The 144,179-nt window shown below is 39.8% G+C and overlaps 1 protein-coding gene and 1 pseudogene across 6 annotated transcripts; one reads left to right on the forward strand and one right to left on the reverse strand.

Moving 5' to 3' along the window:
* Positions 1-9,814: 9,814 nt before the first annotated feature.
* Positions 9,815-19,637, forward strand: LOC133752744 (SWI/SNF-related matrix-associated actin-dependent regulator of chromatin subfamily E member 1-like; annotated as a pseudogene).
* Positions 19,638-21,097: 1,460 nt separating this feature from the next.
* Positions 21,098-98,720, reverse strand: HEPH (hephaestin). Of its 6 annotated transcripts, none has more exons than XM_062183492.1 (20): positions 98,541-98,720; positions 96,422-96,666; positions 95,005-95,217; positions 93,253-93,435; positions 91,227-91,481; positions 87,914-88,082; positions 86,571-86,704; positions 84,918-85,049; positions 79,982-80,193; positions 79,002-79,152; positions 75,910-76,122; positions 69,003-69,216; positions 66,647-66,786; positions 65,892-66,023; positions 37,269-37,375; positions 36,124-36,349; positions 33,502-33,641; positions 32,166-32,328; positions 31,001-31,045; positions 21,098-21,330 (listed from the first exon to the last, which is right to left on the reverse strand). In XM_062183492.1, exons 1-20 carry the CDS (start codon positions 98,714-98,716, stop codon positions 21,098-21,100), a joined length of 3,483 nt encoding a protein of 1,160 aa, XP_062039476.1. In that variant the 5' UTR covers positions 98,717-98,720. The 6 variants fall into 6 exon arrangements, with proteins under 6 accessions (XP_062039476.1, XP_062039477.1, XP_062039478.1 ...); XM_062183493.1 differs by having other exon boundaries at positions 84,918-85,043; positions 98,541-98,707; XM_062183494.1 differs by lacking the exon at positions 75,910-76,122 and having other exon boundaries at positions 98,541-98,707.
* Positions 98,721-144,179: the final 45,459 nt, after the last annotated feature.

A 144,179-nucleotide genomic window follows, 5' to 3' on the forward strand; every position in this document is an offset into this window, starting at 1 on the left:
CAAAGAGCAGGCACCATTTTGGACATACGTCATAAGCAGGGCGACCTCAGGTCTGCACCAGCCCTGAGCCTAGCAGAAAAACCTGATTCTGGGGGGGTGAAATATCAGGAGATTAGAATCTAACTTGGCAACCCAGTTGGAGACTGCAAGAGAATTGGAGCCCACACTGAGGGCAGCAGAGATTCCCTGTGTGGTCCTTGGAAAGAGCTTCTGATCTCTGGCTCCTGTGGGTGTATCATTCGCCTGCTAACTACCTCCAATTACGTTCAGCTGTGCGTTCAGCTGTATGGAATTACTTCCCTTTTGAATCAAAAAAAAAAAAAAAGAATGAAAGAAAGAGAGATTTACCACACCTAACCTGGGAGTGTCATCTTTGACACACCCTCAACCCTGAGGAACCAAACACAGCTCTCAGGCCACACTCATCTCAAGCCTCTAAGGCTCCATCAAAAACAGACATTCCACTCAATCTAGAACCATAATTTAACAAGAAAAAACACCACAGTGAAGGAGCCAATTATCTCCAACATGCCAAACAACAAACGCAAAAACCGAGGTAACAAGAACAAGTAAGACACTATGACGCCCCCAAATGAAAAAGACACCCCAATTCAAGATTATGAAGATGATGAGATAGAAGAAATGCAAGAAGCAGATCTCTAAAAATTGCTAAGAACATTAAGAAGTTCTCAAAAACAAATTCTTGAACTACAGAAATCCTTAATGGACAAGATAGAAAATCTCTCTCGTGAAAATGAAATATTAAGGAGGAATCAAAATGAAATGAAACAACTAGTAGAACAAGAAACTGTGATAGTGACGAGAAATCATAATGAAATGAAGAATTCAATAGATCAAATGACAAACACATTAGAGAGCCTTAAAAACAGAATGGGTGAAGCAGAAGAGAGAATATCGGACTTAGAAGACAGAGAACAGGAAAGGAAACAGGCAAACCAAAGAAAAGAAGAGGAAATTAGAAATCTAAAAAATATTGTCGGGAATCTACAGGATACTATTAAAAAACCTAACATTCGGGTTCTGGGAGTTCCTGAAGGCATGGAGAGGGAGAAAGGATTAGAAGGCCTTTTCAGTGACATACTAGCAGAAAATTTCCCAGGTTTGGAGAAGGACAGAGGCATCTTAGTACAGGAAGCTTATAGAACCCCTAATAAACATGACCAAAAGAGATCCTCACCACGACACGTTGTAATCAAACTCACCACAGTGAAACATAAAGAAAAGATTCTAAAATGTGCAAGAGAGAAACATCAGATTACTCTCAGACGATCTCCAATTAGACTCACAGCAGACTTCTCATCAGAAACCCTACAAGCTAGAAGGGAATGGCGAGACATAGCCCAGGTACTAAGAGAGAAAAACTGCCAGCCCAGAATATTATATCCTGCAAAGCTCTCATTTGTGAATGAAGGTGAAATTAAGACTTTTCATAGCAAACAGAAACTGAAAGAATTTGTTGCCACTCATCCTGCCCTGCAAAAGATGCTTAAAGATGTGTTACACACAGAAACACAGAAACATGGTCATCAATATGAAAGAAGGTAAAGGAAGGAAACCTCACAGCAAAAGATCACAGGAAGCTCAATTTCTCTTTGACAAAGAATTAAAATCTGATTCTTTGTTAAAGCAATATGTTAAAGTAATCTATTATGTTCTCTGATGTCTGTTAAATTCTAATTGTTCAAAAACAGCTGAATTTTTATTAAGAGCTATGGGTTTTTTAAATATGTGCTTATTTTCAAAAATTTGAATAATCACCTTGTAACAATGATCAAATGTGGTCTATATTATGTGATGATTTTAAGGAATCTTATTTCAACCAGATATTTTGGATTTTGAGCCTTCTTGGCATTCTTGACAGGCATTCAAAAAATCAAAGTTTCAAACAATCTGGACTCTAAAATTTCCAGTAAATCTTGCACTTTGGTTTTTCCAGTTTGGGCCCAACTGAAAAAATCGAAGGACCTATGTCTCTCATCTTATAGAGACACCAACTAATCAGGCTATTTGGATTATATTAGAAGTACTGTCAAGATGTGACATGGTACCAAATTTTAAGTTTCTATAATGGAAAATGCTATTAATACAAATGTTTGAGAATTAAAAAGCCTAATGATCTTGTGCTACTAGACATGATAGTTATCTTAATGAGAAATCCCAAGAGGCCTAAAGGGTTAAATACTTGTAAGATCCTACAGGTGCTTTCAAAAATACTGTGAAGTAAGCAAGTGCCTCTTGTTGGTTGATGAGTTTATAATTTTAAACATGGCAACTTAAAGTCTTTTGTCATCCACAGTTATATATGATTTGCTGCTCATAAAACTAAAGCGTTGTTGGTTCTGTGTTTAGCTGTCCTCCTATAGGTTCCTATGGACTTTTTCCAGCCACTTCTATTGGATTCAGTACTTTGGGATGGCTCTGTAAACAGATGAAGCCAATAATGTATTAACAGTACCAACTGAGAGAAAGTATGGTTAACTGAGGTTACTAAAAACAAAAAGCAATTCAAATCAATTGGCAATCTACAAAAAGAGTTAAAGATTTTAAAAGCTATTATTAAAATTGCTATATTGGTCTACTATGCTATGTTATATGTGTGTACATATTGTATGTCCACATGGGGAAATTTTATTCAGAGTTTTATTTTCAATGGCTTATAGTTAAGATTGTCCATAAATTTAAGCTGCTAAAATCAATCAAAGATACATTTTAATTTGTGTGACCAGAATCTCTGTATCATATGTTTTATACTTGTTGGTAGAAAGAAACTAAACCATTTTATATGGTTGTGCTTAAGTTTACTGGTTAGACAACCTACACCATGTTAGATATTTAAGAGGTGTTTCCAAACACATGATTCTTAAAATTTATAGAAGGCATTGGACCTTCTGGTAAATGTTTTCTTAAGTTCCTATCTAATGGTTGAAACGGTTTGCTAAGTATTCATGTAATATTGCTATTGTCAGCAAGCGATCTGGGACTTGCTCCCTCATTTCTCTATTCTAAGAGCAACTTGTGCTTTCATTTCTCTATTCCCCTCAAGGTAGGAAACTAATTCTATTATGAAGGAATCTGTAGGACGCACAATTTAATCTTTAGACCTTATAAAAGAGATGGCTAACATTTTTCTGTAATAGCATAGCCAAAATAAGAGCTTAAATTATAATCTCATAGCTAGATTTACTTCGCCATCAGCGAAGTAAACAGTAAGTACAAAAAAACCTCCCTTTCAGACCAAAGGGAAAGAAAGTTTTAAAGTGAGAATATAATTTTCCTCATGGGCATTGTCTACCTTAGAAAAACTACTATAGAACATGAATGTGACTATAGACTTGTAGTTCAGGCCACCGAGATTAGAGATGGGACTTGGGCACTCCCTTGACTTGCATCCTCTGGTCTGCTTTGACACAAACCACGAGGAAAAGAAAGCTCGGCATCAGAAGCAATGGGTGGCAGGCCTATTAATGGCTGATCTGTACAGTGATCTGCCCTCAAGGAGACCCAACAGGCCAGTCCACTGCAGTGGCTTTCAATGTGGTAAGCCTGGGCTTCAGCAGAAGTCAGCTTGTGAAGAGCCCTGGCAGCTCTGCCAAGAGTTGGATCACTGGACATGGACCTGCCCTGGAGTCGAAGGATGCTCAGGTCAGAGCCACAGATCTTATTGGCTCTAAGCTGAAAAACCCTTCACTCAGCCCAACTTCCAAAGTGACCACTGCAGCTGAGGGGATGGTCAAGTAGGGTCAGCAACATTGCAGGCAGAACTGTAAATTTCTTGTTAGAGATGCCACCTGCCTTTACCTGGCCAGCTCTCCTCCCAGGCCAGCCAAGTAATGAAAGTCAACAGAGTGCCTTCCCCTAGGAGGTTCACACCTCCCTTAGGATATACCCCATGTGAAGAGATAGATAGGTCTGGGCCTCTGAATTTACAAGGCCTAAAGCCCAACAGATTATTATCAAGCCCGTCTGTCAGGTTCTATTTGCCTCTCAATCAGAAAACCTAATTGTAGCTTAGACAGCACCTTTCTTAGCTCCTCTAATAATGACTCTGTCCTTTGTTCTAGACCCTGTCTAGTGTACTTGGGCCTCATTCCTTCGTAATCATAATCTCTACTCTACCTCCAATGGCTCTACTCCCAACCTGTGTGTACTGATGGTCCTCTTCCCCACTTAATGCTGTATAATTGCTCAGACCTGGTTAATGCCACTCTTAGGATCATTGGTTACTATCATCACTCTGTCTTTTATGACCTTGTCTAAATATGATCAGAGTTGGCAAACTTGGAAGGCTTCCGTAGCCTTGGCAACTCATGACAACTACCTAGGGTGGTTACTGGCGCCATAAACTAGAGTGTCAATTTGTTGGGTCAACAACAGGAATCACTGTGCACTTGCCCCTGATGTGGGATCTCTGTCCTTAATGTGCTGTACATTGTGATTTAATGCTATAACTAGTACTCCAACAGTGTGTTTCACTTTGTGTTTCTATGTGGGTGCAAACTGTTGAGATCTTTACTTAATGTATACTTAATTTCTCTTCTGTATATAAAGAGAATTGAAAATAAATCTTTATGTGAATGGAAGGGAGAGGGAGCGGGAGAGGGGAGGGTTGCGGGTGGGAGGTAAGTTATGGGAGGGGGAAGCCATTGTAATCCATAAGCTGTACATTGGAAATTTTTATTCATTAAATAAAAGTTTTTAAAAAATTTTATTTGTTATATGAGTTTCATATATTTCATATACACAGATTTAGGAACATAGTGGGATCCCTACACACACCCTCCCTCCCACCCACACTCCAACACCTCTTCCCCCTCCCTCTTGGATTCCCATTCTTAACCTTTATCATTATCTCTTTTAGAAGGACTTCCTCTTCTTCCTTCCTTAACTAAATCAAACATGGCTGGATCAACATCAATCATTTTGTTTTGTGAAGAAAATGTCAAGGGTATCTCAGTTCTGAAAATCTGTCCCACTAACAATTTCTTCATATTTGTTGATGCTGATAAAAAATTTTGATTAAGCCTCTAAGTTGGGTTTCACTTACAGCAAAATGCAACTCAAACTGGAACTGTTGTTAGGGTGGGGTCAGAATTCATTACAGCTCTTCCTGAATGTGAGTGTCATGTTCTTAGTCATGTCATATACCATCCACCACACGGGGCACAATTCATAAGCAACACGCAATACTATAAACTAAGTGGTAAATGATGTGGTAAAGATTCTTTGCTGTAAAAAGGTATGGAAGTTGAGGCCGCTACTGTGGCACAGGGGAGTAAAACCCTGGCCTGTAGCGCTGGCATCCCATATGAGCTCTGGTTCAAGTTCTGGCTACTCCAGTTCTCTGCTGATGTACCTGGGAAGCAGCAGAGGATGGCCCACGTGCCTGGGCTCCTGCACCCAAGTGGGAGACCTGAAAAGAAGCTCCAGCCTCCTGACTTCAGATCAGCTCAGCTCTGGCCGTTGTGGCCATTTGCAGGAATGAACCAGCAGATGGAAGACCTCTCTCTCTGTCTCTCCTCCTCTCTATAACTCTTTCTTTCAAACAAATAAAATAAATCCTTTAAAAAAAAAGATTTATTGGCCGGCGCCGCGGCTCACTAGGCTAATCCTCTGCCTTGCGGCACTGGCACACCGGGTTCTAGTCCCGGTCGGGGCACCGGATTCTGTCCCAATTGCTCCTCTTCCAGTCCAGCTCTCTGCTGTGGCCAGGGAGTGCAGTGGAGGATGGCCCAAGTCCTTGGGCCCTGCACCCCATGGGAGACCAGGAGAAGCACCTGGCTCCTGCTATCGGATCAGCGCGGTGCGCCGGCCGCAGCACGCCAACCGCGGCGGCCATTAGAGGGTGAACCAACGGCAAAAAGGAAGACCTTTCTCTCTGTCTCTCTCTCACTGTCCACTCTGTCAAAAAAAAAAGATTTATTAATAATAGACAGATCACTGAAAGTAACCATAGTTTAAAATGTCTCTTGCAAGGATTGAGTGATGCGGAATAAACAAAAGGATGACAAGAGGTCATTCTGTGTGGAAGGAGGTGGAAAAGAAAATGGGCATTATCTGTGCCACAATGCCAGCCCCCAGAATAGTTTTCATTACTTAAAAATCTGCTATGCTCTTCATATTTCCTTTAAATAAAATTTTAAAGCTATACAATATGCAAATGCTAAAGAAAGATTATTAGCTGATGAATGAAGGGCTACCAGGACTATTGTTTCCTCAATCCCTTTATAATGGGTATGTGCTTGACATTTTACCTTAGATTCGAGTCCCCCTAAGATCCGTGTTCCTAACCTCACCATTTCTTTCCCAGTTTATTTTTATAAAACTTTTATTTATTGATTTTTATTTATGTGGAAAGTGAGAGACAGAGACACACGGGATGAGGAGAGAGAGAGAAAGATTCTCTGTCCTCTGGTTCACTCCCCCAATGCTCACAACAGCCAGTAGTGGACCAAATTAAAAAAAAAAAACAGGAGCTAAGAATCTGAGTCTCCCATGCTGGCAGCAGAGATTCGAGTACTTAAACCATCACCTATTGCCTCCCATGGTATGCACTACCAGGAAGCTGGAACCAGCAGCAGAGCCAAGACTCAAACCCATGCTGGCATTCAAAGCCATGTCTTATCTGCTGCATGAAACGCTTAAGCCTGGTGCTTGTTTGGTGCCCAGGGAAAGAGTTTGTTATGCAACATTTAGATACACTTGGGATTCATTCCATTAGCCTCCATCACCCTCCCTCAACCTTCAGCAGACAGCAAGGAGCCTCAAGACTGTTTTGAGACAGAGAGGTGGGCTCATAAAGCCCAATACTGAGCAGATACTAATGATTTCCTTCCCAAAGCACGTCCCTGTGGACAGACTCTGGACTCACTCAATATCAGGTGAAGACCTACACCCTCATGGGACAGAATCGTTTTGGTGTGTATTGCCACCAACCCCTTTTTGGCCTGATGTACATCCCCAAGATTGCATAGGATCTGATGACTTTAAGATCCAAGTGTGATCCATCTAGTGCCTTCCTGTGTAGGTGAGAGCTTGCCTCTATCACACCTCCTACAACCTGGTGCAAACAGTCAGAACTGTAGGACTGTTTTGTAACTCAGTGCAGGCTGGTAAAACCCAGCATTGAGCAGATATTTAGTCATCATCCTCAAACGAGGGCCTGCAGCCACAACTTTCGGATCTGCTTCCTGCCACACGAAGTTGCCTGGTCATGGTTGAGCAGTTTTATATACCAGACAGCAGCACCAGTGGCAAGTATATGCAGCATTGGGCAGTGAATCCACCTCAGCAGCACACATACCATAGCAGGGTGTGTTTGGGTGCTACCCTAGAATGAACTAGCCTTGGTGGGTTGTGGACTCCAGATATGATCTAGCATGGAGGCATTTGAAGACACAGGACAAGGAGTTTGAGCATATCACTGACCCAGGAAGATGTTTGTAGGGATGGACTACTCGTTTTTAGGCACTTCCTCCATTCATACTGAATAACACATCAGCTGCAGATTTGGGACAAATTTGAATCCCAGGAGTAATGTAGGACTGAATGAGTTAAAATATATCAACAGTGTACCTAGAACAAATCTCAATTTAGGGTGCTATCTAGTGCTGAAATGGCAGAAGAGTCTATAGGCTCAGAGAAAATAAACAGACTGCAATTATTTCTAGCATGATGGCCACAAATGAAGCCAGACTATTGCCTAATCCTTCAAGGTACAGATAACATCATGCACTGAGAAGCATCAAGAACTTCCAGGGAACCGCAACTTCACCTACACAGCAAAATAGGATACCAGGAATGAACATCTAGGAACTGGAATTCCAAAGGCTTAGATGAAATTCTTATTTCAGAGGCTCTTTCAAAAGAGTTGTTTTAAGGAAATTCGATGAAATTCAAAAGAACACAGCTAACAATTCAGTGTTCTAACAGAGAGATTTGATAGAAAGATGGAAGTAATTAAACAAAATCAAGCAGTAATCCTCCAACTGAGAAGTACACTAAGTGAAAATCAAAGTGTGCTAGAGGGCATCAAATAGCAGAACGGGTCACACAGAAGAAGGAATCAGTGAGCTCGAGCACAGGCCAATTGAAAACAAAATTGAATGACAAAAAAGAAAGAAGAAGAATTAAAAGGAATAAAGAAAAACTACAGAAAAATTAAAAATATAAAAAATAAAAAATAAAGAAAAACTACAGAAATGAGTGTAATAGCCAAGTTATTGGGATTCAAAGGGGACTAGAAAATGTCAAGGGGATACAAAGCAAATTCCACAACAGATGCCAGAAATCTTGCCAAACTTAGGGAGAGACACAACAATCCAGGTACAGGAAAGTCAAAAGTTACCATCAGATTAACCCAACCAAATCTATCCCAAGTCATATTGGGATCATGCTCTCTAAAATTAAAAACAAAGAGAGGATTCTCAAAGCTGCAAGAGAAAAAAAAAATTATATAATGTATAGCAGAACAGGAGAATGGGTCCAAATTCTCCTGACTGCAGAATTCTCAGAAGAATCTTTACAGCAGGAGAGAGTGGAATGGAACTTTTACAGTACTGAAAGATAAAAAAAGAAACAAAAATAAAAACATTGTAACCCAAAAATACCATACCCAGCCAAGCTATTACTCATACACGAGGAAGAGATAGACATTCCAAGACAAATAAAAGCTGAAAGAATTTATCACCACCAGACCCTTCTAATAACAAATGCTAAAGAAAGTTATTCAAAATGAATGAAAAATACGGTGTCTGAAGAAAATGTCAGATGGTAGAAAACTCACGGGTTAGGGGCCAGCATTGTGGTGTAGCGGGTAAAGTCACCACCAGCATCCTGCATAGGCGCTGGTTCATATCCCAGCTGCTCCACTTCCAATCCACCTCCTTGATGATGGCCTGGGAAAGCAGTAAAAGATGGCCCAAGAGTCTAGGCCTCTGCCACACATGTGGGAGACCCAGGTGAAGCTCCTGGCTCCTGGCTTTGGCCTGGCCCAGCACTTGTTGTTGTGGCCACCTGGGTAGTGAACCAGCAGATAGAAGACTCTCTCTCTCTCTCCTCTCTCTCTTTCTCTTCCCTCTTTTTGTCTTTCTCTTTATCTCTCTTTGTGTTTCCCTCTCTCTGTCTCTCCCTCTCACTCTGTAACTCTGACTTCCAAGTAAATAAATAAATCTTAAAAAAGAAACTCACTAGTCAAAGTATCCAAACAAATTCAGAATACTTTAAAATTGTAAACATGGTTAGTAAATCATTTATATCATTAGTGTGGAGAATAAAAACATATTAAAATGTTAAGAGATAGGCAATATAATAAGACTTAAAATTTAGCAACAAAAATTCAAAATGTGGGAAGGAATGGAGCAGAAATGCAGAGTTATTTATTAGGATTTCTTAGGTCTTTGTTTTTTGTTACTCTCTTTCCCTATTTTTACAACCAATATTAAGTTGTTACTATATCAAGATAACTTGTTATAACCAAAGGAAGATTTTTATAAGCCTCATGGTAACCATGAAGCCAAAATTGATAACAGATTTATCAACAATAATAAACAAAGAATCAGAATACACCACCAGAGAAAATCATTTAACCACAAATAGACATTGTAAGAGATGGAGAAAAAAAGGGAGTAATTACAATGAAAATACAAAACAAGCATCAATATGGCAGTAGTAAGACCTTAGGTACAAACAGGAAAACAAATCCAGAGCTGTGCATGATATTTTGGCCCATGGTGTCTCAGATTCATTCTTAGGGAACTGAGAGCTTCATCTTCCAAAATGTCAAAGAGATTATGTTATGTCCCAACTCCTGCAACATGAGTGCAGCACACCAGGGTTTGTGGGGAACAATCCATACAGTCATCTGACCTACAACAACAGGCTGGGAGGGAACCCAGGCACCAATAGCTGGGTCATAGCACTCTCTTGTATTATGATTCCAAAACCATATGAACCACCAGATAAGCCACTGATGTCCTACATGCAGTATATCAGAAAAGTCTTAGACAAAGTAAAAGCTCCTAATCATAACCAAAAATTATGGGAGATTGGAAACATTACTTAGGCATGTAGCAAGATCTCACTGATGCATTTAAATGGATATGAAACAGAAAGGTAGAGTACAATAGAAATCTATGAAGGTTGATCATAATTCCTATGCATAGCTTGGTCATACCGATGCAAAAAATCACACAGAAGGTGCTTTAGAGGAAAAGAGTCCAAAGAGACAGTCTCAAATGGAGAAAGGAGAATCAGCATACTGAGGACCCATATGATCATGATGATGGCTTTTCATTGAAGCATACAGCCACTGTCCATTTCCAAAAAAATCACCACCTCATCAGTGAAACCCATGGTAAGAACGTGGCACCAGACATTCGGTCAGTTGTCACAGTAGCTACAATACAAGTCCTTAAATGACAGGTCCAGTTTGTAATGATTGATCAGTAAAAACTAGAAGCTAAACTTCTTCAAATAGATAAATGATGCCAGGAAAAGAAAAGGAAATCCTGGAAAGCACATATTCATTTAACAATGAACTTAAAAGTTTCTGTGGTCTTAAAATAGGAGTATGTTTGAACAAATTTGCAGCTGAAATTTCATAGGCAGAAGAAAAAGTTCATAAAAGGCAGGAGGGGAAGGGCCAGCACTGTGCTGCAGTAAGTTAAAGCCCCAGCGGGCAACTCAGGCATCCCATATTGGCGCCGGTTCGAATCCAGGCAGTTCTGCATCAGATCTGGCTCCCTGCTAATGGGCCTGGGAAAGCAGCGAAGGATGATCCAAGTGATTGAGCTCCTATGCCTGTGTGGGAACCCAGAAAAAGGTCCAGGAACCTGGCTTCAGATTGGCTCAGCTCTAGGCAGCCATTGCTGCCATTTGGAAAGTGAACCAGGCCCCTCTCTGTGTGTGTGTGTGTGTGTGTGTCTCACTCTCTATCTCTGTCTCTCTCTCTCCCTTTCTCTGTAACTCTGTCTTTCAAAATAAATAAAATGAATCTTTTAAAAAAGCATCTTTAAATGGTAAAGTCACTAGTTTAGGGGGCTGACACTGTGGCGTAGTGGGCTAAGCCTCCACATTTGGGGCCAGAATACTGAATACCATATGGGCCCTGGTTCGAATCCCAGCTGCTCCTCTTCCGATCCAGCAAGCTCTCTGCTATGGCCTGGGAAAGCAGTAGAAGATGGCCCAAGTGCTTGGGCCTCTGCTCCCATGTGAGACACCTAGAAGAAGCTCCTGGCTTTGGATAAGCTCAGCTTCGGCTGTTGCGACCATCTCGGGAGTGAACCAGAGGATGGAAGATCTCTCTCTCTCTCTCTCTCTCTCTAATACATAAATAAAATATTTTTTTAAAAAATCACAAGTTTTTTTTAAAGGCAGGAGGTGAAAATGAAGTATCCAAGCAAGCTGAGAGCACTCAGAGCAGTATTATTCCTGAGAAAGAAAAAATGATGAACAAAGCCAAGGGAAAGAAAGATGATAACACACCTTGAAGAAATGACAGAGAGCCAACATAAAGGTGAAAAAGGCATATCTCCTGAGCACAAGGAAAGCAGGCAGGAAAAGGTCAACAGTATGGCTGGGGAAAGAACCAGTGGTAATAACAGTGGAGGAGTCACCAACAGATCCCATACCAGAAACGTTGTGGCACAGCAGGTTAAGCTGCCACCTGCAATATTGGCAACACTCATGGAATGCTGGTTTGAGTTCTGGTTACTCTACTTCCCATCCAGCTCCCTATTGATGCATACTGTGAAAGCAGTGGAAGATGGCCCAAATACTTGGACTCCTGCCAACCCACATGGGAGAACAGGATGGAATTCTTGAATCCTGAATTTGACCTGACTTTTTTCTGGCCATGGTAACCATTGGAAGATCTGTTTCCCCCTTTTTGTCACAGTGCCTTTCAAATAAATAAAATATTTTTTAAAAAGAAGAAAAATGCTACCTTGTTTTTTGTATACTGAATATTTTTCTTTAATAAAAATTGGTTTTGCTTTACAAAAATTACTTTATCTACCAATAGTTACCTTAAATATCATTGGATTAAATTTTCTGATTAAAAGATGTAGAGTGGCAAATACATTTAAAAGATAAAAACAAGACCCAACTAAATGCTGACTTAAAGAAGCTCATTTCACTTACAAGGACACACATAAACTGAAAGCTAAAGGAAAAACAAAATATTCCTTGTAAGTGAAACCCAAAAGACAGCAGTAGTCATACTTCCCAGATAACATGTATTTAATTAAAAGCAATAAAAAGAGACCATGACGCTCATTATATAATGATAAAGCAAGAGAAAATAACACTTGAAAAAATATTTGCATCCGTTATTGGAGTACCCAAATATATAGAGCTAATATTGATAGACATAAAGAGTGATATACTCCAAAACAATAATAGTAGGAAAGTTTCACACTTCATTTTCAGAAATAGAAAATCATCTAGACAGAAAATTAACACAGAAACAGCATAGTAAATCCCACACTAGATCAATTGGACCTAACAGACACTAACTGAATTTTCCAACTGACGATTGCAGAACATATATTCTTCTCAATAATACATAGAAAATTTTCCAGGATAGATCATATGACAGATCACAAAACAAGTATCAACAAATTTAAAAAAATAAAAATCATACCGAGTATCTTTTCTGACCACAATGCAATAAAAGTACAAATAAAAAGAACTTTGGAAACAACAGAAATACACAGAAATTAAATGATTACTTCTAAACAGCCAATGGCTCAAGGCAGAAATTAAGGGGAAAAATTTAAAAATTTATTGAAACAAATGAAAATGGAAACACATAACACCAAAACCTATGAAATATAGCAAAAACAGTACTTTGAAGGAAGTTACAGTAGTAAAAGCCCACATCCCCCCAAAAAAGTCAAATAAACTACTATCACTGCACCTCAAGGAACTAGAAGAATAATACATCCAAAGCCGGTAGAAGGAAAGAAATAAAACTCAAAGTACAAACAAATGACATATAAACAAAAATGCAAAAAAAACCAAAAGAGTTGACTCTGAAAATAAACAAAATAGATAAATATGTAGCTAGACTAGCCTAGAAAAAAGAGAGAAGATTCAAATATATAGAATCAGAGATGAAAATAGAAACATTACAACTGACACCACAGAAATAGGAAGGATTGTTAGAGATTATCACGAACAACTGTATGACAACAAATCTAACAATCCAGAAGACATGGACACATTCTTGGATGCATGCACCTCACCAAGACTGAATCATGAGGAAACAGAATATCTAAACAGGCCAGTGAAGACTAGCAAGATTGATTAAATAAAATATCTCCTATCAAAGAAAAGACCAGGACCAGATGGTTTCATTGCTGAATTCTACCAAACATTTAAATAACAATTAACATGAACCCATGTTAAATTATTTCACAATATAAAAGAAGAAAGACTTCTTTCAAATTAATTCTAGGAGACTAGCATTAGCTTGATACCAAAACTAGACAAAGACACTTAAAAAAGAAAGAGAGAGGGAGAGAGGGAGAGAAGAAAGCAAGCTATGAATGCAACCTAATGAACATATATGCAGAAATCTTCAACAAAATACTAGTAAATTGAATCCAACAACACATTAAAAAGATTATTCACAACGATCAAGTGGGATTCATCCCAAAGATGCAAGGATTGTTCCACATATGCAAATCATTAAATGTGATACTACACATAAACAGAATGAAGGACAAAAATCATATGATTATCTCAATAGGTGCAGAAAAGTCATTTGATAAAATTCAACATGATACATGATAAATTCATGATTAAAAACTCTAACCAAATTAGGTATAGAAGTATATCTCAACATAATAAAGGCCAAATATAACAAGCCATCAGCTCACATTATATTGAATGCGAGAAAATTGAAGTCTTTCTCTTTAAGATCTCAAACAAGACAAGAATGCCCACTTTTACCATTTTTATGCAGCATAGTACTGGAAATCCTAGCTAGAGTTGTTAGGCAAGAGACAGAAATATAGAGTATCAGAATGTCACTGTTTGCAGATGCCATGCTCTTATATATAAAAAACCTCAAAGAATCCATCAAAATGCGTTAGAGTTATACAAACATTCAGTAAAGTTGTAGGGAACAATGTTAATGTAAAAAAATCAGTAGCATTATTATATACCAATACTGAATCACCTGAAAAATAGAAATCAAGAAATCCATCTCATTTCGAGTAGCTACCAAAAAAGGTCTGAAAATAAATTTAATCAAAGAGGAAAAAGATCTACAAATTGAAAACTATAAATCATGGATTAAAATGGAAGAGGCTACAAAGAAATGGAAAACATCCTGTGTTCAAGGATAGGAAGAATCAATATTCTTAAAATGTGCATATGTACCCAAAGCGATTTACAGATTCAATCTAATCCTTATCAAAATTGCAATAACATCTTTCACAGAACTAGAAAAAAAAATGCTAGTAAAATTTGTATGGAACCACAAAAGACCCTGGATACAAAAAGCAATCTTGACCAAAAAGAACAAAGCAGGAGCCAACTTTAAAATACATTAGAGGGGGGTCAGGCTGTGGTGCCAGCATGCCCTATGGGCACTGATTGGAGTCTTGGCTGCTCCACTTCCAATCCAGCTCTCTGCTATGGCCTGGGAAAGCAGTAGAAGATGGCTCAAGTCCTTGGGGCCCTGCACCTACTTGGGAGACCTGGAAGAAGTTCCTGGCTCCTGGCTTTGGGTCGGCCCAGCTCTAGACATTGAGGCCAACTGGGGATTGAACCAGAGGATGGAAGACCTCTCTTTCTCTCTCTCTCTCTCTCTGCCTCTCCTCCTCTCTCTGTGTAACTCTGACTTTCAAATAAATAATAAATCTTTTTAAAAATACATTAGAGAGACTGGCATTGTGGTGTAGTGGATTAAACCGTAACCTGCAATGCCAGCATCTCCTACAGGCACTGATTTATGTCCTGACTGCTCTGCTTTTTACCCAGCTTCCTGCTAATGTGCCTGAGAAAGCAGCAGAAGATGGCCTAAGTTCTTGGACTCTTGCATCCAAGTGGGAGGCCTGGAAGAAGTTCCTGGCTACTGGCTTTAGCCTGGCCTAGTCCCAGCCACTGTGGCCATTTGCTTAAAGCAGTGGATGCAAAATCAAACTCTCTCTAATTAATCAAATCTCCCTCTGTAATTCTGCCTTTCAAATAAATAAATAATTTTTTTAAAGTTTAAAAATATATTAGAAATCTATAATAATTAAAACAGTATGATATTTAAAAAAACATATCCATAGATCAATGGAATATAATAGAGACCTTAAAAGCAAATCTAGGGGCTGGCGCTGTGGCACAGCGGTTTAAAGGCCTGGCCTGAAGCGCCAGCATCCCATATGGGCGAAAGTTCTAGTCCCAGCTGCTCCTCTTCCGATCCAGCTCTCTGCTAATGACCTGGGAAAGCAGTAGAAGATGGCCCAGGTCCTTGGGCCCCTGCACCTGCATGGGAGACCTGGAAGAAGCTCCTGGCTCCTGGCTTCGGATTGGCGTAGCTCCGGCCGTTGCGGCCATCTGGGGAGTGAGCCAGAGGATGGAAGATCTCTCTTTCTGTCTCTACCTCTCTCTGTAACTCTGTTTTACAAATAAAATAAAATAAGTATTTTTAAAGAAAGCAAATGTATAGCCAACTGATCTTATACAAGGTGCTAAGAACGAGTATTGGAAAATGATAATTTTTTTCTTTTTTTTTTAATTTTTGACAGGCAGAGTGTACAGTGAGAGAGAGAGAGACAGAGAGAAAGGTCTTCCTTTGCCGTTGGTTCACCCTCAAATGGCCGCCGCGGCCGGCGCACCACGCTGATCCGATGGCAGGAGCCAGGTGCTTCTCCTGGTCTCCCATACGGATGCAGGACCCAAGGACTTGGGCCATCCTCAACTGCACTCCTGGGCCACAGCAGAGGGCTGGCCTGGAAGAGGGGCAACTGGGACAGAATCCGACACCCTGACCGGGACTAGAACCCGGTGTGCCAGCGCCGCTAGGTGGAGGATTAGCCTATTGAGCCGTGGCGCAGGCCAATGATAATCTTTTTAAGCAACAGTGCTGAGAAAATTGGATATCCAATGTAGAATAATGAAACTAGTTCTTAATCTTTTTCCATATACAAAAATCAACTCAAAATGTGTTAAGCACCTAAATATAAGACTTGAAAGTACTAGAAGAAAATATACAGTGAAAAATTCAGGGCATTGAAATTTCTAGGATTTTCTGGATCAGACCCCAAAAGCATAGAGAATAAAAGCAAAACTGAATAAATGGGATTTTGTCAAACCAAATAACTTATGCACTTAAAAGGAAAAAAAAATCAGCAGAGTGAAATGGCAACCTGAAGAATGGAAGAAAATATTTGCAAGATACACATTTCATAAGGGGTAACATCCAGAATATTAAAGAACTAAGGTAAATAGCAAATAAATTTAAAAAATCCAATAAAAGAAACAGTAGATCTAAACAGATATTTCTCTTTTTTTAAAAAAAAAGATTTATTTATTTATTTGAAAGACAGAGTTAGAGAGGGGAGACAGAGAAAGAGATCTTCGATCTGTTGGTTCATTCCCAAAATGGCCACAACAGCTGGAGTTGGGCTGATCTGAAGCCAGGATCCAGGAGCTTCTTCCAAGTCTCCAATGTGGGTGCAGGAGCCCAAGGACTTGGGCCTCCAAATCTCCAATGTAGGTGCAGGGACCCAAAGATTTGGGCCATTTTCCACTGCCTTATCAGGCATATTAGAAGGGAGCTGGATCAGAAGTGGAGCAGCCAGGACTCGAGCCAGTGCCTATATGCAATGCTGGCATTGTAGGCCGGCCCCATAAACAGACATTTCTTTAAAGGAAGACATGCAAATGGCCAAGAGGTACCTGAAAAAAAATTCAATATCACCTATCATCAGAGAAATGAATATCAAAACCACAATGAGATACCACCTCACATCAGTCAGCTAGCTATTATCAAAAAGACAAAAGATAACAGGTGTTGGTGAGGATGTAGAGAAAAGAGAACAATAAATACGGTTGTTGAGAATGTAAATTAGTACAGCTATTGTGGGAAAGAGTGTGGAGTTTCAAAAAAAAAAAAAAAGAACTGCCATAATATCCAGGAATCCCACTACTGCCATATATCCATGGGGAATTAAATCCATGTTTATTGTAACACTAGTCACAATAGCCAAGAAATGGAAACAACCTAATTAGCCATCCATGGCTGAGTGGATAAAGAAAATGCAGTATATATACACAACAAATATTGCTCAACCATAAAAAGTGAAATCTTATTATTTGCAACAAGACGGATGGAACTGGAAGTCATGATTTTTTTAACTATAAAAAGGATTTACTTCATTATGACGTTAAGTGAAATAATCCAAGCACAGAAAGTAAAATATGACATGATCTCACTCTTTTTTTTTATTTTATTTGACAGGTAGAGTTATAGACAGTGAGAGAGAGAGAGACAGAGAGAAAGGTCTTCCTTCTGTTGGTTCACTCTTCAAATGGCCGCTATGGCCAGCGCTGCGCCGATCCGAAGCCAGAAGCAAAGGGCTTCTTCCTGGTCTCCCATGCGGGTGCAGGGACCCAAGCACTTGGGCCATCCTCCACTGCTTTCCCAGGCCACAGCTGAGAGCTGGACTGGAAGAGGAGCAACCAGGACTAGAACCCGGCGCCCATATGGGATGCCGGTGCTGCAAGGCAGAGGATTAACCAAGTGAACCACGGCGCCGTCCCCAATCTCATTCTTCTATGAAGTCTGAAAAATAGATCATCTCACAGAAGTTAAAAATACAATATGGTTACAAGAGGTTGGAGAGGAAAATGGGGATTAACAGATGGGGAAAGGTCGATTGATGAGTACTGTGTCATAACTAGATAGGAGTAGAAAATTCTGGCATACTCTCCCACAGTAGCATGACTATAAACAATGTTAATGTACTGTGTATTTTTTATTTAAAAAACTGGAAATAGCATTATGGGTGGTTTCACTATAAAGGAAAGTTTAATGCTTAAAAGGATAAATATATTTACTCCGGACATTACACAATGTATACATGTAACATCACATAGTACACTCTAAATACACAGAATTTCGTATGTCTCTTAAACTTTTAATAAAACATTTAAAAGAAAAGAAAAAGAGAAACTGCTTACATAAAAATGTTCATGGGAAATGTGTAATATGAACAAATTATGCATTTTTAAAAATATATATCAAAACAAAGTTATTTTTAAAATATTTTTCCACAAACTTTTTGAAGTTCTGTTGTATTGTTGCATCATTAATTATTCCAAAGGTTTATTAATCTTTAGAAAGAGACACATCTTTAGGGTGCCAGTGCTGTGGTATAGTAGGTTAAGCCTCTGCCTGTAGTGTGGCATCCCATATGGGCGCTGGTTCGAGTCCCGGCTGCTCCATTCTGATCCAGCTCTCTGCTAACGGCCCAGGAAAGCAATGGAAGATGCCCCAAGTCCTTGGGCCCCTGCACCCACTTGGGAGACCCAGAAGAAGCTCCTGGCTCCTGGCTTCAGATCAGCTCAGCTCTGGCAGTTGTGATCATTTGGGTAGTGATCCAGAGGATGGAAAACCTCTCTCTCTGTCTTTCCCTCTCTATCTGTAACTCTACCCTCAAATAAGTAAATAAAATCCTTTTTTTTAAAAAAAGAGGCAAGTCTATTACATCTTGTCTGAACTAGAAGTTTAATTTATATTTTGAAAGCATCACTTTGGTAGTCCCTTGCAATTGATTATATAGTATCTATTGAAGGTGAATAGGGGGATGTGAGGAAAGTAAGCAGAACACTACTACTAGAGTAAATTAGATAACAGCTGGTTGTGTTTTAAACTGGAGTGGTTGCAAAGGAGATGGCAACAAATGAATTAATTAAAGATATCTTGGAGATAAAAGAGATTCATTGACTGTTGATGCTGAGAATTTCCGGTATGAGCAATTGAATAGATGGTAGTGTCACTTAACTGTCAAAAATAATTCCTTACATTCCTACTTGGAGCAAACGCACCACAAAAATAGATCTCTTTCTGAAATACACAGGCTCTAAGCTTCCATTCCTTGACCTGGGGCAGGATTACACACTCAGAACATGCCCTATCCTACTTACCATTCCCAGTCTCCTGATGCATGCAAATTACAGCCATTAATTAACTGAAGTCTCCAGAACGTACTTGGTTTTCATTAACCTCCACATTAATACAGGCCAAAAGTGTTCTGCTGCTGCTAGGTTCATTGATTCTGCAATTGATTAAATATTCTACTGACACTTGGATAACAAGCAATCTAACCCTTTCCACTCCCTCTTACATTTCTGAGATTTCCAGTAAAGCTATCTAGAAAGCCACTGACCATTAAACTAAAATGAATTATAGGTTTTTTTGCCTGTGTTTCCCATCCATCTTTCAATTTTATATAGCCAATGAACACCAGCACTGTGGGTTTCTGCAGGTGATCTGCAAGGATTGCCAACAAGGTGAACAAGTTGCTGTGAAGACAGGGAAATTGGAAAAAATAGGTGTGAAAAAGATGGAGATCAGTGAAGGTTTCCAAGATATAGGAGGATGGAAAAGGTAACATAGATGAATACTTGAATCCCTACCTAACTTCTAGGTGAATAGGCTTAGATAAAATTACTTAATCTTCAGGAGTGTTTGTTACTCAAATGTAAAAAGAGTAGCACCCTACTAGAACTGAAAAAAGTCAAATTCAATTGAAAAGTGCAATGCTTTGTAAAGTGTAAATCATTATGCATTTAAGTTATCATCTTACTCTCCCTGATGCCTCTTAAATTCTCCACTTACCATGAGGAACAGTATTATGGATTCTGTAGTAGGGTGATCCATCTTACCTCATCCTTATTATACTTATCTGTACTCATCTGTACAAGGTTTCACAGAGGCTCAAATTCACACATGACAAAAGAAAATTGCCATAAACTACAGCAGTTATAGAGGAAATCACTTTCTCCTGTAAAGAGGCCCCCCAGACAAGTAGAGCTCTTATATTCCTACTGCCATAAAAGGGTCCACCAGATATGTACCCACCTCTCCTTGCCCATTGTATAGGTCGGAGTCTAGTCTCAGCCTTCTACTTCCCTCTGGATTTTCTCCCTGGCATTCAGAAAAATGTACCACCTATGAGATACCTCCTTTTCTAGGATAGCACCCTTTGAGACTTCTGAGACGGCATCCAAAGCACAAATCTATAGGTTCCACAAAGATAGGCAGACCCATAAGAGGACCTCTTACGCTCCAAGTGTTTTGTGGTACAGTCATTCATATCTCCCAGAAACTGTAGGGACCATCAAAATCACCAAATTCAGCCTTTTGGTTTATAATAAGTACTTTAATGGAAAGTATTTGTTGCCTAAAATGCAGACAGGCCACTTAACACTCCCTTCAGTGTTATTATGTAGGAACTTTTAGGACTGGTTTACTGAGGAGCTTCTGGCTCCAGAGTTTGTGGGTACTCATGGCAGCAACAACCCAACCACTCCCTTATCCAAAGTATTTCACTGCCAAGGAGAATCAAAATACAATTTGGAGTCCAAATTCCCACTCTACTTCTATTTCCCCTTTAGGCCTATGTGCTTGGTCCTTAGTTTATTTGTGGGTTATCTTCACATCTCACTTGACCTCAGTTCAAAGTGAATTTACCTAGGTTCTGGAGAGCAGCAGAAAGCTAATCAATGAGTTTTTCCCTTGGTACCTGCTTTTAGAAAAGGATCAGTTTCTGAGAATTTGAAGATTTTCTGAGTGTTGCGGGGGTGACATGATCTAGCTGTTGAAATTTGTGATGTAGGGTGCTAGGAAACACTCCCAGGTGCCCTAGTGGGACAAAGAAACTAAATAAAAAGTGAAAGTATATAATCTCCATGTAAATAAATAAGGGAAGACATAGCCATATGATTTTGGTTCTCTCCTCTGCTTCTTCACCACCCATATCCCTCTGATGGGGTACTAGCATCTAGTCCATGGCTTCCTTAGGAGTGCATTCCAGATGTGCATCCTGAGCATATTTCCAGGCTCCAGCTGTTACTGCTTGAGAGACAGAAGTTTGAAGCTGTCATCCAGGATAGATCGCCTGTTGCGCCGCAGCTTTCTCTGCCGATGCTGGTACCAGACCACACCACCAAGAGCCAGAGCAATAAGCAGGAGGATGAAACCCATGGCAATCAAAACAGAAGCCAGCATTTCAACATCCTTTATGGGGATCTCCATGCCCAGCATCCTCACTTTGCCTTCTCCAGTGTCTCTGAAAATCAATGCTGAAATGAAGGAAGAGGAAAATGAATACGCTGGTACAAAGAATACTCAAAAGGGTCTCTTCTTGCAATCATCTCCTGGAGAAACACGTGCATCCAAATAGAACAGCAGATCTTTACCAATCCTTCAAGAAAACAGCTGATAAACATAGTTTGATAGGTTAGAGAGAGAGAAAAAACATGTTCCAGCTGGAAGGGTTCTTGAGAATCACTGAGGCTGCAATCTGCCCATGGCAATGGCTAAGACTGAGTGTGATGATGTTTGATACATTTCCTCAAATATCTAAAAGCTTGTGATGCAGAAAAAAATGAATTAAATCTGATCTACATGGCTTCAGAGGGTAGAACTGGAAGAAATATGGGAAACACCAGAAATCAGTTTGACTCATTCATCCAGTTTATTAGTGCTCATTTTGAATATTAGACCATGACAATAGCTTGCCACTGTACTGTCCAGGCTCTCACTTCTGTGGATCATATTAACACTGATGTCACAGAGATATTTCCAACTGAAATGATAGTATTAGTTCCTAACATACAAAAATTTAATTGTCCCCAGTTTATTTGAAGAGTCAAGTTCAAATTTTTAAGCCAGACATTCCAACTCTCACAATCAAGCTCTAGCCTACCTTTGCGGCCTTACCTGCTACTCTCTTCAGTCACAGTAACTCACTTTTATTGTCCATAACAGGTGATTCTCTTTCAAGCTTCTAAGTCTTTACGTAAATGCATTTTCCTCCTACTCCTAATATGTCTAGCTTCAGCTTAAATGCTACATGTCTCTGCAAAGTTTTCTTCAATTTGGTTTGACAAGGAATGGCCCTTTCCTCTGTTTTCTCAAAGTGCCTACTCTTTGTATTCCCATAATTGCTTATTATGTGACCTTGGGCTACGTGACCTAACATCTCACTTCCTGCTTAAACTTCAGTTTCATCTTTTATAAGATAGGTATACCTAACACAGAAGCTTATTGCCAAGTTCAAGTGAGTTCACATTTACAAAACATTCAGCATAACAGCTGGAAGATAATAAGAATACAACAAATATTAACTGTTACTGTTCATCACTTTGGTAAAACACATAGCATCCAACACAGCAATTATTGTTTCTGTATCTTATCCCGTTTTTAGACACCAGAAAGTAGTAGCTATATCTTGTTTGGTATTTGGCTCCTGTTTGATGAATATATAAGTGGATGAATGAATGTTCTAACAGAGCTGAGAGAAGCTGGGACAGAAGTTCAAACAGAAGCCAGAAAACATGCTGGTTCTAAGTTTATATTCTACTACTTACTACTCTTGTGATCTTGGATCAATCTCTTCCCATCTTTCAGTTTCTCATGTAAAAAATTAATGAGTCGCCTTGTAACAATGATCAAATTTGGTCTATGTTATGACATGCTTTTAAGGAATCTTATTTCAACCAGATATTTTGGATTTTGAGCCTTCTTGGCATTCTTGACAGGCATTCAAAAAATCAAAGTTTCAAACAATCTGGTCTCTAAAATTTCCAGTAAATCCTGGACTTTGGTTTTTCCAGTTTGGGCCCAACTGAAAAAATCAAAGGACCTATGTCTCTCATCTTATAGAGACACCAACTAATCAGGCTATTTGGATTATATTAGAAGTACTGTCAAGATGTGACGTGGTACCAAATTTTAAGTTTCTATAATGGAAAATGCTATTAATACAAAGGTTTGAGAATTAAAAAGTCTAATGATTTTGTGTTACTAGACATAGTTATCTTAATGAGAAAGCCCCAGAGGCCTAAAGGGTTAAATACTTGTAAAATCCTACAGGTGCTTTCAAGAATACTGTGAAGTAAGCAAGTGCCTCTTGTTGGCTGATGAGTTTATAATTTTAAACATGGCAACTTAAAGTCTTTTGTCATCCACAGTTATATATGATTTGCTGCTCATAAAACTAAAGCGTTGTTGGTTCTGTGTTTAGCTGTCCTCCTATAGGTTCCTATGGACTTTTTCCAGCCACTTCTATTGCATTCAGTGCTTTGGGATGGCTCTGTAAACAGATGAAGCCAATAATGTATTAACAGTACCAACTGAGAGAAAGTATGGTTAACTGAGGTTACTAAAAACAAAAAGCAATTCAAATCAATTGGCAATCTACAAAAAGAGTTAAAGATTTTAAAAGCTACTGTTAAAATTGCTATATTGGTCTACTATGCTATGTTATATGTGTGTACATATTGTATGTCCACATGGGGAAATTTTATTAAGAGTTTTATTTTCAATGGCTTATAGATAAGATTGTCCATAAATTTAAGCTGCTAAAATCAATCAAAGATACATTTTAATTTGTGTGACCTGAATCTGTGTATCATATGTTTTAAACTTGTTGGTAGAAAGAAACTAAAAACATTTTATATGGTTGTGCTTAAGTTTACTGGTTAAACAAACTACACCATGTTAGATATTTAAGAGGTGTTTTCAAATACATGATTCTTAAAATTTATAGAAGGCATTGGGCCTGGTAAATGTTTTCTTAAGTTGTTATCTAATGGTTGAAACGGTTTGCTAAGTATTCATGTAATATTGCTATTGTCAGCAAGCGATCTGGGACTTGCTCCCTCATTTCTCTATTCTAAGAGCAACTTGTTCTTTCATTTCTCTATTTCCCTCAAGGTAGGAAACTAATTCTATTATGAAGGAATCTGTAGGATGCACAATTTAATCTTTAGACCTTATAAAAGAGATGGCTAACATTTTTCTGTAATAGCATAGCCAAAATAAGAGCTTAAATAATAATCTCATAGCTAGATTTACTTCGCCATCAGCGAAGTAAACAGTAAGTACAAAAAAACCTCCCTTTAAGACCAAAGGGAAAGAAAGTTTTTAAATGAGAATATAATTTTCCTCATGGGCATTGTCTACCTTAGAAAAACTACTACAGAACATGAATGTGACTATAGACTCATAGTTCAGGCCTTCTAAGATAAGAAATGGGACTTGGGCACTCCCTTGACTTGCATCCTCTGGTCTGCTTTTAACAAAAACCAGGAGGAAAAGAAAGCTAGGCATCAGAAGCAATGGGTGGCAGGCCTATTAATGACTGATCTGTACAGTGATCTGCCCTCAAGGAGACCCAACAGGCCAGTCCACTGCAGTGGCTTTCAAAATGGTAAGCCTGGGCTTCAGCAGAAGTCAGCTTGTGAAGAGCCCTGGCAGCTCTGCCAAGAGTTGGATCACTGGAAATGGACCTGCCCTGGAGTCGAAGGATGCCCAGGTCAGAGCCACAGATCTTATTGGCTCCAAGCTGAAAAGCCCTTCACTCAGCCCAACTTCCAAAGTGACCACTGCAGCTGAGGGGATGGTCAAGTAGGGTCAGCAACATTGCAGGCAGAACTGTAAATTTCTTGTTTGAGATGCCCCCTGCCTTTATCTGGCCAGCTCTCCTCCCAGCCCAGCCAAGTAATGAAAGTCAACAGAGTGCCTTTCCCTAGGAGGGTCACACCTCCCTTAGGATATACCCCATGTGAAGAGATAGATAGGTCTGGGCCTCTTAACTTACAAGGCCTAAAGCCCACCAGATTATTATCAAGCCCCTTCTGTCAGGTTCCATTTGCCTCTCAATCAGAAAACTTAATTGTAGCTTAGACAGCACCTTTCTTAGCTCCTCTAATAATGACCCTGTCTAGCGCACTTGGGCCTCATTCCTTCGTAATCATAACCTGTACTCTACCACCAATGGCTCTACTCCCAACCTGTGTGTACTGATGGTCCTCTTCCCCACTTAATGCTGTATAATTTTTCAGACCTGGTAAATGCCACTCTTAGGATCATTGGTTACTATCCTCACTCTGTCTTTTATGACCTTGTCTAAATATGATCAGAGTCGGCAAACTTGGAAGGCTTCCAGAGCCTTGGCAGCTCATTACCACAGCCTAGGGTGGTTACTGGCGCCATAAACTAGAGTGTCAATTTGTTGGGTCAACAACAGGAGCCACTGTGCACTTGCTCCTCATGTGGGATCTCTGTCCTTAATGTACTGTACATTTTGATTTAATGCTATAACTAGTACTCTAACAGTATGTTTCACTTTGTGTTTCTATGTGGGTGCAAACTGTTGAAATCTTTATACTAAATTGATCTTCTGTATATAAAGAGAATTGAAAATGAATCTTGATGCAAATGGAAGGGGAGAAGGAGCGGGAGAGGGGAGGGTTGCGGGTGGGAGGGAAGTTATGGGAGGGGGAAGCCATTGTAATCCATAAGCTGTACACTGGAAATTTATATTCATTAAATAAAAGTTAAAAAAATAAAAAAATTAAAAAAATTAATGAGTTATAGTAGGTCAGAAGTTTTGGTATACTTTTCCCCATTGTGCAAATATTTTAACAAATGAGAGCTGATGAGGAACATGTATACAAAATATGTGTTATGGGAGAGGCGGCAAGATGGCGGAATAGGCAGGAAGCACACTTAGTCCGGGGGGAAAGAAAGTTTAATATAAGTGGAGATACTGCAGGGTCAAGGAAGAGTAGGGGATGAAACAGCAGAGGAAACTCTTCTGGAACTAGTGATTCACAGTGGACCTGCGTGGAGAGCGTGGGAGCCCAAGTTCGGGACACCAGCGGCAGACTCAACGCACCAGCGCTGGAACGCAAGCTGTGCGGAATTACTTCCCTTTTAAATCAAAAAAAGAAAGAGAGATTTACCACACCTAACCTGGGAGTGTCATCCTTGACACACCCTCAACCCTGAGGAACCAAACACAGCTCTCAGTCCACAATCATCTCAAGCCTCTAAGGCTCCATTGAAAGCAGACAGTCCACTTAATATAGAGCCATAGTGTAACAAGAAAAAACACCACAGTGAAGAAACCAAATATCTCCAACATGCCAAACAACAAACGCAAAAACCAAGCTAACAAGAACAAGGAAGAAACTATGACGCCCCCAAATGAAAAAGACACCCCAATTCAAGATTATGAAGATGATGAGATCGAAGAAATGCAAGAAGCGGATCTCAAACAATTGATAAGAACATTAAGAAGTTCTCAAAAACAAATTCTTGAACTACAGAAATCCTTCATGGACAAGATAGAAAATCTCTCTCGTGAAAGTGAAATATTAAGGAGGAATCAAAATGAAATGAAACAACTAGTGGAACAAGAAACTCTGATAGTGACTAGAAATCATAATGAAATGAAGAGTTCAATAGATCAAATGACAAACACATTAGAGAGCCTTAAAAACAGAATGGGCGAAGCAGAAGAGAGAATATCAGACTTAGAAGACAGAGAACAGGAAAGGAAACAGGCAAACCAAAGAAAAGAAGAAGAAATTAGAAATCTAAAAAATATTGTCAGGAATTTACAGGATACTATTAAAAAACCCAACATTCGGGTTCTAGGAGTTCCTGAAGGCATGGAGAGGGAGAAAGGATTAGAAGGCATTTTCAGTGAGATACTAGCAGAAAATTTCCCAGGTTTGGAGAAGGACAGAGGCATCTTAGTACAGGAAGCTTATAGAACCCCTAATAAACATGACCAAAAGAGATCCTCCCCACGACATGTTGTAATCAAACTCACCACAGTGAAACATAAAGAAAAGATCCTAAAATATGCAAGAGAGAAACGTCGGATCACTCTTAGAGGATCTCCAATTAGACTCACAGCAGACTTCTCATCAGAAACCCTACAAGCTAGAAGGGAATGGCGAGACATAGCCCAGGTACTAAGAGAGAAAAACTGCCAGCCCAGAATACTATATCCTGCAAAGCTCTCATTTGTGAATGAAGGTGAAATTAAGACTTTTCACAGCAAACAGAAACTGAAAGAATTTGTTGCCACTCATCCTGCCCTGCAAAAGATGCTTAAAGATGTGTTACACACAGAAACACAGAAACATGGTCACCAATATGAAAGAAGGTAAAGGAAGGAAACCTCACAGCAAAAGATCACAGGAAGCTCAATTTCTCTTTGACATAGAATTAAACTCTGATGCTCTGTTAAAGCAATGTGTTAAAGTAATCTATTATGTTCTCTTGATGTCTGTTAAATTCTAATTGTTCAAAAACAGCTGAATTTTATTAAGAGCTATGGGTTATTTAAATATGTGCTTTTTTCAAAAATTTGAATATCTGCTGCTCATAAAACTAAAGCGTTGTTGGTTCTGTGTTTAGCTGTCCTCCTATAGGTTCCTATGGACTTTTTCCAGCCACTTTTATTGTATTCAGTACTTTGGGATGGCTCTGTAAACAGATAAAGCCAATAATGTATTAACAATACCAACTGAGAGAAAGTATGGTTAACTGAGGTTACTAAAAAGAAAAAGCAATTCAAATCAATTGGCAATCTACAAAAAGAGTTAAAGATTTTAAAAGCTATTATTAAAATTGATATATTGGTCTATTATGCTATATTATATGTGTGTACATATTGTATGTCCACATGGGGAAATTTTATTAAGAGTTTTATTTTAAATGGCTTATAGATAAGATTGTCCATAAGTTTAAGCTGCTAAAATCAATCAAAGATACATTTTAATTTGTGAGACCTGAATCTGTGTATCATATGTTTTAGACTTGTTGGTAGAAAGAAACTAAAAACATTTTAGATGGTTGTGCTTAAGTTTACTGGTTTAACAAACTACACCATCTTAGATATTTAAGAGGTGTTTTCAAATACATGATTCTTAAAACTTATAGAAAGCATTGGACCTTCTGGTAAATGTTTTCTTAAGTTGTTATCTAATGGTTGAAATGGTTTGCTAAGTATTCATGTGATATTGCTATTGTCAGCAAGCGATCTAGGACTTGCTCCCTCATTTCTCTATTCTAAGCCCAACTTGTTCTTTCATTTCTCTATTCTCTTCAAGGTAGGAAACTAATTCTATTATGAAGGAATCTGTAGGATGCACAATTTAATCTTTAGACCTTATAAAAGAGATGGCTAACATTTGTCTGCAATAGCATAGCCAAAATAAGAACTCAAATAATAATCTCATAGCTAGATTCACTTTGCCATCAGCGAAGTATACAGTAAGTAGAAAAAACCTCCCTTTCAGACCAAAGGGAAAGAAAGTTTTAAAGTGAGAATATAATTTTCCTCATGGGCATTGTCTACCTTAGAAAAACTACTACAGAACATGCCTGTGACTATAGACTTGTAGTTCAGGCCACCGAAGATTAGAGATGGGAAACGGGCACTCCCTTGACTTGCATCCTCTGGTCTGCTTTAACACAAACCAGGAGGAAAAGAAAGCTCGGCATCAGAAGCAATGGGTGGCAGGCCTATTAATGGCTGATCTGTACAGTGATCTGCCCTCAAGGAGACCCAACAGGCCAGTCCACTGCAGTGGCTTTCAATGTGGTAAGCCTGGGCTTCAGCAGAAGTCAGCTTGTGAAGAGCCCTGGCAGCTCTACCAAGAGTTGGATCACTGGAAATGGACCTGCCCTGGAGTCGAAGGATGCCCAGGTCAGAGCCACAGATCTTATTGGCTCTAAGCTGAAAAGCCCTTCACTCAGCCCAACTTCCAAAGTGACCACTGCAGCTGAGGGGATGGTCAAGTAGGGTCAGCAACATTGCAGGCAGAACTGTAAATTTCTTGTTAGAGATGCCACCTGCCTTTACCTGGCCAGCTCTCCTCCCAGGCCAGCCAAGTCATGAAAGTCAACAGAGTGCCTTCCCCTAGGAGGTTCACACCTCCCTTAGGATATACCCCATGTGAAGAGATAGATAGGTCTGGGCCTCTGAATTTACAAGGCCTAAAGCCCACCAGATTATTATCAAGCCCCTTCTATCAGGTTCTATTTGCCTCTCAATCAGAAAACTTAATTGTAGCTTAGACAGCACCTTTCTTAGCTCCTCTAATAATGACTCTGTCCTTTGTTCTAGGCCCTGTCTAGTGCACTTGGGCCTCATTCCTTTGTAATCATAACCTCTACTCTACCACCAATGGCTCTACTCCCAACATGTGTGTACTGATGGTCCTCTTCCCCACTTAATGCTGTATAATTGTTCAAACCTGGTAAATGCCACTCTTAGGATCATTGGTTACTATCCTCACTCTGTCTTTTATGACCTTGTCTAAATATGATCAGAGTCGGTGAACTTGGAAGGCTTCCATAGCCTTGGCAACTCATGACGACAGCCTAGGATGGTTACTGGCGCCATAAACTAGAGTGTCAATTTGTTGGGTCAACAACAGGAGCCACAGTGCACTTGCTCCTCATGTGGGATCTCTGTCCTTAATGTGCTGTACATTGTGATTTAATGCTATAACTAGTACTCAAACAGTATGTTTCACTTTGTGTTTCTATGTGGGTGCAAACTGTTGAAATCTTTATACTAAATTGATCTTCTGTATATAAAGAGAATTGAAAATGAATCTTGATGCAAATGGAAGGGGAGAGGGAGCGGGAGGGGGGAGGGTTGCGGGTGGGAGGGAAGTTATTGGGGGGGGGGAAGCCATTGTAATCCATAAGCTGTACACTGGAAAAAAAAAAACTGTTGTTACATCAAAAAAAAAAAAAAGATACTGAAATATTCCCAAATTGCATTGGAATAGATTATTTAGGAATATCTGTATCTCTTGGAACTCTATAATAAAAACTACTAAGCTGGCAAAAAAAAAAAAAAAAAAAACAAAATATGTGTTATGCATATACAAATATACACACAAAATATGTATGTGTACTCCAAACATATGCGTGCATGATTATATAAATACACATATAGATACATAGGTAAACATACACATATATTATATATATATATATTACATATATATGTATATATAATTGAGCTGATAAAATTGAAGGAAATGTGGTCTGAAGCCTCACTCACACAACTTCAGCTTACCTCTCTCCACCTGCTCCAGGACATGCCCTAGTTCCCTAATTCACAGTTCATCAGATATATAGGCAGATAATTAGGATTTCTCCAAACACAGATAAAATTTTCAAGAGTAAACTGTTCATCTCTAACATCCCTTTTAGCCCTTATAACATTCTGAATCTTTCCTAGTCAGAGACACACGAGGTGGAGAATAAAAGCACTATTTGAACCTAGAATCTTGAAGGTAAGAAACGACTGGTTCCAAAGGTTCAACTGCTTGGTATTCCATAGATGAAGAGAAAAATAGTCAAGAATAAAAATAGCATTTGAAGACCGTCTGGTGTTTGTTCTAATCTCAAACTATCCCTGTGGGGAATCCATGCCTGTGCTACAACTCTTTCATGCTCAACCCAGCAGGTCGTAAAATTTTCTTCCCCCTCACACATTAGGTGGGTGGCTAAGACCGCAGCTTCCAACTGGAGATGAGACTGTTTTCTCCAACTTATGAGATTAGTGATGGGAGCCAGAGAGAATAGGCCTGCTGAGGAAAGCAGAATGTTGGTACTCTAGTTTCTGAATCATATAGAAATTTTAGAATATCCATTTTTTTTATTAAACTTTTATTTAATGAGTATAAATTTCCAAAGTACAGCTTATGGGTTACAATGGCTTCCCCCCTCCCATAACTTCCCTCCCGCCCGCAACCCTCCCCTTTCCCGCTCCCTTTCCCCTTCCATTCACATAAAGATTCATTTTCAATTCTCTTTATAGAGTATCCATCTTTAAGTCATGTGTGTCCCATCTTCTGGAGGCACACACACACACACACACTTCACATATACCTACCTCTCCAGTCTGTGCATCATTTTACCTACCTTTTTCAGTCTCTTCCATGACGGTACTACCAGTGCTTAAGTGTTCTGGGGAAAGAATGCAGAGATTAGTTCTCTTATTCTTCCTACCAATCCACAGCCTCTCTGTGGGAAGTCAGCATTGGTTGGTGGGAGTTCTAAACAACAAATTTTACGGAAATTTGATTTATTTCAAAGACTGAAAATTTGCACTAGGACAAACCTTTTTAGTAAACTCATAATGTATAATCATTTATCTCTCTCCAGGGGTAAAGAGCAGGGTTTTATTCTCTACCCTGGTTTGCTAAATCTGTTTGAATAGCCAAATATATTTTCCTAAGTCTACACTCTTGTCCCTACTTTCTATCACTGCTAAAAAAAAAAATCATATTTTTTTCTCCTATGTGTTCTTCAGGGCCCAAAGCAGCAGCTCTATAGGACTTCTTGGAAGGCAATAATGCTAGGGGTTGGACTCAGGTTAAGAAGGTTAAGAAGTAAAACACTTAACCCTTTAATGATCAAAAGAAACAAAAGTCAACACAATATACCCTTCTACATTCTTAGTGAAAAACAAAGAATTACTAGTTTAAAAAACTCCCCATGATATTCGCTTCCCACATAAAAAAATTAAGAAAAAAGTTTTTCCCACCCTTGGTAGCAACACTGTATTGCATAAGCTGTAATTGAAGGTCAATATTTCTTTCTAGCCTTAGAGTTATTCCTAGAACAAAAAGAACTGCCTTTCCAAATTCTCACAAAACAAAACAATTAAGGTACAACAGCTAGAATTACTTTTCTTCTCTTTAAAAAAAAAACTCATAACACTATGCCTTGAAATAGCCTTTTCTTCTGATTACTTTTTAAATAATAAAATTTTATATAAATTTAATTTATTTTAAAGTATACAAACATATACAAGGCATTGATACATGGAGCCAAATCAGACTGGGCCAACTGATTTTACGTCTGCATGTATGCAGATAATTAGGAGAGGTGCAGGTGTCAAGGAAGCAAAGGAGGATGAGCAATATTGGTAAGGGGAGTGCCTAGAGGGGAGTCATACTAAGTCTTAAGATCTAGTTCTTCTGGTATAAAGAAGAGAGGTACAAGAGGTTTCTTTGTGTTATCTAGTTCTTATGGGCCAGATAAGGTGTCAGAAGTAGACCTATCTTGGGGAATTAGGTCTTACCTTTTTGGGACAAGACAGTGAAGAGTGTTTCCATGCCAGCATGGACATGGTCAGTCACATGGCAGTGTAGCAGCCATGTCCCAGGGTTGCTGGCTATCATCTCTACAACTTCAAATGTGCCTGGGAACAGATCCACCACATCTGCCCGGTAGCTCTTTCCATTCTACAATAAAGATTGTGGATAGGAGAAAGAAACCTCATCTTAGAACTTGTAGAAACTAAAGATCTATGATGTCTTCATTAGGAGAGTGGGACTCCAAGATCCCTAAACCAGAGAGAAGTTTTAAATTTTCACTTCATTCATCTCCCTATCAACCCAGCCACACAAACTAAGTCAACAGAAGGGACTCTCTCTTCCTACTTTTCATAAAGTGTCCCAAAGTATGGTTAATTTCCAATTCCTTTAGAGGGCTCAAAACTAGAATCTCCATTCTTTTCAACAGACTGAAGTCTGGGGAATTTGGATTGAACTTTGACCCTTAGAAAGGAGCCACATACTTTGTTTAAAAAATTATTGAACTTAATTCCTTTGCCTTTGTCAACACTTTGATCAGCAATTCTAGATCTCTGGGACTGTATCCATATCTCATAGCTTGGTACTCTTTTCCTAAGCTTAAATATCCTTCAAAATCCATACATCTTTAAAAAAAGATTTTATTTGTTTATTTGAAAGGTAGAGTTATAGACAGAGAAAAGGAAAGACAGAGAGAAAAGTCTTCCATCTGCTAGTTCACTCCCCAATTGGTCCCAATGGCTGAATGTGAGCCAATCTGAAGCCAGGAGACAGGAGTTTCTTCCAGGTCTCCCACATGGGTTCAGGGGCCCAAACACTTGGGCCATCTTTTACTGCTTTCCCAGGCCATAGCAGAGAGCTAGATTGGGAAAGCAGCAGCCAGGACACGAACCAGCACCCATATGGGATGCCAACACTGCAGGTGAAGGCTTAGCCTGATATGCCACAGTGCCAGCCCCTCCATGTAGCTCTTAAATTGAAGCTCTTCTTATATGAATTAAATAATTTCAGCAATTCTGAGACACCAGTCTGAAATTCCTTGCTCTTAAGATCACTGCTCATTGAATCTCAATTCTTTGAGTAAAACCTGATGATATTGATTCCTTTTATTTCCTTAACTCATAAGTGAGTGATTGTTTTCCATATCAGAAGTGACTGATCCAAGAATTTCCAACCAGACTAGAATTCTCAGTCCAGTGCTGCATATAATAGACCTCTTTATTTTCACTATTATCTTGTTCCTTGCTATTTCCCCTCTTCCTCAGTGGAGGTGAAGCACTCTTCCAATCTTTCCTGAGGGATACAGCCCTCTTCTGAGCTCACCTGATAAAGGAAACTCTCGGCATGGAAGTGGACAGTATGTATGTCAATATCTTGGCCCATGGCTAGCATGTACCAGGCCACTTGCTCTCCCTGGTACATGGTGAGACCTCTGAGGTTGGCATAGAGCTTCCCATTGATGGCTGTAAAACAAGAAAAAAGTCTCTTACACCTCTCCTTTTGACTCCTCATTGCATTGCCTTAATTCTAGTCCCTATTATCTTAGATGATAGCAATAGGATCCCAAATTGGTCTCATCTCTATTTCATCTGTTCTCCTTCAATCTATTTTTTCACACTGATGTTATTAGATTGATTGCTCTAAATAACTTACTTGACCATGTCACTTTGCTCCCTAAAAATATTTTAATACCTCCCTCCTGCTGCAAAGAGCAAGTCCATGACTCCTTAACTCAGTCCACAAAGTCTTTCAAAATATATCCCAAATCACTTCGCCAGACTCATCTCCTGCTACAAAACATGTTTATTCCAAAGAGAGTAATTACTTCACCATCCTCCATATGGTCTATGAATGTTCTTTAGGTCCTTCTGTTTCCAGGCTTCACTTCTAGATACACTGCTTCCTTTTGCACATCTTTCCAGATCCTAGTCAAACCTTTACCTTCCCAAATAAAACTTCTCTGATCTTCTAGCTCCTGTTCATATCTCTCAGTCCTTGAACCTCATTCCACCTCTGAATTACTCGAGTCCTGTCTTGTAATCCATTGGAACTCAGTAGAAACTCACTTCTACATTTACCTTATTTTAATATGTGAAAGCTCACATCCCCAACTGGACAATACATTGCTACCAAACAGAAAATGAATGTAGTCGCTACAGGACTATAGCATCCTTGTAATTTTTTTAGAATATCCAACCAACACCTGAGCCTATGAATAAATGTTTAGAAAAGACCTGCCATATTTGTGAAATTAGTAATGATAATAATGCATGGGCCTCATTATCTGTTCTTCCCAGGACACATATCACATATTCTCAAGACACCGAACCACTCATTGACATATAAATTCACACTAACAGGACTTTGTCCACAGCAGTTTCCCTCCACTTCTCATGTTCTCACAGAGGGAAGGTGATTTCCACTTCATTCTCCAAGAGGGTAAACACGGAAGAAAAATTTACAGTCTCTGCATCTACTTTTAGCAATTTGTGAACTCAAAAGAAAAAACTAAATATGATGAACTCAGCCCCTTCTGGATTTTCTTTCTCTCTGATCAGTCTGATCATAGAAATGGGTACAAACTGATACACTATTTCATTGTGGGAAAGATTCTGTACATGCCAACAGAGAGAGCTACTATTTTCCATCTGTATCAATGAAAAGGGAGGAAAATATATCTATTGCAAGGGGAGTATCAGCAAGCCCAATTACTTGCAGAAATAAAATTAATTTTCCAATTAGCCCTCTCAGGAATAAAGCTCATATTTGATCTTAAGTATCTCTCTTTTCCAGTTGGTTCAGGAATCTGGAAGAGAAGACAGGAATATTACCTATATGACCAATAATACCCCAACATTCTTTATCAGAATATCTCCAGAGCCAGCACTCAGAAAGTGCTCAACAAATACTTGCAAGATGGATAGGCAGATGTGCTGATAACTGAAGAGTTTCAATGAATGAACATATATACAAACAATGGAAAGTGGGCATCAGCCAAAACCCTGCATTAGCAATATCTGACTGTGCCCTCATTCTCTTTTTGTCCTGAGTCATTTATTTCTCTGATTTGACAGAAGCTAAAAAGTTCACCTTGTGAAGTTTGTGAATCATCTGTTCTAATGTGAATCACTCGTCTCTCCATCAAGGGGAAATAGCTAAAATCTATGGACAATAAGGTACTACTTTTGAGTTCCATTAGAGTTATTATCAAAGCTGTGCCTCATTCTCAGATCAAAGAAATCTTGGACTGGAAGGGATGATGAGAGATCACTTCATACATTCCACTGCACTTAAGCTCTCCCTCTTATTTGAGACATTCTCTTGTTTTTGAAAAGCTACACAGATCTCTAGAGCAAAGGAAGGCTTTGATGCACACTTTCCTTCCAAAATCCATTCAAGTACAAAAAAAGTCCTCCCCTGTATCAAACATAAACACAGTGTGCCACTCTCTGAGGCTGTATTCTCCAATTATTCCACCTATAAATTGAAACTCTGTTTTAAAAACAGACTAAATTGCAAGCTTTCCTTCATCTTACCCATTGAGAAAGCAGATCCCAAATTCATAATGTTAGAGAAATAAGATGATATATTGAGAGACTAAACTCAGAATTTTGAGAGAGTGGCCCTAAGAAGCCAGTTTATGAAATATGTTGAAGGTCATAAATGACTACCCTCTATTCTAATATGTTCAAATTTTTCTGGTGTCTCCATGGCAATTTTAGAGTGAGATTCCTGCTTTCTGTGCACCTGATCTACTCTGTAAAAACTTATCTATTTGGTATGCATTAATGTACAGTAATCTGTACATTTCTTTCAATTCATCCCCATTCCTCCTTCCCATCCTTTCTGGAATTATGCTCCCTTGTATGGTAATGGGCCTATCAGATCCCTTCATTCCACGAATGGGGAATTCCTTGGAATAAGGGTAAGTTCTTTTATGCATACCATGCATTTTATTGCTCTCCAAGAAAGTCTCATCCTGTAGGTTAATACGATCTGGCTCCTGGGGCCCATGGATTGCCACATTCTCCTCCAGATACCAAGACTGGTTCTCATCAAAGATCAAAAATAACAAGGCAAATTCCTGGTCCATGTCACTTCGTCTTCCATGGGGTTCCAGGATGCCTTTTCTGCAGATGACCAGAGGCCCCACAAGGCCACTATACATGTCCTGAAGAAGGGAGAAAAAGGAGAGAGAGAGAAGAGGTGGAGTTATTTTAGGGTAATCATGCTCTCCAAGAACCAAGGCTCATATATGAACTCACTGTGATGTCAGCACATCATGAGCATATCTTCCATTTGTAAGAACCCCACTATGTTACTTGAATTCCTTTTCACAATAATTTTGGGGCATGGGTAAGAAGAGTTATCTAAGCTATGCTGAATCTAAGCTATGGCTGAATCTCCAAACCATCAAGCACTTTCACAAACTAGTGCCTTTTTTGATGCTGTTTCCTCTGCCTGCATTGTGCCGCTCCACTCCAACATATCTTTTATCCCATGGCAGACCTTACTCAGTTTTCAAGGCACAAAGTACCTTCTATTGTGATTCCCTCTCCAACTTCCCTCTTGCTCAATTAGACCATGCTCTGTGAAGATGGGAAATGTATTTTACATTTGTATCATCCAAAGCACAAAGTAAAATGCTCCAAGTGTAGTAGGTACTCAATAAATGATTGCTGGTAGCTCGTGGCTAGACAGATAAACACTTTTTCCAGATGAGGAAACAAAAGCAGAAATACTTGCCTAAAGTTACTCTAAAGGCACACTAGAACCAGATTTGAGCCTAGAACCCTAATCTCCTGACCACTAACTCTAAGTTTTTTAAATGACAACATATCCCTTATAGGACTGAAAAAAAAGATACAAGTAAGAAAATCCTCAAGATAAATATCTGGTGCTACCCACTCCTTTCACCTCTCCCTCTATCTACTATGATAAATCCAGTATTGGAGAAAATTTTAAATCCTAATTTTAAACTCTAATATCTCAGGGATGGGCTTCTTACTACAGCCATTAATCAATTTCTTTTTGCCAAGTAGTCAGCACTCTTCTGAGAGCCATTTCCAATCAGCCAATCTTGTCTTTACCTTTATGGGATCCACTGCAGAATAATAGATCCAGGAAACACAAGCAGAGTCATTGGGACCAGGGCCAGACCTCTCAGGAATGTTCCATTGGTAAGTGAGCACTTCACCTAGAAAGGGTAACAAGGGATCTGCAGCAGGGCTGGGTAAGAAATTTCTCTCAACTCCCTGGTCCCCCCAAGAGGTTGTGGTGGGTGACTCCTAGCACCTTCAAGATCTTTCTCCATCACTCCCATACCAGTCTGCATTTTATTTTTAACTTTATTCTTCTCCTTCTTGGAACACCTTTAATCCTTCCTCTTTTTTTTTCATTTATTAAACTTTTATTTAATGAATACAAATTTCCAAAGTACAGCTTATGGGTTACAATGGCTTCCCCCCTCCCATAACTTCCCTCCCACCCGCAACCCTCCCCTTTCCCGCTCCCTCTCCCCTTCCATTCACATCAAGATTCATTTTCAATTCTCTTTATATACAGAAGATCAGTTTAGTATATATTAGGTAAAGATTTCAACAGTTTGCCCCCATATAGCAACACAAAGTGAAAAAATACTGTTGGAGTACTAGTCATAGCACTAAATAACAGTGTACAGCACATTAAAGACAGAGATCCCACTTAATATTTTTTAATTAATTAATTTTCTATGCCATTTCCAATTTAACACCAGGGTTTTTTTTTTCATTTCCAATTCTCTTTATATACAGAAGATCTATTCAGTATATAATTAGTAAAGATCTCATCAGTTTGTACCCACGCAGAAACACAAAGTGTAAAAATACTGTTTCAGTACTAGTTATAGCATCACTGCACATTAGACAACGTTAAGGACAGATCCCACATGGGATGTAAGTACACAGTGACTCCTGTTGCTGACTTAACAATTTGACACTCCTGTTCATGGCGTCAGTAATCTCCCTAGGCTCTAGTCATGAGTGGCCAGGGCTATGGAAGCCTTTAGAGTTCGCTGACTTTGATCTTATTCCGATAGGGTCATAGTCAAAGTGGAAGTTCTCTCCTCCCTTCGGAGAAAGGTACCTCCTTCTTTGATGGCCCCGTTCTTTCCACTGGGATCTCACTCACAGAGACCTTTCATTTAGGTCTTCTTTTTTTTTCTTTTCCATGGTATCTTGGCTTTCCATGCCTACAATACTCTCATAATCCTTCCTCTTATACTGTCCCTATCCTTACAGGCCCAAGTCCAGTATTCAGGTAAAGCAGCCTCCTCATTTTTCTCTATACTAGTAATAGCCTCCTTTTCGTCTCTGTTTTGGTCAACTTTTTCTGCTGCTACCTCCTAAATGACGCTGTTTCCACAAGGTTCGTATCCAGCTCTCTTCTGCTCTCTTTCCATAATCCCTAAGTGGAAGCAATTAGTCACCTTTATGATACAAACTATGAACTCCTTGTTATTAAGCTCCAACATCAAACTTTCAGTTTGATGCTAGGCATCCTTTGAAGATTGTCGCGATAGCATCTTAAATGCAAAAACCATTCTGAACACAACTTCCTCCTTTGCAAAACAAACCTACGTCCCAGTCTCAGTCTCAGTGTTTAGAAATAACATAATCATTTCCCTAGTTATACAGACTCAAAACTTTAGTCTTCTGTCTCCTCACCTTCATGCAGCCAACAGCCAATTAAAAGGCAAATCTTACTATTTTACCGCTAAAGTATATTTTAATCTCTCCTTCTTCCTATTTCAATTACTGCTCCTTTATTTTAAAGCACTGCTGTCTCAACTTGACTATTAAAAACTTCCAAACATGTTTTTCTGCATCCAGACTTGCTCTCTCCAATCCGTTTTCCAAATAATGCCATGTTAACCACCCACCCCCCCCTTTTATTTTTGACAGGCAGAGTGGACAGTGAGAGAGAGAGACAGAGAGAAAGGTCTTCCTTTGCCGTTGGTTCACCCTCCAATGGCTGCCGCGGCCAGCACACTGCGCTGATCCGAAGCCAGGAGCCAGGTGCTTATCCTGGTCTCCCATGGGGTGCAGGCCCAAGGACTTGGGCCATCCTCCACTGCACTCCCGGGCCACAGCAGAGAGCTGGCCTGGAAGAGGGACAACCGGGACTAGAACCCGGTGTGCCAGCACCGCAGGCGGAGGATTAGCCTATTGAGCCACGGTGCCGGCCAGTTAATCCCCTTTTAAACTGCTCATTTGTTTGTTTCTTTAACTCAAATGACAGAGAAAGAGAGATCATGCATCTGCTAGTTTATTCCACAAATGCTTGCAGCAGTGAACACTGAACCAGTCTAAAACCAAGAGCCTGAAATTCAAACGCAGATTCAAACACAGGCTCTCTGATATGGAATGCATGTGTCCCAAGCAATGTCTTAACCATTGCCCCAAATGATTGCCTTTACTTTTTGTTAATGACAGTTTTATTGAGATATAATCGACATATCACATAATTCATTCATCTAAAGTACACAATTCAATGGTTTTCATTATATTGACAAAATGTTGTAACCATGGTCACGATCCACTTTAAACATCTCATTTCTACCAAAACATGCACACACACACACACATACACACACTGTACTTCTGTTACCCTCTAATATACCCACCCCACACCAAGGCAATCATCAATTTACTTTCTGCTTCTATGTATTTGCCCTTTCTGAATATTTCACATAAATTTAAATACCTGGTATATTGCCTTCCTTGACTGGATTCTTTAATTAAGCATAATATTTTCATTGTCCATCCATGATTAAGCATACGTCAGCACTTAATTGCTTTTATTACCAGGCAATATTGCATTGTATGGACATACCAGATTTGATTCATCCATTCATAAGTTGATGGATATTTGGGTAATTTCCACTTTGGGGCTACTATAAATAATGCAGCTATCAGCATTTGTGTATAAGTTTTTGTAAACATATGTTTTAATTCGTCTTGGGTATATGTTTAGGAGTGAAATTACTGGATTATGTGGTAAGTTGGTGTTTAACCATTTGAAGAATTTCCAAAGTACTTTTCAAAGCAGCTGGGGCATTTTGCATTGCCATCAGCAACATAAGAGTATTTTAATTTCTCAACATACTTGTGAAAACAGATTATTGTCTGTTTTTTTTTTTTCAAACTTTAGTTTAGCTGTCCTAGTAGGTTAGATGTGTTATCTCATTGCAGTGTTGACTTAGATTTTTTATTGATTCAATACCATTTGTTGAAAGTACTATTCTTTCTCCATTAACTGGTCTTGGCAAATTTGTTGAAATTCAATTGAACATAAATGTGAAAATTTCTGAACTCCCAAATTTTATTCCCTATATGTCTATTCTCATGCCAGTACCAAAGATTATTGTGCTTTGTAATAAGTTTTGAAGTTGATAAGTGTTAAGTTCTATTTGCATTTTAAAAAACTATTTCGGTTGGGGCCAGCACCATGGCTCACTTAGTTAATCCTCCGCCTGCGGCGCCGGCATCCCATATGGTTGCCGGTTCTAGCCCCGGTTGCTCCTCTTCCACTCCAGCTCTCTGCTGTGGCCCAGGAAGGCAGTGGAGGATGGCCCAAGTGCTTGGGTCCCTGCACCCTCCGCATGGGAGACCAGGAGGAAGCACCTGGCTTCTGGCTTCGGATCGGCGCCGCACGCCAGCAGTAGTGGCCATTTGAGGGGTGAACCAATGGAAGGAAGAACTTTCTCTCTGTCTCTCTCTCTCACTGTCTAACTCTGTCAAATAAATAAAATAAAATTATTTCAGTTATGCCATATTAATCTTTCCAAAACCTCTCCTTGTTCATTTAATTTCTTTGTTCAAAAATTTTAATAGCTCGTTGATTATCAAAGAATAAACTCTAAACTCTTCACCAAAACACCTAAGCTCCTCCCTTAACAACTCAGTCCTGGCCTTTTTTTTTTTTCAGCCAGGTCTCTTACTCTTTCTGCTTCTGCAAAATACACACTACTCACACTTAATTATTTGCTCACCTCTGGGCCTACTCCATACTTTCATGGTTCTATGCTTTTGATTATGTTGTTCTCTTTATCTTTACTTCCCTCCAACTTCTCCATTGAACTCCAGACTCCTTTATGCGTCTGCCTACTTGACACCTCAACTTGTCTAAGTTTCATTCCAAATTCAACATATCCAAACAGATCTTTGATGTGTCCCCCAAACTTATTCATCCCATAGTCTTTTCAATCTCAGTAAATATTGTTCAAGCTAAAAACTCAGGAGTTATTTTTGATTCTTCTCATTCATTCATATTATACAACCATAAACAACTTCTGAGGTATCTACCTTAAAATATATCCAATATCTAACTATTTCTATCCATCTTTACTGTTACCACTCTAGTGTATGCCATTATCTTCTGTCATATGGACAACTACAATAGCCACTTATCATGTGCCTCCGATAACACCCCTCCTCATAGCAACAAATGCGATCTTTACAAACTATAAAGTAAACTATCTCATATCCCTATAACACCTTCTCAGTGCAATTAAAATTAGACAAAACTTCCTTACCATGGCTTGCAAGACTCTATATGATCTCAGTGATCCTTGTTTATCTGTCAAAGCTCATTTCCTACTATTGTCCATCTCTCTCAGTATGGTGAAGCCACATCATTTTTTTTGTTCCTCAAACACACTGGGATCATTTCTATCTCAAATTATTTGCACTTATGGTTCAAGTCATTCTATAATTCTTTTAATATGGCTGACTCCTATGCAACATTCACATATCATCCTATATAAATTCCTCAGAGGGTACTTTACTGACCATAGTCAGTCCATCACTTGTGTGCTCAGGATACTCATTATGTTCATCTTCTCAAAACTTAACAATTCAGAAACAAACATCCAAGTTAAAAATAGGCAAAAAGTTGGAACATACACTTCATTGAAGATTATATAAGAATGACAACTAAGTATATTAAAAATATTCATCAACATCAGACATTGGGAAATGCAAATCAAAATCACAATTAGATACCATAACATACTTATAAGAATTGCTAAAATAGGGACTGACACTATGGGATAGTGGGTTAAGCCACCACCTACAGTGCTGGCATCCCATACAGGTGCTGGTTCAAGTCCCAGGTGCTCCACTTCTGATCCAACTCCCTGCTAATGTGCTTAGGAAAGCACAAAAGATGGCCCAAGTACTTGGACCTGTGCGCCCATGTGAGAGACATGGAAAAAGCTCCTGGTCCTGGCTTTGGCCTGGCCCAGCTCCAGCCATTAAGGTATTTTTGGAGTGAACCAATAGACAGCAGATCTCTCTCTGACTCTCTTTCTCTCTCTCTCTAACTGTGCCTTTCAGATAGATAAACAAATATTTTAAAAATGACTAAAATAAAAAAAAATTGATAACAACAAATACTGGTGATAATACATAGCCAGATCACTCAAACATTTCTAGAGGGAATGTAAAATGGTATAGATATTATATAAAACAGTTTGACAGTTTCTCATAAGAGTCAAACATATCCTTACTGTATGATCCAGAAATCCTACTTCTAGATATCTACAACAGAGATATGAGAACTAATAGTATTTTTATTTGTAAGTGTGAATATGTGGGCACAACATAAATTTCTTTCAACAGTGAAGCATTAAACAAAATGTGCCTTATTCATACCATGACATAGTACTCAGCAATAAAGATATGACAATCATTGATATGAACAATAATCCAGGTGAATCTCCAGAGAATTATGCTTAGTAAAAACAGCAATCTAAAAGATTATATATTATATTTTTCATTTATGGTTGTACTTAAAAGAGTTCATGGAAAATGAAATTAAAGGAAAGTTTTATTATGGTATAAAAATTTTAAAATCCATGCATATAAGGAATCTTCAAAAATTTCATGGAAATGAATACTATAAAAACTGTATATGGGGTCAGCACTATGGCATAGCAGGTAAAGCCGCCACCTGCAGTGGCGGCACCCCATATGGGCACCGGTTCAAGTCCCGGCTGCTACACTTCAGATCAAGCTCTCTGCTATGGCCTAGGAAAGCAGTAGAAGGTGGCCCAAGTCCTTGGGCCCGTGCACCCATGTGGGAGACCCGAAAGAAGCTCCTGGCTCCTGGCTTTGGATCAGCACAGCTCCAGCCATTGCGGCCTTTTGGGAAGTGAACCAGCAGATGGAAGACCTCTCTCTGCCTCTGCCTCTCTGAAACTCTGCCTTTCAAAAAAAATAAAATAAATCTTTAAAATAAACTATATGTGGACTTCAAATTTTTGCACTGAAATAGTTATATTTTTATTTTATTTTTCCATGAACATTTTGAAGTAATCTTGTATATACACCAGGTAGATATAACAGGAAAAGACAAAACTACAAAAATTGAGAACAGATACTCCACAATATGGTTTCTATTTTCTTTTTTTAAATTTTATTTAGTGTACACAAACTTCATACATTTCATATATGCAGATTTAGGAACATACTGATACTTCCCACCCTTCTCTCCCTCCCACCCATGCTTCCACCCTTCTTCCTTCTTCCACTCCTATTCTCACTCTTAATTTTTCCAAAGATCTATTTTCAGTTTATTTTATACTCATAAAATTAACCCTACACTAAGTGAAGAGTTCAACAAATAGCATAAAAAAACCACTGTTCCTCAACAGTAGAGACAAGAGCTGTAAACAATCATCAAATCTCAAAATGCCAATTTCACTCCTATACATTACATTTTATGTACTCTATTAGCTACTATTTTCATCAATCCAACAGAATTGTTTTTGTCATAATCTCTGCTGTGAGCTGAATCGTGTCTCCTTCAAAAAATGTAGATATTGAAGTCTTAATCTGTATCTCATAATTGACCTCATTTGAATATTCAATCTTTACAGGGATAATCCAGTTTAAATGAGATCATTAAGGGGGCTCTAATCCAACATAACTGGTGTCCCTTATGAAAATGGAAAATTTTGGGCAGAGACATATATAGAAAAATGTAATGCAAAGAGACGCAGTGAGGAGCAATTCATTTACAAGCAAAAGAGAGAGACCTGAAATAGCAGCTTCCCTCACAGCCCACAAAAGGAAGAAGCAATACTAGCACCTTGATTTTGAACTTCCATCCTCCAGAATAATGGGACAATAATATCTATTGTTTAACTCATCCAATTTGTATTGCTTCGTTGTGGCAGCTCTAGAAAACTAACAATCTTCAACAATTTCCATACTATCAAACTTGACAGGTAATTTACTGTCTTATGTGTCTATCCTAACATTGTGCCTCAAAAATTTGAGCCAAATCAATAGGTTAACACAACCACTCAAAAATATGCAAATATTTTCTACCCTTGTGATGTTCCTAGCAATTACTCTTATTGTCATATAGGCCTATTTATCTGCCTCACTTCTTCCATTAGATCAAGTTGATTCATGCACTTTTAAAACCAGGTTTGTCTGCTGAATGAATGTAACTGGCAATATCTGACCTCTCTTAAATTCACTGAAGACCTCAAATTTAATCTCATTTCTTCTTTTGCTCTGAGACGCTCTTTAATTGTGCCTCAAGCTAAGAAGTTAACCATACAAAGTTTATGAGTCATCTGCTGTAATCTCAAGAATTCATCTCCTCATCAAGGAAAAGTATCTGAAACCTGTGAGCAAAGGAGGCACTATGGGTCAGGCTTCATTAGAGTAACTGCTACAGCTATGCTTTGCTTGAACATCAAAGAACTTTTGTTAGTTCTTTGAAGTGTGAGAGGTTAATTAAAGCACTTAGTTTTAACACATATTCCCTCTGGCACCTCCAACACAGGACTGCCTTCCAATCTACAATAACATATCTTTAACATTTCAGAACAATTCCCAAAGCCAACCTGGCCAACTGACCACCTAGATTCAGACTTCTTGAATTCTCAAAAGTAGGAGGTGGGGATCAGGATGGGATTCAGACCTTATTCTTGTCTTCTGTGGTGACTGAAAGCTTAGAATACTCTTTCTCTCTTTTTTTTTTTAAAAGGTTGATTTATTTAGCGTTGAAAGAGTTACAGAGAGAGAGGAGAGATAGGGATGGAATCTTCCATCCACTGGTTCACTCACAAGATGGCCACAACACCCAAGACTGGGCCAAGCCAAAGCCAGAAGCCAGAAGCTGCTTCCAGGTCTCTCTCACGGGTGGCAGAGGTTTAGACACTTGGATCATCTCTCGTTAGTTTTCCCAGGTGCATTAGCAAGGAACTGGATTGGAAGTGGAGCAGCCAGTACACGAACCAGTGCCCATATGGGATGCCAGCATCGCAGGTGGCGGCTTTATGTGCTACGCCACAACTCCAACCCATGAATACTTTTTTATTAAAACTCAATTTGACATCTACCATTCCCTCCTGACTCATTCGCCAATTTTTTTAAAGATGTATTTGTTTATTTTTAAAGTTAGAGCAATATGGAGACAGAGGAGGAGGAAGGAAGGGAGAGAGAGAGAGACAGAGACAGAGACAGAGACAAAGACAGAAATCCCATGCACTGGTTCATTCCTCAGATGGCTGCAAAGGCCATGGCTGGACAAGACCAAAGCCAGGAGACTGGAACTCCATCCAGGTCTCCCATGTGAGTGCAGGGGTCCAAGTACTTGGGCTATCTTCCTCTGCTTTCCCAGGCATATTAGCAGAGAGTTGGATAGGAAATGGAGCATGCAGGAAAAGAGCTGGCACTCTGATTTAGGATGCCAGTATCATATGTGTTGGCTTAAGGCACTGCACCACAATGCCAGCCCCACACTCGCCAGTCTTGAATTCCCCTTTGGTTCCTTTTATTAGTTTATTTCTCTCTACCCATCTTTTTCCTTTTATTATTAAATAGAAGTAACCAATAACCCTTGTTTCTGATTACTAACATGTCCATAAAACTGAGTAAATGCAGAGAAAAGGTCTAGAAAGAAACATGCCAAACTAATAAAATAGGTTACCTCTGGAAGGAGAGCTGGGGTGAAAGTAGGATCAAGGGGACTTCTGCTCATCTGTATCACTTGAATATTTTATTGATGAGAATGCATTCATGCATTACTACTTTGATTAAAAATAATTTTTGAAAATATATACAAATAAATCATGTCCAGTGCTGAATGTTTCAGAAACTATGAAAACTACAAACACATTTTAAAAGTTGCTGTTTAGTGGCCAGCGCTGTGGACAGTAGGTTAATCTTCCGTCTGCAGTGCCGGCATCCCATATGGGCTCCAGTTCTAGTCCCGGCTGCTCCTCTTCTGATCCAGTTCTCTGCTATGATCTGGGAAAGCAGTGGAAGATGGCCCAAGTACTTGGGCCCCTGCATCCCAGAGGAAGCTCCTGGCTCCTGGCTCCTGGCTTCAGATAGGCCCAGCTCCAGCTGGTGCCATCATCTGGGGAGTGAACCAGCGGATGGAAGACCTTTCTCTCTATCTCTCCCTCTCACTGTATGTAACTCTACCTCTCAAATAAATAAATAAAATCTTTAAAAAAAAAGTTGCTGTTAAGTCATCATGTAAAAATCAGTACTCTCATAGACTTAAGTACATCTTCCATCACTGAATCATTTCTCAAATGGCTGAAACAGCCAGATCCAGGCCAGGCTGAAACCAGGAGACAGGAATTCCATCTGGATCGCCTGTGTGAGTGGCAGGGGCCCAAGTACAGGTGCATTAGCGGGAAGCTGAATCAGAAGTGGAGCAGCTAGGATTCGAACGGGCATTCTGATATGGGATGCTGGTATAGCAAGTGGCAGCTTAACCCACTACCCCACAATGCTGGCCCTTGTATCCACCCTTTTATTCTTTTTAAAAATTTAAATTTTGGGGGCCAGCACCATAGCACAGTAGGTTAATCCTCCACCTGTGGCACTGGCAACTCATAGGGTGCCAGTTCTAGTCCCAGCTGCTCCTCTTCCCATCCAGCTCTCTGCTGTGGCTTGGGAAAATAATAGAATATGGCCCAAGTCCTTGGGCCCCTATACCCACATGGGAGACCAGGAAGAAGCACCTGGCTCCTGGCTTCAGATCAGCATAGCTCCAGCCATTGCTGCCATTTAAGGAATGAACCAATGGAAGGAAGACCTTTCTCTCTGTCTCTCCCTCTCATTGTCTGTAACTCTACCTCTCAAATAAATAATAATAATAAATTAAAATTTCATTTGAAACACAGAGAAAGAAGAAAAGCCAAATAGACAGAGCTTCCATTTAGTGGTTGGCTTCCCAAATGCCCGCAATGGCCAGAGCTGAGCCAAGATGAAGCTGGGATCTGGGAATTCAATCCAGGTTTCCTACATGGGTAGAAGTAACCCAACTAGCTGAACCATCACCTGCTGCCTCCCAAGGTTGGTATTATCAGGAAGCTGGAATCAGGAACAGAACTGGAACCCAGGCACTCTAATATGGAATGCAGGAATGCCAAACTGGCGACTTAAATTCTAAGCCAAAAACTCATGCCCCTCTTTGCTTCTATTATGGATAATGATATACTACATAGCTTTGTACACAAGTCTTTGAATATATCTATGATCATTTTCTCAGGATAAATTTGTAGGTATAATTAATGAAGCAAAGGGGATAAAAATTTTTTTAGTAGTCTTGATACAGTTTTCCAAATTTCCTTTCTGAAAGAGTATACCAATATAAATCCCAAATAGTAGTGCCAATTACACTGTATCCCTAGTAACACTGAGTAATATAATTTTTAAAAATCTTTCCTAATTTGAAAATCAAGAAATAAAAAACCAAGATACAAAAAACCAAGAAGATTGGTTGTACTTGGAATTCATTATCTGAAACCTCAAATGGCTCCTTTACACTGTTCAGCAGTCTTATTCTGTTTCCTCAAAATGCTTGCTTTTCTCCCTCTGAATCAACAATTTCATATAATTTTCTTTTGCTTCAAACCTCCTAACCTAGCACACCCACTTCCACAGCACTGATGACCTTAACCTGGATATGAATCAGAAAACTGAAATTATCAGAAGAGAACTTTCGTATTCTACAATAAAATCTGCAACCCTCTGTCACTATGCTAGATCTAGATTGTGTTTATATGCTAATGACAATGATCCAGCAGTGAAGGAGAGATTGATGACAAAGAGGGACAATAACAAAAGGATTAAGATAATTTAAAAATGGAGAGGGGATAGGATCAACAGCATGATTAGATACTTAATCAAAGGAGAGACACCTTATGGTTTGTAACTAGAGAAAGAAATGAGATGATTGGTACAGATCAGAGAGCTTTGAAATGTTAGCCAATATGGAAGCCTCAACATGATGAGCATTTGGCACATTTGTTAAGGCAATGCTTGGGAGCACCTCGGAGTACTTGGGTTTGTGTCCTGGCTCTGCTCCTCATTCCAGCTTCCTGCTAATGTGCACCCTGGGAAGCAGTAGATGATGACTCAAGTACTTGGGTCCCTGCCACCTACCTAGGAGTCCTGTTGCACTATCAGCTCGGGGTTTCTGCTTGATCCAGGCCCAGCTGTTACAGGCATTTGGGAAATATTCCGATGAATGCAAGATCTTTCTTTTGCTCTCACTCTCACTCTCATGCACTCTCTGTCTTTCAAATAATAAATAAATAAATAACTTTAGAAAAGAATCCCCGTGTGGCTAATAAAACCGAGGAAATTGATTTTTCATTTAGCTTAATTTTAATTTAAACAGCTGCATGTAACTAGTGGCTATGGCATTGGAAATGTCAACCCTAGAATATCTAGTCTAAAACCCTCTCTGGATGCCTCATTCCTTTTCAGAAAAAAAAATCCCATCTTTCACTACCCTTCATAGACAATCCTTCAAAAAAGTTGTGATACTCCCTATTTTTACTTTCACACCTCCTTTTCACTCCTTGGCCAATATCTAACCTTTTTTTCCATTCGCACAATACCACTGAGGTATATATTTGTAAGAGCTGTTTAAATATGCTAATCAGCTGAAGGAAAACATGGTAGTTGATAATTATCCTAGTGGGTGTTTGAAACTCTTGGAACTCTGACTTGGTGTTCATCAATCATTTTTAAAAATTTTCAGTCATTAATTTTTCAAATCTTTCTTCTATTACATCTCCCTTCTTCTGCAATTGCAATTTCCTGTATGTCAAAGATTTTTTATTATCCCACAGATCTTAGATGCTTTGTTCCATTTTTCCCTCTTTTTTTTCTTATTGCTTCGGTTTAGATAATTTTTGCTGGCCTATCTTCAGATTTACTAATAACTTCCTCAGCTGTGTCAAGTTTACTGATGAGACAATTAGAAACCATATCTATTACCATGTTTTTAATTTCTAGTATTTCAATTTGGTTCTTTGTTATAGTTTTCATCTCTCTACTGAAACTACCCATCCCATTTTGCATGTTGTTCATCTTTTCTTAGAGCTTTCAACATATTAATCATAGTTATTTTGAATTCCAGTGAGTTAAAGCAAGATTGTATCTGAATAAGAGGCATGGTGATCATCACTCAAGAGACACAGATTTATGAAGTTATTCTTGCACCAAGTCACCTTCACAATAGCTACTGAAGCCAGGTTAGAGACAACAGTGTCTAGTTTTCATATAAAAATAAGATGCACTGAAGAAACAAAGAAGAAAAGAGCTGCCCATGTCACCCCTTCCCCAGCTCCAAATAGCACAGCATGGAGAAAGACACCTCACCTTCCACTTAGGAGTGAGAGAGGGAATTAATTCCAGATCTTACATTTGAAATCAAATACCAATGTTGCCATGATAAAAATGCATGCCTAACAGGCCCCCACAGTCCCTACCCTCAAGCTTGTACTTGAAGATTGAGCCTTTTCACCCTCCTTAGCCAGCAAGCTAAGAGACAGCCTCTACCACCCTTCCTCCAACCTTTATCAGACAGTGGAGCAAGATTCCAGCCACTTCTCTTGGTAACTCTGACCTTCAAATAAGTAAATAAAATCTTCTTTAAAAAAAACTAGAAATAGACTTGCGGTATATTGCACCAATCCCACTACTTGGTACATACCAAAAAGACATGAATGCATTATGTCAGAAAGGTATCTGCACCACCATGTTTATAGCAGCACTATTTACAATGGCCAAAATACAGAATCAACCAATATGTTCATAATCAGATGAACAGATAAAGAAAATGTGATATTTATACAGAATGGAATACTATTCAGCTATAAAAAACAATGAAATTCTACCATCTCCATCAAAATAGATAAAAGTAGAAGACATCATATTGATTGAAATAAGCCTGACACATAAAGACAAATACCACATGTTCTCTCTTACATATGGGAGCTAAAGTTAAAAAAATTTTTAAAAAAGCAGGAAATACCTGTTTGTACCAGCATCACTGCAAATATAGCTTTATCAAACTTTGTTTTATAACTTTGTCAAACCAATAATTAAAAAGTTATGGTATTATACTTTTATTTTTATTTTAATTTTTTATGGTAAACAAATTGCATGTAATTCATATATACAGATTTAGGAACAGAGATATTTCCTATCCTACCCTTCCTCCAGCCCACACGCCAGCACTTACTCCTCCTTCCTCTCTTATTCCCTCTCTTAATTATTATAGTGATCTACTTCCAGTTTAGTTTATATTCATAAGATTGACCTTACTCTAAGTAAGGAGTTCAACAAATAGTAAGCAGAAAAAAAAAAAACACTATTCCTCCACAGTAGAGACAAGGGCTGTAAACAATTATCAAATCTCAAAGTGTGATTTTTACTCATTTACATTACATTTTTGGTACTCTATTAGTTAATATGTATGGGAAAATATATGATATCTGTCTTTTTAGGATGGGCTTATTTCACTAAGCATAATGGTTTCCAGTGGCATTCATTCTGTTGCAAACAACAACATTTCACCTTTTTTACCACTCAATAGTATACCATACTCTCTCTATATATATATATACATATATATATACACATATAATATATATATACCCACATACTATATATATAGTATATACATAGTGTATATATGTATATATGTATGTATACATATATATACACATATATACATACTATATATATAGTATGTGTATATATATACATACTATATATATAGTATGTGTGTATATATATACTACATATGTGTATATATAGAGAGAGTATGGTATACTATTGTATATAGTATATATACTATATATAGTACATATATTGTATATATACCATATATAGTACATATATACTATATATATACTATGTATATACTATATATACTATGTATATACTATATGTATAGTATGTATGTGCATGTGTGTCTGTGTGTGTTTACATGTGTATATGTATATATCATGATTTCTTTATCAAATATATATACACTATATATACTACATATATACTATATATATAGTGTATATATACTACATATATAGTATGTGTGTGTATGTGCATGTGTGTCTGTGTGTGTATATATGTGTATATGTATATATCACAATTTCTTTATCAAATCATCACTAGATGGACATTTTGGTTGATTCTATATCTTAGCTATTGTGAATTGAGCTACAATGAACATGGGGGTACAGATCACCCTTTCATATGCCGATTTCATTTCCTTTGAGCAAATTCCCAGGAGTGGGATGGGTGGGTCATATCTCTCTATATACATTTTTTTCATCTTTCTGAGGTATCTCCATATTGTCTTCCACAATGGCTATACTAGTTTACTGTCACAACAACAGTGGATTGTAGTACTTATTCCCCCACATCCTCACCAGCATTTATTATTTGTTCACATCTGCATGAAATCCATTCTAACAGGGGTGAGGTGAAACCTCATTGTGTTTTTGATTTACATTTCCCTGATAGCTAGTGATCCTGAACATGTTTTCATGTGTCTGTTGGCCATTTGGATTTCCTCTTTGTAAAAATCTCTGTTTAAGTCCTTAGCCCATCTCTTAAGTGGGTTGTTTGTTTTCTTGTTGTGGAGTTTCATGAGCTCTTTAGAGATTCTGGATATTAATCCTCTATCAGTTGCATAGTTTGAAAATATTTTCTCCCATTCTCTCGGTTGCCTCTTCACTTTGCTGAGTGTTTCCTTTGCAGCACAGGAACTTCTTAGCTTGATATAATTTCATTTGTCTATTTTGGCTTTGATTGCCTGTGCTTCTGGGATCTTTGCCAAACTCCCTGTTCTAAAGCACTGGCATCCCATATAGGTGCCGGTTCAAACCCAGCTGCTCCACTTCCAATCCAGCTCTCTGCTGTGGCCTGAGAAAGCAGTACAAGATGGCCCAAGTCCTTGGGCCCCTGCATCCATGTGGGAGACCTGGAAGAAGATCCTGGCTCCTAGCTTTGAGTCGGCACAGCTCCAGCCATTGCGGCCAACTGGGGAGTGAACCATCGGATGGGAGACCTACCTCTCTCTCTCTCTCTCTCTCTCTCTCTGCCACTCCTTCTCTCTCTGTGTAACTCTAACTTTCAAATAAATAAATAAATCTTTTAAAAAAGAAGTCTTTGCCTATGCCAATGTCTTGCACAGTTTCACCAATGTTCTCCTCTAGCAATTTGATAGTATCAGGTTGTGGATTTAGATCTTTGTTCTATTTTGAGTGGATTTTTGTAAAAAGTATAAGGTAGGGGTCTTGCTCTTTTGCATGCAAAGATCCAGTTTTCCCAGCACCATTTGTTGAAGAGACTGTCATTTTCCCAGGGATTGATTTTAGCTCTTTTGTCAAAGATTAGTTTGTTGTCAATGTCTATTTTTAAGCCAGTACCAGGCTGTTTTCATAGCAAGTGTCCTATAGTGTATTTTGAAATCTGGTATTTTTTGGTTTTTTTTTTTTTTTAAAGATTTACTTATTTATTTGAAAGTCAGAGTTACAGAGAGAGAGAGAGAGAGGTCTTCCATCTGCTGGTTCACTACCCAATTGGCCGTAATGGCCGGAGCTTCACAAATCCAAAGCCAGGAGCCAGGAGCTTCTTCTGGGTGTTCCACACGGGTGCAGGGGCCCAAGGACTTGGGCCATCTTGTATTGCTTTCCCAGCCATAGCAGAGATCTGGACAGGAAGTGGAGCAGCAAGATCTCGAACTGATGTCCATATGGGATGCCGGCACTTCAGGCCAGGGCATTAACCCATTGCACCACAGTGCCAACCCCGAAATCTGATATTGTGATGTCTCTGGGAGTGAACTGTGAGCTTGGAGTGAACCAGCTGATGGAAGACATCTCTCTCTCTCTCTCTCTCTCTCGCTCTCGCTCTCGCTCTCTCTCTGCCTTCTGCCTCAACCTCTCTGTAACTCTGACATTCAAGCAAAATAAATCTCAAGAAAAAGTGTATCTATGAACTACACGGAACCTTTTTTCTTTGTATTAATGTCATATTAACATATGAATTGATGAGAATTGTGCTGTAGTGATTATCATGCATTTGCTGTGACCCTGAGAATCTAATATATTAATAAAATTCCTTTAAAAAGAGTTCCAGAGCAACTCAAGAAACAAGAATAAGGAAGACAACATGATACCTCCAAAGGAACACAACAACACATCAATACTAGAACGTGAAAATGAAGAGATTAAAGAAATGCTGGAAGTAGAATTCAAAAATTGGTAAGATTACTTTGAAGTAGTCAGAAGCAAATCCACGAATTAAAGAAATCTATACATAACCTGAATGAACATTTTTCCCATGAAATTGAAATTTTAAAAGAGAAATCAAAATGAAATATTGGAAATAAAGAATTTAATAGAACAAATAAAAACATAAAGGAAGACCTTAAGAACAGACTTGGTGAGGCAGAAGAAAGAATACCTGAGTGAGAAGACATATAAATGGAAATTTTACAGTTAAACCAAAAAAAAAGAAGAAATTAGGAAACTAAAAAAATAGTGTTGGAGATTTATGAGATACTATCAAATGACCCAACATGCAGGTCTTAAGCATTCCTGAAGGCATGGAAAGACAGAATGGATTAGAAAACCTTTTTAGTGAAATAATTACTGAAAACCTCCCTAATTTGGAGAAAGAGAGGGGCATCCAAGTACAGGAAGCACACAGAACTCTTAACAGACATGATCATAAAAGATCCTCACCATGACACATTGTAGTCAAACTTTTCACAGTAAAACATAAAGGAAAGATTCAAAAATGTACAGGAGAGAAATGCCAGATTACTTTCAGAGGATCTCCAATTAGACTCACAGCGGACTTCTCATCAGAAACCCTACAGGCTAAGAGAGAATGGCAAGAGATATTCCAAGCCTTAAGAGAAAAAAAAATCTGTCTTTCCAGAATACTGTACCCTGAATAGCTTTCACTTGTGAATGAGAGTGAAATAAAGATCTTCCATAACAAACATAAATTTAAAGAATTTGTCTCCACTCGTCCATCCTTACAAAAGATGCTTAAGGATGTGCTACACACAGAAACATGGCCATCACTATGAAAGAAGGTGGAGGCAGAAAATCTCCCAGTAAAACTACAAAGGAAATCCAAAGTAAATGATAGGAATACTTATGGATAAATGGCAAGGAACTTGAATTTAATCTGACTTTCTTCTGTAGTTCCTTATATATCAGAATATCCTGTCACTGGGAATATAGCCACATATTAAGACCTTTTTTAAAAGAAGAGCTTGATTATACTGGACCATCTTTTTTTTTCTTCTCTTATTACGTATCATTTATGTGATTATAGTGTTAAGTCTTAGCTCTTATGTCTTTGGGTAGAAGAGTGTATCAGTTACTTTAAATGAATTTTCCCTGTCTTTGAAGCTCAGTCTCTAAGTGTGTTGTTGTGAAAAAAAGAAAATAATTGGGTTTGCATTAATTGAATACCTGAAAACTGAAATTGATAAGATAGATTATATAATGAATAATGTTTTTATTTCTGGATACAATTATAAACAAATAAATGTTTACACTACTTTATGGATGAAAATAATGATAGATCTTATAATCACTGTGAAAACTTTTGTGCTTGAAGCATCCAAAATCCAAGTGTTTACTCTATCTTTCTCCAGAAATCCTGCTGTTCTTTTCTGTGCTTCATGGATGTTGTGGAACAGCAGGGTTAAAGTGTCATCATATCTCTGTTCATTACGAATCCCATAGCTTTTCTAGTTAGGAAACAAATAGTCTCAAAAATACTCTTAGTGTTATTTTTTGGTTAATATTTTACACACTAATGGTATTTTAGATACCTTTAATCATTTTAATAAGGTGTCTATAAATTTACATTACAAACTGCATTTAAACTAATCAGTGAAGAATAAGGAAAAAATCTAGCTTATTGAGATTGTACATGTTCCATTAGTAAAATTTCAAAATTAGTAATAAAGGAACTTTCAGAGATAGGATGAGACCCAATGGTATCTATTAAACCAGCTCCTGTGACGTGGAAAGGAACCCCGGAAGCAGTGGAGGACATGTGAGGGTATTTGCTTGCCATGGTTGCAGTTGTGTTATGCTCGTAATTAAAACACAGGTAATGACAATTTTGTTGCCCAATAATCTGGAGTAGTATCCTGCATTTATCTTTACTAAAATAGCTATAAATTAATGGAATCTACAAAGAAGAAACTTTATGACTAAACTGTATTTCGGAGTCTTTACACAGCTAAGTAAAGTTTCCATGATACAAAGTATTTGGATTTTAAAATTTACCATTATAAGGAAGAAGACATGGCATTATTCCATGTGTTTGAATGATAACATGCTTATTGAGTTTCAGAAGAAAAAAGAAAAATATGAAATGAGTAATTGTTACTGAGTCAGCTGTAATGTTAATTTGGCAAGTTGTAGCATAAAGCTTAAATCTGTTTCTCAAATGTGAACCGTAGTAATCTATTGCTGCTTTGTATATACTGTAAGTGCTACAAATAGTCTCAGCCAGAATGTGTATTGATACCTCCCAAATGAATGCAACCTTTTAAGCAGGTGCTTTGATATGCCTCAGAAAGTATCTGAGTATCTGCAAATTTGTTAATCTGTTTGGAATTGAAGATACTTCCTGTTCTTTTGTTGTTATTGTTCCATATTTTTATGTTTAAATTTGAATTTTTACATTTTACTGCTGTTAACTTAAGTACAATTTGTTCAATGGTTAAAATGGGGTTGTCAGTGAAGAAACTTTAAAACAGCCTCATTTATTTAACTGCTTAAGTAAAAACTACATTTTGTGTTCTTTTTTCATATACTTTTAATGGTTTGTATTTCTGTTTACATATAAGTGATGACGTTTTGCCTTTGTTTCTGTTTAATAAGGCTCAATGGTAACATTGATTAAATGAAGGGATGTAAAACAAAGTAGCATATATATATATATATATATATCATATACTGTAGAGTTGATTAAATGAGATAGTATGTATAAAAATAAAATAAAATAATTCTAAATGTTAAACTTCAAAGTCACAATAACAATAATAGTAAATATTGTTATAAGAACAGAATAATAGAAAAATTCAACAAGGTAAGTAGCTTGGAGTCTGACCTATAGATTTATAGAAACTGAATATACAATAAAGATGGCAAATAATTCAATAGGAGAACAACTGAATTGTTTAGGAGATGGTATTGAGAAAATTTTCACTCTATATAGAGGAAATGTATATATTCATATACATGAATCCCTAGCTAATATCAAATAGAAAGAAAAACTCTGGCCTGATTAAAGGCCTGAATGTGAAAAGCAGAAAATTATAAAGTTAATAAAAGATAATGCAGCACAATATCTTTATGAACAGAGCTGGGAAAGGACTTCATACACAAATACTTTAAAAGCAATAACCACAAGGTCAAAAGCGACAGATTTCATCATATCAATCAAGGATTTATATCATGAAAAAAATTAACACATGCCTGACAAATTGAAAAAGATATCTTTAATGCATAAAATATACAAGAGTTTAATAACTAAAATATAGGAAATAAATTTTTTTTAAAAAATCTGTTTAGAAATGCCAATTCACCAGCCAATTGCTACTACCTTTAAAATACACCCTGAATCAGAGCACTTTTCACTCCTTCCACTTTATCAAGCTGGTCTGAACTGCCATCATCACTTACCTGGATTCATCCAATCATGGTGGTCACTCCTGACTGGCTAACTCACTTCCTTACTAATCTCATGACTTTAAATATTGTCTACAAGACTATGACTCTCACATCTCTTGCTCTAGTCTACACCTCTGCTCCAATGTACCAACTTAATATACCCAATTACCTACTTGATATTATTACTTGGACATCTAATTGAGAACAAATTGCCCCCTAAAAAGCCTGCAAAGCATTCAAGAGACACACCTACTGAGACGTGTCTGAGGAGTGGATGGACAGAGCTATTAATCTCATCCACCAGGTCAATTTGACTTTGGGTGATGTGCACATCAGGTCTGTTTCATCTTAGCCATCTGAAGCAAAATTGCACAATCCTTTGTTCTTTATCTGTATACTCCGTGTCTATTTGCAGAAATGTCCTTCTTAAAATCATTCAGTAGCCTTCTTTTCAGTAGCCTGTTTCCAGAGATAGTACACTATCTCTTAAGATATTTGTAGCCCATAATGTTCTTTTTTTTTTTTTTTTGACAGGCAGAGTGGACAGTGAGAGAGAGAGAGACAGAGAGAAAGGTCTTCCTTTTTGCCGTTGGTTCACCCACCAATGGCCGCCGCGGCCAGCGCGCTGCGGCCGGCGCACCACGCTGTTACAATGGCAAGAGCCAGGTGCTTCTCCTGGTCTCCCATGGAGTGCAGGGCCCAAGCACTTGGGCCATTCTCCACTGCACTCCCTGGCCACAGCAGAGAGCTGGCCTGGAAGAGGGGCAACCAGGATAGGATCGGTGCCCCGACCGGGACTAGAACCCGGTGTGCCGGCGCCGCAAGGCGGAGGATTAGCCTAGTGAGCCGCGGCGCCGGCCCATAATGTTCTTAAAAAAATGTTATATCCGACCTATGAGAAATTTGCCCGTTTGCCTAAAGCTTGTCTTTTCAGGCCAAGTCAATATATGTTCACTGTTAAGTCAACAACAGGAGTCACTGTGTACTTACATCTCATGTGGGATCTATCCTTAATGTGTTATCTAATGTGAAGTGATGCTATAACTAGTACTAAAACAGTATTTTTACACTTTGTGTTTCTGTGTGGGTGTAAACTGATGAAATCTTTACTTAGTATATACAGAATTGATCTTCTGTATATAAAGATAATTGAAAATGAAAAAAAAAAACCTGGTGTTAAATTGGAAATTGCATAGAAAATTAATTTTTTAAAAATATCATGTAGGATCTCTGTCTTTAATGTGCTGTTCACTGTTATTTAATGCTATAACTAGTACTCCAACAGTATTTTTTCACTTTGTGTTGCTATGTGGGTGCAAACTGTTGAAATCTTTACTTAATATATACCAAACTGATCTTCTGTATATAAAGAGAATTGAAAATGAATCTTGATGTGAATGGAAGGGGAGAGGGAGCGGGAAAGGGGAGGGTTGCGGGTGGGAGGGAAGTTATGGGGGGGGGAGCCATTGTAATCCATAAGCTGTACTTTGGAAATTTATATTCATTAAATAAAAGTTTTTAAAAAATTAAAAAATAAATAAATAAATAAAAATTAAAAAATAAATAAAAAGATAAACAATGATAACTAGAAAAAAGTATATGTTCACTGAATAATGATAAATGCAAGTTTATTTTCACAAAATATGGAAAATCTGACTAGAAGTTCAGCACTTTGGAACACTTCCCAAGACTCCTTAAAAGTTTTTGGACTTGTGTCCCTTGGGCCTAGATCACTCATATTCTTCTGTGAATAATCTTATATTAACCTTTTTTACAGAGCCTGTTTATTTCCATCAACACAACAGACATCTGAAGTTGAATGTATCCCAAACTGAAGCCCCATCTTCCCCCCCCCAAGACTTGCTCTGAAACTTCCCCATTTCTTTAAATGCTAGCTCTAACTATTTATTGTGTTAGACCCAAATCTTGCAATCATTTATTACTGCTCTTTTTTTTTCAACCACCAACACTTAGGCTATTGGCAAGTCCCATTGCATCTACTTTAAAAAAAATGTCTAGAATCTGCTACTCACTGCTTTCACAGGTACCACCCTGGTCCAAGCTACGACCATCTGACCATTTCTCACCAGGGTTATTGCACAGCTTCCTAGATCATCTCTTGGCTTCCTTCCTTACCACCCTATGGTCTTTTCAACACAACAACCAAACTGATTGTGTTAAAATCAGATCCTATCACTGAATCTCACAATGGCTTCTCAACTCATTCAAACTCCTTACAAAGGCCAACATATTCTGCTCCCCATATGTCCCCCAATTTTGACTTTCTAACTATTTTTTGCTACCCTTCTCCCTGTGCCCCATACTGTAGCACACTAACTGCCTGGGTGTTGTTTATCATGCTAAATATATACTTATTGCAGGACCTTTACCTTTGTTGTTCCCTTTTTTGGAATTTTCTTCACTTTTTTATTTATAAGAAGGGAACAAATTTCATGTATTTCATATATACAGTGTTTTTAAAGATTTATTTTATTTATTTCAAAGACAGAGTTACAAAGAAAGTAGAGACAGAGAGAGAGGTCTTCCATCTACTGGTTCACTCCCCAAATGGCTACAATAGCTGGAGCTGAGTCAATCCAAATCCAGGAGTCAGGAGCTTCTTCCTGGTCTCCCACATGGGTGCAGGGACCCAAGGACTTGGGCCATTTTCCGTTGCTTTCCCAAGCACATTAGCAGGGAGTAGGATCAGAAGTGGAGCATCTGGGACTCAAACCAGCACCCCTATGGGATGCCAGCATTGCAGGCTGGGGCTTTAACCTGCTGCACCACAGTTACAGCCCTTCAAATATAGTTTTAAGAGCATAATACTTCCCACCATACCCATCTTCCCTCCTTCACTCTCACCCTCCCTCCTCTTTCTTTTCTTATTACTTTTTAATTTTTACAATGATATACTTTCAATTTTTGTTATAACAAGCTTAACCCTCCACTAGATACAAAATTCAACAAATAGTAAGTAGAGGGGTCGGTGCTGTGGCATAGTGGGTAAAACTGCTGCCTGTAGTTCCGGCATCCCATATGGGTGCCAGTTCAAGACCCGTCTGTTCCACTTCCAATCCAGCTCTCTGCTATGGCCTGGGAAAGCAGTAGAAGATGGCCCAAGTCCTTGGGCCCCTACATCCACGTGGGAGACCTGGAAGAAGCTCCTGGCTCCTGGCTTTGGCCTGGCCCAGCTCCAGCCATTGTGGCCATCTGGGGAGTGAACCATCAGATGGAAGACCTCTCTCTCTCTCTCTGTCTCTTTCTCTGTCTCTGTCTCTGCCTTTGCCTCTCTGTAACTCTACATTTCAAATAAATAAGCTAATCTTTAAAAAAAAAACAAGTAGTAAGTAGAAAACCACTGTTCCTCAAAAGGTCAATTTCACTCATATACATTACTTTTTTAGTTATCACAGAGCAGAGAAAACATATATTTGTCTTTTGGGGACTGACTGATTTCACTAAGCATAATGGTCTCCAGATGCATCTATTTTATTGTGAAAGACTGGATTTAATTCTTTTTTTTTTTTTGCTGAGTAGTATTCCATCATGTATATACCACAATTTATTTATCCACTTATCAGTTGATGGGCATCTGGGTTGATTATGTATCTTAGCTACTCCTTCCTCTAATATTGTTGTTATAGTCTCCACCCTAGTTCCTTCTCATCCCTCAGGTCACAAATTAAATGTCCCTGCCTCAAGAAATTGCCTCCATCCTGTCCCATTATTCTCTTTGTATACTTTATAGTACCTATTCTATAAATATAAATACATGTAGTTGCTTTCTTGTTCATAATCTGCCTTCTCCTCCAGACTATAAAATTTGTGAATGTGGAGACCACAATGGTTTTATTCACTTATTTTCACTGTTATTTATTAGTGACCCCAAATGTGTTTCCATGTTTTGTTATATATCCATGCTTCCTCTTTCAGAAATTTCCTACTTAGATACTTCACTCATTTTTTTTCCATTGACAATGATCATAACTCTTACTTTTTGTAAGAATCTTTCACACACTGAAACTTCCAAAAGTTTATGGGAAGTGGAATTAAAATACTAGTTTAGGGGCCGGCACTGTGGCTCACTTGGCTAATCCTCTACCTGAGGCACCGGCATCCCATATGGGCACCGGGTTCTAGTCCCGACTGCTCCTCTTCCAGTCCAGCTCTCTGCTTTGGCCCGGGAAGGCAGTGGAGGATGGCCCAAGTGCTTGGGCCCTGCACCCGCATGGGAGACCAGGTGGAAGTTCCTGGCTTCAGATCGGTGTAGTTCCAGCCGTAGTGGCCATCTGGGGATTGAGCCAACGGAAGGAAGACCTTTCCCTCTGTCTCTCTCTCACTGTCTAACTCTACCTCTCAAATAAATAAATAAAATATTAAAAAAAAATACTAGTTTGGTGTAAAAATTTTGAAATCCATGTATACAAAGGTTTTTCAAAAAGTTCATGGAAGATGGCTATTATGAAATTTTAATTCCATTTTCCCAAACGTATTAAAGTATTCTTGTATGATAACAATATTTTTAAAATTTTGATTAAGTTATACAAGTTTCATGTATTTCATATATACAGATTTAGGAACATAGTGATACTTTCCACTCTGCCCTCGCTCCCTTTCATGCTCCAACACTTCTTCCTCCTCCTTCTCACATTCGCACTCTTAATTTTTATAAAGATCTACTTTCAGTTTACTTAGTGATGGTAAGGTTAACTCTATACTAAGTAAAAGAGTTCAACAAATAGTATACTATGCATTATGTGTTCTCCTAGGTTTTCATCTTCTGTTTTTAAACCTAGCAAAACCTATTGTCACACTGAGTCCAGATGAACATTTATTTGCATTTTCTTTTAGTTCTATTATTTTAAGATATTCTATCTTTAATCAATGTATAATTATTTTGGTATGTGGTAGCATAGATCTAATTTTAATTTCTTTCCAAAAGACAATGCCTTGTCCTAAAACCATGCCTGATCAACTTTTCCTTTCTTCCACTGAAATGCTAGCTTTTTCTAATATCAAAATTTCATATGTACTCAGTGTTAGAGGAAAGAGTCAAGAACTCAATGCTGAGGACAGTTTGCAGCACAGAAAGCTAAACTGCTATTTTTGAGGTCGGCATTCCATAGCGGAGTGCAGATTCTAGTCCCAGCTTCTCTGCTTCCATAAAGCTTCTTGCTAATGTGCCTGAGAAGGCAGCAGATGATGGCCCAAGTACCTGAGCACCTGCCACCCATGTGGGAGACTCAGATGGAGTTCCTAGTTCCTGGCTTAAGCCTGGCCCACACCTGACTGTTGTGGCCATTTGGAGAGTGAACCAATCAGAGGATGGGAAATGGGAAAGTCTCTCTCTCGCTCTCTCTCTCTCTCTCTCTCTCCACTCTGCTTTTCAATTAAACTAATTAATCTTTTAAGACAGTTTCAATGTTATTATTATAGCGTAAATCCTGGAGCATAGGAAAGCCTGGCTCCCATTATTCATTCCTCCCCCTGGCATTCCTGATTAAGAAAACTAAAAAGAAGGGTAACCAAATGAGAATCAAAATGTCACTTCATTAATAGCTGAGTCAGTGTGTCCACCAACTCCTATTGCAGAACATTGATAACAGAAGAGGTGAAGAACAAAGCTTTGACTTAAGGGACTAATCAAGGCTTCCTCTTTCCAGCTTCATTAAGGTAAGATGGCTACATCTGCAGTGCAGGCTTTGTCCTATGTCACATATCCAGCTCACCTAATGGCAAGAATGGAAGTAGGTAGTGCTGAGATAAAAGAAACAGTAACCCTCCCAACTAGTAACATATAGTGCAGCAAAAATACCCCCAGGATCTGAGCAATCATATTAATAAAATCTCCCTGGTAAGGAATTGGTAAGGAGAAAGGTAAAAGGTAGAAGTGTGGGACTAATGATGTAATAGTATTTCCACTATTATAACAAAGGCAGAAGATTAAGTCTGTTTCAGGGATTTTAAAATTTTCCTTCATACTGATTTTTTTTCACAGTATCATGCTACTTAAACTATTGTACCTCTATAACATGCTATGCTATCAAGTTGTGCTACTCTTTTCTCACTCATCTTTTTCAAAATTTCTTGGATGTTTTCTGGGTAGTCTTTATTTCTCTGAATGAACTTTATATTCAGTCATTCTGTTTCAGTATCCAATTGCAATTTGATTAGAAATGCTTTAAATTTACAAATTAGGGTAGATTATCACGTCTTAATAATGATGTTATTCAGTTTTTTTCTCAGCTCAATGTTGTTGTCACTCTATTATCTCCCTGGGTGATGACATACATAATCATGATTTCAGCCATTATTTCTCATAGTTACTGATGACTGCTAAATCTTTATAACTACCCCAGTGCTCTTCCAAGCTACAGCCTATATGTTGAACTAAGTATAACTGCCTATCCTTGTGACTTTCTCATTTCCACCCAGATGTCTTATAGGTACCTCACACTCATGACATTAAAAAATAAGCTTAGTATCCCCCACATACATTCACATTAAATAATGAAATCAAATCCATTTCCAACTTCCTGAATTTCTTCTTTTTCATCCAGGTTGATTGATTCAAAAGAATTCTAATACCCTTGACTCTATCATCACTGTTGTCCCCAAAACATTTGCTCAGGATTAATATCCTATTGATTCTGCCTTAATTTCTTTCAAATCCATCTAATTCTTTCTATCTTCATTTACCATCCATTTTGTTAAACATTCTTCTGAGTAATTTCAAGGTCCATGTAGATGACTCATCCAACACTCTGGCCTGTTATCTCCTCAACTCCAATGTCCTTCACCTCTACTTTACATCAGCACTTAGCCATAGCCTTCATCTCATCATCTGATTTTTTTCTGACCCTGTGTTAAAATTAAACCACACTCACCATTTCAACTCCCACTTACCCCAATTTCTCGTTAGCCCACGTCAGTATAGCTTCTTTCCCTACCAGTTTATCAAAATCACAACTGATTCCCCCATAGCTTTATCCAATGGAAAATTTTTCATTTTAGTTCTCTGAAGTAGAATTCCTGGTTTTGATCCTATCAGCTTACACACTTTTTCCTCACACTCACTTTCCAGTCAGTACCTTCATTAAAAACTGGTTCTCTTCTGGGACTCATCATTATTGTTAGAAATTTGTTTGCCCAATGAGAGAGAGAGAGAGAGAGAGAGAGAGAGAGAGAGAGAGCTCCCATCCACTGCTTCACTCCTCAAATACCCACAATGACCCCTGGCTGGGGCTGAAGCCAGGAGCCAGGTAGTCAATAATCCAGGTTTCCCAAATAAGTGGCAGGAAGCCACTTACCTGAGCCATGACCACTGCCTCCCAGCCTCCACTTCACCAGGAAGCTGGAATCAGGAGCCACAGCCAGGAATTTAACTCTGGTACTCAGATATGGGACTTAGCCAGTTAACCAGCATCTTAACCACTAAGCACAGTGCTCACACTCAATCTTAAGGTTTTTACTATTTCATTTAATACACTCTTTTGACTGACTTTTTTCATTCCTAAGCCTTAAATTTCTACATAAATGTTGATGCGCCACACACATAGTTCTTCAGAGCATACCTTTCTCCTGAGCTCCAGATCTTTATTTCTCCCACATGAGTGGCAAAGATCCAAGTACTTGAGCTGTCACCTGCAGACTCCCAGGGTGCACATTAGCAAGAAACTGGATCAGAAGAAACGTCAGGACTCAAACCCAGGCACTCCAATATGGAATGCAGGTGTCCTAAGTGGCATCTTAACTGCTACACTAAATAACTTCCTCTACCTGCTTATCTTCTACACTCCCTTTTAGCTAGCTATATACCTCTTTCCCATCCTGCAGGTCAATGGTTTTTTCCAAGTGTAGCTTCTGAACAAGCAGCAAAAGCATTACCTAGAAACATGATTGAACTAGCAAATTTTTTAGCCTCACAGCATACCTACTGAATCAGATTTTGGAAGTTGATCCCAATAATCTGTGTTATCACAAGACTTCTAGGTGATTCTTATTCATGTAAAGTTTGAAAGCAGCTTATTTAAACCTCAGTTGAAATGTCATCTACTCTGGGATGACACTTAATCTAATGTTTATTCAAGCACATTAGATTAAGTACCTCCCTCTACACCTCCATACTGCACTGTAAAAACTCATATTTAACCCTTATCACAGTACATTATATTTGCCTGTTTACTTGTCTCTATCACAACAGTACAAATTCTTTAAGTGATTGCATCCATGATGTTTAAAGTTTTTCCTATCATCTGTATGTCTCCAGTATTTATGCAATGAATTAATGGAAGAGAATGTGGCTACAAAGATGGTCACTCTACATTTAATATTAGGGACTTAGTATGTTTTTGGGATTAGAGCTTAGTTTGTACTAAGGTGACAAAAACTATAGTATATGTGATTGAGGTTAAGGACCAGTCTGTGGTCTGCGACAGGTTTGGAGCTCAGACTATAGCCAAGAGTATGTTATTAGAGACCTGAATCAGAATACTAGCCAAAACAAAACAACAGCCTATTGTAGGATTGAGAGAATGAGTATTTCATAAAGACAAACTCAGGTTGTGACTTGTATTGATTATTATTCCTATTTTCAATCTTTAAGAGCAAAATGTATTTAAGGAGCAAGAAGAGGTGCTTCTTACCTTTGGTCCCTTCAATAAATGTTCCTACTTACCAGGCTCAGCAGCTTGTGGCCAGCCACTACTAGATTCTAGCACTCCATTGGCGTGTACAGAATAGGGGCGGCTAGCATTATTCTTGAACACTACAGTCAGGATATCACCAACCTCTCCTCTGATAAGTGGACCTAATATTTAAAAAGAAGAAAAAAATCTCATTAGTGGAATAGTGGAAAAGAACTAAAGAAAGTGACATGCACAATAGCTCTGTAGAATTAGGTGTTTGCCCTGAGAAAGAATCTTTCTGAGACTGGAAATCATGGCTTACTCCACATTGAGATTCAGGAACGTTTAAACTGACATTGCTACCTAGCAGATAAGGATGCTTCATGTTAGGATTACACCTCCAATTACTCTCGCATTTCCACCCCAATCCTCTATCATAGCCAAAGGCTATAGAGAATCTGGTCTCCATGGAATTACTGATGGTAAGCAGCAGGAGTTTGGAAAATAATGCAAAATATCTGAACCAACGGAAGGAAGACCTTTCTCTCTCTCTCTCTCTCTCTCTCTCTCTCTCTGTCTAACTCTGCCTGTCAAAAAAAAAAAAACCTAAAAAAACTTGAATCACATGAGAATTCATGATACCCCCTTAAGTGCTGATTTTTATCATTACTTTATATAATATGACCATATTCATAGTTATAACATAAGGAAATATTGAGAAAGAGGAGGACTTCCTAATGTGGCCTAGCTGCCCCAAGAGCAGCACAAGCTTTCAAAAATTAATAAGGAAGTAGAATTCCCTTACCTAAGATTCCCAGGTGCTCTTCTGTTCCAGTCCTTGGCCGAGGGACCCTGAATGTTCCATCAGTGTATTCTCTGAATACAGCTTTCTTGTATCTGGAACCCAGGAGTCCATCCTTGTTGCTTAGGAAAACGTGCCCATAACTACAGAAATCCAAAGACAGATATGAGCGCCTGGCCCTCAACTCCTCATTTTCAGATTTGGGGAAGCTATGTGAGAGCCATCTTCATTTCACAGATAGAAGAAAGGTTCCTATTCCTTATAGTGTCAGATTCTCCAGCATACTGACTACACAACCATCATTAAATAAGGTAGATTTCAGTATCTATGCATGTTCCTTTTTTGCCATAATGTGAATAGGAATTTGTAATTCAATTAATATGACAGGAGCACTGGGCTAAGAACCTCTGGGACATATCTTTAACCTTAATGATGTCTTAGATGGAATTAGTTTAACAAAAGGATAGGATTCAACGTGACAGAAGAGTATTAATTGCTACTGTTGAAAATAAAGGGTGGGAAAAGAGAGAGAGAAAAAATGGAATATTATAGATTTTACCTTGTTGAGATGCTTTCCAGCTTACAAAGGGCCTCAGTATTCATTTCATCACTTGACATTCCCAACAGTTCTATGAAGTAGCTAGGTCCCAGAGGTTCCATTAGTGAACCAAAGATGACAGAAATGATCTACAGTGACATTGTCAGCCAGAAAGGGAGCCAGAACTTAGATTCAAGCCTGCTGCTCATTTCCTCCCTCTTTCTCTAGTTGTGTTTTTCACCTATACCACATCACTTTAAAGATGAGTAAACCAAGGCTCAGAGAAGAGAAGCCACATTTCCTAGTTCGCAGAGCAAGTGAGAAAGATTTCAACAACCAACATAAAACGTAGAATTCACAAAGGGCAGTGAGCAACAAAACAAAACAAACGAACAAAAAAACCTTAGTGGAGAGGCCAGCGCTGTGGCAGAGTAGGCTAAGCCTTGGTCTGCAGTGCTGGCATCCCATGTGAGCACTGGTTCATGTCCTGGCTGCTTCTCTTCCAATCTAGGTCTCTGTTATGGCCTGGGAAGGCAATGGAAGATGGCCCAAGTTCTTGGGCTCCTGCACCCACGTGGGAGACCTGGAAGAGGCTCCTGGCACCTGGCTTTGGATCAGCACAGCTCCAGCCATTACAGCCATTTCTGTCTCTCTGTCTCTCCCTCTCTCTGTCAGTAAATCTACCTCTCAAATAAATAAATAAATCTTAAAAAAAAAACCTTAGTTGAAGCTGCTAATCTATACTTCAGTTTCCATTCTCTTCTTCCTTTTTAACAATAAAATTACCTGAGCTGAGAATATGGTTGACTAATAAGACTGTATTTCTAAGATGCTCTTTCAGCTGTATACAGCCATATGAATAAAGTCAGGACAATGAGGTATGAGAAAAAGTGATGCAAACAACTTCCACGTCATCTCCTTACAGACATTGCTGCTTACACTGGGCTTCTTCTTCCCTTTTTGATATCTGAAAATGGCTACAACTAGAATAGATAACGTGCTCCCAGAGATGAAAGCAAGAGTATTGTGAGTAACATAGTTCACCTACCAGCCCTGGTTTATTCATACCTCTACTATCAAGTGAGCAATCAATAGAGTTTTATCTTATTTAAACCACTGTGGATTGGACATTTTCTGTTTAGTCTGTCCTTTATGACTACAATGTCATTTTTTCAATGGATAGATGGGCTTAAAGCATTTAGTCCCTTGAGTAAATTCTATTGAAATTTAAGTTCCAGGACAAGTACTTCTAAGTAGAAGGAAGGCAAACATTATAAGGATATGAGAAGGTCTTTAATTTTAGCCTCACCTTATATCAATGAAGAAGTAGTTGGTTTAAATTCAGAAGATCTTCAGTCTAGTCTCTGCACTCAAATCTGTTATCAGAGGCCAGAGCTGTAGCACAGTAGGTTAGGCATCTGCCTGCAGTGCCTGCATCCCATATGGGTGCCGGTTCAAGACCTGGCTGCTCCTCTTTTGATCCAGCTCTCTGCTATGGCCTGAGAAAGCAGTGAAAGATGGCCCAAGGCCTTGGGCCCCTACACCCACTTGGGAGACCCGGAAGAAGCTCCTGGCTCCTGGCTTCGGATCTGCCAATTCCAGCCATTGTGGCCATTTGGGGAGTGAACCAGAAGATGGAAGACCTCTCACTGCCTCTCTGTAACTCTGCCTTTCATAAATAAATAAATAAAATCTTACTTTAAAAAATCTGTTATCCTATTACATGACTTTGAACACATACTTCCTTATATCGGAGTTTCAGCATCTTCATCTGTAAAATCATTCTTTGAAAGTGTGATACACTCTTTTATAAACACTTACCTCTCGTTTTCAGACTGGTTGTGCCATTCCAGTTCCCAGCTCCTGTCAGGGCAATAATCCCACTCCACCTCCTCTGCCATAATGTAGTAGATTCTTGCAGCTTGGTAGCGTTGGCGAGGCTTAGATTGGTGGCCAGGACACTGGGAGACATTATAGATTGCCATCATCCCTGCTTCTCGATGGTTGGCTGCCTGGCAGTAAATCTCAAACGTTCCTAAAGGAAGAACAGAAAGTAAAATCTGACTCACAATACCTCTAGGCAGTGCCTGGAAATTCCTATATCTTCCCAGTATACTGTTTACAGCGAGTAGTCACAGATAAAGTTCTTTTACACTTTAAATAAGAGAACATTAAATATTCATCGAGAATAATGAGCACAGGGGTTAAGAGTTATACTGTCAGGGCTGGCACTGTGGCGTAGAAGGTAAAAGCTGCCACCTGCAGTGTCGGTATCCCATTTGGGCACCGATTCTAGTCCCAGCTGCAACTCTTGCAATCCAGCTTTCTGCTGTGGCCTGGGAAAGGAGTAGAAGATGGCCCAGGTCCTTGGGTCCCTGCACCTGTGTGGGAGACCTGCAAGAGGCTCCTGGCTCCTGGCTCCTGGTTTCGGATTGGCGCAGCTCCGGCTGCTGCCGCCAGTTAGGGAGTGAACCAGTGGATTGAAGATCTCTCTCTCTCTCTCTCCTCCCTCTCCTCTTTCTGTGTAACTCTGGCTTTCAAATAAACAAATAAATCTCAAAATTAAAATTAAATCATTTAAAATTATCTTTGCTACTCAGATAACCAATTCTTCCCTGTTTGGCCAGGATTTTCCTAGTTTTCCACTGAAAATTCCATATTCCTGGAAAATATTCAGTTCTTAGAAAACTGGGATAATTAGTTACACTATAACTTATTACCTCTGCACCCTTTTGACAATCTCTAAATCTCTGGGTGTTTCTGTTCTGTCATCAGTAGAATGAAGACCGTTTCACTTACCTAGTTTGGTTGCTTTTTTTTTTTCTTTTTTATTATTATTATTTTTTTTTTTGACAGGCAGAGTGGACAGTGAGAGAGAGACAGAGAGAAAGGTCTTCCTTTTTGCCGTTGGTTCACCCTCCATTGGCCGCCGCGGTAGGAGTGCTGCGGCCGGCGCACCGCGCTGATCCGAAGCCAGGAGCCAGGTGCTTCTCCTGGTCTCCCATGGGGTGCAGGGCCCAAGCATTTGGGCCATCCTCCACTGCACTCCCTGGCCACAGCAGAGAGCTGGCCTGGAAGAGGGGCAACCGGGACAGGATCGGTGCCCCGACCGGGACTAGAACCCAGTGTGCCGGCGCCGCAAGGCGGAGGATTAGCCTAGTGAGCTGCAGCGCCGGCCTAGTTTGGTTGTTTTAGAATGAAACATAATAATGTGTGTAAAGCTTGTAGCACAGTATATAGTAAATGTTCAGTAAATGAAGATATTAAGTAAGTAAACGAAGCTGTAAAAGACACTAATCCAAGGAAGGAATTGACTAATTGTGCCTCTTTGTGTGTTAAAGTAGATTAACAAGAAAGAACTTCCTGATCAGGGGCATGTTTATACCAAGGTCTTCCTTCCCTGTTTTTTTTTTTTTAAATGAATGTTCAGATATCATTCTTGAATCTCTGTGTTGTGGGGCAGCTTGGATCTAATCTTAAGTTTGGGTTTCTATGCCAAGGAAATTCATACACAGAGAATACTGATCAAAAGGAGCTAATTTTCATACAACTTACGCTCATTGTTCCCTTATATTGGTATCTACTGCCTGTTCCATTATTACAAACTTCATCCTAATTTTCAGTCTTCTATGAGAAAGCCCCAAACCCAGTTCCACACCACAGACATTGTTCCAAATTCAAGTAGCACTCCAATTAAATCTACAATGAGGAGGACTTCAAAAAGTTAAAGGAAAATGGATTTTAGGAAAAAACTATGAATGGATCTATTTTTTGTACCAAAATAAATTTCTTTTAATGTCATTTTCCATGAACTTTTTGAAGTTCCCTCATATCTCATTGTTATCCTCTTTCTGGAATGTATCTGCCTACCCTACTCCCAAGTATTTGTGAAAGCTCACTCATTTCCCAACTTCAGTTCATATTTTATTTCTCCCAAAAAGCCCTCTCTAACTTCTCTGGCCCAAGTTGACACAATATTCTTGGCCTCTCTATTCTAATGCATTTTACACCTAAACCAGTTAGTTAAGGACTAGTGCTCTGCTTTTTAAAAATAATCCCTTAGGGGCTGGCACTGTGGCGTAGTGGATAAAACTGCTGTCTGCAGTGTTGGCATCCCATGTGGGTGCTGGTTTAATTCCCTGCTGCTCCACTTCCAATCCAGCTCTCTGCTAATGCACCTGAGAAAGCAGTAGAAGATGGCCCAAGTCCATGGTCCAAATCCTTGGACACTCACATGGGAGATCTGGAAGAAGATCCTGGATCTTGGCTTCAGATCTGCCCAGCTCCAACTATTGGGGCCATTGGGGGAGTGAACCAGCAGATGGAAGATCTCTCTCTCTCTCTCTCTCTTTCTCTGTAACTCTGCCTTTCAAATAAATAAATAAATAAATCTTGTTTATAGACATCTTGAAATAAGGAATCCATTCTTTTCTCTCCATATCTTATTTCCCAATTCTTTTCTCTTACCCTCTCATTTATTCCATTAGTAAATTACATTATAGCTATCCTTTCATTTCTACCACCACTTGGCTAGTTCAAGCTACTATCCCCTCTTACCTGGAAAACTGTAATGGACTACATTATCTGCATATAATCCATGGATCTCTTTAACAAATATAATCCAAAGCATATTGCTCATTTGCTTTATTTTTTTAAATATTTATTTTTTTATTTGAAAAGCAGAGTGGTGAGAAAGGGAGGGAGAGAGAGAGAGAGAGAGAGAGAGAGAGAGATTGTCCATCCACTGTCTTACTCCCCAAATGGCCACAATGGCTGGAGTTGTTCTAGGCCAAAGCCAGGAGCCCAGAGCTTCTTCTGCATCTGCCATGTGGGTGCAAAGTCTCAAGCACTTGGGTCATCTTTTGCTGTCTTCTGAGGCACATTAGCAAGAAGATAGATCAGAAGTGGAGAGAGGGAGAGGCAGGTGGGATGGGGGTGGGGTGGGGTGCGGTGGGGTGGGTAGGGGAAAGAACCACTATATTCCTAAAGTTGTATCTATGAAAAAATGTATTCATTAAATAAAAACTAAAAAAAAGAAGTGAACCAGCCAGGACTCAAACCAGCACCTATGTGGGATTCCAGTGTCATAGGTGGTAGCTTAACATGCTATGCCACAACACCAGCCCCACTACTTTGCTTTAAATATTCCACTCATACTTAGAATAAATCTGAAGTCCTAACTATGGTCCATAAGTCTCTACATAATATGACCCTTCTCAAGCTTTATCACCTTATATCATGTCAGTCCTCTTCTAGATCCCTATACTCCAAACATATTCACTTTCTTTCCGAGCCTTGAACAAGCCACACTTGATTCACCTTAGAGAATTGACATTTGATGATCCCACACCCTCTAATGTTTGGTTCAGCAACTCAAATCCCTCCATTTTCCTCATTATTTAGGAATTAAATAACATATTTTCAAAGAGGTCTTCCTTGAACATACTCTCTAAAGTAACATCTCCACCATTTTTTTTTTCAAGTCACTATATTTTATTTCCTTCATGAGATGTATCATTGTCTGAAATTATTCTACTTAACTCTTTATTGAGGCTATCCCCTGAGAGCAAAGACCATTTCTGTCTTGTGTATCTCTCCACCCTATTGTTAGGACACTCAGATATGCAATAAATATGAGAGTACTTCAAAAAAATTGGATAAATGTAGTATTAAAGGATAAGTTTATTTTTGTATAAAAATTTTGAAATTCATACATAAATTTTTCATAATATAAATTTCCATGAGGTTTTTTGAGAATATGCACAGATTTCAAAACTTTCTGCACCAAAATAAACTTATCTTATGATTCCACTTTCCCAGAAACTTTTAGAAGAACTCTTACATGTATTGAGTGAATTGTGTGTACGAAACAGTTATTGTATATACCATCCAAAAGTCTGAGTTAGGATCTGGAGTGAAAAAAAAGTATGATGATCACTTGAGGAGACAGAACAGGTGGAAGACACTCTGAGAGAGATACATGTGACCTTAAGATAGCCATATCACCTGAATTTTCTCATATGGACATTGTTGTCCAAGCTACCTCTTTGTTTAAACTCTTTTGACCTTGGCTTCTGAATCTCCTCCTATCTTTTTGAGCAATTCTTTACTTTTTCTTTACTCCTTCCTACCTCTTAAACACTAATTTTGGCCCCACATTTTCTTTCCTATCATTCTACATGCTACTGGGCTTGCATTATGAGAATACCCAAAACTCCCTCTCTGGCCCCGGATTCTCCTCCAGGCTTGAGATTTCTACCCACAAATTCCTTCTGTGAAAGCGCCATCACTAGATATCACCAAACATGTTTAGCTTAACATGTTCCCCAATTAATACATTTTATCCAAACCTTATTTCCTTGCCTTTGTTTCTTATTTGCTAATTTGTATAATGATACTGCCATCCATCTAATGCACAAGCTAGAAACTTAAGACATCCTTTCTTCCTCATCAGCTCCTCAAAATGCCCTGCCATTTCTCTCGAAATATCTCTAAATTCTGATCTTCTCTCCATCTCCATTGTCCCCACACGTTGGCAAGCTTCCATCATTTATTTCAAGAGCCTTCTTCTGTACCTCTGGTTTTGTTTCCTTCTGAATCAGAACCATTATCCAAAATATCCCCAGTAAATTTACAAAACTGAAAATCACATCCTTTTACTCATTCTTTTAATAAAAGAAAATCTTTCATAGCTTCCCATAACCTAGGAAACAAATCATAACTCTTTAACAAGTCCCTTCCTCTCTTTCTAACTGGATCCTTAGCCATCTTCTATCTCCTTTAAATCTTACATTTTGATATTCCTCAACAGGGGTGCTATTAATAATTTGAATGGGATTATTTTTAATTACATAGGACTGTCCTACATATTGCAGAAAGTTTTAGCCTGCTTGACTCTTACCCTCTAATGCCAGTATCATCCCCTTCACACCTTCTGCCAGTGTAACAACTAAATGTAGCTCCACATTTCTAAGTATATGTTAGAGGACTATCTCCAATCAAGAACCACTGAATCAAATTAGTCTGTTCAAACTTCTCTTAAAAAGAGGAGAGGTTTCTTCAAAATGATTACTTAGCTACTTATTTATTTGAGAGGCAGGCAGAGATAGATAGCGTGATAGAGACAAAAAGACAGATAGAATGCTCCCATCCACTAGTTCACTCCACAAATGCCTGCAATGGCAAACTGGGATGAGCCAAAACTGAGAACCAGAAGCTCAATCCGGGTCTCCCGTATGGGCAGTAGGAACCCATTTACTTGAACCCTCACTGCTACCTCCTATGGTCTGTGTCGATAGGAAGCTAGAATCAGGCAACAGGGTTGAGAATAAAATCCAGACACTCTAATGTGGGATATGGGTGTATTAACAGGCATCTTAACCACCAAGATAAATAACCAATCTGACAAAGAATTTTAAAGATCTAGAAATGAAAACATAAAAAAGACCAAGAGTAACCTTTCAAACTTATTCTTATAAATCCATTCTCCCTCTCTTCTTCCAGCCTACCCATAAGAATGTTTTTAAATCATCTACAGCCACCCTCATTGGGCCTCAGTATGGTACAAAAAATTTATCTAGAGTGAGCTTTAAGAAGACATATAGATCTGTCTAGGAAAACTGGACAGTTTTTTAGGAAGGAGATTAAATCTAAGATTTGGCTTTGGAGCTAACTAAAGTGTAGGTTTTTGTTTTTGTTTTTGTTTTTTCAAAATAAGAACTTTCAAACCTCCACCTCACTGCAAGCAATTGATTCTCTCACTAAATTTTACTCCATTAACTGATGATTCTAATTGGATTACAATAAATCTCCTTAATCAAGAAAATATGCCAGGTAAATGGACAGAAACAGGGATCCGAGAAATCTGGGGACACCAGTTTTGTATCATGTGCTTGTTAAATTCAGGACCAGGCAGAGGTTATTAAATAAACAAGAGACTTGCTTAGTTTAAGAATTGGTTCTCTAAATATTAATGGAATTTATACAACTAATATTAAGTTTCATAAGAACTAGGTGGAACTGACAGATTTTTCTTACAAACATTATTGCCACCTACTGGCTGGAAAAAGAAGACACCCTAGGGACTAAATAAAAATACTGCTGCATTATGAAATATCAAAAAAATATGAAATATAAAGAAATGCTGTTGTCAAATTTCTGCATGAAATAAAAATAATGAGTGTGAGAATAATCTAGCCATGAAGAATGGTAGTGAATAAGATAGAGTTACACAGAAAATTAATGAAAAGACCTGCACTGGACCTCCTGTGTTCTGATTTCTAGGCTGATACTGTTAGAGTATTTCTCTCTCACACAATATAAGTGAGAGAGTTTGCAGAAATTCTCACAGAATATAAGAGGTGAAGTGTTATTATAGGTACATCTCTTCCACTTGCCTCCCAGTGTGATGATTGTATCTATAAAATACCTATGTGGTCAACAGGCTATGTGATCAAGTCCATCCTCTGCCATATAAGACCTTCATCCCAATGTTCTCTTGTAGTGCTAGAATATATCTTCTTCAGCTTTCTAATTCTGCTCTTTTCAAACAACCAGAACATGGAGAATATATTGAAGAGGGAAAAGACAAAAGTATCTTTGGAAATTTCCTAGCCCTCTTTACATGCCTCTTCTTTTTACTTCACCAGTCCTCCCTCCTCCTATCTCTACCCTCAACCCCACATGCATCAAAGCCTCTGAGCCCAAGGCCAGCTGCTAATGCACTTACCAGTGTTGTCGGGCTGCATGATGGCCATAACAAAGGTGTGAGGAAAGAGCATGGCTGCACCCTTTCTCATTCCCTGAAGCTGCACAGTGTTGCCCTGGAACACGACCCCATGCACGTCAGTCTCTGTGCCCAGGCCGAGCAGGTGCCAGGCCACAGTGTCACCCTTGCACATGTCCAGCCTGGGCAGGTTAGAGAACAGAAACCCATTAATAGCTGGAAAACAAAAACACAAAACAAAATGGTGAGATGAGACCAGACTATTTCAGCACCTTCCAGCAGTATGGCATCAGCTCTATACTGGGATTGCCCACAACTTGAAAGTCAGGAGTCATTCTGAACTCTGCCTTTTTCTCTAAGCCAGTTCAGTTCCACCCATGGAGATCTGGCTTTAGAATGAGAATCTAGTTAGCCTTTTTGGCCTCATCTATTGACCTTCCTCCACCATCTTCCATATTCTTGCAATATTGAACTACTCTCCACTATCACAATTCCTACACACCTACACACACACACACACACACACAATACCAATCTCTCCCATTCCCACTATCTTGGAACTCTCCTCCCTTTATTTCTGAGGCACTGAATTTACCAATTCTCTTACAACATCTCTGATTGTTCCTTCTCTATCTTGTTCTCATTCTCTACCTCTCTATAAAGTGTTAGGTTTCCCCAAAGTTCCATGCTCACTTCTCAGAATGTCTCCTCCTGTTCCTCTTTACTGTTACTGATTCTGGACCTTAACCTCTCTTGCCTTAATTACTACAATAGCCTCTTCCCTGGTACACCTACATGTAGTCTGCCCTCCTATACCCTCCAACCCCCACCCACACACATGCTATCACCCTGTGATCTCTAATTTTCTCTGCATTCCCAAGGCTTTAAACATCTTAGATGCTTAGAAAACATCAGTTGAATTTTTGTATGCCATTCCCTCTACCTGAAATAATCTTTCCTTCAAATCTCTCTCTATGGAAACCTACTACTCATCTCCCATGTCCCAGCTTTAGTATCACCTCCTGAGTGAAACAGAGTCATCACTATCTCTGATTTCCGTGGAACTTGCCCTGCAAAACTTTGCAATATCGCCTATCTATAGAGTCCAATAAATTTCCTACAAATATGTCTCCCTCACTAGATTGACCTACCAGGAAGATTTATCTATCTATCTATGTGACTGTTTAGGCACTCACCATGTTGCCTGATACCAATTAGGTACTCAGTTAACCGAAAGTGGAATGAACTTAAGAGATTGCATTACTTTTTTCCAGTTGATGGAACTAACTGGTGATAACAACTAAAAGATGGAGTCAAAAGAAAGCATACTTATTTGTATCCTCCCTCCTCCCTCACCTTCCACACTTCCCCAATACAATTGTACTTCAAAAAATTGTGTTAGATGGAATTAAAATATGAGTATATTTTGATGGAAAATTGTTCATAAAACATGAAAAATTTATGTTATTAAAAATTTACATGGATTTTAAACAAAATTTACACTAAAATTAACTCAAATTTTGGGGCTTGTGTTGTGGCACAGCAAGTTAAGTCACCATCCTGCCCCACTGGCATCCCTATAAGTATGAATGCCGGTTGTTGTCCAGGCAGTCCATTTCTGGTCCAGCTCCCGACTAATGCACCTGGGAAGGCAGCAGAAGATGGTCTTAGTGCTTGGGCCCCTGCAACCCATGTAGGAGACCCAAATGGAGTTCCAGGCTCCTGGCTTTTGTCTGGCCCAGCCTGGGCCATTGCAGTCATTTGCTGACTGAACCAGCCAAGGAAAGATTCTCTCTCTCTCTCTCTCTCTCTCTCTCTCTCTCTCTCTCCCTCCCTTCCTCCCTTCCCCTTCCTCCTTTCCTCTCTCTCTCTCTCTCCTTTTCTCTCTGTAACTCTGCCTTTCAAATAAATAAATAAATCTATATAAAAAATAAACTCATACTTTTAGTTTCATTTTTCCACAAAGTTTTGAAGTCTTCTCATGCAAGAAAACCTGCTTGAAGCTGACCAGGCCTAATGCTTTCGCATCCACTGAAATCAATTTAATGAGTCACCCTATTTGATAATCCTCTTGGATGCAGATGAGAGCATTGCTAACCCTCTGATTCTACTTCCCCTGCCTGTAATGTCTTGATTGCAAACCTATTTAGTCTTCAGGCTCTAACTCAAGAACTCCCTTTTCCAAGAATCCTTTATTTTGATTGTCCTCCATTAATGTTCTCCTCATCTGAATTTAAAAGCTGTTCCACATAATTTGACACTTAATTATAGTCTGTCTTGGATTGTTCTGTAATTGTTTCATGGGTATTATTATTCTCATCTCATCAAAAATTGCTAGGAGCTCTTTGCAAACTGGGACCAAGTCTTCCCATTCATTCACTTGCCGCCCACAGACCCACCTACCCATTCATTTGGTAGCTCACTAATCCAATTAACATTTACTATGTGTTGCACAGGGTAGAGGATACAGAGATAAGAAACATACAAAACTCACCTTTAGGGAAACTACACTCTAACAAAAGAGTATATGGAACATGCTATTAAAATGGTCTGACTGAAATGCGATGGTAGTTAATAAGAGGGCGTCATCACCCTGGCTTGGGTGATAAGAAATGGTTATTTGGAGGAGGTAGCATTTCAGCAGAGACATAGAGAATGGGCAGACTTCCCACAGGCTCAGTGCAAAGACATTAGGAGGGCATTTCAAGTGTAGGACACTGAAGTGGAAAAAAAATCAGCAAAGTAAAAGGTATGCTCATAGAAAAATAAGCGCACTTAGCTGGAATATGGGGTGCAGGAGCACAAGTAGTGGAAGATTAGACTGGAAAGGGTATCAGCTTAGAGTTCATACTCTGTGGTAGAATTGTGCACAATCCACATCTCACAGTACTTCCTCCCAGTGTCCCCCATACAGTGTAACACATGACAGCACAATGAAGGTGCTAAGACAGATCTGTCATTTTTGCTTGAATCCCTCAATATAACTTGTCTCTTGGACAAAGCTGTGGTTTCATAGATTGGTCATGATCATAGTTAGGTTTAGGTTTTACTTGAGATATCTCAGTTGTAGCCCAGGGTAAAAGTACTCTCCATACCATGCATCTGATTGGAGTCTTCAAAGCCCTTGACATCTTCGGAGACCAGTCGGGAATCCAACATAGCAGCTGCTTGATTGGTGTTGCTGTACCAGCTCTTGTTCTCATCAAACACAGTAAAGAGGAGAAATAATTCTTTATCTATCCCTTTCTTCATATCCAGTAGAAGAAAGAACAGGGATAAAGAACAAATGTGTCAGGAGTTGTGTAGTTGCAAATGGAAGGATCTCTGATGCTCCTCACCTCCTTTTGTAGACTCAGAGCCATGCCCATACTTCCTGCTCAGAGCTGCAGTTGTTGCTAAGCAATTTTCCCCCAGGTAACCTCAAGTTGTAGGAGAAGGCGGTTACACTCAAAGGAGAGGACTGGAAGGGAGGAATATATGGAATGGGGCAGGGGAAAAGCACAGGATGAGAAAAGAACAGAATTGCTCTTGTTGCTGCTGCTGTTGCTGTTGTTACTGCTAGTATTTACTGAATGCTTACTATTTGCCAGACAATATGCTAAGCACTTTATATTTATTGACTAGTTCCACTGATCCTCACAGAAACCCAAGTTACTTCCTTCCATGTGAACCCTCTTTACAGATGAAGAAACTGAGGCAAAGATAAATCAAGTAACTTGCCCAATGCTACACCAGTAGAAACAGTGGGAGATAAGCAAATACTAAAGGGGACTTAGAGATTAGGAGCAAGCATTAGTGGCTATGGGGGTGGGGAAGGAAGAGAGGCACTGAGGGAGAGATGGTGATGGGAGGCTTTGAACTAAAATGGAACAGAGCCTAAGGAAAATGTGTATTAGTAAGTAAAAAATGAAACGCAAGAGAGCATGAAGTCACCACCTATTAATTTATAATGCAGTAATTTGGCTATTTTTTCCTATTTCTTCACCTCTAGAACACAGTCTTACACTTAATCCTGTTTAGGAATGCAGTTTCCTCATCCTCTCAGCAGCTTTCCTAGCCAGGCACCCAACAATACCTGCTTGCCATCTGTACCCAAGGCACCAGCCTTGCACACCAGCAGGGGGCCCACCAGGCCAGAATTTGTATCTCTAATGGGATTCGCTGCGGAGAAGTACATCCAGGTAAGACAGGCAGGATCCTGAGCCGTGGGACCAGCATGAGGGGGAACTGCCCAGCGATATGTTACTTTCTCAAAGGGTTTGGCCACCAAACCAGGGTGGGATGAGCCTGCAGCGAAAACACAGCCATCATTACTCACATTGGCTAGAGTTAATATAGTCAGCACCAAACAGTGGGATAGAGATGGTAAACTTCAGAGGCAGTTTGTAGCATCATTGGCAACAGCAATGTGGAGTACTGAATATTGGTCTAAGACTCAGGATGCTAGAGTTTGCCACCTATTTTGGCCACTACTTTATGAACTGAGGCACTTTATACTTCCCTAGATTTCAAAGATGTGTCTATAGCCTTTTAAAATTTCACTAGTAAGGAAGACACGTAATAAACACTGAAAAGCATTTTCAATCTAGAGTAAAAAAATAACGAGGTTGGTTGAGGGTGTTTGCCTACAAAATTGTCATTTCGAAAAAAATTTAAAATATTGCCCTGGTGCCAGTTAGGTTGTGAAAAAAGAGGCCCTCTCTAGTAATGTTGGCAGAACTTGAAATTGATGAGACTGCAAATTTCTCCAAAGAACAATTTGCATGTAGGTACCAAAACTGTCAATGTGTATACCCTCTGAAACAGAAACTTCATATATTAACAATATATTCTGATGAAAGAATCATAAAAGTGTGCAAACAACCATATACAAGGAAATTTGTAATATAGCTTACAACAGGGGAAAATCATTGTGGATGGGTTTAACTTATCATTCCTTATTCACTATTTCTTCCTAACTTTTCAGGTTTTCAAACATACTGAAAACTTTGAAGAGTGCAATGATCGTCGCCCTACCACTTAGGGTCAAATGTTAACATTTTTCCATCTTTAGCTACAACTATTTTTATGTACATCTACACATACATGCATGCACACAAAGTTATTCATTGCTTGCTTTTGATGATCATTTTGCAAGTAAAACTCAGGCATCATGACATTTTACACCTGAATAGATCAGCAAGCATCTCCTATCTTGCTACCATACCATTAGCACACCTCAGAAAATTTCCTAATATCATCTGATATCTAGTCTATATGACAAATTTCCCAATTATCTCCAAAATGTTTCATGAAGTATGTTATAACCAGATGAATCAAGATTTCTCAGCTTGCACTTAGTTGTCATGTCTCTAATATTACCCAATGGCATTGACTTCTTGAAGAAGTTGCCTTCTAGATTTGTCTGCAACTTTGCCTTTACACTCAGAATTTATTTAATAATTCGGCTTAATATATGTTAACAGTCTTAGAGAAAACAAGAACTCAATTACTCAATAATATCACTTCTAGAATGCTCTCATAAGATACAAATTTAAAGTGCAGGCTAGAATGCATGCTTTCATTCACTGCAACCTGATTTGTAGTATTCAAAAAATGCTTTAGCAACCAACATGCTTCTGGCATTGTGGTCTATAAGCCACAACCTGCAATGCTGGCATCCCATATCAGAGCAACAATTCGAGTCCCAGCAGCTCTATTTCCAATGCAGCTCCCTGCTAATGTGCCTGGGAAAGCAGCAGAAGTAATGAGCCACTGTCATCCATGTGGAAGACCCACATGGAGTTCCACACTCCTGGCTTTGGCCTTGTCCAGTCCAAGCTACTGCAGGCATTTGGGGAGTGAACCAGCAGATGGAATCAATCTCTCTCTCTCTCTCTCTCTCTCTCTCTCTCTCTCTTTCTCTCTCTCTCTCTCTCTGTAACTCTGCTTTTCAAACAAATGAATCTTCTTTAAAAAAAAAAAGAAAAAACAACATGTCTAAACAACAGAGGATAAGATGAATAAATTATGTCAACTACATGTGATAAAAATGTTTATAACAATGCAAAAGAAAACAGACAAGGGGCCGGCGCCATGGCTCACTTGGTTAATCCTCTGCCTGCAGTGCCAGCATCCCATATGGGCACTGGGTTCTAGTCCCGGTTGCTCCTCTTCCAGTCCAGCTCTCTGCTGTGGCCCGGGAGGGCAGTGGAGGATGGCCCAAGTGCTTGGGCCCCTGCACCCGCATGGGAGACCAGGAAGAAGTACCTGGCTCCTGGCTTCGGATCGGCGCAGCGCCAGCTGTGGCAGCCATTTGGGAAATGAACCAATGGAAGGAAGACCTTTCTCTCTGTCTCTCTCTCACTGTCTATAACTCTGTCAAATAAATGAAATTAAAAATAAATTTTAAAAAAAGAAAACAGACAAAATATAATGGTAGGATGCAAAACTGTATAAACAAGTTCATATCTACAAATTCATACATCTTATAAGCATAAAAATGTTAAAAGGTGGGGCTGGCACTGTGGCATAGCAGGTAAAAACACCGCCTACAGTGCCAGCATCCCATATGAGTGCAGGTTCAAGTCCCGGCTGCTCCACTTCCAATCCAGATCTCTGCTATGGCCTGGGAAAGCAGTAGAAGATGGCCCAAGTCCTTGGGCCCCTGCACCCTTGTGGGAGACCCGGAAGAAGCTCCTGGCTCCTGGCTTCAGATTGGCACAGCTCCAGCCCTTGTGGCCAATTGGAGAGTGAACCAGCAGATGGAAGACTTCTCTCTCTGTCACTCCTTCTCTCTCTAACTCTAAATATCAAATAAATAAATAAAGCTTAAAAAATAATTTAAAATGTTAAAACATAATCAAAATGTATATGATAATTTATCTATAAATTGTGTTTTTTATAATTTCCATTTTTTTATAATCAGAATACACTTAAATATATCCTAATTCTTTTAAATATTTATTTAGGGGCCTGCTCTGTGACACAGGGGGTTAATGCCCTGGCCTGAAGTGCTGGCATCCCATATGGATGCCAGTCCAAGACCTGGCTGCTCCACTTCTTTTTTTTTTTAACTTTTATTTAATGAATATAAATTTCCAGTGTACAGCTTATGGATTACAATGGCTTCCCCCTCCCATAACTTCCCTCCCACCCGCAACCCTCCCCTCTCCCGCTCCTTCTCCCCTTCCATTCACATCAAGATTCATTTTCAATTCTCTTTATATACAGAAGATCAATTTAGTATAAAGATTTCAACAGTTTGCACCCACATAGAAACACAAAGTGAAACATACTGTTGGAGTACTAGTTATAGCATTAAATCAAAATGTACAGTACATTAAGGACAGAGATCCCACATGAGGAGCAAGTGCACAGTGGCTCCTGTTGTTGACCCAACAAATTGACACTCTAGTTTATGGCGCCAGTAACCACCCTAGGCTGTGGTAATGAGCTGCCAAGGCTCTGGAAGCCTTCCAAGTTTGCCGACTCTGATCATATTTAGACAAGGTCATAAAAGACAGAGTGAGGATAGTAACCAATGATCCTAAGAGTGGCATTTACCAGGTCTGAAAAATTATACAGCATTAAGTGGGGAAGAGGACCATCAGTACACACAGGTTGGGAGTAGAGCCATTGGTGGTAGAATACAGGTTATGATTACGAAGGAATGAGGCCCAAGTGCGCTAGACAGGGTCATTATTAGAGGAGCTAAGAAAGGTGCTGTCTAAGCTACAAGTAAGTTTTCTGATTGAGAGGCAAATAGAACCTGACAGAAGGGGCTTGATAATAATCTGGTGGGCTTTAGGCCTTGTAAATTCAGAGGCCCAGACCTATCTATCTCTTCACATGGGGTATATCCTAAGGGAGGTGTGAACCTCCTAGGGGAAGGCACTCTGTTGACTTTCATTACTTGGCTGGCCTGGGAAGGAGAGCTGGCCAGGTAAAGGCAGGGGGCATCTCTAACAAGAAATTTACAGTTCTGCCTGCAATGTTGCTGACCCTACTTGACCATACCCTCAGCTGCAGTGGTCACTTTGGAAGTTGGGCTGAGTGAAGGGCCTTTCAGCTTAGAGCCAATAAGATCTGTGGCTCTGACCTGGGCATCCTTCGACTCCAGGGCAGGTCCATGTCCAGTGATCCAACTTTTGGCAGAGCTGCCAGGGCTCTTCACAAGCTGACTTCTGCTGAAGCCCAGGCTTACCACATTGAAAGCCACTGCAGTGGACTGGCCTGTTGGGTCTCCTTGAGGGCAGATCACTGTACAGATCAGCCATTAATAGGCCTGCCACCCATTGGCTGCTCCACTTCTGATCCAGCTCTCTGCTATGGCCTGGGAAAGCAGTAGAAGATGGCCCAAGCCCTTGGGACCCTGCACTCACATGAGACACCCGGAGGAAGCTCCTGGCTCCTGGCTTCGGATCAACGCAGCTCCAGCCATTGCAGCCAATTAGGGAGTGAACCATTGGATGGAAGACTTCTCTCTCTTTCTCTCTGCCTCTCCTCTCTCTATGTAACTCTGACTTTCCAATAAATAAATAAATCTTTAAAGAAATATTTATTTATTGGAAAGGCTGAGTTACAGAAAGGCAGAAGCAGAGAGAGAGAAGTCTTCCATCCACTGGTTCACTCCCCAAAGGTCCATGTGGCCAGAGCTGAGCTGACCCAAAGCCAGGAGCCAGGAGCTTCTTCCAGTCTCCCCCATGGGTGCAGGGGCTTAAGGACTTGGGCCACATTCTACTGCTTTCCCAGGCCAAAGCAGAGAGCTGGATTGGAAGCGGAGCAGCTGAGACTTGAATCAGTACCCATATGGGATGCTGGCACTGCAAGGTGGTGGCTTTGCCCGCTACACCACAGCGTCCTCCCCTAAAGTTTTCTCTAATTATTTCACCATCACATCGTTCATTCATTTTACAACATCCTCACCTGGTAATGAATTCTTCCTTCTTCCCTTTCCCCATCCCCTCATTTATCTCTCCTCTAGAGCTGCCACTTGCAGCCCACATTTGTTAGAAACCCTGCTGGCTCACCATCATTGTAAACAGTGCCCTCGTAGTCTTTCTCATAAAAGACCCCATGGGGCTGTATGCTGAATGGCTGGGAGGCACGGTTGTAGAAGACCACCTGGATAGTGTCACCCACTTCAGCCCGGATCACTGGCCCTGGAAAATGAGAAGGAGAGAAAAGGAGAATGAATATAGGGATGGTTAGGGAAAAAGCAAGCAGAAGGAGAGGGAGCAAAAGAAAGGGGAAGTAGAAGTTTAAAAGAGACCTCTTCTCTTTGCAATTGATAATAATAACCCCTTCTGAGTATATTGTAATATACAGTTGTAATAAAGTGCTTATCTCATTTTGATTTTCAAACATCATTCTAAAACACACAGGGCCTGGGTTATTATCTCCATTTTATAAATGAGGAAACTTCAGCTCAGGGAAGTGGAATTGACCTACCCAAATTCAAATAACTCATTAGTTGCAGAGCCATGGTCTAAAGCCAAGACCTTTTCTCACTTACTGTCAGGTCCAAGCCCATTTCCTCTAACTTTATTGTCCCAGCTCCTATATTTGTATATCTTGGTAGGATATCAACATGCCTCAATCATAAATTCTGAATAGCAAAAAGAATTATTATATCCTTTATCCAGGCACTGGGATAGACAGACTAACCACTACCCCTGGACTTTACTGTGCATTATTACCCACTACTTCTAATCTAGCTTGGTCCACCTTTAAGGGCAACCAAGATACCAAGACAACACCTTAGCCACCTATGCTGGCTCTAGGCTTAAAGCAGTTTCTAACTTAGTTTCTTACTCAATTTCCACACCTAAAACTACAGCTCTGCTCAATGACTGGGGACCTATGCTGAATCATAACCAATGATAACTCCTCCATATTCACCACATTTGCTCTTTCCTAATATGGATTTCTCCTCCTTGTGTCTACCTAACCAGATGATGTAGATCCTATTGTCTATTTTCAGATCTAGAACCAGCTGGCATACACTCATTCCCAGAATACGGGCCATTGTGTTACTTTCATTTTCAAAGTTTTATCTCCCCTGTTCTATTTTATTATCTAATTCTAGCAAGTGAGTAAACCACATATATTTCTGCTGTTATACTCTTTTAACACTGTGTTTTGTACCTTCAACAGACATTCTCCCATATCCAATTCTATCCTGGTTCTGCATTCCTCACTATAGCAAACATGTCTGTATGTCATAGCTATCTGCTCCTGGCTCCAGAATCTCAAAAATCTAGATAGTCTGACCACTTTATATAGCCTTTTGGAAATATCCCTAGAGAAGTAATTCTAAAAATGTGATCCTTCCAATAGTGGTACTGAAAGATGTTATATTCACTGCCCCCCCTCCAAAAAAAAGAGGTATGAGAAATGCTACATGGTCTACCCTCATCTTGGAGAATTATGATGACCAAAAGTGTGCTCAAGGCTTTTAAAAGTCCTGCAGCACAGAATACTATTTGACTATGCTTTATAGTCTTTTTAAAATGCACTCAGATGTATAACCTTTTTTCCATAAAAAGACTCATTGCTTGGAACTCACTTTGGGAAATGTTGGTCTACCATGTGCCCCTCAGCCATCCTCAGTCTCCAGTTTCTAAGTCCTCCTCACTTATATGGCTCTTATTAATGAATGTCATAAGTTAAAGATTTCTTACCCAGGATTCCAAGGTACTCATCTTCCAGCTGCACCTTCTCCTGGAATGTCTCATCTTGGAAGGCTTCATACCGAACTTTCCAGTAAGTTCCTCCAATTCGGCTGGAGCTTTTCTGAAAGAACTTATCTGAACCACTGGCACATAAGGATGGAAATGTCATGTAATATCATTCAGCAATAAATAGACTCACATCCCAAATCTCATCACGTTATGGATCTTTATAATTAGGAAGGACCTCAGAGATCATCCAAGCTAACTCCCACCAGTTGACAACATAAGTAGTTGATATACAACTTCTGCTCGAGCCTTTCCAAAGACAGGGTACTCATTTTCAGAGGACTCAATCCCTCTTACCATTAGAAAGCTTTAATTACTGGAGTTATTCTTTGTAGTAAGCTAAAATATTCTTGCTTTAAAGTTCCAGACACTGGGACTACTTCTCTACAGAGTTACATAATCTACATCTGTCCTTAATCATTCTCAGGTATTCAGAATCCGTTTTCTCTCCTTCATCAAGAATAGCCTTTCATACCATAGTGAAAGCCCACTACATTGTCCAGCCTGGTTGGAGATCATAGAAGCCATGCTGAGACTCATGCACTGACTTGCCGGAGTTCTCTGCAGATTGTCTCTTTTGTTTCTCACTGGAAGAATAAACATAATGGATGCCACAGAATCTTTCCCAATGCCTCTCCAAGCCAACTACCAAGATCCTCTTCTGTGAAAAACCTGGCACCATTGATTGCCTGAACAGTTACTATTAACCTAAGACCTAGCAACCAAGTAGGACATTGAACTCCTGCTCTACTTTGCTTACATCTTGGTCATGGATGAGAGAGGACAATTTTGAGAAATTCTTACTAAAGAATGGGCATAGAATGGCTACAAGGCCACTTGCTTCTCTTTGTCCTACATTTCTCAGAGTTCCTATTATACCTCTGCTCAAATGCCTCCTTCAGACTGGAAAAGAAAGGAAGGATCAAAGAACTAAATAATGAGCAAAATAGAGAAAAATCATTTTAAACTATGCAGGAACTAAAACCACCTAGGTTTTTCTTTCTGAACATGTCCACGAATTTTAGAAAAGCCAACCTCACACTCTGGACACTTTGCTGTGAAAATGACCTAACCCTACCCAAAGTTTCCTCTACCTGTAGCTTCCCCCAAAGCAAGCTCGCCAGGAGACAACAAGAGCTCAGCTAATAGTTACGTAATGTAAACCCAGCCAGACAATGATTGTAGCCCCAAAGTGAAAGGAAAGATTTCTGTAAAGGAGATAATAACTGTTTGGAGCTAGGCCGAGGAGTAGGGAGAAGGAGCCCTCTTAACTGCTTGCCTCTTACCTGCCTGGCTCTCTCAAACTCTTCCCAGTACTCCCATCATGCCCCATGGGTCCATAGTTCCATCGAATCTCATGGGCTTCGATGAAGTACTGACGAACTTTGCCTGTGAGCAGATCCACGGGAGGGGTCGTAGAGCAAGACTTGATCTTGTAGAGTGCCTGCATGCCATCTGCAGGAAGAATATCATGGCTACCCAATAGGATTTCTACTCAGATTAATTACCTTCTTCCTTCTCCTAGTGTTTCCCTTCCCACCCTTCACTAGTCTCTTTATCCCTGCCCCAAAGTGGGCCACTTTCTTTAACTTCTTAGCCTACTGGGAGAGCCAAGCCCGGGTGGAAATTTATGTATCTCCACCTGCTCAAGGAACCACTGGTTAATTTACCAGATCCTCATTCCTGCCTCTGCAAAAGACTGATATTATAGCAACATCACAGAGACTAAACTTGGGAATCCTGAGTTCAAACCTAGGCTTTATCTGCTATTCTCTAGGTCTTTAGGCAAATCACTTCTTCAAGCTGAGCTTCCTTCTTTTGTAAATAGGGAAGATATGAAATTCTACCTCAGGGTCAGCGCTGTGGCGTAGCGGGTAAAGCCATCAGTCTGCAGTGCCAGCATCCCATATGGGTGCTGGTTTGAGTCATGGTTGCTCCACTTCTGATCCAACACCCTGCTAATGTGCCTGGGAAAGCAGTAGAGGATGGCCAAAGTGCTTGGGCCCCTGCACCCATGTGGGAGGCTTGGAAGAAGCTCCTTGCCCCCAGCTTTTGTTTGGCCCAGCTGTGGTCATTGTGGCCATTTGGGGAGTGAACCAACAGATGGAAGACCTCTCTCTCTCTCTCTCTCTCTCTCTCTCTCTCTTTCTCTTTCTAACTCTACCTCTCAAATAAATAAGTAAATTTTTTAAAGAAAAGAAAAAAGAAAAATCTACCTCACAAAATTGGTGAAAGCATCAAATATAAAAGAGGGTTTAGGAGGGCTTAGTTATTTATAAACTAGTAAGCTCCCCCCCAAATGCAACACCTTTTAAACATGGAAATGAAGATTCAGACTTGAGACTTTCAGGGAAATGTATATTCTAAGTAACATTTTCAAATGTGGAAGATATTACATTGAGGCATAATAGTAATGGATGGCTCTGTCTTATATGCTCAGCAACTTATAGTAGAGGTCATTTGGCTACATTATCCCATTTAAGCCTCACAGCATCTCAAGGAGACTCAAAATGTATAAATTAGAAATATGAGGTATGAAGAATGAAGAGAAACAGATGTTTGTTTTTGTACAATATGTGTTATTTCCTATACTCTTTACTTATATTATCTCCACCAGTATTCACAGCAGATGGAGAAATCAAAGGGTCAGAAAGGCTAAGTAACATGCCCAAGACTGTAAATATAGTACGTGGTAGCATTAAGACAAACTCCAGCACTGACATTGTGGCATAGCGTGTAAAGCTGCCACCTGCGATACCAGCATACCAGTTCATGTCCCGGCTGCGTCACTTCCTGTCCAGCTCCCTGCTAATAGCTCGGGGAAAGCAGTAGAAAATGGCCCAAGTGCTTGGGTTCCTAAAACCACGTAGGAGACCTGGATGAAGCCCCTGTCTCTTGGCTTCAGCTTGACCCAGTGTTGGTCATTTCAGTCATTTGGGGAGTGAAGCAGTGGGTAGAAGAAAAACTCTCCCCTCCCCTGTCTCTCTGTGTGTGCATCTCCCTCTCTCTTTTTCTCTGTAACTCTGACTCTCAAAACAAATAAATAATTCTTTAATTAAAAAAGGCTTAAATTCCCATGTTCATTTTTTCCTTATTTCCACTATCTTGGTCACATCATCCCCTTACTTTTTAAGATTCAAAATCATAATATCTTTCAGAAACTTCATTACATCTTTATGAGTTAGGTATCATTATTTCCATCCTCAGATGAGGAAACTTAAATTCAGGTAGTTGACATGACTCACCAAAAGTAGCTAAGCACGTGGTGAAAACAGAATTTGAATCCAGGTTTATGAGACTCTAAGGTATGTGCTTGTTTTACTACAAACTACATACCTAACCCCAATGCGTATGCATACTCTATTACCATAGGCACCTTTAGGGTTGAGGACAGATGCTAGGTGGGAGAGAACATGTCACTGTCTCTTACTGGATCAGAACCACCATGCAAGACCCATTATCATGCTCATCAATATCTCAGCACATATTCAAATCCACTTTCACATTCTCACCTAATACTTCCCTGATAAGCTTCTAATTTATAATATTTCCAATCATTCTAGAAAGTTAGAACTGAAGGGAATTTGTGATACTATTTAGATCGACTCTTTCATTTTACATGCCAAGCAAATGAGGCCTGGAAATGGGAAAGGACTTGCCCATACTCATGTGGTAAGCTTTTCACAGAGCAGAAGCTATAAACACAATCCTCTGAATTACTTATCTAATGCTCTCTACTGCCTCACATGTTCTTCCTCCCTTGTGATGTTCCTCGATGCACTGGGCCATGACTTTAAACCATTCTCCCTCTAAGGAAAAAAAAAAAACTTTCCTTCCCTACTCCTGTCAGCTCACAATTAGAGTGTCACTACTTACCCACAATACTCCATGATTCTCTGCAGATACTGTATTCTCCTTTAACTCATATCCCCTTCACTCTGTTTTCAATAAACTTAAAATAACTCTATAACTTAATTCCTTAGAAGTTTGAGCAACATATGGCTGGCTTTGTGATATAGTGTGTTATGTCACCGATTGTGATGCCAGCAACCCATATTAGAATGCTGGTTTGAGTTGCACCTGCTCTGCTTCTGATCTGACTTCCTGCTAATGTGCCTGGGACAGCAGTAGAAGATGGCCCAAGTACTTGGGCCCCTAACACCAATATGGGAGAACCAGAAGCTGTTAGCCTCTATCTGAACCAGCCCCAGCTGTTGCAGACATTTGGAGAGTGAACCAGCAGATGGAAGACCTCTTTCTCTAATACGTGTGTTCCCCTATCTCTGTCACTCTGCCTTTCAAATAAATGAAAGAAACCTTTAAAAATATGGCAGCTTAAAAGACAGCTATCTTTTCCTAGGCTACCTCATGTTCAAAACGGGGAAGATTAAACCCAGAGAGAAGTGCCTAAGGATACCCAGAACGTTAATGGCAGAGACAGGAAAGAATCAGGGTCTTTTGACTTCCAGTCTAGTGTTTCATCCTTTATACCAAATGCCTCACCTAAAAGATCTATCATATGACAGAAGACCAGCTTCCTATTGATCATTAGTGACATCTGCCTCCTACACCCCAAAAATCAGAAATGTTGAATCTTACCTTGTAAATGACTGTTCACTTGACAGCTAACTAACCATGTGCCAGGTACCTGGGGCACCATCTCAGCAGTCACAAAGGTGGCTGGAAAGATGTGAGCCACATCAGTACGGTGTCCACGGGTGGTCAGCATCTGTCCATGGAAGAAAACTGTGTGGACATCTACTTCATTGCCCATGCCAAACAAGTGCCAGGCCACACGCTTCTGAGCACACATACTCAGATCTGGTAAGTTCCCAAAGACAAAGCCATTGATTGCTGCAAAAGGAAATAATCAAAGTTAGGAAATGACAGCCCAGTGAGAAAAGGCTTACCATCTGACACTAAGGGTAGGTAGCATTTATATGAGGTTTTAAAGAGCACACTGTCCTGACTCTGTGCATTTCTGTGCATTATCTCATTTAAATCTTACAAACATCTCTGTGAAATAGGCAGATGTTATTTGTCTCACTCGAAAGAGAACCAAAGCACAGAGAGGTGAAGCTATTTCTCTTTGAAGACCACCAAGCTATTGATAGCACAAATATTCCAAATCAGCAATCTGTGGAAGTTGTCAAGGGAACAGAGTTATGTTGCAAGCTATTTATTCCTTTCCAGCTAGTTTCCTTCTGAAATTTGCACTGGACAAGTGTCAAATCAACTGACAGCTAACATGACCGCTATAATCAATTGGCATAAAACTCAAGAGGAATTTGAACAGCCCAATCCATCACTTACAACTTTCTTCTGAGTTTTTACCTACTCTTGGGAATGTCTGACTTTCAGCCCACCCCTGTTGCCAAAAGTAAGCAAAGCATTTCCTTCATTAAACAAAAACAAAATAAGCTGGGCTGTGGCACAGCAGGTTAAACAGTCACATGAGATACTGGTATACCATATCTGAGTACCTGGTTCAAGTTCCAGCTACTCTGCTTACAATCCAGTTACTTGATAAGGCACCTAGGAAGCAGTGAACAATGACCCAAGAACTTGGGCCCCTACCACCTACATGGGAGACTTGGATGGAATTCCTGAATCTGGCTTTGGCCTGGCCTAGCCCTCACTGTTGTAGGTATTTGGGGAGTGAACCAACAGATGGAATATTCTCTCATTCTCTCTCTCTCTCTCAGTCTCTCTCTTTCTTCCTCCCTCCATTCCTTCCCTCCCTCCCTCCCTCTGAAATAATTGAATATGTAAATAAAATTTTTAAATAAACTTCTTTCTATTCCTAAAATGAATTCTCCATTCATACTTCAGGGATTTGGGGCCTTTAGTTTGTGTTCTGTTTTGTTTTTTTGCTTACTTTTATTCACTTACCTGAGAGGGAGAAAGAACACTCCTACCCACTGGTTCACTGCCCAAATGCCCACAACTGCTAGGGCTGGGCTGGTCTGAAGTTGGTAACCAGGAATTCACGTGTCAGGAACCCAGCTGCTTGAGCCAGCAGCATTAGGACCTGGAATCAGGAGCTGGATTTGGGAATTGAATCCCAATACTCAGACGCTGGACAGGGTATCTTAACCAATACCTTAACTGCTATGTAAAATACTCACTTCTAGCTTGTTTTAATTTAATTAATAAGTAAATGTCCTTATAGATATCAGGCTACAGTAGAATGAGAGATACACATGAAGCAGCTTGAAAGCTACCATGTTTCTCCATAAAATGGATAATTTGTCCAGCTTCAATCCTTTTCAAGCAAAGTAATGTTAACTCATTATACAACCTGCACCAAAGGGACTAAACATGTAGAACATGATTTTGGAGTCAACAACCCGAGCTATTTATTCCCCGTTATGAAGCATGATAACTTACAGCAAGAGCAAAGCCTACACAGTCAAAGATATCACAGCTAGAATTTCAGCTGTGCCATTTCTGCTGCGCATTTTAGGAGCATCAGTTCCTCACAGGCAAAATAGGGAAAAGCCACCTATTACTCCTAGTCCTTGTGAGGATTAAAAGGGACCAAGTGTATGAAAACACCCACCAAATACGAAGCCCAGCGGAGACCCTGGACCTGTTGAAACGTGACCCCCTCCTCCCAGCTCACCGTGCATCCTGTTGCTCTCCTGAAAGCCTTCATCTTCTTTATCCACTGAGGCAGGGCTTGAGCAGTAAGTGGCAATGTTCTCATCAAGATGCCAGCTAAGGTTCTCATCCACCACACTGAAGAGCAGAAAGAAATTTTGGTCCACATCCTGCCGCTGTGGAGGGGAGTTTCCATCCAGGGTTCCTAGGAAAAGGAAGAAAGACGCACATGAGAATCTCCTTTCCTTGGCGACAGCAAACTGCAAGGGGAATTCACAAGAAAAGAATAGGAATAGAGAGGGCCTAAAGAATAGGAGAGCATCAGAAAAGCAAATATAGCTTTGTGGTGCTAATTTCCATTTGCAAAGTCCCCAGGTAAAACCACTAATTCAGTTGAACCCAGGACATGAGGGTGGGATACATAAGATCTGGACCTAGGACTTGAAGGTGGGATTCATAAGATCTAGAGTAATTCTATCCCACTATCCTTGCCTATGTCTTTGATCAGGGCCCGAACCTGACTATATTCCTTAACACCCTGATTGTCAGACCTAACTATTCCTTAAGCACATTCTATTCCCAAGCAAGTCCTTAAACCTCCACAAATCTTGAACTCACACTTTCAATCTTACTCATACCTGAACTCTGAACTTTTGCCATATACCTTACTGCAGTGTGATATGACTCCCATCATGACTATTTGGGGTTTTAAAAGTAAAAAAAGAGGGGCCGGCACCGTGGCACAGTGGGTTAATCCCCTGCCTGCAGTGCCAGCATCCCATTTGGGCACCGGTTCAAGACCTGGCTGCTCCACTTCCAATCCAGCTCTCTGCAATGGCCTGGGAAAGCAATGGAAGATGGTCCAGGTCCTTGGGCCCCTGCACCCTCATGGGAGACCAGGAGGAATCACCTGGCTCCTTGCTTCAGATCAGCACAGCTCCAGCCATTGCAGCCATTTGGGGAGTGAACCAGCGGAGAAAGGACCTTTCTCTCTGTCTCTCCCTCTCTCTGTCCATAGCTCTACCTCTCAAATAAATAAATAAAATCTTTTTAAAAAGTTAAAAAAGAAAAAAAAATTGGGAAGATAGAAAAGTGGGTTTGGTTCTGTTTTCTTATTTTGTTTTGTTTTTTAGAAAAAGAAGTAATCATGGGACAAGCATTGTGGCGTTGCAAGTTAAGCCACCGCCTGTGATGCCAGCATCCCATATGGGTGACAGCTGAGTCCTTGCTGCTGTACTTCTGGTCCGGCTCCCTGCTGGTGTGCCCAGGAAAGCAGTGGAGGATGGCCCATGTCCTTGGAACCCTGCACCCATGTGGGAAACCAAAGTATCTACATTGAGCTTCATATTTGATGAGTGTTTTCATATACTTGGTCCTTTTTAATCCTCACAAGGATCAAGAGTAATAGGTGGCACCCCAGATGAAGCTCCTGGCTCCTGGCTCCTGGCTTCTGCCTGGCTCAGCCCCAGCTATTGCAGACATTTGGGGAGTGAACCAGTGTATGGAAGATCTCTCTGTCTCTCCCCCCACCTCTCTCTCTGTGTAACTCTGCCTTTTCAAATAAATAAAATAAGTCTTTAAAGAAGATAAAAAGGTAACAAAATTGAAAAAAATCATGGAAAAGAAGTTTGTCGGGGTTTATTCTTGCTAATAAACAAGGGTGCTGAATTGACACTCCTCAAGCTGCTGCCCAATATCTAAGTGGTTCAACTGTATCACTACTTCCTCCAGATGTTCCAAACTGTATCTCATAATTCCTCCTCAGGCCTTGTACCTCTTTTACAGGTTATGAGGGGTCCAACGAGACCAGTGGCAATATCTCGTGGAGCGTCTACATGAGAATGGTAAATCCAAGTGAGGCATGCTGGGTCAGCATCAGTGGGTGCATGGCCTTCTGGAATAGTCCAATTGTACACATGGCTGCCTCCCGGAGGCACAGAGTCATCAGCTTTCAGCTGCCCAGAGGAGCCATCTGGGTATAGGGAGCCTGGAAAATGAAATGGCACATTACCAGTAGCAGGGTAAGTGACACTATGGAAGATATAGAAGCGGAGATAGAACCTAATTTGGGATTACCTATGTCCAATCTTGTGGAATGTGGAGTTCTGAGATCTAGCAGAGTGTTCCTTACAACCTAAAGAAGGCACAGATTCAGGTAACACTTAATCAAAGAACCCCAGACCTCATGGGAATAGTTGATGAAGGGAAAAAGCTGTGACAAAGGAAAATAATTCTTAGTCTGGTCTAGTGGATCCCTATTGCAAAGCTGGTACCTTGGAAGCCCAGGAGAAAACAAAAATTTCTCCTTTCTAGGACTCACTTCTGGGGAAAAAAAAGGCAATTACAGAACTTTAACCTAATGGCAGCCTAGTGGTTATTTGGTCCATCCCTCCCCCCACCCATTGTATAGAATAGAAACTTGAGGAATAGTGACTTGCCAAGGTCATATGAGGAGTTAGTGGCCAAACCAGTATCTTCTGACTTTCCTCTCTAATATCCTCACTCACTGTTATCACTATTATAGGTCATCAGCACTGAGGTAGTGTGAGATACAAATGAAGAAACTGAACTCATGCTTAAAAAAAGAAAGTGGAATTTTCAGAAGACTGTGGCACTAGAACAATACCCACTGACATTCAAAGCATCCTTGTCTCTTTTCAGAGCATGTTCAACTATTCTATGGAAGTGTCATTCAAGAACCTCCTTGTAACAAAATTTAAGGATGTATCTTTACATTCCTGATAGGGAATCTGAGGCCCAAAGAGGGACAGTGACTTGCCCAAGAATAGCAGCCATTTTTTACCCTCAGGAGAGTAGGTGTTACCTTAGATCATGATGGAAAAAGGGAGCAGGCATTGTGACTCAGCAGGTTAAGCTGCCTCTTGGGACACCTGCATCCCATATCAGAGTGTCAATTTGAGTTCCAGCTCCCCTGTTTCAGATTGAGCTTCCTGCTGCTGCACCTAGGAAGCAGCAGATGATGGTCCAAGTACTTGGGCCCCTGCCACCCACATAGGAGACACAGATGGAATTTCTGGCTTCTGCATTCTGCCTGACTCTGCCCTGGATGTTTCAGTCATTTAGGGAGTGAACCAGCAAATGCGAGATATTTCTCTCTCTAAATAAATGAATAAATAAATAAATCTCTTAGAAAATGATGTTTGTTGGGAATGGGAGAAAGATCGATTTACCTTCTGAGTCCTTCTCATAGAAAACACCATGGGGATGGATGGTATAGGGACGTGTGGCAAAATTCTTCAGATGGATCAGAATGACATCCCCCACCTCAGCCTGCAACACTGGCCCCAGGAAACCCAACCAGGCAGGCTGAGCCACTTCATCCATGTATGAATCATCCTTGTATTCCTTATAGACAGTCTTTTTGTAGCTTCTCCCTATCCGATTCTTGTCAGATTTGAGGAAGCTGGAAGCTACCCTGGGAAAGAAGAAAAGAGACAGTCACACCCTTGCTACCATCTTCAGCCTCCAGAAGTATCTTTTCCAGAGGTAGGTGACAAAACGTTGTCCATTTTTGTTTAGAACCAAACAAAAGGAAATTGGATTGTACTGATCAGAACATGGAGGTTTAGGCAATCTGGCAGATAATAACAAGTAGTAAGTTGAAGCGCATGGAATTGCTTATTTTTAACCATTTCTAACCGACAAAAAAGGTAAATTCACATTATTCAAACTAATATACAATAATAGAAAACTAACTGTAGACTGATTTAGCATCATTCTGTTATATATCGCAGGCATTATAGTATTTATGACCACAGCTCTGGAGACAGGCCAAGTAGATGAGGCGCCATCTCTGCCACTTCCAAATTTGTGGGACGTTAAGCAAGTTACTTAATTTATCTGTGCATAATTTCACTATTTCTAAAATGGAGTTAATCACAGTCTCTAAGTCAAAAGTTTGTGTTGCTAACTAAAGATTTTAGGACAGTGCCTGACAAATTGTAAAAGCTCAATAAATGATGGCTATTACTTCAAAGTGTTAAGGATGAGGGATAATGAATTTATTCCCTCAAGGGCAGTTTTAACACAAGGACTTTAAGACTCCAAAATTCAATGGATAGTTTGTGTCAAAAAATATAGAATTGGTGGGTATCATGGCACAGTGCCCCTATTCCATATAAGAGTACTTAGGTTCAAGTCCCATCTCTGCTTCTGATCCAGCTTTCTGCTGATGCACAGATTGGGAGGCAGCAGCTCAAGTACCTGGGTCCCTGCCCCCCACATGGGAGACCTGGACTGAGTCCTTGGCTCCTTCTTTCAAACTGGCCTAGCTTGGAAGCTATAAGCGTTTGGGGAGTGAATCCACAGATGAAAAATCTCTCTTTCTCTCCCTCCCTCCCTCTGTGTGTGTGTGTGTCACCCTGCCTTTCAAATGAATAAAAGTTAATAAGCAGAACTTTAAAAAAGACATCTGTTTTTCATATTATAATTCTTCCTAGAGAATTCAAAAATGTTACAGTCAATTTTGGAAAATGCTGAGGGTTTTGGAGACATAAAGTGAATCACAGTTGCAAGAGATTCCTTAACACATTTATTTTTTTCAACAGATATCTGTGGAGCAATTGTCTATTTAGAGGATCGAAAAAGATTAATTCTATGGGATCGATGGGAGGCAAAACAGTGATAAGCATATTAGCTTTGCCCACATATTTGCAGCCACAAATCCTATTTCTTTCATTTATAGCTGCTGGACTTCAGCAAGTCAGTAGACCTCCCTGATCCTGTTTTCTCATCTATAAAACGAGGATACTCATACTCTCCTCCCAGCATTTTTGTGAAAATTAAGAAAAAGTTTATAAATTTATAGTATGGTGCCTGCCACAAAATGTTACATAATTTTGATAGCTATTATGGTTAGTTCCTGGATTCTAAAGCTTACATTATTTTTTTGTATTTCAAATAGCTGAAATCAGTACAGTTCCTCTGACCTGTAGGAACATAGTTCTACTGCACACATTTTAAAAAACCTGTATATATTTAATCTTTTATTTTTAAAGCCAAAAAACCATTACTAATTCAGTATTGTGGATATTATCTTAGAATCAAGGAAATATGAATTGTCTTTAGCACTCTAAACATGCTGAGGCACCTCAGGTGGAAAAGCAGATTCCAGATGGGCTGCTGGCTTCTGGGTCATCTTGCTCTCTTCCCAGGAAACCTGGCCCCTGGGTGGCTCAGAGAGGTCACGAGCTAGCTGCCACCATTTCCAGGGAAAGAAGAGACTTCTTGACCTTAAGGTTGCCCCCCACTCCCAACTCCAGCTGTAATATCACAGCAGATGAAACATACGTGTCACTCTCCAGAGACTCATTTGTGATGACGTTCCTTCCTTCAGGGGCATAGTTCCACTGTACGTCCTGGATGCCCAAGTAGTAGACTCGAGTGGCCCCATCAGTCTGTTGGGGCCATAAGGATTGCATGAACAGCAGAGCCCAGAGGAGCTGGCCTGGCTCCATGGCCCACATCACTCTGGGATACGGGCAAATGAAAACTGCTGGTGTGGAAGGAAGAGAACAAAGAGGCTTTGCGTGTATCTAGAAAGCTGAAGAGAAAAGAGCCAGATTCAGTAACTAAGAAGTCAAAACCAGGTTAGCTCAGTTTTTCTGCCTTACCTGATTCCTTTTAGTTCAACAGATGTCCAATGATCTCTACACATCAGGCTTTGGAAAGTTATCTATAACATTGATCTCTGAATGCAGTTGGTTCAATGGTATAGATGGAAAAAGTATTATGGTATTATGTCCTTCAAATCAGGAAAAAGGCATCTGAAACCTGATTGAGCCACTGATTCACTCATTGCTAAATAAAGTCACTATTTCGCCCTCTGCCTTGGTTTTCCCATAGACAAAAGGGAAAAACATATTGTTATCACTTCCCATCATCTATAAATTGTGTTTAAAAATAAAAAAAGAATACATCAAAAGATGTTTAATAGAATATTTGTAGACCCAAATGGAAATAGCCAAAACATTCATGAACAATAGAATGAATGAGTAAATTGCATTTTATTCATACAATAGAATTCTATATGGCAATAATAATGAACAACTCAAAACTGCACATAACAATATGGGTGACCTTCACAGGTATAATGTTGCAGAAAGAAAATGGACACAAAATCACTGTGTGGTTTCGTTTATGTAAAATATAATATCAGTCAAAAGTAATCTATGCTGTTAGGAGTGAGGATAGCATTTGCTCTTGAAGTAGGGATCAGCAACTGGGAAATGAAGAGGAGAAAAGTTTCTAGGTAACATTCTGTCTCTTGACTTACATACTAGGTACCTAGATGTGTTCAATTTGTGCAAATACATTGACATATAAATAGGATTTGTACATTTTTGCACGTGTACTATATTTCAAAGGAATGTTTAAAATAATGCAAAAAAATAAGAATATATAAAAGAAACATTTTGGACTCAAACAAAGTTCTGCACATGTTCTCAAGGCTATGCACAATCTCATTCCATGGGTCTAATCATGAGTCAGAATCATACCCAAGCCTCTAGCCTCTCATTTAAGTGCATGAGCCAATAGGTCAAACGTCTTGGTACTGATATGAGGTGTTCAGTCATTCCATACACAGCTGCGGTCAAATCCAGGAACACAGACACCATCACATAAGCACAATCTACATGCATTTGTATACTAAGCACACACAATCTTATTTAAAAACAGAGATGCACACATTTGTCTCCACATATAGAAGCACAAAGTCACACGGAGCCTTAGTCACCTTCAGAAGAAGAAGAAGAAGAAGAAGAAGAAGAAGAAGAAGAAGAAGAAGAAGAAGAAGAAGAAGAAGAAGAAGAAGAAGAAGAAAATGAGGAAGAAGAAGAAGAAGAAGAAGAAGAAGAAGAAGAAGAAGAAGAAGAAGAAGAAGAAGAAATCAATATTTATTGTGTTTATGGTGCCCATGTTCTAAGTGTTTTTGCACAGATTAAATCATTTAATCCTCACAAGCACCCTATAAAGTAGATGTCACGTAATCCCCATATTACAGTATAGAAACTACAAAATAGAGGTATAAAAGAATTTACCCAAAGACAACTAGTTAATTATCAGTTGGGATTTGAGCCCATGAAATATGACTTTGACATCAATAATCTAAATCACCATTGCCATTTTACCTCTCACAAAAACATGCTACACACCTACATGTGTATGCGCAAAGAGCATGTATGCACTCATACCTATAGCCACATCTAGGACAAAGGATATACACTCTGAAACATACAAATACATGTGATTATGATCACTTCAGAAGCAGACATGCAGGCTCACATAGGCAGAGATAAACCCAATCGACTGCATTCACAATAATGGTAATAATGATGATGATGATGATGATGATGATGATGATGATGGTTATCATTCATAGTTAGATTACTGCATGCTAAATATCATGTTTGATGTTTTTTATAAGTCATTCACTAAATCTTCAACCTACATACATAAAATAGGGACTATTAGTCAAAAACAGAAACTCAAAGATACACACAAACTCACATGAGGATTAAGAAATCCCCCAGATAATTACCCTGATTAAGAAATGGACTTTTGAACTTTGTACAAACTCTAGTCCACTACATACACAAAAATTACCCAAGTATTAATCTTTAGTCTCCATATCACATTTTGCAGAGGCCTTTGATGTAAGGAAAGTCCTTTTAGGATTTTCTTTTCTTTCTTTCTTTTTTTTTTTTTTTTTTTTTTTTTGACAGGCAGAGTTAGAAGTGAGAGACAGAGAGGAGAAAGGTCTTCCTTCCATTGGTTCACCCCCCAAATGGCCACTACGGCCAGTGCACTGCGCTGATCCGAAGCCAGGAGCCAGGAGCCAGGGCTTCCTCTTGGTCTCCCATGAGGGTGCAGGGGCCCAAGCACCTGCGCCATCCTCCATTGCCTTCCCGGGCCACAGCAGAGAGCTGGACTGGAAGAGGAGCAACCGGGACAGAACCAGAGCCTCAGCTGGTACTAGAACCCAGAGTGCCGGTGCCACAGGCGAAGGATTAGCCTAGTGAGCCATGGCGCCATCCAGGATTTTTTTTCTAAAACCTGGTCTTCCCACTGACCAGTTGTGTAGTTTTAAATACTAGTTAATGAAACTGAATCTATTTCCTCATATGTAAATTAGGTATAATAATATCAGCCTTGGAGAAACAAATCAGAAAACTTACATGAAAGGACCCCTGTGCTTGGAAAAATGGAAGATCATAATTGCTGGTGTTCTTCTTTTTCTTTCACCTTCCTGGCTACAGTTTGGTAATTTATCCTTACTCTCTCCAATACACCATACTTTCTATATTTCTACTGTACTAGCTAATTTAAGTCCCAATTACTCCAGAAGTCAGCTATACCCTCTTCCATATAACTTTCCTCTGAAGAACTACACACTCTCTATAACACTCAATTGGATCGAGTCAATTTTTGTATCATTGTTATCTTTCTGTTTCATGAGTTGCTTCCTGAACTTTCTTTATTTTGCAGATTGGACTATAAATTCAATGGATGCCGGTAGTTGGGCCATAACAACTGTTGCTAGAGTGACATAAAGTGGCACAAACCTTCATTTTCCCATCAGTTGGCCCCAGTTCAACTTCTGCCACTGGCTCAAAGATTGACTCTGGGAAAGTTTCTTTGCCTTAGTGACCCTCCGTTTCCCCATCTATAAGATAAGGGACTACACAGAGCTGAACTATATAATTCTAACCATTGGAGAGTCATGAAAATTTGATAATGAAATGAACAAAAACAAAATAAAAAAACATTATAAACAGAATTCAAAAAGTCCTTCCAGCTTTCACATGCTGCGAATACTCACATCCAATGGTGAAACACAGGTAAATTCACATGATCTACATAAAATATAATATATATAGTCACACAAATAGCCATGACTCAGAACCCTCAACAGAGAGGGTGGGTCCTTGCTTCATTGCAAATGTGAATGTAACCTGGACCTCCTGCAAGCTCCCTCCACAGAGAGGTGTCAGCAAGGCAGTTGTGACTTGAACTCACTTATCTGAAGAGAAACCTGGCCCAGATAAGAGCTCTACAATTGGAGAAGCACATGGTAAACTTGGAAATGTTCCCAGCAGAAACTAATATAGACCTTCAGCATACAATGAACAAGCACTAAACCATGGTGACTAATAGTTCAAAGGCCTTAGACAATAGAACATGAGAAAAAATTCACCTAACATTTGCTTAGAAGTTTCCACTATACAATGTGTTTTTCATATCTACCATCTTATTTACTTCTCAAAAAATAACTCTTGTGAAACAGGGATCACTTTCCAAATGTTGCATCCGAAGTACAGGCTTTGGAATCAGACTACCTAAATGAATCCTAGTTGTACTTTTCCTAGCTGTGTGGCTTAGAAAAGTGCTTCATTTCTCTATTCAGTGTATTCATCTTGAGAATGGAATTAGGACTGATAACTACCTCTTAGAGTTGTGGTGAGAATTAAATGAATTAAGATCTGTAAGTGTGTAAAACACAAATAAGAGCTTAAGTGCACAAGTGATCAAAACGTATGGGTGGCTATTATCACTATGGATGAGTTAACAGCTTTAGAAATGAAACTTTACAGGTTCACAAAGACTTGCCATTTTCTGGCTAACCACAAACATGAACACACTCATCAGTTCCCGCATACAGTGATGCATATGATGCATACAGGCACATGTGCATGGGTATGGGGATGCACACAGCCCAGGCTGAGATTCTCTCCTTGGAAGCAGTAGAATGTAACATAAAGAACCAGAGCTTTTGAGTAAGACAAATTTAGGTTTGAGTAATGTTCTAAGTTGTATTTAATTGAGTTAATAGTATATACCATCTGGGACTTGATAGGCATCTGATAAATATTAGTTTCCCTTCTTTCCCACTACTGATTAACTTTCTTTCCTCCCAAAAGCTGAATTTGAAGCAATGATCATGTTTAATTTGGTTTTATCATATACTATAAAAACAGAAGCAGTGAAGAATCCATAAAATTCCATTAGAATCATTTGGATATTTCATGGTAAAATGGAAATAGTTAAGGCACCAGAAAAAAATAGATTCTGGGTGTGGAGTCCTCATTACTTGATCCTATGACCTTAACATCCTGAGCATCAGTTTCCTTATCTCCTAAATGTGGATAGTCTGCCTTGGGCTCCTCACTTGTTTGTTATGAAGTTCAAATGAGATGAAAGATGTGAAAGCCCTGTGTAAACTTTTCACTTCAACAAGAATACTTTTCCCTTTGCACAGTCCACTTAAAAAAGCTAGTCTGATGACTATGCAAAAGAAAAGCATAAGAGAAAGAAATGAAAAGTAAAGTGGGCAAGAGTCCTGGGTTAAAGTTAAAAAGAAATCTTTTAAAAGCAAATAGGAAGGAAGAAGGACGAGCATTGAAAGGAGGAAAAAGATACTCAAACACCATTTCCTTAACATATGCTGATACCTTGCCCCAACCTGGGAAGAAAGCAAGCAAGTATCAAATCGTTCCTCCCACCTTTACCTTACCTGCCTATCACTACAGTGTTACCTAGACCTGGTCCACATGATCCATGACAATTTGCATTGTTGTTTTCCCTGGAATCTGCAAGTTATTCTTTTAATGTTACAATGCTCTTTTGTCTCTCACCACCACCTCCACCATCTCCCTTTCTGAGTTAGACTAGACTGGGCTGAACAGGCTCATCCTAGACAAAGAATCACTCAACTAAATAAGGAAATGCTGAGCTATCCTTGGAGTCCTGTCTCCCATCTCTTAGCAGCCTTCCTACAGAACCCTCAAACAGGTTTCATCTCTTGGTCCTCTGCTCTCTTAACTCTGTGTGGCTTTTTCTTCACCCTATGATAAGAAAGTATACTAATTTCAGGTTAAAGACTTCGATCTAAAACCCATGTCTTTGTAGTCATAGACATGTGACTTTAAATAAATCATTTTCACCTATTTGAGTCTAAGTTTTCTTATTCCAAAAAAAATAAGAATGAAGTTGATTTCACATGATTGCTTTGAGGTTCAAACAAAAGGTAATGGATATTTAAACCCTAGCAAAGGGCATGCTTGCCATGTAATAGATACTCATTATTGAAAAAATTGAATGCATTTTAGATTCAAAAATACAGAAAACTTCTAGAAACCATCTTTCCCACCTACCCCTACCCTGTTGTGAAATCTGGCAAATTGAGACCAGAGAGGTGAAGGGGTTTGTTCAGAGTCATGCAGCCAGTTACTGGCAAAACCTGAATTTGAATCCACATTTTCTAAAAGATTCCTCTTATTTAGACACCAAGAACAAAAATACAATTCCAATGCTTAGCTTAGTTTAGTTATCATTAATTGAACTGCTCAGTGCCAATCTGGTTTCGAAATATGAAACCAAGCATGGTTGTTTTAAAGTGTTTTACCTTTCCATTTATGTAGTCCTCAGATCTATCACCTCAGTAACCACCCCCACCTGTGCAACAGAAAATAAGCAGGCGGTTTTGACAGGAAAATGAACTAACCATTCTCTATGAGTCCAGGATTGTCACTGAAAAACAGTCAACCCAGTGTGGCCCTGGCCATTTTGGTGAGAGAAACAAAAGGAGTCTATTGTCTGCTTTAACTTTCACACCCAGCCAAACTTCCTCCAACTTTTAGGCCACTGACTTTCTCTCCCAGTAGCTGATGATTTCCCTACATCCAGCTGAATGAAAGTATTTGCAAAAGAAGGCATGTGAGGTAAAGTTTGGAAAGAGAGAAAAGAAATCTTACCTTTGCTAGAGAAAACCCTTCCATATTCATGTCAGCGACCCATTGATGCTGAACTGCAGACCCCAGTCTGAGCCTGCCAGCCCTGCTCAGTCAGTATCCTGGGTTACAGGGCCTTTCTCGTAAATTAAGTCCAGGCCTCTAATTTGGCGGGGTTACTGGGGTGGAAGGGTGGGGGAGGGGCAGTGTTAGGTGCCCTTTTTTGCAGGAGCTAAACTACTGGAATGTCCTGTTCCAGCCGGTTTGGTACAAAACCCGGGATGGTTCTTTGACTATATCCCGGTGTTTTCCAAATCCTGGTTAGGATCTCAGGAGGGATTACAAGAGGGTGGGCTGCACTTCTATTATTGCAGCGCTGCTAGTTGGCTTTTGCTGAAACAGCGAAGAAAATGCATTGTCTGTGTAGCCAGTCAAAACTCACAGGCGTATTCCAATAGCCCCATTTAAGAAACGGGGCCCTTTGCGAGGGTTACTAGATGTGGAAAAAGCCTCGATCAATCCCCACTCTTTCCCTTATTGCTCTGAAGCACAATGATCCGCCCTGCCTGTTGTTCTGAGGTCATGGCTTTTTGGTAACAGATAAAAACAAATCTGGCAAGAAGACAAAAAGCTTTTTGCTCTACATGCCAGGCCCTGTTTAACCACTTTACATGCATGCTTTCATTTAAGTCTCACGGTTGTCCTGTGACTTGGGTAGTCTAATTCTCTACAGAGCTGAGAAAACCCAGGCTCTGGGGGTAGAGATAATTTGTTTAAGGTCACACACTTAGGAAGTAAGAGAAGGGGATTGTGTTAGGTCTGTAGACAGCCAGGACACTGCCACACTGTGCTGCTGCAGGGAGAAACAGGGAGCCCTTTTGAGGTGAAGGGAGAGACTTAGCATTTATCGAGTGCCCACTATCCACCAGTCACTGAGAGATATTTAAATATACACTAACTCTGCTGCTGTCATGTCTTACACATCCTAAAGTGAAATCCCAGGACTATATTCACAACATTTCCCTTCTGAGAAAACAAATGCGGCTAGAAGACAGCCTGCATGAACTGAAGTCAATAGCTTAAAGAGGAAGAAAACAGAAAAAAGTGCATTTTTCTGGGGGAAAAAAAGCAAAATGGGTCCCCAAAAATTAAGGGTAAAACTGGAGTCTGAATTTGTTTAAAGCCAAAGGCCATCCCCAGTCATGCTAAAATGAGAGGGTGATGAAAAAAATCACTGGCCTGAGTCAAGCGACCTAAGTGCCAACCCCACTTGCTCTGGGGATGATCAGCTATGTAGCTTTGGTACAGCCCCTTCTCTCTTCTGAGGCTCATTCCACTTGTACAATGAGGGTCTCGAACATTCTTAGCTCTGTAAATGTACATACCTGAGAGTCTATGTAGAAGGCACATTCCAGATATTAACAATGGAAGAGAAACAGGTTTCAAAGATGCAAAGTATAAGGGGGGAGATGTAATACATGAAGATACTGTACAGAACCCCCTGCCTCTTTGCAAAGGACTGCATCTGCCCACCAGACCCTGATATAGGAAGGAGACAGGTATAAGAGCACTTCCACCACCTGGTATTCTTACTTCGTGATGAGGAGATCTTGGCTAGCAGCAGATGCTGTTCTCCAGGCAGGCTTGAGACATTTTCCTCTCCTCAGTTTCAAGTGTCTGGCACAGAATCCTAGGAAGAGGGTTTTCAAAAGACTGAGCTGGTAGGGCAAAGTCTAGGTCATAAACTACTAGAGGTACTCAGACACTTAGGAGCTGCCCCACGAACTGCAGCCCAGGACGAGCCAAGTGGAAGCTCCAGCAGGGAAAAGGGAGGAGCCACCAAGCTCAGCTTCCTCAGAAACGCTCAGTGGTCAAGGGAATTTAGATCAGGCCACGGCAGCACATAGGGTTATCTGCCTGGCACAGACATGGACCTTGAAGCTACATGGAGGAGGTGTGGTCCAAACCAATTAAGTTGGGATCCAAGTCCATACTCTAAGGCATTTATGACAGGGAGGGGAAGGGATAAGGTCTCTTTTCTGACTCACAAAAGACAACAAGAAACAGGTCATTATAGACACACTTGAGTCAACACACAAATGAGTACAGGAGGCAAGGTAGGCCAGTTTCCGGACTGGTATTAACTCATGCACCAAATTCACTGAGAGGATACAGAGTGCCCAACTCTCCTGAAAATCCTGGATACATTTCTGATGCCTTGTCCAGAGGGTCACTTAAAGCACATCTCTAAGCTATCCCTGAACTGGTCTATAGACCAGATTGGCAAACATGTTCAGTAAAGATCCAGTTAGTAGACATTTTATTTGCAGATGATACAGTTTCTGCTGTCATAACTACTCAGACCTGTGATTGTGGATCACAAAGTCTATCTATGTCCCAATAAAATATATTTACAAAAATAAGTAGCAGGCAAGGTTTGACCTATGAACTGCAGCTTAACAATGTGTCCTATAGACTCTACTTGTAATATAGACATTTGGAATGTGGAATCATTATTAACAGCATGGAAACTGAAATCAAACACCTTGGACTGAAATCTGAGCTCTGATATTTCCTGATTTTGTATTTTGGCAAAGTGTCTTGATTTTTCTAAACCTCAGTTTTTCATGTCTGTTAAATGGGAACAGCCTACCTAGTTCACAGGAAAGTTATAGGAACTTTAAAACTCAAAAACTCTCATCTCTGGAGACCTCCAATAAATGTTCATTTCCTTCCCATCTTCCCACACTGACATTTTGTGACAGTATCAGTCTCCTAATGAAGAAAAGACTCTAGGTGATACCTTGACATAGCAGGACTAACATCTTTAACTAGGACCCTCTGAAAGCTTTCCCTTAGCAGTCCTTAAAAGCAAGACCTCTGAGAAAAGGTGAATGTGTGAAAGGTCCAGGGGTTATCCCTTGAGACCACACCTCTGAAGCCACAATCTTCTCTTTTCACTCCCCAGTGCCACTCCTGACCAGCAGACTCCATCATGCTTTGAAATGCTTGTTGTGTGCTGCTGTGATGTGTAACTCTCCTGGGCTTGCTCTGGAGCACCGGACCCTGTACTCTGGTTCTTGAAATCCAAGTGCTGCTTTTCTCCAGTTTCTCCAAGGCTGTGGGTCTCAAACTTAAGCGTGCACCAGAATCCCTTGGAGGGTTCGTTAAGACACAGAGTTTCTACTGCAGTGAACCATGGGCAAGGTTCAAGCATTTGAGTTTCTAACAAAATTTCAGGTGATGTGGATGCTGCTGGTGTGAGGACCACTCCTCAAAAGGACTCTTGCTCTGAGGCTCGCCATTGCCAGCTCCCTGGCATCTTCAGACTGATCCTTGAGCTCCTAACTCCTCTGGTCTTCAGGGGTCGCTTCTGGCACTAGGTCAATATGTATTTCTTTCTGCTTCCTGGTACCTCATTCATATGGATTATCCCCATGAGTCCTCCCAGAACCTATCTGCCCACTCCCTTTGTGCCAGATCCTTCTTGCCTGCCTTCTTGAATCTACCTTTTACTTCCTATTTCAGTTAACTTGCATTCCTTTCCAGTTGCCTGCCTCGAGCTGCTCTATAGACGGTGTCAGCTCCTCCTTCCAAGTCTCTTCTACTTTCTCATTTGGCTTCCTAATGGTGAGCTCTGGGCACAGACAAGCCTGGCTAGAATCTTGTCTCTGACTCTCCCTAAGACTTGTGATCCTTGGGAATTCACTGAGTTCTTGGAATCCCAGTTTTGTCATCTTTAAAATCAGTCTGTGAAAACAAAATGGAAGAATGTCTGCAAAGGGGCCTAGCACAGCACTTGTCACATAGTAAACAATCAGTAAATGTTAGTCCTTTCTTCCTCTTTATATAAGTATTTCCTCTGTTTGTACTCTGGATTCCTAGTTCCCAAGGACAACAGGAAGGTCATTAAGTAAGTTGCATGTTTTTAGTCCCCATTTTTTCTGTTGAAGAATTACCATTGTTATGGCCCAATTTACAACTCCCTTATTTCTTCCAATAAAAGTACTTTCTGGCTACACGTATAATGTGGAATTAAGAAAAAAAATGTTGCTAGAACGCCTATCTGTTTTTAAGGCAATTAAATGGTGAAAAAAGTGTTCTTGACATTTAATGAATGCTTTTATACAGATGAGAAGTTAGAAGACTGGGATGTTATGTGGACAATTTGCTTGGGTAACATTTACTACAGTAAAAGGGAAAATATAGAATGGTGTAGGGAACCAGACCGGAGGAACCGTGCCCCTAAGATGGCGCCGACTCCCTGCTTCCGGGTTCTTCCTCATCTCAGGGAGTTCCCGCTCTTGCTCGCTCCTTCCCGCCTTAGATTTCCCGCTCTAGCTCGCTCCTTCCCGCCTTGCCACGAGATTGTCCTATCCCCGCGCTTCTAGCCTATCACCTGATTTGTGACGTGTATTGTGCATATAAACCCTTGCTACGCGGGTGTAAGGGAAGTTCCTGCCCAGAAGAGATCGAAGCTGGATCTCCTGCTTGCCGAGCAATAAAGGAACCCCGTGCAAAGTGTTCGGTCTCTGTCTCTTGCTGGATGAGGACGGCGCCGAGCAGCTGGTGGCCCGTACGGGGAGCTTCCTCTACGTTGCCCGGTAAGTAGAAGGTAAGCGAGGTCAGTCTTACCGTCTGGGCCCCGCGAGTGAGGTATATCTCGTGGTTGGAGGGTGGACGCACCCTAAGATAGCGGACGTGTTTCCCCGCTTTAAACTGAAAGAATAGCAGACTTGTTTCCCCGCTTTAAACTGAAAGAATAGCAGACTTGTTTCCCCGCTTTAAACTGAAAGAATAGCAGACTTGTTCCCCCGCTTTAAACTGAAAATAAGATAGCGGACGTGTCTTCCCGCTTTAAACTGAAAATGGGAAATTCATCTAGCCATTCAATGTTGCTTAATCCGTTAAAAGCATTATTGCGTAGCAAAGGGATTAAGGTTTCTAAGACCACACTTGTCAGGTTCCTTGGAAGTGTTGATTTCTTTGCGCCGTGGCTCACCCACGAGGGCCAAATAACTCTTGAGTCTTGGGAGAAATTAGGAAAGGATCTCCGGCGCACAGTTAACGATCCCCAGGAACCCGATATCGACCCCGTTGTTCTCCCCTTATGGGAACTACTGCGGGCGTGCCTCCAAGAGGAGAGGTCGGTGGGAGCGGACCGCCCGACTCTTACGGCGGTTCGCGAGGCTCTCGAGGAAGTTCGTTCTCAGAGCTCGGACGGCGCCCGGGACCTCATACAATTTAAGGACACGGGATGCCAGACTTCCTCACTGGCCTCAGGCTCCGAATGTGGCTCCGCCTCCTCTGAGTCTGAGGGGGAAGGGGACGGCGATCCTAAATCCCCGCCTCCTACGTATGCGCAGCTGCGGCAAAAGTTAAAAGATGCCTGTTTACGCCCTCTAGTGCCTACGGCTCCTCCTATCGATGTCGTGCCCGCCCATCAGATTAAAGACGCAGCGCCTCCTACTGGCGGTCATGTAGGCGTGCCTCAGCCCCATCTAACACCCGTGCCGCCATGGCCATTAAACGTCCCAAATGTGCCACCTTTTTCAGGCAGACAGTTTCATCAACAAGCCTGGAAACAGTTGCGAACTGGCGCTCCCGCTGCCCCCGCTCAGGCTTACCCTGTTTTGGCTTTGGGCACGCGAGAGGCCCGGCACGAACCATTGGACATGACAGTATTAAAACAACTTAAGGCTGCGGTCCATGACTATGGACCCACAGCCCCATTCACATTGTCACTCCTTGAATCAGTCGGCCAGTCCATTTTAACACCTAGCGACTGGACCCAATTGGCTCGGGCCTGTTTAAGTCCAGGCGGCTTTCTTTTGTGGCAATCTATGAATACAGAGTGCTGTCATGACCAGGCAGATGAAAATGCTGAGGACGGCCACCCTACGTGGAATGCTGATATGCTTTTAGGGCGTGGACCTTATCAGGCTGACCAGACCCAATTCCCTAGACAAGTATACAGGCAAATTTCCAACTGTGCCCAACGTGCGTGGAGGCAGGCGTCCAATCCAAGTGACTCAGCTAGCCACCTCACCAAGATCGTTCAGGGCACGGCCGAACCCTTCGCTGATTTTGTCGCTCGCATACTTGAGGCTGCGTCGCGTATTTTCCCTTCCGAGGTTGACGTTCAGCCACTGGTCAAACAAATTATTTTTGAGCAGGCTAATAAAGAGTGCAAAAACATTCTTCGACAATATAGACATAAATCTCTGGACTCCTGGTTAAAATACTGCAGAGATACCGGTGGGCCACTTACTAATGCGGGCCTAGCTGCGATGCTGGCAAAAGTCAAAGAAAACAGTCCAAAATCTAAATCGACCCGACCCCCCATATCTTCAGGACTTTGCTTCCAATGTCATCAACCGGGTCACAGAAAACGCGATTGCCCCAATCTCAGCCATGGGTATTCCACGGCACAGCCTTCAGGCATAGAGCCTTGTCGCCGTTGCCGCAAGGGCCCTCATAGGGCAGAGGTATGCCGTTCTGCTTTCGATATCGATGGCAACCCACTTACAGGTAGCGCCCAGGGGCCAAAAAACGGCCAGAGGGGGCTCCCCAACCCAGCGAGGAGCCCCCAAAATCAAATCTACTCTCAGGTTCCACCTCCCGTGTCTGCGCTACACCCAGTGCACCCTCAGCCCGTGCCACTCACGGGTCCGCAGGCCTGGACCTCCGCGCCACCTCCCCTCTCCTCTTAACTCCGGAGATGGGGGTACAATTAGTGGAGAGCGACTGCTCCGGTCCTCTGCCCCCGGATTCGGTTGGATTAGTGTTGGGTCGGTCCTCCGCCGCCCTCCGAGGGCTAGCTGTGATCCCCGGGGTAGTTGACTCTGATTTCACTGGTAAAGTAAAGATCATGGTTCAGGCCCCTCAGGGACCTTTAGTAATCAATCCTGGAGACCGTATCGCACAAATGTTATTACTGCCCAGTCTTCACTCTTTAATCCCAGCTAAAAACCACGTTCGCGGCGCTGGTAACTTTGGGTCCTCTGGCATTAATTTTACCGGCTTACATATGCTTTTAAATGAACGTCCCACTTTAGTGTTGCAGATTAATGGCAAGGACATTAAGGGACTTTTAGACACAGGAGCCGACAAATCCATTATAGCAACAAAGGACTGGCCTAGTACATGGCCTACAAATGTGGCGGAACAAACCTTGCAAGGACTTGGTTTTGCTCATTTCCCAAAAATCAGTGCAGCCTTGTTGTCATGGCAGGATAGCGAGGGTCATAGAGGACAGTTTTCTCCATTCATTTTACCTCTACCCATTTCCCTTTGGGGGAGAGACGTCCTGGCAGAAATGGATGTTGCTTTGGTCACCACTTCCCCTGCAGTACGATCTATGCTACAAAATATGGGTTACGTCCCAGGCAAGGGACTCGGTGTCCAGCTCCAGGGCCACCCTTCCCCCATTGAACCAAAACAAAGACCAAGTAAAGTTGGCCTGGGTTTTTCCTAGGGGTCACTGTTTCGCCTCCTAAACCAGTGGAGCCTTTACCCATCTCGTGGCTAACGGACGTACCCGTCTGGGTTCCACAGTGGCCCCTATCTCAGGAGAAACTGGAGGCAGTCAACACTCTGGTCTTGGAGCAGGTCAACGCTGGTCATTTGATCCCATCCACCTCTCCATGGAATACGCCTATTTTTGCCATCCGCAAAAAATTAGGTCAATGGAGACTCTTACATGATCTTAGGGCAGTCAACGCACAGATGCAGCCTATGGGCCCTGTGCAACGTGGTCTTCCTCTGCTTTCGGCACTTCCCAACCAATGGCCTGTTATTGTAATAGATCTTAAGGATTGTTTCTTTTCCATTCCATTGGACAAAAAGGATACCCCACGTTTTGCTTTTACTGTCCCCACCCAGAACCAGGAACAACCGGACAAGCGTTGGGAGTGGACAGTCTTGCCTCAGGGTATGACTAATAGCCCCACCATGTGTCAAGTCTATGTAGCCCAAGTACTAAAACCTCTTAGAGACCGATATTCCGACTGCAGGTGCCTACATTATATGGACGACCTACTGTGTGCAGCCCCCACAGCAGAGAGGCTCCTGGCCTTATACAGTACACTCCAACAAGTGCTGGAAGGGGCAGGGCTGCATATTGCACCTAATAAGGTGCAATTGTCGTCTGTAGTTTCTTATCTTGGGGCTATAGTCGCCCCTACTCAAATTAGACCTCAAAAAATTCAAATAAAAATCAATGCTATCTCCACTCTAAATGACTTACAAAAACTTTTAGGGGATATCAATTGGATTAGGCACTACCTTAACATTCCTAATGCTGCATTGCAGCCCCTCTTTAATATACTTAAAGGAGACCCGGATCTTGCTTCCCCCCGAACCTTCACCTCTGAGGCCAAACAAGCACTGTCAATTGTCAACGATGCCCTTAGTAAAGCTGCCCTAAAACGTTGGGACCCTGCGGGAGACCTTACTCTTTGGGTCCTCGACACCCTTAAACAGCCCACCGCGGTCCTATGGCAGGATGGGCCTCTCCTCTGGATCCATCCCTCAATGTCATCTACTAGATCTATTAGTTACTATCCCGTGGCAGTGGCGGAGATAACTCTCCTAGCCATTCAGAGGGCTATCCAACATTTTGGACGCGAACCATCCACCATTGTTGTCCCCTATTCCATGGAACAGGTACGTGTGCTAATCGCTTGTACTGATGCTTGGGCGGTTTTAGTCTGCTCCACTTCCGCAACTATTACAAACAGAACACCCTCTGATCCTTTGCTAACCTTTGTTCAGTCTCACCCAGTTATTTTTCCAAAGTCCACATCCCAAAAGCCCTTACAGGGAGCCCCAGTAGTGTATACCGACGGTTCTAAAACAGGAGTCGGTGCATATGTTGTTTCAGGATCTGTGCCAAAAACATTCCAATTCGCTACTAACTCCCCCCAGGTAACTGAACTTCTTATAGTTAACCAAGTCTTCTCTGATTTCCCCGGACCTGTCAATATTGTGTCTGATTCACGCTATGTGGTTAATTCTGTGTCTATCCTTGAGGCCGCAGGACTAGTCAATTCTTCATCCTCCGTAGCGACAGTTTTCCTCACCCTGCAAAAATCTATTTGGAATCGGTCTGCTCCTTTCTTTATTACTCATATTAGAGCTCATTCTTCCTTACCTGGACCCATGACCACAGGCAATGCTATAGCTGATCAAGCCACACGCCCCATTTGGATACTCCAATTTTCTTCCCCAGAAGAGCAGGCTATCCAGTTTCATTCAGAGTTCCATGTAAACGCAAAAACCCTTGCCGCCAAATTCGGTCTTTCTCGTGCTGCCGCTCGCGATATTGTTCGCCATTGTGCCGCATGCCCTACTTTAACCCCTGTGCCTTCGGTGGGGGTTAATCCCCGAGGATTACTACCAGGACATATCTGGCAGATGGATGTCACCCACATATCCGAGTTTGGGACCTTAAAGTATGTTCATGTGTCAGTTGACACCTGTTCCCAAGTAATTTTTGCTTCTCTGGAGACGGGTGAGCGTACCACCCATGTCATTAATCACTGCCTTGCTGCATGGGCAGCCTGGGGCAAACCAAAAACTTTAAAAACAAATAATGGTCCTGCATACACAAGTAAATCATTCCAAAATTTCTACACCCGTATGCAGGTACAACATAAAACTGGAATCCCTTATAACCCTCAGGGACAGGCCATAATTAAAAGGGCTCATCAAACCCTCAAGGCTTTTCTCTTAAAACAAAAGGAGGGAATTGCCACGGGCAAAACCCCTCGAATGCGCCTCTCCCTTGCACTGTTTACTATAAACTTTTTGAATTTGACAGATCATTCTATGTCCCCCGCTGAGAGACACATGTTAAAGGAGCCATCTTCACGAGGCTATGTCCGTTGGAAAGATGTCCTCACGGGAAAGTGGTACGGCCCGGATCCGGTATTATGCTGGAACCGAGGCGCGGTCTGTGTCTTCCCACAGGAATCTGGAAGAGAACCTCTCTGGATACCGGAAAGATTGGTCAGAAAAACAGCCCCGCCGCCGCAAGATACACCTCTATCACCTACGGACGACATCTCCCCCGAGATAACCGAGATTACCACGCTCTCACAGGACGACAAATTGCAACAAAACAACGAGACGTGAGATGCACCCCTTCCGCTTCTTCATACTGGCAGCGGCTTTGCTCCCTGGCTCTTATGCGGGCTTTAACTCCAACCCCACTGCTTTACTGCAGAACGTAGGCAACCCTTGCGACTGCAAGGGGGGGACCAGCAACACCGTACTGCAGCGTACTCACATCGCCACAGCTGATTGTGGGGACAAAACTGCATATCTGCCCCTCCAGGGGATCCCCGGCCTACCACGCGGCTACATATGTGTGCCCAAACCCCGCGTTTCTGATCCCCATAGCAAAAACCACTCCTGTCCTTGCTTGACCTTTCAAGAATCCATGCACAGCTCTTGCGATTCCTCATACTTCCAATGCACTTCTGGCGGTCAGTCGTACTATGCCACCCAGTTACAAAGTACTCGCAGGTCCTCTAGTCCTGACCATTTGCCACAGGTAGTCCATTCATCCCCCTACCTCTCAGCCCCCTGTGTTGGTACGCCTGGACAGTGGGCGTGCTGGCGCACTACGGCACCCGTGCATATCTCTGATGGCGGAGGCCCACAGGACCAGCTCCGCCACCAACAGCTAACAAAGCGATTAAAACCCTCGTCCCCCCATCCCTACTCACGCCTCACATATGGACAATGCCTCCATCAGGCACACACCTTCCTCGAGTTGTCTTGTTCCCCCTCTCATTCATTGGGCTGTATCACCCATCCCTGACGGGGAGCGAAAACTGGGTATGCGAGACCAAAGGTACTGCAGCAGGAGTCCACCCGGGGGTTCCGGGGGTCCTGGGAGAGCATATGCATATGCATGCAGGTTCAATTCCCAGCCTGCCCCAGCAAAAGGGAATAAAAACTGATCCCTAACGGAGACATCAGGGGTTGTGGCCAGGCCCTTGAAGTTCCGTAACTAACGGATCACAAGCACGCTGGGTATGCACCTCTACTCTCTGCCTAGTAAATATTCTCCCGGCCCTCATGAGCCAGGGCCGTCGGGGATGTGATTTGTGCAAAAACAAAAGGAGGGAGATGTAGGGAACCAGACCGGAGGAACCGTGCCCCTAAGATGGCGCCGACTCCCTGCTTCCGGGTTCTTCCTCATCTCAGGGAGTTCCCGCTCTTGCTCGCTCCTTCCCGCCTTAGATTTCCCGCTCTAGCTCGCTCCTTCCCGCCTTGCCACGAGATTGTCCTATCCCCGCGCTTCTAGCCTATCACCTGATTTGTGACGTGTATTGTGCATATAAACCCTTGCTACGCGGGTGTAAGGGAAGTTCCTGCCCAGAAGAGATCGAAGCTGGATCTCCTGCTTGCCGAGCAATAAAGGAACCCCGTGCAAAGTGTTCGGTCTCTGTCTCTTGCTGGATGAGGACGGCGCCGAGCAGAATGGGATAAAAAGCATGGTTTCTCCTCACCCTATAGCAAGTCTTTTCCCTTTCTGGTGGCTCAGTTTCCTTCCAGCCACAAATGGTTCATGTCATTAAGTAATTTTTAATTTTTATTTTTTATTTGAAAGTCAGAGTTACAGAGAGAGAAGGAGAGGGAGAGGGAGAAGGAGAGAGAGAGAGAGAGAGAGAGAGAGAGAGAGAGAGAGAGAGAGAATATCTTCCATCCACTGGTTCACTTCCCAAATCGCTGCAATGGCCAGGGCTGGGCAAGATCAAAGCCAGGAGCCATGAGCTTCTTCCAGGTCTCCCACGTGGGTGGCAGGGCCACTTGGGCCATCTTCTGCTGCTTTCCCAGGCATATTAGAGGGGAGCTGGATTGGAAGTGGAGTAGCTGGAACTTGAACCGGCACTTATATGAGATGCCAGGATCACAGGCAGTGGCTTAATCCACTGGACTACAACACCAGCACCATGTTAGCTAATCTAGAGATGGCTTCTATATTAAGGTGGCCCCTCCCTCTATGCTTTTGTTAGCTTTAATTCTTTTGAACTATGTTATTCTCATCTCTTCATAAAAGTCTTTGATGAGCTTTTTTCATTCAATCTCATCACAGTGACCAGTACATAATTGGGGCTCAATAAATATTTATCTTTTTTGTTGTTTTGGCAGTATGTAGCTATCTTTTGAGATCCTTTAGATGTCTAAATAAACAACTTGCTTTCTTTGTGGAGGCATTACCCTATTCTATTCATATTCAATCAATGCCACATCCTTTAGCTTTACATTACAGGTAGTTTTCCACTCTGTTTTCATCATCTAATGATTTCCTGCTTGTAATATTCTCCAATTGTATTTGTTTAGGATAGGCAATGTTAATAACCATATCCTAATTGACTTGGTCACCACTGAGTTCCTTTGTTGAGGGTTACTTATATCAGGTGATCTACTATAGAGCTGCTGTGGGTCACTGCAGGTCCATTCCTTCATCTCTCAGTTGAGTTATAACAGGACATGCAAGTGGAGAAGTAGGAACAATATGATCTAATAGCTAACTTCCATTCAGGTTGAGCTGGAAAATTCCCAGAATTCATATATAATACTCATCTTTCCCTAATTTTTATTTGCAAAAGCAACCAATACCCAAGCAATAAAAGTTCTTGCCATAAATACTTGTAGAACCTTTTGTATGGTTGACTATTTCTAATGACTAAGAATCACTTTTAGAATAGTTTAATTTTTTTCAAAGACTTGATAATCATGCCTTTGAAAATGTTTCTCCATATCAATGATTGAGGGGACAGTCCCTCACACTTCATCACACACACTTACTTTCCAGGGCAAGAAGTTGAATTCTCAAGTCTGAAATCAAAGTGTTAGCAAAGCACATTGTGAAGGATCCAGAGAAACATCCTTCTTCACATCCTCTGGTTTCTAGTGGTTTTTTGGTAACCTTTGATATCCCTTAGTCTGTAGATGCATCATTATTCCATTTCTGTGTGTCTTCACATTGCTTCCTTCCCTGTGTGTTACTTCTGTGTCCAAATTTTCCTTTCCAAATAAGGATATCAGTCATTGGGATAGGATCTACTACAATTCAGGATGAACTCAATTTAATTGCATCTGTGAGTGTTCTATTCTCAAGTAAAGTTACATTTACAGGTCCTGGAAGATATGAATTTATGAGGAGCACTACTCAATCCAATATAAAAAGCCTAGAGAACTGTAAATCAAATGAAGTCTGATGCAAATCTCTTGATACTAGGAAATCTGGCTGAGTGACTTCATTGAGTCACTTAGTCCGACTTAAGGAATGGTACTGGTTGTTAAAATCCCAGAGTGATCTGTTGCCTTAAAAATATTTGGAGAAGATTTATAGACTTTTCCCAAGTTTTGCATATGGTAATGTATATCCTTTTAACCTATTTTTATATGCTAGCATCACAAAGGGATGCACCCTTCTGTACTGAGTTGATAACAGGGCCAAACCCTCATATTCCCACCATCACATTCATATTAATGCATCAAATGTCTTTACCAAGAGATGTAAATGTTTGTCTCAGAATAAGAGATTGTTGCTAGAAATCAAATATTCCCATGAGAGGAAACATCTATACAGTATTCTAAATGAATGAGAACAGAGCCTGTGTAGTAAGAAAATAATTTATATAAAGTAGAAATTGGGGTGAGAGTTTAAAAATTCTTAAGGAAAACAAGGGTGAAAGGAAAAGATATAGAAGAGAAGAACTGGTAGTGCTGGCAGAGATGGAGGTGGTGACGTACACGTGTTGTAGCTTGAATACGGGTTTCTTTCCACTAAAACACTCCCAGGGGACTTTAAGGCTCTTTTAAGGCCTCTTGGGCATTTCAGATCATGAGTGCTCTGCCCTCATGAAGGGGTTAATGTTTTTCTTGGGGAAATGAATTAACTATCACAGGAGTTCAGCCCCCTTCTCTCTCTTCTGCAAGAGACCTACTTGTCTTAGTTTCTTCCATGAGTTGAAGCTCTACAAAGCCCTCATAAGAAGCCAAGCAAATGTTGATACCTCCTCATCCTCCAGAACCATGAGCCAACAGAAGCCTCTTTCTTTTATACGTTTCCTAGTTTCAGGTATTCTTTTATAGCAACAGAATACAAGCTAAGAATACAGTAACAACATTGACTATTACCATCAGCACGTGCCAGGCAATTCTCTAAATGCTATGCACATATAACTCATTTAATCCTTGCAAAACTCCTATGGGGTAAGTGTTACTATCATTATTTTACTCTTCTTCTCTGTGTGTGTGAGTGTGTGTGTAGGGGGTGTTGTGTTTAACATATTCATATTATGGTTAACAGATATGAGAAGCAATTTTTAATTACACTTGTCAATTTTTAAGTGGCCTAAAGAAAGCTGTACTCAAGAAAAATAAACTTTCGCAATTTGATTATTGTTTATAGCCTTGTCTATGCGCCTGAGGAACAGTGGAGTTTTTTGCTTACTACTTGTTGAATTCTTTATTTAGTGGAGGATTAAGCTTGTGATTATAAAGTAAATTGAAAGTATGTCATTGCAAACAGTAAAGGAAAAATAAGAAAGGAAGAAATAGGGAGGATGAGAGTGAGGGAATGAGGGAAATATTATGTTCTTAAAACTATATATATGAAATACATGAAATTTGTTTCCTTTATATAAATTTTTAAAATAAAAAAATGAAATAAAATAACCCCTTAGGATTTTTCCACATCAAAGAGACTCTCAGCATATTTCAACATATTTTTGTATCTCAACAGTAAGCTTTCTATTTGGTGCAATTTCATTTGTCTATATTTGCTTTCACTGCCTGTGCTTTTGAGCTCATATACAAAAAAAATTGACTGGAACAATGGCAAGAATTTTTTTTTCCATTTCCTTCTAGTAGTATTGCAGTTCCTGCTCTTATGCTTAAATTTTATTATGTTTTTAGTTGATTTTTCCAAATGGTATAAAATAGGGATCCAAATTGTCCAGATTAAATCTTTTGCATGTGGATATTCAGTTTTCTCTACACCAGTCACTGAATAAATTATCCTTTCCCCATTAATCTTTGTCAAAGATGAACTGACCATAAACATGTGGATTAATTCTAGGCTGCTTTACCTTCCATTGATCTATATATAAGTTTTTATGCCAATAACACACTTGTATCACTAAGGCTTTGTATTACATTTTTTAAAATTCCAATCAGGTGATTTTTCCAGCTTTATTCTTCTTACTCAAGGTTGCTTTGGTGATGCTAGATCTTTTGTGGTTCCATACGAATTTCAGTATTTTTTCTGTTTCTTGGAAAAATGTCATTATAACTTTGGTAGAAATTAAATGAACTCTGTAGACCACTTTGGATACTATGGACATATTGCCAAAGGTAACTCTTACAATCAATGAACACAGAGATACTTTTCTATTTATTATGCTTTTTGACATTTTCACCAATTTTTAAAGTTTTCAGTGTACAGATCTTTCACCTCCTTGGTTATTTATTTCTAAATATATTAGTGATTGTGATGCTCTTGTAAATGGAACTCTTTTCTTTTAGAAAAATATTTATTTATTTGAAAGTCAGAGTTGCAGAGAGGAGAGAGAGAAAGAGAGAGAGAGAATCTTCCATCTGCTAGTTCACTCCACCAAATGGCCACAACAGCCACAGCTGGGCCAAGCTGAAGCCAGGAACCTGGCTTCATCCAGGTCTCCCACCTGGGTGGCAACAGGTCAAGCACTTGGGCCACCTGTGGTGCCTTCCCAGGTGCCTCAGTGGGAAGCTGGATTGGAAGTAGAGCAGCTGGGATTCAAATCCACACTCATACAAAATGCTGGCTTCACAGGCAGCAGTTTAAACCCTTGTGCCACAATGCCAGCCCATGGCATGGTTTTCTTACTTTTTCTTGGATAGCTTACTTTTAGTGTATAGAAATGCAATTGATTTTTTTTTTTATTTCCAAGAGCTTAAATTTTTATTTGCTAATAAAACAAGTAATACATTTTTATTTTTAAAAACTCCAATGACACATAAATAAGAAGTTAGCTGTCTCAACAAATCCACAGTCTCTAACTCAGACTGCCTTCCCTTATTCCTAGTTTAATGTTTCATTCAAGAGCTTTTCTTAATATGCTTATGTAATACATAATTGGTTCTTTTGTTTTTTGCTTTTTTTCCAAAAAGATACATTCCTTCCTTTAATCAATGGCAAAGAGCCTTATTAAACAGAAACAAAGCCTAAACATCATCACTTATATTTAAACAGAAATATAGATCATTAAAAGTGTATGAACATAGAACACAAAATGTAGCTTTTACTTAAGCAGTTACATGAATGAGGCTATTTCTAAGTTTCTTCACTGACAACCACATTTTAACTATTGAGCAATTTGAAATTAAATTAACAATAGTAAAAATGTAAAAAATTCAAATTAAGCATGAGCATATGGAACAACAACAAAAAAAGAATAGGAAGTATCTTCATTACCAAACAGATTAACAAATTTGCAGATACTCAGATACTTTCTGAGGCATATCAAAGCACCTACTTAAAAGGTTGCATTCATTTGGGAGGTATCAATACATATTCAGTGCTGAGACCACTTTTAGCACTTACAGTATATACAAAGCAGCAGTAGACTACTATGGTTCACATTTGAGAAACAGATTAAAGCTTTATGCTACAACTTGCCAAATTAACATTATAGCTGACTCAGTGACAATTACTAATTTCATATTTTTTTCGTTTTTCTTCTGAAAATCAATAAGCAAGTTATCATTTAAGCACATAGAATACTGCCATGTCTTCTTCCTTATAATGGTAAGTTTTAAAATCCAAATACTTTGTATAATGGAAACATACAAATGGAAACTTTACCTAGCTGTGTAAAGGCTCCCAAATACAGTATAGTCATAAAGTTTCTTCTTTGTAGATTCCATTAATTTATAGCTATTTTAGTAAAGATAAATGCAGGAAACTACTCCAGATTATTGGGCAACAAAAATGTCACTACCAGTATTTTAAGTACAAGCATACCACAACCACAACCATGGCAAGCAAATACCCTCACATGTCCTCCACTGCTTCCGGAGTATCTTTCCACATCACAGGAGCTGGTTTAATGGATACCATTGGGTCTCATCTTATCTCTGAAAATTCCTTTATTACTAATTTTGAAATTTTACTAATGGAACATCTACTATTCACTAACTAGTTCAAATACAGTGTGTAATGTTGTAAATTTTATAGACGCCTTATTAAAATGATTAAAGGTATCTAAAATACCATTATTGGGTAAAATATTAAACAAAAAATGACACTAAGAGTATTTTTGAGACTATTTGTTTCCTATCTAGAAAAGCTATGGGATTCGTAATGAACAGAGATATGATGACACTTTAACCCTGCTGTTCCACAACATCAATAATAAGAGTAAATGCATGAAACACAGAAAAGAAGAGCAGGATTTCTGGAGAAAGATCTAGGAACCACTTAAATTTTGGATGCTTCAAGCACAAAAGTTTTCACACTGATTATAAGCGCTATCATTGATTTCATTCTTTTAGCACAAATCTTTATTTCATTTCTGATTTTATCCAAAATAAAAATTAATTCCTTACATAATATATCTTATCAGTTTCAGTTTTCAAGTATTCAAGTATTGAGAACCCAAGTATTTTCTGTTGTGGCAACAACGCACTTATGGACTGAGCTTCAAACACAGGGAAATTTTCATTTAAAATAACTCATACACTCTTCTGCCCAAAGACGTAAGAACTAAAACTAACAACATAATCACACCAATGGTATGTAATAATAGAAAGAGAAAACAAAAAGATGATTCAATATAATCAATGTCCTCTTTTTAAAAAGATTCAAAAACAGATCGCTTTAATGTGTGACTAGATTCTCAGTAACAGGATATTCTGATATATAAGGAACTATAGAAGAAAAACCAGAGTACGTTCAGTTGCCCTTCCATTTTTCCACAAATATCCTTATTATTTACCTTGGATTTCCTTTGTACTTTTGCTGGGAGTTTTTCTGCTTTCACCTTCTTTCGTAGTGGTGACCATGTTTCTGTGTTTCTGTGTGTAGTGCATCCTTAAGCACCTTTTGTAAGGCTGGCCAAGCCGCAACAATTTTTTTTTTCATTTTCTGTTTGTTATGGAAGGTCTTTATTTCACCTTCATTCATAAATGAGATCTTTGCAGGGCACAGTATTCTGGGTTGAAAGTTTTTTTCTCTGATAAGACATGGAATATATCTCATTATTCTCTCCTAGCCTGTAAGGTTTCTGATAAGTCAGCTGTGAAGCTAATTGGAGATACTCTGAGAGTAATGTGGCATTTCTCTCCTGCACATTTTCGAATCTTTTCTTCATGTTTTACTGTGCAGAGTTTTACTACCATGTTTTGTGGTGAGGATCTTTTCTGGTAATGTCTATTAGGAGTTCTATGTGCTTCCTGTACTTGGAAGCCCTTTTCTCTAAATTAGAGAAGTTTTCTGTAATTATTTTACTAAAAAAATGCCTTCTAAACCATTTTCTCTTTCAATGCCTTCAGGAACTCCTAAGACCCGTATTTTGAGTCATCTGATAGGATCCCATAAATCCCCAACACTGTTTTATAGTTTTCTAATTTCTTCTTCCTCCCGGTCTCCCATGCGGGGGTAAGGGCCCAAGGACCTGGGCCATCTTCTATTGCTTTCCCAGGCCGTAGCAGAGAGCTCGATCTGAAGTGGAGCAGCCGGGACTCGAACCGGCGTCCATATGGGATGTCAGCACTGCAGACTGGGCTTTAACCCACTACGCCACAGCACCGGCCATTCTAACAGGTTTTTAGTGAAGTATTTGGGTTTTCTATATATAAAATCATGTCCTCTGTAAACAGAGGCAATTTCCTTTCTTCATTTCTGATTTGGATTTTCTTATTTATTTCTTTTCCCTAGTTGCTTTGTACTAGGGCTTCCAATACTACGTTGATTAGAAGTAGTGATAGTGAGCAGCCTAATGTTGGAGGAAAGCTAGTTTTTCACCATTGACTAGGATGTTAATTGTGCTCCTCTCAAACATGGCTCTACTTATGTTGAGGTGCTTTGTTTTTATACCAAATTTTTGAAAGTTTTTATCTTTAAGGGATGTTGAATTTTGTCAACTGCTTTTTATGCATCTTTTTAAAAAATATTTATTTATTTGAAAAGCAGAGTTACAGGCAGAGGCATAGAAAGAGAGGTCTTCCACACACTGGTTCACTCCCCAAATGGGATGCCAGCACTGTAGGTGGTAGCATCACGTCCTACGCCACAGCACCAGCCCCTGATGATAGGTTTTTGATTAGAGATTCCATGTCTTCATTCATTACTTGTTTCTTTATATTTTCTATTTCCTTAGGATTTAGTGTTGGTAGGTTGCATTTTCTAAGAATTTATCCATTTTCCCTAAGGTATACATTGTTCCTAGGCTATACAATCATTCATTGTACTCTTTCATGATTCCTTGTGCTTCCATTATATCAATCATAATGTTTCTTCTTATATTTAAAATTTTATTTACATATTCACATTTTTCTTAGTCTAGTTAAAAACTTCAATTTCACTTATCTATTCAAGAAGCTACTCAGTCTAATTAATCTTTTCTATTGCTTTTGTAATCTCTATTTCATTTGTTTATACTCGGATCTTCATTATTTCCTTCCTTTTAATGTGGGATTAACTTCTTTTGTGCTCCCTGAATTATAAAGTTAAATTGTTTATTTGAGATATTTCTTTTTTCCTAATGTAATTGTTTATTGCTGTAAAGTCCATTCTCAGAACTGTTTTAGCTGTATTCCACACATTTAAGTATTTTGTCTTTCAATTTTTGTTTGTCACAAGATTATTTTGATTTCCCTTTTTATATCTTCATTTACCTATTGGTCATTTAGGAATGTTTTTGTTTAATTTCCATATGATTAAGAATTTACAGTTTTCTTCCTTTTATTGATTTCTAGCTATGTTCATATTTTTGTGACCAGAGAAGACACTTGTTTTGTTGTATTTAATATGATCTATCTGGGACAATGTTATGTGTGCACCTGAAAGAATATGCAGTCAACTGCTGTTGGATGTAATATTCTGCATAGATCTGTCGAATTCTTTTGGCCCATAGTACTTCTCATGTTTACAGCTTCTTTATTAATTTTCTGTCTGGATAGTCTATCCATTGTTGAAAATGGAATATTAAAGTCTCCTTATTTCTGTGCTACACACTGGTGCTTATAATCTCTCATTTGGATCCCTTAGCTTTTGTGAAAGTATTTTTGTGCATGGATAGTTGTATGGATTGATATTCTTTTGAAGAGATGAGCGTTGATATCTTGTTGACTTCCCTCTCCTTTTTTCACTTTCTACTTATGTACCTGAAATGGAGAGAGAGAGAGAGAAAGAGAGAGAGAGAGAGAGAGAGAGAGAGAGAGAGCACACTCCTATTAGCTGGTTCATGGTACACTCCTCAAATGCCTGCAAGAGCTGGGGCTAGGTGAAGTCAAAGCCAGGACACAGGAATACCACCCAGATGTCTCACATGGGTGACATGGACCCAAGTCCTTCCTGCATATTAGTCTGTGCCTGGATTAGGGGCTGGTGCTGTGGCTTAGAGGGTTAAAGCCTTGGCCTGCAGTGCCAGCATCCCATATGGGCAATGGTTCAAGTCCAAATGCTCCACTTCCAATCCAGCTCTCTGTTATGCTCCTGAGAAAGCAGCAGAGGATGATCCAAGTGCTTGGATCTCTGCACCTACATGGAAAACCCAGAAGAAGTTCCTGGCTCCTGGCTTCAAATCCACAGAACTCCAGCCAATGAGGCCATTTGGGGAACGAATGGAAGACCTCTTTCTCTCTCTGTCTCTACCTTCCTCTGTAACTCTGTCTTTCAAATAAGTAAAATAAACTTCTAAAAAAAGAAGAAGAAGCAGAACAGGAACTTGAACCCAGACACTCCAATATGGGACGTGGGTATCCCAAGAGGCATCTTAACTGCTATGCCAAATGCCCACCCCTCTAGATCCTTCTAACTTCAGAGCCTGACCTCTTAATCCAAAAAACAAACTTCTCTCTTGTTTAAATTTTTTTAAAAATTTTGGATTAACATGAAATATCTACAAATTTTATGAAGCATAGTGCAAATATTTCAGCAGATAATAAACACAGTATAAACTGATCATACCAGGCAGTTAGTCCTTCCATTTCCTTTATGTTAGACTATAGTTACTTTCTGTTCTGTGGAACACTCAAACCCATTGTCTTCAAATCACTGCATTTTGGTACTCATTATCAGATCTCTTCCTATCTCCCCATACTTCCCAGATGCTAGTAATCACTATTCTAGATTTATATTGATTGTATGTATAAGGTTCTCTTTACCATGAACTAGAACTCTAGGGATGGTCCAAGATAAAACTGGAGTTCCCCAGGAAGAAAGACAATTTCCATCTTCACATTTTCCCCTAATCCAACCTCATTAATTATTATCAAGTCAGGAAAGCATGAGTTGATTTGAAAAAATTGCACGAAATTCTCAGGAGATTTCTGTCCAGAGGACAAAATTCATTGTGACTAGAAAAAAAAAAACAATAACCAATTAACCAATTATATATTTTATGAAGAACTAGATGAAGCCACCAAATATAAAGGAAAGATAAGAAGATAGAAATGCTAAGTAGTCTTATTTGATTACCACATGCTTTATACATGTGTTGAAATAGCACACCATACCCAATAAATAGGTATAATTATTACATACTAAAAAATGTAAATAGAAGATAATAGGATTTGCTCTAAATCACACAGAAAATCAAAAATGGTACCAGGACAAGAAACTAAACATATGAACTCTTAGGCTTTTTGGCTAAAGCCATTCTCCCTCCCTCCCTTTCTCTCTCTCTCTCTGTCTCTGTCTCTCTCTCTCTCTCTCTCTCTCTGTCTCTCTCTCTCCCCCCCCACTCCTTCTCCCTCTCTCATCTACATTCCTTATAATGTTCAAATGCAAACATATTACTTTTCAAAATCTCACTTGTGTTGTTTGTCTTTGTAAGTGATCAGAGGGCACTAATATTTGTACCAGGCTTGACAGAGAGCCAGGAAGAACATTGTGCACATTTGTTGCTTTTTAATGATGATGACTGTGACACACATTCAGGGAAAAGGCTTACTTCATTTGCAATATTGCTTCCAAGGAGCCAGTTGATAACCATCAGCCAATTCATCAAAGTCAAAGTCATCAAAAAGAATTTTAGCATTCCACACTTGGGTGTGAATTCAGGCTTGAAAATGTCCTGCTGTGACATTGTGACACTAACAACACTCAGTGTCACAAAGTTTGGAAAAGTATAAAGTTAATTTTTGAAAGAAATAATTTTCAAATCAGCATAAACAAGAGCATGTAACTCTATGAGGAGTGGAGATTGCCACAGAATACTACCATCTGGTGAAAAGTTGCAATTACAAAATTTTGAGAGATTATACTTCATAGTAAAGGAATCTAATATTGTAACATTTGAGCTCAGCTGGGTTGTGTTAAAGAGAAAACTCAGTGGCAGATAAGGAGAGTAAAAGGCAGACAGGTCAACAGAGACATAGACTAACAGAAACAAAGAAACATGATAGAGGCTACTGATTGAAAAGGAGAGAGCTATGAAATGACAGGGAAGGGGGCAAGTGACATGACAAATAAATTTGAAGAAAATAGAGAAATAGGAAAAACAGGCAAGGGAGAAGAAGGAAAAGGTGTAAAGAAAATTAAGAAGTAGATTGATAGTGATACAAGAAAATGGAATTAGTGGGAGAGAAAAGTGAGAAAAGGGAGAGAAGACAGATGGAGAAGGAGAAAAATAACTTGTTAAAGTAAGATAGCTATGAGACATTCAAAAAGAGGTCATCTCAGTGCTTTTAATTTTTATTTTTTATTACATTTTGAACTTAGTGCAGTGTAACCAGGCACTAAATTGTGGTCATAAATTTACAAAGCCTCTCAAGCCCATTACCTCATAGAAATAACTTACTTAGAGAGTCTTAGAAAGTCCAGAGTTTATAACCTTTTTCCTTTATTCTTTCCTAGCTCGGAGCCCTGAAAGAAAAAGTAAATTTACTGGGGCTTGTCAGAAAACTAATATAAAAGCACAAGTCATAGTTATATATACTTAAACATTACATCACTGTTTTTCTCCCTAGTCTCTTAGTGGAATGAAGTGTTTTGTTTAATTCTAACTCATTTCTGAGCACAATGGGAACTCAGAATCTGTGTCGTACACTTTGTACAGTTTCCTCTGTTGGTCAAAACTATCACACAACAAAGATTCTGGCTTACTTCCAGAAATGTTATTCTAATGACCAAAAATTTTTCTCTCTTGGCCAAAATTTATCTAGTAAAAAGTTTCAAAAACCTGAAACAAAGCCTCTGCTTTCTCTGAAACCATGTATTTTGCCAAGAAACCATTTTAAACTAATTAGACTATTAGATATTAGTGTAGCCACTCTATACTTTCTGTACTGCACACCAGCATTACTATTCCTTGATGTATCCATCTCTCAGATATTTATTATCTATAGAACATTATGGCAGGTTCCAGAAGATCGCAGTAATAAACCCAATAAATCTGCTGATCGACAAGACCCATATATTTTCATTCACATAGGACTTAAAACTGAGACCTCTGCATATCTACAATGGTCACTATTCTTTACATCACCAGAATTAGCAAAGATGGTAAGGTAACCTGGTGTGTGAGTTATGTGGCTCATTTTCAGTGATTAGGGAGGTGATAGATATTCCAGCTAGATCACCCTTACAAACAAACAAACAAAAAAATGACGCTCTGACACTGAACTACTAAAATGTGAGATGGAGCACTGGCTTAAAATTTATGCTGTTTGGTACCAATTAAAAATGCTCTAGGAATTTTCAGGAGGAAGCAATTCATGAAGCCTGGAGTCAGAGAAGAATTTCTGACAAGGTGGGACTGCAACTTATCTTTTTTTTAAACATCTATTTCTTTTTTTATTATTTGACAGGTAGAGTTATAGACAGTGAGAGAGAGAAACAGAGAGAAAGGTCTTCTTCCTGTTGGTTCACTCCCTAAATGGCCACAATGGTCAGAGTTGCACTGATCCGAAGCCAGGAGCCAGGTACTTCCTCCTGGTCTCCCATGCGGGTGCAGGGCCCAAGCACCTGGGCCATCCTCCACTGCCTTCCGGGGCCACAGCAGAGAGCTGGACTGGAAGGGGAGCAACCGGGACTAGAACCCGGTGCTCACATGGGATGCCGGTGCCACACACGGAGGATTAACCAATTTCTCTAGCCTTCCATAAATACATTTTAATTTTTGCCCTATTTAAAACTATTTCTTAATATTTCATAGTATTATAAAAACACAGTTTATTTGTCCAAGGCTATGCAATGACATACAATGCTGCAATGAGTAGTATTCTTGTCCAAATGAGCCCATTTTGGTAAGTATTTAGGAATAGTACTTTTTGTGTTATACACAGTATATACATTTTAAATTTTAATAGACATTAAAAATTACACTCCACAGAATGGAGTAATTTTCAAAAAAGCTCGTGGAAATACATATTATGAAAAAGTGTATGTGCAGATTTCAAAATTTTTACACCAAAATAAACTTATCTTTTAAAAACTTTCTTAAAAAATTAAGACATAAAAATTATACACATATACTGGGCATTATGTGATGTTTAAATACATGTATATATTGTGCAGTGTCAAATCAAGAAAAGTATGTCTGTCTCCTCAAAAATTTAATTCAAAGTCTTATCTTTTAGATTTTTTCAAAGATGAATGTACAGGGGCTGGTGTTGTAGCACACCAAGAAGATGCCTGCAGCACCAGCATCCCATATGGGTGCTGGTTCAAATCCTAGCTGCTCCACTTCCAATGCAGCTCTCTGCCAAGGCCTGGAAAAGCAGTAGAGATGCCCCAAGTCCTTTGGTCTCTAGACCCACTTGGAAGACCTAGAAGAAGCTCCAGGCTCCTGGCTTCAGATCAGCCCAGCTCCTGCCGTTGCAGCCATTTGGGTAGTGAATCAATGGATGTAGGAACTTTTTTTCTTTCTCTCTGCTTCTACCTCTCTGTAACTCTGCCTTTCAAATAAATAATCTTTTTTTTTAAAAAATGAATGTACAATACATTAACATTATCTGTTATCAATCCAAATGTATAATTTTTAAAGAACAAAAGATAGCAAATATTGGCAAGGATATGGAAAAAAAGGGAATACTTGTACACTGTTGTTGAGAATATAAATTCATAGAGTCATTGAAGAAAACAGAATGGACATTCACCAAAAACTAAAAATAAAACTGTCAAGTGATTCAGCTATCAATCCCATTATCAGGTATATATTCAAGGGAAATAAAATCAGTCTGGTAATGAGACTCCTGAGTTTACTACAGCACTAAGAAACTAAGAGATGGTGAGTGAGTAAAGAAAATACTGCACCTATTGAAACCCCCCAAAAAATACAAAAGATCAGTGAAATGAAGAGCTTGTTTTTTGAAAAAATGAACAAAATTGATACACCATTCACCCAACTAACCAAAAAAAAGAGGGAGAAGACCCAAAACAATAAATTCAGAGATGAAAAAGGAAATGTAGCAACAGATACCACAGGAACAAAAAGAATTGTCAGGAATTACTACAAAGACCTGTATGACAACAAATTGGGAAACCTAGAAGAAATGGATAGATTCCTAGACACATAAAACCTACCAAAATTGAGTCATGACAACAGAGAAAATTTATTGCAGAGAAAGCATTTGATAAAATACAACATGCTTTCATAATGAAATCATTAAGTCACTTGGGTATAAAAGGAACATTCCTCAACACAATCAAGGCAATTTATGACAAACTCACAGCCAGGATCCTATTGAATGGGGGAAAGTTGGAAGCATTCCCACTGAGATCTGGAACCAGACAAGGATGCCATTCTCACCATTGCTATTCAATATAGTCCTGGAAGTTTTAGTCAGAGCCATTAAGTAAGAAAAAGAAATCAAAGGGATACAAATTGGAAAGGAGGAAATAAAACTATCCCTATGTGCAGATGGCATGATTCTATTTAGAGGGGATCCAAAAGACTCCACTTAGTGGCTATTGTAACTCATAAAAGAGTTTGGTAAACTGGTGGGATAAAAAAATCAACACAGAAAAATCAATGTCCATTGTAAACACAGACAATGTCAAAGCTGAGAAAGTACTTTTAAGATCAGCCCTATTCACAGTAGCTCCAAAAAAATTAAATATCTTGGAAAAAGTATAAACAGGGATGTCAAAGATCTCTAAGATGAGAATTATAAAACATTGAAGGAAGAAATAGAAAAAGATATTAAAAATGGAAAAATCTTCCACGTTCATGGATTGAAAGAATCAGCATCAACAAAATATCCATACTACCCAAAGCAATTTATAGATTCAATGTGATCCCAATCAAAATACCAAGAACATTGTTAACAGACCTAGAATAAATGATGCTAAAATTCATATGGAAACACAAGAGACCCTGAATAGCTAAAGCAATCTTATACAACAAAAACAAAGCCAGAGGCATCACAATACCTGACTACAAGAAATATTACAGGGCAATTATAATCAAAAGAGCCTGGTACTGGCACAAAAACAGATGGATAGACCAACAGAACAGAATAGAAACTCCAGAAATCAACCCATGCATCTACAAACAACTTATCTCTGACCAAAGAGCTAAAATCAATCCCTGGAGAAAGGATAGTTTCTTTAACAAATGGTGCAGGGCAAAATCTCCAGGTGCAGAAGTATGAAGCAAGACCCCTACTTTATACCTTACATAAAAATCCATTCAACATGGATCAAAGACCTAAATCTGTGAGCCAATACCATCAACTCTGCACAACATTGGCATTGGCAAAGATTTCTTAGAAAAGACCGCAGAAGCACAGGCAATCAAAGTCAAAATTGACAAATAGGATTACATCAAGCTGAGAAGCTTTTGCACTGCAAAAGAAACACTCATCAAAGTGAAGAGGCAACTGAAGAGTGGCAGAAAATATTTGCAAATTACACAACTGATAAAGGGTTAGTATCTAGAATCTATAAGGTGTTTACAAAACTCAACAACAAAACCAACAACCGAGTTAAGAAATGAGCAAAGTACTTGAACAGGCATTTTTCAAGAGAGGAAATTCAAATGGTCAACAGACACTTGAGAAAATGCTCAGGATCAGTAGCCATCAGAGAAATGAAAATCAAAACCAAGACAAAGTTTCACCTTGTTCTAGTTAGAATGGCTTTCATACAGAAATCAACAAACAATAAATGCTGGTGAGGATGTGAGGAAAAAGGTACCCTGGTCCACTGTTGGTGGGAATGTAAACTGGTGCAGCAATTATGGAAGACAGTATGAAGATACTGCAGAAATCTGAATATAGACCTATCATATGATCCAGCCATCCCATTCCTGGGAATTTACCCAAACCAAAAGAAATCTGCATCTTGAAGAGTTATCTGTACCCCCATGTTCACAGCAGCACAATCCACAATAGCTAAGGTATGGAATAAGCCCAGATGTCCATCAACTGTTGAGTTGATAAAGAAATTATGGTGGATGTATACACTATGGAGTGATACTCAGCTGTAAAAAAAAAAAAATGAAATCCTGTCTTTTGCAATAAGATGGGCACAACTGGAAACCATTATACTCAGTGAAATAAGCCAGTCCCCAAAAGACAGATATTTTCCCTGACCCAAGGTAACTGACAGAGTACCTGAAATGTAATGTATTGGAGAGAAATAGACATTTTGAGATTCAGTGATTGTTTACAGCCCCTGTATCTTCTGGTGAGAAATAGTTTTTTCCTTCATACTATTTGTTAAATGCTTTTCTTTAGTGTAGGGTTAATTCTACGATCAGTAAGTAAGCTGAAAATAAATCTTTGTAAAAATTAAAAGTAGGAATGTGAGAGAGAGGAGGAGGAAGGGCTGGTGTGTGGGTGGGAAGGAGGGTTGGGGGGAAGTGTCACTACATTTCTAAATCTGTACATAATGAAATACAGGAAATTTCTATAACTTAAATAAAATTAAAAAAAATACAGATCCCATGGGAAATGCTATTTAACCATTAAAAGGAATGAAATTTCGTCATTTGCAACAACATGGATGGAACTGGGATAACAATGTCAAGTGAAAATTAAGTGAAAGAAGTCAAGCACAGAAAGGCAAAGCTCGCAAGATCTCATTTGTGTGGAGTCTAAAAATAGGTGATCTCATAGAAGTCAAAAATTTAATAGTGATTACCAGAAGCTGAGAGGAGAAAAATGGGGAGGGACAGATGGGAAAAAGGTCGATAAATGGATATTAAATTATAGCTGGAGAAGACTAAGATCCTGGGTTCTGTTAAACATTTTTTCCCAATTTCATTGTTCCACAAACTTTTTGAGGCTGCCTCATAATTCTGCCAATTTGTCCTTACAGTCTTCATTATATTATGAAAGGGCTTCATTTCTCACACATTTTCACACAGTTTTGTAAAATGTTTTTAAAATAGTAGGCAGTGTAGTTGGTTGGTATAACATGGCATCTTTCGTTGCTTTGACTTGCAATTTGCATTTACCAGATTACTAATGAGTCTGTGCTCTTTCCATGTGTTTTATTGTCCCTTTGGGTTTTCTTTTCTTAATCTTAACCTTTGACTAGTTAGCATTGGATTCTTTTTCATACACTTGTTTCTTATATATGTGGCATGTATTTTGCTAGTGTATTCATCTTCTTTCCACCTTTCTTTATTATTCCAAATTAGTCCATCTTCTTTTATGTTTTATATTTAGTGATGTTAGCCAGCAGGGTGGTTTTAGCCTTATTTACAGATAAGGATGCTAAATCTTCAAGAGACAAAGAAAACTATTCAAGAGGTTGACATTATGGTGAAGCACGTTAAGCTGTCACCTGTGACACTGGCATCTGACATGAGCACTTCTGCTCCACTTCCAACCCTGCTCCCTGCTAATGTGCTTGGGGAAGCAGTGAAGACGGCCCAAGTACTTGGGCCCTTGCAACCACGTGGGATACACAGGTAGAATTCCAAGTTCCTAGCTTCAGCCTGGCCCAGACCCTGCTGTTGTGGCCATTTGAGGACTGAGTCAGCGAATAGAAGATCTCTCTCTCTCTCTCTCTCTCTCTCTCTCTCTCTCTCTCTCTCTCTCCACTATGCCTTTCAAATAAATAAATAAGTTTTTAAAAAAGAAAACTATCCAATGTCACTCAGCTTGTATGTGACTAGCAAGACAAATCTGTTAACCCCTTTATTGGATTTTCATGGCTGCTACAATAAATTAGCAAAAATTTGATTGCTTGAAACAACATATATTTATTGTACTACAATTTTCATAGATTTGGAAGTTTAAATTGAATCTCACTGAGATAAAAATCAAGGTGCCAGCTGGGCTGCATCCATTCTAGATGCTCTCAGAAATACTGTCTTTTTCAGGTTCTACATACCTAAGTTTCCTGGCTCATGTCCCTCTTCCTCCATCTTCAAAGTCACCAACAGTCATTCTCACACTTCATCACTCTGACCTCCTCTCCTGCCTCCTTCTTAGAGTTAAAATATTTATTTGTTTGTTTGTTTTGTTTATTCATTTGAGACAGAGGGAAAGTGAGGGGGAGAAAGAGAAATCTCCCATCCATGGTTAACTCCCCAGAGGGCTCCAACAACTAGAGGTAGAACAGGACAAAGCTAGGAGCTGAAAACTCAATACAAGTGTGCCCAAGGGACCCAGCACTGGTCCCAAGTCTCCCTATTTTAAGGTCAGCTGATTAACAACCTTAATACCATGAGGGAGGTCTTAATACAATTCCATCATATAATGTAACATATTCACATGTTCCAGGGATTAGGACATGAATATCTTTGAGAAAGTCATTTTGTGCCTGCCTCAATCCCTAATCCACTGTTTTTTCCACTTCTAAGACTAACAAGTAGCCAGAGAAGCAGCAGAACTAAAATCAAAAGCTTTTGAAAGTGATGCTGAGAAGAGACTTACCTGTCACCACCTAGGATATACTCAGATTTTTTATTATGTTAACATTTCCTGGAAGAGTGGTTCTATTGTAACAACGCATGGCTTTTATACATGTGAACAGAGTCAGGGTTTGAAATTGTATGAAGGGGCCGGTGCCGTGGCTCACTTGGTTAATCCTCCGCCTGCGGCACCGGCACCCCATATGGGAGCCAGATTCTAGTCCCTGTTGCTTATTAAAAAAAAAAAAAAAGAAAGAAAGAAAGAAAGAAATTGTATGAAATGCATTTTCTGGAATAATAAACTTGCCATTAAGTCTCTCATGCAAATATAAACTATCTGGAAGCTGTATTCAGACACCTATATATGTCTTCTAGATGTTTTCAGGCCCTAATCCAAAAGCCTGAGTAACAAAACTATGGTTTGTTTGGGGCAGGTATTGTGGTATATCAGGTTAAGCTGCTTGCAAAGCCAGCATCCCATAGAAGTGCCAGATCAAATCCTGGCTGCTCTACTTCTGATCTAGTTTCCTGCTAATGTGTCTGAGAGAGAAACAGAGAATGATCCAACCTGGACTCCTACAACTCAGCTGGGAGACCCCAGTGGAGTCCCAGGCTTCTGACCTCAGCCTAGCCCAGCCCTGGCCTTTGCATACATTTGGGGAGTGAACCATTAGATGGAATGTCTCTGTCTCTCCTTCTCTCTTTATAACTCTACCTTTCAAATAAATAAAATAAAAATCTTTAAAAAAACCGATTTGTGAAAACTGGAAGGGAATTTAAAGACCAGGTAATGAAAGGCTCTCATTTTACATGTGAGAAGACTAAGGCCCGAAGAAGGAAAATAGCCTACCTCAGATCACATAATATTGCTAAAATGCCCATACTACCTAAAGGATTCTATAGACTAGATTCAATATCTTTCAAAATATCAATGGCATTTTTTACAGAATTACAAAGTCCTAAAATCCATATGGAACCACAACAGATCCAGAATAACCAAAGGAATCCTGAGCAATAAATAAATAAATCACTCCCCATTTTAATAGAAAAAGAACCATCACTCTTGTGTAGAGTATTTCTTCTTTGGGTTCTTACAGCCCAGTACTGGCTCCCAAGTCACGTATTTTCTTTGTTCTTATTCCCCAGTATTTTCTTCATTCTCATATAACTGAGGCTTAAAAATGCTGCTAAAGTGTTTAGCCCTAACCACTGTCTGGAGGAAGTGGTCATATTCATATGATTTAATGCACCAATAAAAAGATACCCTTACCCACAATATGATAGATTATTGTTGTAAAATCAGACCCAATAGTGAGGGTTCACTCCTAAATAATTTATTTTTTGTAGCTATTGTGAATGGAATTTCTTTCTTGATTTCTCTTGTGGTGAGATCATTATTGGTATATTAAAAAAAAACTACTGTTTATATTTGTTTTTGTATCCTACAACTTTACTGAATTGGTGTGTCAGTTCTAGCAGCTTTTTTGGAAGAGGGTTTAGGTTTTTCCATGTACAAAACCTGTCATCTGCAAACACGAATATTTGTACTTACAATTATGATTTCTTTATTTATTTCTCTTTCCTAATTCTTCTTGCTAATACGATGCTATGCTGACTAAGAATGGTGAAAGCAGATTTGGTGACTATTAGAGGTAGGGAGGAATGGGGAGAAATATAGGGGAGTTTTGACAAAGGGTACCAAAGCAGAGTTAGATTGAAGTAATAAGTTCCTAGTGTTACACAGCATAGTGGTGAGACTACAGTTTGCAATAATATACTATACATTTTATAAGAATATAGAAGACAGAAAATACAAGCCTCCAATCATAAAGTAATGCCCAAGAAAGGAAAATGTTGATTACCCTGATTTGATCAGTATACATGATATACATGTACTGAAATATCACACTATAGCCCATAAATATGTGCAATTATTTTTAAAAAATTTGATTGGCATGGTAATGATTGACATTTTTACCCAGGAGTCATGAATTCACTAGAAAAGGGAATCAATGAACAGAAGGTAAAAGAAGGCATATGTTTGGCTATTTAATATAAGGAAAATTCACCCAGAAATCAAATGGGAGACAGTGAGCTCTCAGTTACTAGAGGCATCCAAGTAAGTTTGTATAGTCATTTGAAAATGATTAGAGAATTTTTCAGCTTTATTTTGCCAAGAATTCTTTCTTCCGATGAAAGTCTACATGACTGCCTCACCCAGAAAGTAAAATAGGTGAATGCAACCCTCTCTAAGAGCCTGTTGAAGTCATTTTTTTGTTGTTGTTCTTCTTCTTGTTCTTCTAACTCAAGGGATTTTGAGGATTGGCTAGTAACAAGACTGGGCCAGTTTAATAGCATGGAGGCTGGCAATTACAAACATCTAGGCCTTTTGGAAATAGATTTGTTGATCAAACAGTGAACCTATCAAGTACAATCAGGTCAACCTTACAACTAGAAACACATTATCCAAGTCACCTTTTCAAATGTGAAAATTACAGATGTAGCTTTTGTTTTCTAATGGGTTTTGCTCACCATAAAGCCCAGTTCAACAGCTATCTTATTTGCTTTTTCATTCATCATGCATGCATTCATTTATCAGGCAAATATTTATTGAGCGCTAACCCTGTCAAATGCCGCACTAGGCTCTGAAGCTGCAGTGCAGAGCAAGAAAGTTGTGTTTCCCGACCCCACAGAGCTTTCATCATGAGCTATTAGGAGATGTATTTAAACCAACAATTTCAATAAAGTGTGGTCAGATGTACAGGTTACCACAGTAGCATGTAATAGGAATACCTAACTCAGAAGCACAGGGTGTCAAGAAATACCTCTCGGAAGAAGGTATTCATAAACTGAGCCCAAACGATGAATTGAACAAGTAGTAGGGGAGAAAGTGTCCGAGCCAGATGGAACAACAATATAAGAAGGTATGGAGGTAAGAGAGACCACATATTACCTCACAAACTGAAAAGCTGACAGGACTTTGAAATGGGTAGAGTATGCAGTGTGAGGTGAGGCAGAGCAAGCCGTGAGCTGGAAAGATTAGAAGTGGCCAGGTCACAAAGGTCATATATACACAACTTATGCTAAGAAGTTCAGTGTTTGAGTGAAATGACAAGTGACTTGTTGTCTTAATGTAGCAGTTATTTCTTTCTTTCTCATGTACTGAAATACAGTGAAAGAAAAGGGAGTTCATAGTTACTTTCTAGACAACCTTATTTGAAAAAAATATTAAATAATTATTGTATGAGATATGGAAATCCCAGCAGTTCAGAATGAAAAGTGAAAGTCACATTCTTCTCCCAATCAGGTCACTCTACTCAAAGAAAACTGCCATTAAGAAAATTTTTTATAATATTTCCAGAAGAAAAATTTCTATCTCCCATTTAAGTACATTTATAGTCTCTCTGTCTCTCTGTTAAACGGTCTGTCTTATAATGTTTGATTATTACCCAGATTTAAACATAGTGTCTAGAAAATAGTGACAGCACAGTAAAACTTGCCTTGGTGAACAAATGAATTAACAGTCATCTGGAAGACAGTGACTTGTCGTCCCTAGTTTGAGCAGGTACTCAATGAACATTTCCTGAGTCAAATTAATCAATGAAAACCAGATAAGTGAATCAGAATATTGTACTCTATGACTAGTAGAGAGAATTTTAAAAACCTGGTAGGAATAAATTTGGGATTAAGTGACAGAGAGGGAGAACAGAAGGAAAATATTTGGAGGGAGAACATAAAAATCAAAAAACCACAGGATTCAAACAGCCTTAGGAATTTGGGGGGAGGAAGAGGCAGAATGAGTTTGATGTACAAGTTGGAAGCACATTTGAAGGGCTTTGAATACCAATCTCTGGATTTCAACTTCTTCTGTTTCTTTATAATGGAGAGTGTCTAAAGACAGAAAAGAATGTCATAAAAATCTTATTTGATCCAGATTTTAATGTAAATATTAAAATATAATTTTATTATAAAAGCTATTTAATTTCTATATCTTTAGTGTTTTTAGCATCATAAAATATAATTTTAATCAGGTATGCTATATGCCCTACAACCCGCTCTAATGCCAAAGCCACAGACTTGACATTAAACTGATAAAAGCAATAGGTGTGTGAAGAGGTAAGAATTTAAAAAGAACCAAGAAATACCACATTTAAAATTATGAGACTGGTGGACATTTAGCTTAGTGGTTAAAGCACCGGCATTGCATATTGTAATATCTGAGTTCAATACCTTGCTTCAGGGGCTGTTGCTGTCGCTCAATAGGCTAAGCCTTTGTCTGTAGTGCTGGTGTCTCATATGGGCAGTGGTTAGTGTTCTGGCTGCTTCTCTTCTGATCCAGCTCTCTGCTATGACCTGGGAAAGCATTGGAAGACGACGCAAGTGCTTGGGCCCCTGCACTCACCTAGGAGACCCGGAAGAAACTCCTGGCTCCTGGCTTCAGATCAGCACAACTCTGGCTGTTGTGGCCATTTGGGGAGTGAACCAGCGGATGAAAGATTCTCTCTCTCTCTCTCTCTCTCTCTCTCTCTCTCTCTCCCTCCCTCCCTCCCTCTCTCTCTGCCCTGTCTGTAACTCTACCTCTCAAATAAATAAATAAATAAATAAAATCATTTAAAATACTACCCTGCTTCAGGTCCTGATTCTAGCTTCCTGCTACTGCAGACATGGAGGTGTGGTGATGATGGCTCAAGTAATTAGGTTCCTGCTACTCATGTGGGAGACCTGTATTTAGTCCTGGATCCTGTCTTTGGCCCAGACTAGTCCTTGCCATTCTAGGCATCTGAAGAGTTAACCAATAGATAGGAGCCCTCTTTCTCTCTGTCTCTCTCTCTCTCCCTCTCTCTCTCTCTCTTTACTGCTCACATAAATTTTAAAATGAAGTGAAAGAACTTCTGATCATCTTAAAAATTAAAAAAATAAAATCACAATGAGATTCCCTTTCATATTCATCAGTTTGCCAAAATATACAAGTTTGTCAAAACATGTGAACCCACCAAACACCTAAGAAATAAAGTTAGATATTGTGTGCCTCCTGACAAAGAAATATAATACCTTCTCCTAAATTGTTCTCAAAAAATCAAATCTGAATATCATACTTCTAGACATAAGTTACCAGCTTAGAGACAAGGAAAAATAAAATAAGCATGTAAAATAGCAACCAAAAAACAATATTTAATGTATGAAATTCTACAAAAGACTTAGTTTCTTTAAAATTAATGGAAAAGAAAAGTGAGAAGGAAACTATGGATTTAAATTTTCAAGAATAAAATCAACCTAATATACTTTTTGGATTGATTTGATGATTAGGGCTACTTAAAATTTGAGAAAACCACAGTAATCTAACTAAATAGGTATTCTATGATTTTAAAGAATTACAATTAAAATTTTTTGTGTGGCAATGGTATTGTGGCTGTGTCTTTTACTTTTTTCATTATAATTCACAATTTATTTTATATATTTTATAAAGAATTGTAAAAGAGAACTTCAAAGGTTCACAACACAAAGAAAAAATAAGTGTTTAAGGAGCTAGAAATGCTAATAATGCTGGTTTGGTCATTACACCAGTATCAAATTATCACACTGTGACCCATAAATATCTAGTATGTACCAATTAAAAATAAAATTAAAAGGTGACACAATAAAGTTGCTAGAAGAATTCATGGGAAATAATTTTTTTTCTTTTTGTCTTTTTTTAGATTTTATTTAATAAATACAAATTTCATAGGTACAACTTTAAGAATGTTGTTGTTCTCCTCATACCCACCCTCCCACCCCCACTCCAGTCCCTTCTCCTACTCCCTCTCCCATACCATTCTTCCTTAAGATTCATTTTAAATTATCTTTATATACAGAAGACCAACTCTATACTGAGTAAAGATTTCAACAGTTTGCACCCACACAGACACACAAAGTATAAAGTACTGTTTGAAGACAAGTTTCACCGTTAATTCTCATAGTACAACTCATTAAGGACAGAGGTCCAATATGGGGAGCAAGTGCCCAGTGACTCCTGTTGTTGATTTAACAATTAACACTCTTATTTATGACGTCACTGATCACACGAGGCTCTTGTCCTGAGCTTCCAAGGCTATGAAAGCCTTTGGAGTCCACAAACTCCGTCCTTATTTAGACAAGGCCATAAACAAAGTGAAATTCTCTCCTCCCTTCAGAGAAAAGTGCATCTTTCTTTGATGGCCCCTTCATTCTACTAATGTCTCACTCACAGAGATCCTTTCTGTAGAACATTTTTTGCCACAGTGTCTTAACTTTCAATGCCTGCGAACCTCTCATGGGCTTTTGAGCCATGTCCAAATGCCTTAAGGGCTGATTCTGAGGTCAGAGTGCTGTTTAGGGCATTTGTCATTCTATGAGTCTGCTGTGTGGCCTGCTTCCCATGTTGAATAATTCTCTCCTTCTTAATTCTATCTATTGTTATTACCAGATATTTTTGGTGTTATTTATGTGATCCCTTAGACACTTATCTTATCTATATGATCAGTTACACACTTAAAATGATCACTTTAACATGTAAGATGGGGCATTAGGGGGCTGGCTTCATGGCTCACTAGGCTAATCTTCCACCTGCAGCGCCGGTACTCCGGGTTCTAGTCCCGGTTGGGGTGGCGGTTCTGTCCCGGTTGCTCATCTTCCAGTGTAGCTCTCTGCTGTGGCCCGGGAAGGCAGTGGAGGATGGCCCAAGTGCTTGGGCCCTGCACCCACATGGGAGACCAGGAGGAAGCACCTGGCTCCTGGCTTCGGATCGGTGTAGCTCCTGCAGTAGCAGCCATTTGGGGGGTGAACCAATGGAAGGAAGACCTTTCTTTCTGTCTCTCTCTCAAAATGTCTAACTCTGCCTGTCAAAAAAAAGATGGCATTAGTACTTCCCAGCTTAATGGGATTTGGAGTCCCATGGCAAATTTTTAGCTTTACCCTTAGTGGTAAGTCCATGGGAACATGTGCCGAACTGTACATCTCCTCCCTCTCTTATTTTTAACTGGGATCTATTTTCAATCGGATTTATTTTATTTTTTATTTTTTTTGACAGGCAGAGTGGACAGTGAGAGAGATAAACAGAGAGAAAGGTTTTCCTTTGCCGTTGGTTCACCCTCCAATGGCCGCCACGGCCAGTGGGCTGCGGCCGGCGCACCACGCTGATCCAAAGACAGGAGCCAGGTGCTTCTCCTGGTCTCCCATGGGGTGCAGGGCCCAAGCACTTGGGCCATCCTCCACTGCACTCCCGGGCCACAGCAGAGAGCTGGCCTGGAAGAGGGGCAACTGGGACAGAATCTGACGCCCCGACCGGGACTAGAACCCGGTGTGCCGGCACCGCAAGGTGGAGGATTAGCCTATTGAGCCGTGACACCAGCCTTCAATTGGATTTAGACACCTATGATTAATTCTGTGTTCAGTAAATAGTTCAAGCAATGCTATTAAGTAGAAAAAGAAGATAGTACAAAAATAAAATCATAAACTGTTTCTCAACAGTCAAGACAAGGGCTGATCAAGTCATTGCTTCTCTTAGTGTCAATTTTACTTCTACATATTTCCTTTTAAGTGCTCTGTTAGTTGGCACAGATCAGGGAGAACATATGATAGTTGTCCCTTTGGGACTGGCTTATTTTACTAAGTATGATGGCCCATGTTCTTAGACCCCTCATCCATATGGGAGGCTGCTCCACTTCGGATCCAGCTCTCTGCTACAGCTTGGGAAAGCAGCAGAAGATGGTCCAGGCCCTTGGGCCCTTGCACCTGTGTGGGAGACCCGAGGGGAATGAAATCAGCAAATAAGAGCTATCTGCACCTCCATGTTTATTACAGCTCAATTCACAATAGCTAAGATATGGAATCAACCTAAATGCCTGACAGTGGAAGACTAGATAAAGAAAATATGGGATATGTACTCTATACAATACTACACAGCGGTAAAAAAAAAAAAAAGATATACTGTCATTTGCAACAAAATGGATGAATCTGGAAAATATACTTAGTGGCTGTGCATTTTAAATGTCATTACGTTTTAGAGATACATTTTGAAACATAAGTGAAAGAGTACATAATATATAAAACTGTGTAATTTCTACTTAAGTTCATTACTCTATTGCTACTACTTTTAAAAATTTATTTTTATTTATTTGAAATGCAGAGTTACAGAGAGAGGTAGAGAGAGAGAGAGAGAGGAAGGTCTTCCATCTGCTAGTTTACTTCCTAAATGGTCATAACAGCTGGAGCTGAGTCAATCTGAAGTCAGGAATCAGGAGCTTCCTCTGGGCTCTCACGCAGGTGCAGGAGTCCAAGGGTCTGGGCCATCTTCTACTGCTTTCCCAGGCTATAGCAGAGAGCTGGATCAGAAGTGGAGCAGCCTCCTATGTGGGTGAGGAGCCTAAGGACTTGGGCCATCTTCTACTGCTTTTCCAGGCCATAGCAGAGAGCTGAATCAGAAGTGGAGCAGCCAGGACTCAAACTGGCACCTATATGGGATGCCAGCACTGCAGGTGGGGGTTTTAACCCACTGCACCACAGCACCAGCCCTGCAACTACTTTTGTATATGTTTGAAAAATTTATTTATTATTTATGAGAAAGTCAGCGATACAGAGAAAGAGAGGGAGGGAGAGATAGAGACAGAGAGAGACAGAGAGAGGTCTTGCATCCGCTGGTTCACTCCCTAAATGGCCCCAATGGCAGAGGCTGGGCCATGCTAAAGCCAGGAGCCTCTTCCGAGTCTCCCATGTGGGTGCAGGGTCCCAAGAACGTGGGCCATCTTCTGTTGCTTTCCCAAAGTGCACTAGCAAGGATCTAGATTGGAAGTGGCGCAGCAAAAAAAAAAAAAAATGCTGCGAATATAGTTTTGTCCAACTTTGTTTTATAACTTTGTCAAGTAAATTATTAAGAGTAATATGCTGCTGTAGTTTTACAGGGCTGTAATTATTTTAAAATTACTTTTATCTGTTGCTGGTGCTGTGGCATAGCAAGTAAAGCTGCCACCTGCAGTGCCAGCATCCCATATGGGCACCGGTTCGAGACCCGGCTGCTTCACTTCTGATCCAGCTCTCTGCTATGGCCTGGGAAAGCAGTGCAAGATGGTGCAAGTGTTTGGGCCCCTGCACCTGTGAGGGAGACCTAGAGGAATCTCCTGGCTCCTGGCTTCAAATCAGCTCAG

This window comes from Lepus europaeus, chromosome X (genome assembly GCF_033115175.1).
Source record: "Lepus europaeus isolate LE1 chromosome X, mLepTim1.pri, whole genome shotgun sequence".
NCBI lineage: Eukaryota > Metazoa > Chordata > Mammalia > Lagomorpha > Leporidae > Lepus > Lepus europaeus.

Coding starts and splice junctions, on each gene's coding strand:
- HEPH (XM_062183492.1), bottom strand. CDS start 98,716: ATGTGGGCCATGGAGCCAGGCCAGCTCCTCTGGGCTCTGCTGTTCATG. Junction 96,667..98,540: donor GAGTCTCTGGAGAGTGACAC/GTATGTTTCATC, acceptor CTTCTTTCCCAG/GGTAGCTTCCAGCTTCCTCA. Junction 31,046..32,165: donor CACTGTCTTGTCCCAAAAAG/GTAAGACCTAAT, acceptor TTCTTTCCCCAG/AACACTTAAGCACTGGTAGT.